Source organism: Syngnathus floridae, chromosome 12 (assembly GCF_059516105.1).
Source record: "Syngnathus floridae isolate MCC-2025c chromosome 12, RoL_Sflo_1.0, whole genome shotgun sequence".
NCBI classification, from domain to species: Eukaryota; Metazoa; Chordata; class Actinopteri; order Syngnathiformes; family Syngnathidae; genus Syngnathus; species Syngnathus floridae.
The window spans coordinates 6092446-6214341 of NC_142424.1; the positions used below are offsets into that span (position 1 = coordinate 6092446).

Consider the following 121896-nt stretch of genomic DNA (forward strand, 5'->3'; position numbering starts at 1 on the left):
TGGCACGCCGAACACGGTTGCGCCTAGCTGTTATGTAAGTGAATTACACAGCAGCGGGGAGGCTATAGTAGCATCCTCCGGGTAACGTACAGTAATTTCCCTTTTGTAGCTATTTAGCTCGTTTCATCCGACGAAAACATCTCTTCCATCTCTGATAGCAGCTAGCCGGATGCTAGCTCCTCGCACGCTATGACATTTCGCGTTTGAGGTTATCCGTGTTATCCTCTGTTGAGGGGCTTCGAAGGAAAACTGCCTCTCTCGGCCAATATTTCCATCCTCAGTCGAGCTGTGCGGACGTTCGGTGGCACGTAGCCTCGCTGGTAGCCATTTAATCACATCTACTGACGATAAAACCTGATTTAATAGTTTTCTTTTTAAATCTTGCTTCGCTTCTCGTCGATCACACTATTTGGAATCAAACTCAAAACGTGACACGTTCCTAAAAATGAGTAAAGAGCGTCCGGAGGTTTTTTGCTTCAATCTCGGCAGCCACAGCGTTCTCTGGCTGCCAACGCTATCGCAACATCCCGAGCTGTTGCCGTTCAAGGCTCGCATGGGATTATGGGTAATGTAGTGCGCCACACGCAGCTGCAGCCTCTCCTCCCTCATCGGGTATGAGGTCATATGTGGCGTTCAGGGGGAGTGAGTGACAGCAGAAAGCACCACTGATAACTGGGTTTCACTGTCGTCCCTGTTTTTAATTACTCAGTCAAGTAATGATAGACTTTAATATAAACGACATTACTTTAATTTGCTGAACTGGAATGCAAATAAAAATAAATTGTATTCATAGCTTTGTGTTATTCCAAGGTAATTAAAATGACCAACATGTAATACAAGTCTTGAATGCAACTGTGGTAAGAGTTGACTAGTATTTCCATTTATTTGTGAATATGGCATTCTAAGAAATGTATAATGTAATGTCGGTATTGTGAAATAGCGAAAGTGGAAAGCTCGACTTCCTGTTTTGCTGTGGTACTTGAACGTATCTGCATAACGCAAATGCTTTTGCAAAAAAAAAAAAAAAGAAAAGAAAAAAAGAAAAGACTCCAAGTAGGTGGGACTTTGGGCCATCTGAGTGATAAAACCCATAGTTTCCTGGTTTACGCTGTCTATTGGCTGACGTACAGATTGCACCGTCATCGACACAGGTAAGACTTCTGTTCCGTTTGCGGTGTGATAAGTGTTAAGAGCAATATACAACACTTTTTGCAGGTTTTGAATTTGACGCAATCGAATTGAGACTGCGGCACGGTGGGCGCCCTCGATGACTTCTGGGTGTGCCCAATTTGATCACAAGTTAACGGGTTGTCTTTTAAGTCTTGCGAAATCATGCAACTATTCAACTCGGTTTAGTGAGAGCAATGCCTTTTGGAGTTGGGAAGTTAATATAAAGTTATTTACGCGTTGATCAAATTTCCCAATCTTGCACAATTCTTGGCACAATACTGCAGTATTGTTTTATGATGACGACTGTATAAATCAAATATGACCTTATTTAGTTAGTACATTTATGCCGTGCTTCTTAGTTATACAGTAACTGCAGCGTAAGATATGCCACACAATACCACACCGCCCATAATTCATAAATAGATCGGATCATCCAAGAAAGAATGCATGACTGAAATGAAGAGCAGCCAACACAAAGTGAAGGTAGTTAGCAGGACTGCTTGTCAGTTCTGAGATTGTAGGTTCAAATCTCCTGCCTTTTTGGGCAAATTTTACATGTTTTCTCTATGCTTCCTTCCACATGATAAAAACATTTGTGTGGCCCATTGAAGACTTGAAGTTTACATACAAGTGCCTTCATTATTAATTTGGGGTACTCCACCTCTGCCCCCAAAAAGGCAGCTTCGAGGGGCTGCAGCTCACCCGGCCGTCATCCTATTGAGAACAAGCACTTTGGAAACAGAGGGACATAAACTGAATATAATATAATATAATATAATATAATATAATATAATATAATATAATATAATATAATATAATATAATATAATATAATATAATATATATAATATGTCTTGTCACCGTGGGATAGTAGGAAACGCAATTTCGATCTCTTTGTGTGTCTTGACGTGAAGAAATTGACAATAAAGCAGACTTTGAATAGTAGTTATAGTACCAGTAATGTAAAAGCAAACACACACCCATGTGTGTATGTACACACAGTCAAATGTGTGATGGCGACACACAAATGATCCTGTGGCAGCCCCTGGGTCCTCTTGTGAACTATAGAGAAGAACAACGTCCTAACAGTATTTGTATATTTGATCATCTAATGTTTGTCTTGTTGAATTTCCCTTTGATGGAGATGAATGGATAGAGCCTAAGATGGAATTTAAAAGTAAACTACAAATAAATACAAATTAAAATTAATTATGTCCTGTAACTGAGTGAAGAGATTGTCATCAGTAAAATAATTTAAATAAAAAAAAAAAGAAAAACACATAAAAAGTATACTAAGCCTTCTGATTGTGGAGAGGCAGTATAATCTGTAAAAATATTCATTAAATAAAATTGAATTGTGCCCCATGATTGGGTGGAAGATGCAAATTAAATTGACAGATAACTTCAATTAAATTAAATCTACAAAGGTCAACAACCTGAGGGAGTATGGGTAGTCATTATGCGGCCATTTCCGTGTAAGAAGATCCACATGGGCAGGAAATAGTGAGCTATGCACTGCGGTTGGTTTAATTACAGGTGTGTTCAAACAAAAGAAAAAAAAACCCAACTCTTAATGGGATTCGCTGGAACCAAGAGAACCTGTCAACAGGTGTACGCAAGAGCCTCCATGGGACATGAATTATTGAGATGGAGGTTAATGAGGGTCACTATGAACAATACTACCCGTTGCTACGGCTACCACGTTATTAACTGAACTATATTTTTTTGCAGCTCTCTATTCATCTCACTATGGCAGCGGTGAGTCTACTGCTATTTTTGTTAAAAAGAAATTCGCATTGATTATGGAGTTGTTTTTTTCATTTTTTTTTCTTTCTTAACAACTAGATTGGAAAACGCGGAACAGTGATGGAGGCAGCTGGATTCGACCCAGAGGCAGACGCCCAGAAACTTCGTGGCGCTATGAAGGGAGCTGGTGAGTCTCACAAAATAGTGTGTCTCCATGGAAAAACAAACTCCTCCTACTCTCTGACAAAGTAAAAAATTCCATCTTGCTCAGGTTTTCTACAGCCCATTTATTTTTCTCATTTGTGACAGCTATGCATTGTAGCGAACATTCAGGCTTGTTTGTAACGGCGACTATATAAATGGGAATGTTGATTTTATTAGCTTAAATCATCCTCGCCTGACTCTGACACATGCTTTCTATGTTGAGGCCAATTTGCTTTTCCCTGATTCTGTGACCGAATCACGAGGAAAAAAAACACCTCACCCCGGAGCACTGAAAATGATCATTTGTCTTATTTTTTAACAAAAGAAAAAATGTCTCACAGGCACCGATGAGGCTGTCATCATTGAGGTGTTATCGCACCGCACTATCGCCCAGAGGCAGCGTATCAAGGAAGCCTTCAAACAGGCGGTGGGGAAGGTGAGCATAAACAAAATATTGTCCCCATCCTAATTATACGAAGAAACAAAAGGAGACAGCTGGAGAGTTGCAAAACATCTGTTTTCACATCTTAATTCCCCAAGCTGCACTTTTTGTTCGTTCTGTATGCAAGACTTGAATTTCGTTGCCATGGCGCTGCTAACGTGACTGTGAATCATTAGCGGGTAAAAAGCAGAAATGGATCCTAGAAAAGTAACGTGAACAATGAGAGCGTTGTAATCTGGTGGAAGGATCATCGCACCATATAATCAATAAAACAAGTGGGAGGCACATATTGCCTTTTTTTCGTTAATGCCTTTTACAAAACTGACACGTATTGTTCCAATTAATTTCAGATTTAAAGAAGATCCATCATAGAAAAATAGATGGGCCAAACAAAGATCTACTGGAAGTCAATGTGTGTCGCTTACCTTCATGTTTGGCATCATCTAAAAATGTCACGGCAGTCACGTTGCTAGCAAGCCACACTGCAAACACATACCACAAAATTTGAAGCTAAGCAAAGCAAAATTACTCCTGGTAGTGTTTTGAATTGGATTTTTCCAAACCTCCTCAGGACCTGGCCGACGAGCTGTCCTCGGAGCTGAGCGGGAACTTCCGTAGCGTGGTGCTGGGTCTGCTCATGCTGGCACCCGTGTACGACGCCTACGAGCTGCAAACTGCCATGAAGGTCAGAGGTGACTTGGGAAGCTTGATGCTACTAATCAATACAAAAAAAATTGAAAAACATACATTGTGTGATAACAGGGAGCTGGAACAGAGGAGGCGTGCCTGATCGATATTCTGGCTTCCAGGTCTAATCCTGAAATCCAAACAATCAATGCAGCCTACAAAAAACGTGAGTGTCAATTGTCTCATCAACGAGGGCTAAAATGGTCGTACTGAAATTATTTTTTGGGGGGTCCTGTCAGAATATGGCAATAACCTGGAGGAGGACGTGTGTGGAGACACGTCAGGAATGTTCCAGAGAGTTTTGGTCTCTTTACTCACGGTAAGATACCTCCAAGATTTGAACCCAGAACCTCTTGAGTGTGTGGCAGAGGTGCAAACAAGTGTTCACCGTGCTACCTACATAACAAAACGAAAAAATTGTCTCATATAGGCTGGACGTGATGAAAGCGAGACAGTGAACGAGGCCCTAGTGTTGCAGGATGCCAAGGTAAAGAATTTATTTCGGTGTTTAGACAAACCGTATTTAAAAATGAAGTCCTAAATATGATCGATGTTACGGTTGTAGGAAATCTACGAGGCAGGCGAGGCTCGATGGGGCACGGACGAGGTGAAATTCCTGACCGTGCTCTGTGTGAGGAACAAGAAGCATCTGTTACGAGGTATATTTGCACAAGCGTAAGTTCTGTTTGACTTTCTGTCATGAGGGGTTTGTACATTAAACTTTTTTTGCGTGCCACTCATCGTGCATCTGGAATGGATTCACTTTACTTTTTTCACATTTTATTGTTTCAAAATGGCTGTGCAGTGATCCTCACCATCCGGCCTAATTTAGTTTGAGCTTTGCTACGGCTACAAATCACTGCCAAAATGGGAGTACGCAACTTGGCCTTTCCGCAGATTTTTTTATTTTTAAACTTATTCTCCATTCTTTGCTGAAAATTTCTCCTATTCACTGCTTTTGTTCAATATGTTTTGATTTGGCGCCATCTGGTGTCAACCTGCTGCCAAAACATTGTTTAAATGAATTGAGTAGTGTCATTTAGACAAAAGTAGTCCATAATTGTAATTTTGAGGGCAATTTTTTTATATTTCATTTTGAAATATAACATAAAACATGGAAAAAGTCGGTCACTGAATACTTGCACTGTATTATTTAACTCATCTCTCTATTTACTTGCTTCTTTCCTCAACTTATTATTTCTTTTTTGTTCAGTGTTCGAAGAGTACCAAAAAATTTCCGGGAAAGACATTGAGGAGAGCATCAAGAGGGAAATGTCAGGTTGCCTGGAGGATGTTTTCCTGGCCATAGGTATGTCACAGATAATACTGTAGCTATTTCCAGCTCTCAGAAATATTGACTTTGTGTTGTCTTCATCCAGTGAAATGTATCAGGAACAAACACGCCTTCTTTGCCGAACGTCTGTACAAATCAATGAAGGTAACTATCGCTCGCTTCAGCGAGATGATTAAAAATGTCATTTTGACGTGTTTGCTGACATCGTACGCGTGCGAGCAGGGTCTAGGCACCACCGACAGTGTACTCATAAGGATCATGGTGTCGAGGGCCGAGATTGACATGTTGGACATCAAGGCGCAGTTCCTGAAGATGTACGGCAAGTCTCTCCATTCATTCATTAAGGTGAGATACTCCACTGTCAGACAACTTATTAATCAGTCAGCCAATGCACCAATGTTAGCTAGCTAGCTAGCATCGGTGTATTGGTGCTAGCTATCCCTGCTAAGCTAGCTATCTGTTCTTTAGGGAGATACGTCTGGTGACTACCGCAAAATCCTTCTGGAACTGTGTGGAGGAGAGTGAAAAGAAATACAGAGAGGAAGATCAGCCATCCATGTTGTTCCACGTCGTGAATGACTCACTTTCCTCCCCATCATCTCCTCCGGCCTTTACATTTCTCAACTTCAACTGACCACCGTGCCTTGTTTTACTGTTTCTAAAGACCAATTAAACCAAAAACCAGTGACCTTTTACACATGTCCGTGTTTTTCTTCTCTTAAAGGATTTACGAATGGTAATAGCTCCACGATGCGCCTCCGCATCTTCACTGACGGAAAAGACAAATGTGATCGGCTTCTTGTCTCGTTACCGCCCATTCAAGTCCATTTGTTTAATTGAAGCCATTCTTCATTGGTTGAGTCAGCCTCTCAATTACATTAACAGGATCCTAGCCACAATTTTCAACAGTAAAGTGTACTCTAATTAAGTTAAGGACGAGGTCTCTATTCCCAAACTCCCGTCTTCAGCCGGGAGTTGTCAGGGAAACACGGTGTAGCCGTTGTCGCTTTAACAACTGCGAGGCACTAACACAACAAAAAAAAAAAACGATATTGTCGTCTTTTGTTGACATAGTGCACAACTCAATGTCTCATTATGGTGACTTAAAACGAAATGACTCATAGGCAACCTTGCCAGTTAATGACTTTGCAACCTGTATCACCGTGATGCTTTTTAGAAAAAAAACAATGACTCTATTCAATATGGGAAAATAAAATCCTCCAGTAATCGAGTGAACCTTGGCACTTATCTTTGTTGCTTTGTGTCGTAAAGCCATGTTTATTTTCTCTCTTCATATTGCTATTCATGAAAAAAATTGAAGCTGTTTCATAGTATTAAAGTTGTATATCCAAATGTTAAGCAAGATAATGAATGCCCAGCTTCTCCTGAATTTATTTCATAAATTTGTGTATTAAACTCTGAATCGGTTTCGTTAAAGCATTTGAATTGCACTAACTCATCAGGTTTAACAAAACAAGTGTGAATGTTAGTGTGAATGCTTGTTTGTCTCTCCAGAGAATTGATGTCAAACTCAAGGCCCGGGGGCCAAATACGGCCCACCCTATCATTTTATGTGGCCTGCGAAGACAAATTGTGCATTTTGCAAAATTACAAATTGTCTTTAATTTTAAAAAATAGAAATTCACCTTTTTAAAATATTTGAACAATTTCTACAGGTCTCTGATTTCTAAACTAGTTATCAGTTTGTTGTGTCGCCTATACTGTATATAAGGCATTGACAGTCATAATGGCCCTACGAGGGAAACTATGACGATGCGGCCAGTGACAAAAATGAGTTTTGTCTGATGTGTAAATCTGAGCTGCATGTCATTTTCAAAACACTGCAGGAAACATAATAGGTTGTATTCTGCATGCAGTGGGAGGGGAAGATGACAAATATGAAGGACGCATGATGTTGCACTTCAGAAGATGTGGTTAATGTAAATCTTTGTTGGGTGCATGAAGGCGATGTGTACAGAGTGTGCCGGGGACTTGATGTGAGGAGGAATAGCAAAAGAAGAAAGCTGCAGAGAACATTTGGAACAAAAATCAGTGTGTGATGCATACATATATAAGATATATATTTCAATAAAAGGATACCGGGAAAAGTGTCACAAGTGTGATGATAACCTCAAAACCAGAATTGTAATGTGCCGTGACATGTCTGTGTCAATCTGCATTTATTTTATTTTTTTATCTTATTTCATGTACTTTTATTTTATTTTGGGTTCTTTTATTTTAGATTATTTTAATTTAAATCAAACTAAATATTTTAAATCAATAGTGATTTATTTTTAATCTTGACTAATTTAAAAAAGAAATCAGGTGAATTCATAGACCTAAATCAATATCAACACATTTTCCCTCGTGCCTTGTTCTATAATTTTTGTGTGTGCGCGCTGCTCGTTTACCTCAAGTTGGAGAGTACAATGAGACAATCTTCACCTATTCTGTCATTTTTCAGCCCACTGGAAGAAAAGAAAGAAGTTGGTGTGGAGAAAGCAGAAGAGCAATGTCATTCATTCATTTTGTGAAGTGAAGCGCACGTTTGTTGATCACAGCACAATAGCTCATTTAACCCTTTTGGAATTTCGAATGGAAAGTGAAATTACGGAGTGAAAAAAGGGGTCAACCGACCATCAGCCAATACTATTTATAAAATTCCATAAAAACACAGTCAGACATAGACTAATTATTAAGTATTAAAACGCACAAGACTCATGAGCACACCTACCTTACAGTTTTGAGAGTCCGGTTCATAAAAGACCACAAGCATGACTGTGACTATGAATGTGAATATTTGTCATTATGGAAGAAAGGTGGATGAATTCAAGCTATTTTGTTTTTTTTAGCTGTGACCGACGATGCACGAATCCCGGCCATGAATGTGATTTTGAAAACCGTCAGGGGGACTGAATGAGTTCCAAGATTTATGCGGTGAGGGAAAAAAGGTGCAAATAATGAAGACATGATGTTGGACTTCATTAGATGTGGTTAATATACCGTATTTTCTGGACTATAAGCCGCTACTTTTTGATTTATAGTCCAGTGCGGCTTATCTATGGATTTCTTTCATGATTTTAATGATTTTGTATAATTTTTGTATATTGTCTCATTAATTCATTTTTAGATTGAATTAAATTTAATTGGTCTGTTTCATTATTAGTTGTAGTTAATTTATATATATTATATGTATACATTTTTTGATATTTAAAAAAATACATTTATAAAAGCTGGCACCAGTTGCCAATATTTGCCAGCCAACAGTTGGACGGCAACCGCTCATCGGTAACGCTGACAACCAACCAAAGAGTTCAAGATCAACGTCAAGCCGTCGCATGAATCTTCAAAGGAGATCTGTCATTTTATTGGCTAGCTGTCATTCCCATAGACTCCCTTCCTTCTCTCCTCCTCCTCTCCAGCAGTTCCTTCTCCAAGCTCACTTGGTGTGATCGGAGGCAGAAACGACGTGCAGTGATTATCTGCACTTAGAGTTGAACTCATCACAGGTAAGTTGCTGAGCTTCATTTTTTTACAGGTGCTAATATCCTGATAGTACTTCTATAAGGTTCAAAAAATATGTATTGGTCAATGGAGAGATTATTTCAGTTTGTTTGTCCAGTTTGAAAGAATCAGTTTGTTATTTATATCAAAATGTTATTCTATGTAAAAGCAGGTCAACGCTTGAATTTGTATATATATCACATATACAGTAAATATAATATACAAACAGTGAGTATGTAAATATATATATATATATATATATATATATATATATATTTTAATATTGCTAAATATAAGCAAGTAAGATAGCTGATACTGTGCATTTACTTCCATTTTGACCTCGAGCTCTTCGTCATGGTAACAATTGCATTGTCTGAGATTTAAAATAGATTCATGTTTTTTTTTTTACGTGTATTAAAAGGTTACTTTATCTTCACATTTTTATAAATGTTGCATTTGTTGTGGAACATCTCTCGTCGTTCATTTATATATGCATTTTAAGGATGGTAAAAAAAACAATAACATTGATTTTGGTTCTTACTATTCACTAAAAACAAACAAGAGTTTTTCTATTTAAGAAAAAAGCAAAAACATACGTATATATATATATATATATATATATATATATATATATATATTTATTTATTAAAACTCAAATAGATTGACAATATTTTGCATGATTACTGTACGGTGCATACATTTCAAGGTTGCTACTAAAAAAAAAAAAAAAATTCTTCCAAGGTACAACTATGTATAACGTCAACATTTTACAACATCTTCCCGTTGTTTTAAATTTGATTCCATAAAGTATGACATCAACTTTGCAAGGTTGATGCTTTTCTCCACTAGAATGCTTTAACATTTTCAACATAATTGACTGAACTTAAACTGACATTTTCCAAAAACACGTTTTAGAGAATGACTCCTATCTTCAGGAAGTTGTTAAAAGCATGACTAGTTTTCCATTTTGTATTATTAAAAGTGTCTTTTGGACCATTTGAGGTGTTTCCCCCTAACTAGCAGGATTCATTCATGACCTTTTATATTTGATGTTTCCTTCAAGAAACATACCCCCCCCTCCTCGCATCTTTTCAGGACGGTGACGGCTTTGCCACCATGGAGACAAATGGCAGCAACACGCAGAGAGACATTTACAAGGTGTCCGTGCATGACAACTCCAGCAACTGTAGCTCGCAGTTTGCTGACGTGGCCTTGCTGCAGACGTTCAAGCCCCTGATCATCCCGTGCTACGCTCTGGTCGTGGCGGTGGGCGTCTTCGGCAACTACCTGCTCCTCTACGTCATCTGCCGAGCGCGCAAGATGCACAACGTCACCAATTTTTTCATCGGCAACTTGGCCTTCTCTGACATGCTCATGTGCGTGACGTGCGTGCCCTTCACCCTGGCGTACGCCTTCAACCCCCGTGGTTGGGTCTTCGGTCGCTTCATGTGTTACTTGGTGTACCTCATCCAGCCGGTCACCGTCTACGTTTCAGTCTTCACGCTCACCGCCATAGCTGTGGACAGGTGGGAGTCGACGGTCTTTGGCTTCAGATGAGAAACTCTGTTTGGAATTTGTGTCTGCATGACAGTAATGGGGTCTAAATCAGGGGTGTCAAACTCATTTTTGTCACGGGCCGCATCGTAGTCATAGTTTCCTTCGGAAGGCCATTATGACTTCCAAAAACTATATTCTAAAAGTAAAGACAATTTGTAATTTGTACACATAAAGTCGTTGCACAATTTATAAATAAATAAAAGGATGCGGCGGGCCATATCTGTTTGGAAATGTTTAAGTAAATAACAAATACGCAGTATTGTCAGTTTTCACTGCGTATGAAGTCTTCATGAAAAGGAAACAACTAAGAAGATGAATTAAGTTAAGGAATACTGAGACCTCGTTAATTTGTGGGGGGTTTGTTAATTCCCAGTCAAAACAAGCAACATAGTATCAAAGTTCTGTCATGGTTTATTTGTAAAACCAAAATTCACATTTTCCTTTAATCTATCTACTGAAAAATTATTTGCCTACAAATTATAAATTTTTATTATAGATGCCCCAAAATGTATTTTATACAATGTATAAGGTATAAATAGCAAGATAGCAAGATTATAGTATAAATAGCATGAATAGAAATAGCATTTCTATCACCATCAACAAAGTTCAATGAAAAAAATCAATATTTTTTTTTTCAAAATGGTGAAGCCTCAAAGACACCTAATGGTGACATTGATGGATCAGATGCTTCCTGTTCTCTGAAATATGATGTTGATTTCAGTGATGTTACAACGCACGTTTCTTTTTTTTACCTTGTGTCCTTCATGTTTTATGCTGTGAAAGTCCATTACCGCTACCAATGCATTTGCACTGTATGGCATATCTTTAAGAAGCATCCATCGCCGTTGATAATATACTTCTATTGAGCACAGTCGCAGCTCTTTAACACCATTAAGAAAAAAAACTATTTCTTTCTTTTCAAAAGAACTTGTCAGCGCTATTCATCTGAGCTACATGATGTTCGCCTCCTCTAATTACACATTTTAAACACGCCCGGCTTTTGTGCTTGGCATATGCATATTTCGACAAATTGAGCAATCCTCTAAATTGCCTGGGGATTTAAATCACAGTGTGAGCTCAGTGCGATTTCACACACATTTTTGTATATTTTTAGCCCCAACTAAAAACCCACCCGGTTATGCATGCAGAAATTATTCTTTCAGAGTGGCACCTCACAGGTATAAAAAAAAAAAAAAATCCATTCCAGTTTTTGATTTACTTTGGCCACAATTCCGAGTTTGACAAAATATGAATTTGTAGGTGGAGCATTGAAACAAAATCTATAATTAAATGTATTTTCTCCAAAATTTCAGATATTACGCCACGGTGCACCCCCTGAAGAAGCGTACCTCCGTGGCCACCTGTGTGTGTGTCCTCGCCGGGATCTGGCTAATATCCTGCGGCCTAGTCACCCCGGCGGTGAGCCACACCTATCACGTGGAGTTTAAAGACGAAGGCTTCACCATCTGCGAGGAGTTCTGGCTGGGCCGTGAGAAGGAGCGACGGGCCTACGCTTACACCACCCTGCTGCTCACCTACGTCCTGCCCCTGTCTGCCGTTTTTGTCTCTTACTTGTGCATCACGGTCAAGTTAAAAAAGTGCGTGGCGCCAGGCCACCGGACCCAAGAGAAGGCCAGCGCCCAACAAGCCCGGAAGAGGAAGATCTTCCGCTTGGTGGCCCTCTTGGTGTCCGCCTTTGCTCTCTGCTGGCTCCCTATTCATGTCTTCAACATGCTACGAGACATCGACATCCGTCTCATTAACAAACGCTTCTTCTTGCTTATCCAGCTGCTTTGCCACCTGTGCGCCATGAGCTCATCCTGCTGCAACCCTTTCCTCTACGCGTGGCTGCACGACCGATTCCGCAGCGAGCTGAGGAAGATGCTCAAATGCCGAAGCCGCGTCGGAGCGCCGGTTAACCGCTGCGCCGCCGGCGTGGTTTTATAAGTCCCGTGATGAGGAAGACAAGCAAATCCATCCATTATCATCAATCTATTTTTGAAAGGTCATTAGTGATTCACATTTGGAGACGGACAAGCATTCACACTCAATTCCCAGCTTCTCTGTGAGCTGCCTGCACCAAACTCAGGATAGTGTACAGTTCCACGACAACGGACACACAGCCTGCACAGATATCAGGTTACTTACTTCAGCATTACTTAATTAGTCAAGTCATGTGACCACCATTCATCACCTCTTGCGGCATATTGTTTTGTTGTCATTTACTTGTTATTAATCATTAATGGGGAAATTTGTATGCTAAATACAATTTTATTGGATTGAGCGATGCGATAGAATAATCGATTATAAAAATATTCAACATCCGTAGATTGTATTATTGCGAATAATTTGTGATGTGTTCTGTTGTATTGATTTTTTCTATTTTATGTGTAAACTATAATTGTATAATTTTGATTTCTTTGTGACTGTCATGAATAAAATGAATGCCGCATTATGACAGTGGGAGCTGTTGTGTGATTGACATTAAAATGAATTTGTACACATCACTACTCATTATGTGTGTGTTTTTTAATAGAAAACAACAAATTTACAGTCTTGACCAATTAAGGAAAATGATAAAAAAAAAAAAAGAGCGTCCTTTTGAGTGCATAATTGCAGAAGTCCAGTAGCTCCAGTTCACATTATTCACATTTAGCCTCCTCATTTTGTGATTCCCAAGCCTTCTGCATCTCCGCAAATTCCCTGGCCTCCCGCGGGGTGCGAATATAAGACTCAATCTCGCTGTCCGAGATCTCCTCGTCACCCGTCACATCTTTAAGCCCTTCTAGCGCCGTTCTCCGTCTTTTAGGGTGAATCACACAGGGCGGTGCGAAAAGCATCCTCTTCCCCCAGTTGGGTTCTGGACTTTGATTACTCTTGGACTCAGTATCCTCTCCTGGCTCTTTAGCCTCCTTAGAATTTCGAGTGGTTGCATATGGAGTCTGATCTTCAGGTTCAGAAGGATTTGCTTCTTCACAGCAGAGTTGGTTCTCCTCCTTTAAGGCGTCCTCATGGCTCCTCATAGCCCTCCGTAGTAGAGCAAATCTGTTCTTGACAATATCTCCCACGTGCTTAACCACATTGTCCGACGTCACCGGATCGGTCACCCAAGGGATCTCCTTCCCCAATTTGCAAAGCACCTCCTTGAGCTCACCCACTCTCTTGGCGGCGACCCGGTTCTTTTTCATTTTGGCAATGAGACAGAACTTCTCCAGTGACACTTTGATGCGAACGTGATTGGGGTTTAAGGACTGCCAGGCCAAGTAGACCGTCGCCATCATTAAGGGGACGGGCTTGCGGCCGGTCAGGATCCAGGCGTCGGCGGCCAGCTCTACCAGGGACAAGGCTCGTTTGTTTAAGTCCTTGTGGTCCTCGGCAAGGTGTTCATGCACGTCGAGGGAGCTAATTTTGTACCTGGGGGAAATAATGACATAGTATTGTACCAAACACAACACATAATTTGTCTATAATCAGAATTGAATCCTAAGGATGAGTCCTGAATTAAATTAAATGCATGTTCAATTAATTAGATTAGGTGAAGGTTGAGCACTTGAACACATTCAAATTTTAGAATGCTTTCTGTTATTAGCAATTTACATATGCAGCATCATGTAAGAACAATTAGCTATACAAGCAATGGTTGACTTAACATTTCAACATGTAAAAATGACAAACAAATAAAACCACTTACCCAGGGATAACATTGGCTGAGCATACTTGCAAGCAACCAGAGTTGATTGCGTAAATTGGAAATGTGGAGGAAACTTGAATTTCAATTGCACTCAGCAAATCGGGTCTTCAAGGGCTCCTTGTCCACAATGTTTGACATGCATCCCTTGTTCAACCAAGTTAGTTGCACAAATACTTTAGCGCAATATGTTATTGCTGAGCCCAAAGTATGAGACATTACATCACAGGGTATGTTTCTTCACATAACTGCTGCGAATAAAACAAAATGCATGCTTACTCTTGACAGTGAGCCTCCATCACATCGCTGATGTTGATCAGTGGTGCCTCGACCTTGAGAACCTTCATCATTTCTTGGTAGACGGCGCCCATCATCACAATGTCTGCCTCCATCAAACATGCGATGGTGCCCATGGTGACGGGCCAGTTGAGCTGCCTGCAGCTCACCAGCACGCAGCAGCCGGCCAGGCATTCCTTCTTCTGCAGGCTGACTTTCAGGAAGCTTTCGTGCTCGTAAGCCTGTGCGAAATACGTGCTTGACAAGGTCTCGATTTCATCGTTGGCCCGTAGGACTCTGCAGAGGGCTTTTAGTTGCTGCTGGCCTGCGTGGGTTTGAAAAGTAAAAGAGCATTTCAAAGTGGGGCACACAGTAAACACATTACGATAATCGAGTAACAAAGAAGCTCACCTTTTATCTGATTTAAACATGGCTTTTTAGCAACAGCTGTTGTTCGGCTGTAGCTGACATCTGAAAAGTAAAAAGTAATTTACATGGACGCAATAAACGATACATGAAACGCATTGTCTGGAAATTCCATCAAACAAAACAGGCAACGGTATAAAAGGATTAATTGTTCGTTTTTTACCTGAGCCTTCGAAAACATCGTGGGTGAGAGCCCCTTCTGACACTACGGCACCACAGTCCACGCAGACATTCTGACGCTGAGTGTGATGATCGTCCTCCACAATGTTGGGCGAGCCGCAGCGGGGACATTTTAAACCCGCTGCAGGCATGTCGTGTCACTTACCGCCGCAATAAATTAATATAATCTCACTTAACACACGGGAAAAATCGGGAAGAAGACACCGAAGGAGGCTCGATGTAGTCATCAAAATAGTTCCGGGTAGAAACAACGTTAGAAGGCGATGGTTCCGCCCTCATAAGGGAAAATATGCAAACGTCACTACATTCATTCATCATCATCATCATCCGAACCGTTTATCATCACGAGGGCTTTTTAAAAAGCCAGATTCTATTTAAAATAAAGAGAACCAGACTGATTATCGCAAATACTTTATTCTTGTAACAATTTTGGGAACTAAAAATGATTCAATATTCTTGTACAGTAAATACAAAACAATTTTCTTTTGTACAGTTTGAAAATAGACAAAGCATCATCCACACTCGCGTGAGAATTAGGAAAGAGAAAAACAGCACTTCATTTGGCATTTTGTTTTAGTCTCAGATATGTTAATACTTTACAACCGTACATTGCAATCAGTGTCGAGATTCTAACGCAAGCTTAGTAAAGTGCTTTTTTTTGGATCATGTAAACATTTAATCAGTGCAAGAAGATGTGGAAATGTAACAAATGTAGAGCTAGAACCATCAAAAAGGCAAACATTTACAAAAAAGGACAAACAGAAGCTTTTTTTCTGCTCTTAAGGAATTATGTTGGCAACATTTCATACAGTTTAAGACTGTCAATAACTGCTCGATTGTAACAAAGAACGGTCTAATTTTCCACTCGGCTAAATATCTTTGAAATGCAGAGAAAAGTAGGCAAAAAAAGCCAAACCCACCTAGACGACTTTTTTCATAGACGAGAGAATGCTCGGTTGTTCATCCATGACGCGCACTAGTAAGTTGTCGATGTACAGCTCCAGCTCGGCAATCTTTCGGTCCTTGTTCTGAAGCTGCGTCTCCTGCTTTACCACCAGAGCGATGAGTTCTTCCCGGGTGAGCATCGAGTAGGGCCCAGCTTTCACCTACAATGGGATTGCCAACGAAACAAAATCAATCCATTTGAAATTCCATTTCAGAAGGTACGTCATTTATTTGCAATCTGGACAGGGAGGGGGTGAGCATGTATGCTGTAAATCTTATTTTTCAAATGTTTTGCCAGAAGAACGTCCCCAAATACTTTAAATTTTGGCAAAACATGTCTCCTACAGTATGAAATGTCAACTACCTTTGTGTTCTCCTCAACTTGACCAACATTTCCCACCATTTTCTTTTTGTCTACTTGGACCTCCGTGACGACAGGATGTTGTTCTTGAGCACTGAGCGGTTTCACAGGATGTAGTCTGCAATGGACAAAAATAAACAATGACAATAAAGAACAATATTATTTATAAACGGCAATATTTATTATATATACACCATTTATTAATTTATTTATCTATCTATTTATTTATTTAATCTATTAATTTATTTTATCTATTTATTTGCTTTTTTAAATTTTTTATTGATTTACAATTTTAACATGTAAAAAAATAATTGAGATCAGCGGGGATCTTCATAGCTCAAAAGATTCTCCATGCATGCGTTCACGAACTTACCTGCGTGACGGTGCTGGAGGCGCTTCCTTCTTCCCGCCTACATCCCGCCCGTGCTGCGGCGTGCTCGGCTTTGGTTCTTTCGGCGGATTCTCCCGGTGCGCCAAAGTCTGTGCTTGGGTTTTAGTGTCATCGGGTAAAGTACGAGTGTTACTTTGCGTGCTTGATACAGCAGCCGTCTTGGCGGGAGGTGCAGGGGCACGGGCTACTTTAGAAGATTTGACTTTGGTGTCTGGATCGGGAGTTTGGGACACGGGTGGCGGCCATGACACTGAAGAGGACACGTGAGCACACTCGATCCCATCGTCGTCATCATCAAATGGATTCAAGCTGTGCGCTTCTGGCTTGGACTCGGTGCTTGGTATTGACGGTGCTGGGCGTTTATGTTTTTGCGCATCTGCGGGAGATCTACTTCGAGGAGGGATGGTCTGCACCGAGCGCTGGGGCGGAACACTGGCTGTTTTCACCTCCTTGTCTTTGACCTGTTCGGTAATCGGCGGCGGTTCATCCCGTCTGGCTGTTCTTCCGGGCGGCTGAGGCGCTGGTCGCTTCTCACGTTGAGCGATTGTGGTTGAAGTCTCAGGCTGTTGCAAACTGCTTAAGAGAAGCACATTTTGGTGAGCATAAGTATTGGGACGGATTGACTCAAGCAAATACGATCATTTTCCCCTCCGCATTAAATTTGACCAAACCTCATTTTAGGCCTGTATGAAAATAAAAGTGAGCATAAATTAAGGTGAAATTAAAATACCGTCACTCGAGTCGTTCCTTGTTGACGTAACAGCCAAGTTAATGAAGTCAAGGCGAGAGATGGACGACGATGCCACCACAAGCCATGCAAGTTTCACGAAGCCGTCGGGCTTGGATTACGTACCGAGTGTGTTGCCATGGCGACGGCAAAGGTAACCCAGACGAGGAAGTCACTCCTTCGTGCATTTAAATGACTCTGACCTTGAATATCTTTTTCATCTAGCGCCAACTACTTATGTCTTCAAGTTCCTACTTGGAAGAACATCGCCTTGATTCGATCCAATTCGATCGAACTACATTTAATTGTATGTTATTGATTGACAAAGTGTGTAGTTGAAGTACTGTGAAGGGAAAAGATGTTTGGATTGGTCAATGTGTCGTCATGGAAACACTGACCTTTGGGTGACGACGGTTGGGTCTGACCTAGAAGCTGCGTTGTTGTCCTCAAAGGGATGATTAGAACCTTCTTCTTCAAACGGATTGGAGGAATTCACTTGAGGATTGTCAACATCACTCTTTGCATCATCCCTCCTTTTCTTTTCTTCTTCATCCTTCCATCGCCTTTCTTGCTCCTTCTCTTCCTCGACTCTCTTCTTTTGTTTTTCCTCCTCCAACTTTTTCTGTTCTTCTTCCCTCCTTGCGTCCTCAACCCTTTGGCATTCCTCTTCTTCAGCAAGTTTTCTCTTTTGCTCTTCCTCCTTTTGTCTCTCCTCAAGCTCTTCCTCCTTTCTTTTGGCTTCTCGCACTTCCTCCTCCAACTTTCTCTCCTCTTCTTCCCTTCTCCTTTCTTCCTCCTTCGCTCTCTCTTCTTCCTCCAACTGTTCCTCCTCTTCTCTCTGTCTCCTCACTCGTTCCTCTTCCTCTTCTCTCGCCTTCTCTTCTTTCCTTCTCTCTTCGAGTCTGCGTTGCTCCTCTTGTTCTTCTCGTCGTCTCGCACGCTCCTCATCCTCCTTTCGAATTTTCTCTTGCAAGGCCTCCTCCTCCAGCCTGATTCTCTCCTCTTCTTCCTTTCTCGCCTTCTCTTCATTCCTTCTCCTGTCTTCTTCAAGTCTCCGCTGCTCCTCAGCTAATCGTTCTTCTTGTCTCCTCATTCTCTCCTCTTCTTCCTCTCTCGCCATCTCTTCATCTCTTTTGCGCTGTTCTTCCTCCCATTTCAGCTTCTCCTCTTCTAATCTTTCCAGTTCTTGTCTTCTCAGCTTCTCTTCTTCTTCTTCATGTCTCTTTTGCTCCGCTAACCGTTCCTGCTCTTCTTCTCTTCTGATCCTCTCCTCTTCTTCTCTTTTCCTCTCTTCTTCCTCCCATCTCAACTTCTCCTCCTCTAACCTTTTCAGTTCTTGTCTTCTCAGCCTCTCCTCTTCCTCCTCCCGTCGCTTTTCTTCTTCTAACCGTTCCTGCTCTTCTTCTCTTCTGACTCTCTCCTCTTCCTCTCTTTTCCTCTCTTCCTCCTCCCGTCTCAACGTCTCCTCTTCTAACCTTTCCAGTTCTTGTCTTCTCAGCCTCTCCTCTTCTTCCTCCCTTCTTTTTTCCTCCTCTAGCTGTTTTTGCTCGTCTCTTCTTATCCTCTCCTCTTCCTCCCGTCTCAACGTCTCCTCTTCTAACCTTTCCAGTTCTTCTCTTCTGACCCTCTCCTCTTCCTCTCGTCTCATCTTTTCCTCTTCTAACCTTTCCAGTTCTTCTCTTCTGACCCTCTCCTCTTCCTCTCGTCTCATCTTTTCCTCTTCTAATCTTTCCATTTCTTCTCGTCTCATCCTCTCCTCTTCGTCTCTTTTCCTCTCTTCTTCTTCATCCTGTCTCCTCTTCTCCATTTCTTGTCTTCTTGCTTCCTCTTCTTGCTCCTTTCTGGCCTTTTCTTCATCTCTTTCCCTCTCCTCTTCTTCTCGTCTTCTCCTTTCCTTCTCTTTCTCCACAAGCTCTTTTCTCCTTTTCATCTCCTCGTTGTTGTCCACTTCCTCGTTCCTCATTTCTTCCTCCTCCTCCTCCTCCCAGGGTGTGTACTGCCTTATCACAGGAAGCGATTCGACGGGCGGCGGGGAGCTTTCCGGAACATCTTCCATAGATCCGTGTCCCGAGCTGGTCAGACTGAAGTTGGAGCCGATGCGCGTGGTGCGAGGCAGCGGTTCCTCGCAGTAAACGTGACTGCCATTGATGCACAGGTTGCTCTTTTCCACAGCGGCACGTTTCTGAGACGCCTCTTTATTGTCCGAGCTGCCGGAGCGTTTGTGTTTCATGAACTTGAACTTCTTCTTACCTGTAAAAGGCATAAATGGAACTTGTCAAATATTAACGAGATTGGTTTCATTTTGTTTTCTTCCCTGTTTCATTGTTTTAAGTCACAATGGAATCAAACTAGGTAGCAAGGGAAGTAGCAAGCTAGCATGTGAACTGAGCAATTATTACAATTATTTTTCGTTCTAGCTTAATCCAAATCATTAATTTTTTTTCACAATTTCCTTTGCTAAACTGTAAAGAGAAGTCAACTAGTCCATGAAAATGTTCCCACTGACCTTCTGAGGCATCCACATTGAGCCCAGAAGATAAGCTGCCACTCAGTGAGGAGTTCTTGGCAGGCAGGACGGACATGGACTGTGACATGTTCCTCTGCAAGTTGGACTTGTGCGAAAACAAAGATTTGAGTTTAGCTTTCTTCTTCTTCTCTTCGCCCGCACCTCCTCTGCCATCCACGCTCTCCTCTTCATCTTCCTCGCTGTCAGTGAGGACCTGCCTGAACGACAACGCCACCGCATCCGGTTCTTTTTTCTTGCCCCGGACTTTGTCCTTGAGCTTGCCCAGACGGGATCGAGGCTTGCCCGCGGCGGTGAGGTCGAACATGCTGGCCGTCATGTTGTTCCTCATGAACTGGATGTCCACCAGCACCTCGCCTCGGTCTTTATCCGACTTGCCGCTCTTGTCCAGTAACTTGAACCACCTGTGTGTAGAAAAACCAAAAGAACGTTGGACCAAAAAAGCTTGAAGGTCTCAATAACACAGAAGTAGGGGATTGAATTTGGGGCCGAGTGTAAATGTCACGCTTTTAAATGACATGGCAAAGCTTTAGTGGCAAAATTATTTTATATGATGTCATATAGACTCAAGATCGAAGGTCTTGTATTCCACTCTGAGATTTGGATGATCGATCTTTGAAAGTTATTTTGACATCAGAGCAAGTAGTTGTATAAGTCCAAAAAATAGGGAAACAAAATATGACCGTTTTTACCTTTTCCAGGTTTTTTTTTTTTTTTAATGGCAACTGTGATCCTGCTAGCAAATGGAAAGTGACTTCATGGGAAAGTTTTCAACGAGGAGCTAAAAGTGAGCAATCGTTTGACTGCACCAACCATGGAGAGTTTGAATGAATGCTTTGATTGTTAAGTTTGCATTTAAGCATCTTTGTGCAGCATTCTACAATTTCTGAAATCAATCTAAAGCTTTTCTATGTAAAAAAAAAAAAAAAAGTCTCACATGACAAGACAACAGTAAGACTGCTGGTTCTGAGGGGGGGGTCTCAGGATGGGAGGGAAACAAATCACAAAGCAACCGAGTCAGCATTAAAAGTGCTTATCAAGCATAAATCTGAAAAAACAACTCCAACTGAAATCTGGATTCCTGGGGAAATGAGAAGGCGTTTTGTGTGTGTGTGTGTGTGTGTGTGTCTATGCAGGGGTTCTCTCTGGTATTTTGGTGCTGCAGGCCAGTCTTGAGTACTAAATAAAGTAAAACAATCTTAAAAACTAACAGCTGTGGCTCAAATGATCATGTATTACATGTCACATGGCATCATATTAATAACACTGCAAGAATTTTACAAGCTGTATATATATTTTTTTTTATCAAAATTAATTCCAGTAAAACAATACCTGCATTTTATTCAAGAAGCAAAAAATGGTCAGTAGTTAAATCAGCATTTGCTGTATACAATTTGTTGTAAAAAAAAACTATACAAATGCTTACTGTTTCAATATACTGAAGAAATACTAACAACTGACCTCCTTTCATTGATAGAAAACTAACACGAGGACAAGTTAAGAAAAAAAAAAAAAGAGAGAAGTACCTGACTTCCAATTGCAACACAAAGGAAGTTACACACACACAAAAAAAAAAAAAACTCAGGGAAGTCTTCACTTCAAGCCCGGGTGACAAAGATGGCTTCAAGCCGACTCATCTGACACTTGAGTGCAAAGTGGAGGCTCATGACTCAACCTTGTCAACAAGCATTCTCCTTTTCGTGCTCGCACACACACACACACACATCCTTCCCTGTGCAGCATGTAGTCCTGATAAGAACAATGGCCGCTCTGGCGGAGACCTCTTATCACAGCACACACAGCTGTGCGAGCGGGAGAAGAGTCAGCTAAGCAGTGATAAGTGTCCATGTAGCAAAAGTGAATGGAGCTTATCAGAGCTGGCCATCAGTAAAGGTTTTGGAGGCAGGGTGGAGCTGGAGAAAACATAACTAGGGAGGACTGATATGCTCTTTAGTCTAATGATGCACATTAGCGCACACCCAAAACAACTTTTAAGCCATGTTTATTTCTAGAACAAGCACCACTCGTTATGTCTAACGTTTAACTACAGTAGCGTATTGGACCTAAGTGTTCATCAGAAACAAGATAGACATTTCATTCCCAACAGCATATTTAATATGCATCAGACATTGGCAGACATTCACACAACTCTGCAAAATTCACAACAGCTTGCTCTTAGGCACATTTTAGGCGTTTGTTTGTGTAATTTCGCATATACACGAGCAAGGCACACCAGAGAGCCAAGTATTTACATGCAAGCAGTCAATTTTCCATAATGTGTCCTCTAAGAGAACGTCTCTCTCCTGGTGCCCCCCTCAAAATTGCTAAATTCCTTTCACATCCCAAGCTGAGCCACATTGCTCGTATGTTTCACATAGCTGAAACCACACAGTCAACATTTGAAAAAGATTTTCCTGGCTCTGCAAGGCCCATCCAGAGTTAAACTCGACCAAGTCTTAACCGCTGATGACCTCTAGAAAAACAGTCAGCAAGGTATTTTTTTGAATATTGAAAATAAATTGATGCATCGTTAAAAATAAAACAGGAAGTTGCACCCAAACTAATCAAAACAACCTACTTGGTAGAGGTAATAAAACTGATAGCAAGCACAGTCCATTTAATTGCTTCATGTCAAAGTCCATCGTTTGGTTACATTATTGATCAAGTAAGCCAAGTTACAATAAACACAACATAACGTGGCTATTATTAGGCTATCTTTGAAATCATGTTGTATTATAACAACCTTTACAGCAGCCGGGAGTGCTGTTTTTGTCAAAAATGACCTTGCGGGTCATCCAATGTTTATTTTTTACTGATAAAGCAGCTAGGAATGCGAGGCCTTGGACCGATGTAAAACCTCGCAGGCAAGGAGTGTTTGACATACTTGCAAACAGATCATCCAAAAAAAAAAAACATTTCAGGCACTACGATGATGATGGGAGAAGGTTGTGGTGGTAAGTACGTTCAAGCAGAGTAATAAGAAGGTGAGTAAGAAAAAAAAGCTGGTATGCAGGCAGTCACATGGTGGCGGAATAAACTACTTACGAGCAGCTTAGCATAACACAACACTTTGTATGCTTCACTCTTAAAGTGGAAAAACTATTTTCCTAAAATGAAATGTCTTATAACCAATTCAATGGTTACTCCCTTGAATGAAGAAATATTTGGAAAAGGACTTAAAAATATTTTCACTCATTTTAATAATCAAGGGTGATTAGCATCTCAGAAGTGGTCATTGAATATAAAAAAAATCGACTTTTTAATGTATCTTTTTTCTAATTGTGTCAGGACATTGTCTTTTCCTTTGTAGCTGCAGCACTTCATCAGCGAGATGGGGAATTATTTGTGGGCCGATATTATAAATGTCTGGATGTATACGGTGCATATTGCAAATGCATTTCTATCTTTTCAATTAAATTTAACCAATTTATTCCATGATTGCTAAAAAAAAAGTGCAATTTAAAACGCGTCGTTTAAATTATGCAAAACAACATAAAAAGATGAGCACGATATGCTTGCTTCATCTTCAAAATCCGCGGCACCAAACAATTCAAAGTTGGTGTACTCACTCAGTTTTGTTACGGCTCTTATCCTGAGCGAGCAGTCCCAAATCAATGACTGCCTGACCCAACAGCTTGTCCGGACCGACCAGGGCTCTGTGCAGGACGTGGACGTGCAGCGTGCCTCGCTCCCCTCCCGTGCCCTGCTGCGGCAGCTCGAAAGCGGCTTCCTCCTTCCACACTGGCGCCACGCTCTTCTCCACCACGGAGGTCTGGTACTTGTCTTTGCCCATTTGGATGAGCGCGTACGCGTCGTTGGTGCCGCCTTTGCCCTTCGCCCTGAGGCCACGGGCTTGGAGGACGGTCACCTGGACGCTGGTCGGACACCAGGGCTGCTCCAGAAACGACATACCGGCTGTTGAAGTTACAAAGCGGCTGAGATGTGACCAACCAGCCGCTCCAGGAAAAGTTGCTCAAGTACAGTGCGATACCGGCCGGACATTAGGACGGGTTGGAGTGGGCGTGGTTAAAACGGGATTGGGGGGGTTGGGTTCAAGTGAAGCCCCGCCCCCAGATTAACAAATTACTTATGTTGATGGACCACGGCTGTCACTCACCACTAATACTCATCCAACTAAGTATCTAATTCTACATTCTCAAAGGCGAGACACTACAATTATACTTCCATGTTATATATTTAGATTCAGTTGTGAAATGATCAAACAGTCAATTAAAAACTTGTTTGCTCTGAATAAGTTAAAAAATCACAAAAGTGCAGGTGATCTGTTTTTCATTGACTATATCTCCAAAATGTCTTTCCTCAGTATACAACAAAGTCGTCCCAATACTTTTGGAGGGGCCTGTATTTTTATAGACTCATAATAAGAGGAAATTCAATTTCCACTCTGCAGTACCACACAGAAGCAAATCTCATATGCAGCCATTTAAGGAGACATGTTTGAATAGCAATAAAATGATGTGCTGAAATGTCATTGTAATCATTTCCATCCTGAAACACAAACGGTGCATTCTGTGCTGTGTTATTTTATGTGTTGAGTCACCAGTCCGCTTCCTGGAGCCCTGATGCTTATTTATAGAATCTTGAGCCAATTACTGAAGTGATGCAAGAGTGCATCTCCTGACTGCACCGTCAAAAAATACAAGATGTGAACCAATCAAATGTGTTCATTCCGGTATTGGTGACATATGTGACTAATTAAAAAAAAGGAACAAGCACTTGCATTCACACCTATGTCAATTTTAAAGTCTTCACTCAACCATGGAAGCTTCTCAATGGATGATGTTCTATTTTATGGCCACTAGATGTCTGCCTCTGATTTCTGGTGTGCGCTATGAGTCATTCCAGTCAACATGGAATCTAGAAATTTAATTTGTCTGTAATGGATATTAAATTAATTGCTCATTCCATTTATGGTTCTATGGTTATTATCACATTTTTACTCTCAGCATCAAAGGTTGGTTTGAAGGTTTTGTTTAGGCATTTGGAGTTTTCTCTTTATATTGGAGCTTATCATATTCCTGGTGGGTCTACAGAAGAGCTGTGCAATTTCCTTGACAACTGACTATATTGGGCTTTTGCAGAATTTAATTTCATGGGAACTCGACCCAATTATTGTAATTTGTGTAACTGGATTAAGGAGTGAAGATGACGGCATTACATTTGTTATGATCAAATTGGCTAGAAAAATATAGATATCGTTCCAGTTTTACACTAAAAGACAGAGATTCCTTTTTGCACTGCGGCTTAGCTTGTTATCTCAATATCATGTCTTTAAAATACAGATGCTCCCTTCTCTCCCTGGAGTGTCAACATCAGATGACAGTCCCGTGAGCAAAGAGTAACGCTTCCTCCCGAGAGTTATCACAAAGCCCCTTCTAGCTGAGGGGATGGGGGTGTGGGGGGTTCTGGAGCAACATGGCCAATGTGTCCAATGGGCCCCCTGGGCTGAGGGCTCCCGCTGGAGGATCTGGCATTGGAAGTCTCGCTGGATTTGAGCAGGCATCAAACAGTGAACATTTCCAAAGTTATTTAAATTCACCAACGTGACACAGTGCACTGATGTGTTAGCAGGATTAGCTTTAGCATTTATTGCTAAAAAAATATAACCATGAAAATTATTTAATTATTGAGTAGTCACTGATACTGATTATAAGTACTGATACAACTGGTATTTTTAATAAAACAAAACAAAAACAATGGCAGATAATTTTAAAGAAAAACCTACATATCCTAATAGTATAGCAGTTATCTGTAAAATTGCAATGGTAATTTTCTATTCTAATTTCTACTTTACTAATAATCAAAGGATACTAATAGTAAAAATATAAAAATACTAATAGTAAAAGAGGGCAACTGAGATTTGTATCGGCATCCATTGCAATTATCGATACCTTGAAATACTACTGATACCGATACCGGCTAGTAAAAAAATAAGAATTTTGACAACAATAGGCATCTGTTATCTCAATCTAGCAAATGAAAATAAAATAAACATTTTATAGGATGCTAGCGGCATGTGCCCTCACTGTCCTGTGATCTGAACATGGTCAGGGCCCTGCATAAATTAAATGAAGTACATTTTCTGGCGTAATATACAATACGTCAATCCCCAGTGCCTAGCAGACGTCAACAAGTCACACTGGTCAAATTTCGCATGTCATAAAAACCTTTATTCTACCAGAAAATCTGCTACAAATTGCTTTTGGCATGCATAGTTTTCACACAGCAAAAAACAAGTATGAGAATTCCCTTTTTGATTTCATACCTCCACTTGGCATGCACATTTATTAACAGTCCCTTCTTTTATCGATATAAATTAAACATCCTGCATACCTTGTACTTAAGTCAAATAGTAGTTTTGTCAACTTTCTTTGGCTTTTGTGCGTAAAGAAACAAATGCTGCTTCTTTGTTGATATGTAGAAAATAATTTAAATGACAGATTATTGAGAATCTTACTCATCCAAATTACACACATGGACACAAATTGCCTCTTAAGAAAACACAACCAACAATACGGTATAGTTATAAAATCTAATAATTAAAAAAAATCTCACATTGCCACCAGTATGTGCTTTGGGAATTGGTAAAATTAAATAAAAATATAATCTGGATACTCATGCGCAATGATATTCAAAATTAGTTTGGAATGTTTAAATTGCCTCTCAGGTCAGCTGTACATACAGTAGAAGCAGTGGATATAAAAAGTCTACACACCCTTGTTCAATTGCCAAGATACATCATTGTTATGAAAATTTTCCCCAAAAGTTTTGAAACAATTTGGCTTTTTCTTTTTTTTCATGACAAAAACTGACATTTGAACAAAGGTATGTATGTACTAGATTTCTTATGCACTGTCCAACTTGTATCAGGAAATATTAATGCACACAGTAAAAGACACAGAATTCACAATAAAATGACATAAATGAATCCAGAACATGAAGTTACATCACAAATAAAAAAAAAAAACTTACCGCGAGACAGCATAATGGGAACATATCTACAGTCTGGAAAGGAAAGGAGATTATGTACAAAAAAACATAATGACACTTCTTTGACGAGACCACACCGAGATATTGCCATATTGTGTTTTTGCCTTCATCCCTAAACCTTGCTTCCACTGATGGTGTGCACGTATAACCTGAGATAGCCTCCATGTTTTTTTTGTGATTTTTTTATCGGCAGTTGAGTGAGTTCATACGCTCTCGTAGGCTCTCGGTGGATGACATCATCTAAATCGCTACACGGAATTGTCAGATAGATTTATTCAATTTGACAAGCACATTAGCACCAGAAGAAAATGTGCTTATCCTTTTTGTAAAAAACAAGAAAGTTTATAGTCTTAAACAAATCGGTTTATGTTCAAAGAAACAGCAGGAGAAAAAACCCCAACCGTGTTGACTTGATGTGCTTGTCGGCCGTCATACTCCAGCGGTGCAGTTTCAGGGCCGGCCTTGATGTGATTTTTCTTTCTCCGTAAAGGTCAGCGGTGCACGCTCAAGTCATCGAGACATCATCCGCACGAATTCTGCCAATTTAAGGCACAGCGGCACAAGCATGTGAGATGAAGACAAATGTTATAGTGTAGTATAGTCTTGTTTATCGCGGGGGTTACAAAGTGATGATAATAAATGTTTATTTTGTATTTTCATTATTGTAGTTTATTTTCTTTCCATTTATAGTCATTTACTGGAAAAATGATACATGTGAACCGCGTTATAGTGAGGGAACACTATTTAAAACATTCTTATAGTCAAATATTTTAAAACAGATTTTTTGGCCCCCCCTGAAAAATACTTGCAACCTCCTCCCAAGAAAAAAAAAGCCCTATCTCCGCCAATGAATAGCGAACATCAACATAAAGCTTGTCTCTAAAGCTTTAAAGTTTAAAGCAATTAAACTGTTTAAAGTTTAAACTGACCACAATTTTATTTTACACAATTGCAAAAATATTTGAATGAGTAGGGCAAACTGTTACCTCTCCTCAAGTCTTGCTTTGGCACCATGAAATGTTTTATAGTGCCACAATGTATACACCAGCTCAGATGAACTAAAGCTGCACTGTAGCATTTACTCATCAAAAAACATAACGCAGATATTCTCATCCCTCACAGCAAATATGCATCCTCGTCTCTCTCTCTGTATATGTGTGTGTAGTGGTGGTGGGGGTGTAATCTTTGAGGTGACATAATCCCCACGGAGATAATCTGACAGACACACTGGCGCCGTTCATCCCCGCAGACGGTGTGTGCTTTAGAGCTAAGTAGAAATGGAGTGTATATATTTTTCTATGTACAGTACATACACTAAGTATGTACTTCTCAGCAAATTCAAATATAGTGGAAATTGGAATTTATTTCAGTAATTCTTTTCCAAACGTGAAAGGCATATATCCCTCATACACGGAATAAAATATGAATATTTAAGTATTTTAATATTTTAGGAACAAATAAGGAGATGTCATACCTTCAAAATCCACATGTCCATCTCCGTTGAGGTCTATGTCTCGTAAAATGTCCTCCAGATCTCTGTGGCCTACCTGAAAATGTAAAAATATGACGATAATTGTGCTCAGTTTTGACTGACCTATATTTTGGCAAGGGTGCAGGTGTACCTAATAAAATGGCCTATGATCGCATGACTCATACCTGCTGTCCCAAAAGCTTTTTCATCGCTTCTCTGAGTTCTGCGGTACTGATCTGACCGTCGCCATTGGTGTCAAACTGCAAACGACAAGGTTACGTCACTTACGCTAGAGACAATTGATGAATGGATGATTCAATAATTGAAATGTCTCGACCTCTTTGAACGCATCCCGCAGCTCCTTCACGCCGATCATGTCTGCGGTCTCAGCCAGAAGTTTGGGACCCATTAGCTCAACAAAATCCTCAAAGTCGACATGTCCGCCCACTGTTGCGGACAAAAAGTAAAGTTCTACAGTACATAAATGTGCATTGGATTAGTGGTACTCAGACGCCCTCTAGTGGGAAGCAAAAGAATCACTAAATTAAATAAAAAGATGCATCTTTACGTGATTTAAAGAGGAAGTCAAATTTTTCTGATTAACATTGCATTTGTGGAATATAAATTAAGCAGAAGAATCCACCTCTTTTAAATCCATCTCAGGGGGCGGCCATTTTCAGTCAAAAGCAAATGGCAAAATGCCCCCCCCCCCACCCCCTGAGATGGATGAAAACAGCCGAATTTTGCTGCTAAATTCAAATTCCACAAATGCATTATCAATCTGAACATCATGCTTCGACTAGTGCGGGCGCATGGAACGTATTGTCAACAAAACTTTTTTGAACCCACTATAGTATATTTGTTAAGTACAGTTCAGTTGTATTTAACTTTTAAATACAAAGACAATACAACTTTATTGAGGTAAAAAATTTGACAGGTCCCAGCTGACAGATTCACTTACAATTCATGTTGATCTGCTGGCTAAGTTCAATCAGCTCCATCTCTGTGGGCATGTAGCCCATCGTCCTCATGCAGTTGCCCAAGTCTTTGCAGCCGATGAAGCCGTCTTTGTCCTTGTCGAACTCCCTGAACGCCTCGCGCAGCTCTGGGAGCATATCAGAGGGTAATTATTACACAATTATATTTAAACTAGAGGCTATTTTATTTTTGTCGCTGTCGCTTACCATCCATTTCTTCTGGCCGCAGCTCTCTGTCCTGGAAGGAAATCACATGGGAGAATTAGCAGCCCACCAGTACACAAATGTGGCGTGAGAAATAAATAAATGTGTTTGGTGGTGTTCATACGCCACAAACATGTCTAATGTATAATGTGCTGCCTCCAAATTGTTTTTAGGTTCAGCATTTTATTACTGAACTTGACATTCGTGACAAATGCAACCATGGTGTCCAAAAAAGAAGAGCCGCCATCTCGCAGCTCATCAGCACAGCGACCACTCACGAGTCAGCGCAGGCACGCTCGCCTACCCTGACTGATATGATCTGTTTTAAGAAGAAGAAAAAAGTCTAACGTGTGATGTCGCTGTCGCAAAGCGATAGTGAAAGATGATGACATCATCATAGAAATAGCAGCAACGTTTACAACATCCCACAATGTGGAAATTGCACAAAGCAATAGATTATTTTCCAACTTGCGGCCTTCAAGTTGCAGGTAAAGTCGTACTGCGTTGCAATTTTGAAGCATTTAAAGCACAATATTTCCAGAAACAATTACTATACTTGAAATCACTGAGCCCAAATTGACTGTGTTGCTCCCCAAGTGAGTAGAAATAACAAGGACAATATAAAAAAATATGAATAAATGGAGAAAATAATAATAATATCATTTAAAAATATACAATAATATGCATTATTCACATCAATTAAAATATAATAAAAGAAAACATTGAATTAAATGCAGTTAGTAAATATAATAAAGAATTTATTTTGCAACCGCAATTGTGCATTCCAATAATATAATGACAAATAATACGTAATATAATACATTATATAGCCTGTAACTGGCTGTCAATACATATAATTCCCTATTTTTTTAGGTCACACTCGGCGCTGTGACAGTGAGAAATTGACAGCACGCTTTTCTCTCAGCAGGCATGCACGTGCTAGTTTCCGGACTTACGTACAGCCTGCCGGTTCTCGGCGAAGCCCTTGCGTAGAAAGATGCACGCGGGCCCCAGCACGTTGTGCATGTTGGTGCCGTTCTGGGCCAGGGCCACTAGTGGCTCCAGATAGCCCCCCCCTGAGCCCCCTTCCTCTGAGGACTGCACCGCTTTGTAGTTCTTCTTCTGGTCCTGGAGCAAAATCGGTCCAGGGTTAGAGTATTGAGGAGCCGGGTGAGGTTGGCGCGTGAAGACGGGAGACTCAATTTGAGTCGACGCGAGGGAGGGATGAGCTATTCGAGTCTGTCAGTTATTTGCCATTTTGGAGTCAGTCGTTATGGAACGTAAACTTCAGGGAAGGGAGGCAGACGAGGTCTGATATACATTGATGTGCTTTTTTTTAAATTCTTATTTTCTCTTCCGAAGGCGAGAAACTTCACAGATGACAAATTGCCCATGACAGCCTTTCCAAAGCTTCAACATCCCAATGGCACTGCATAGAAACACCACTGCCTGTCTGACTAGTTTACTTAACTCTAGAGGAACAAGGATTCATCGATTAATCGACAACTAATCGGTTCTTAAACTAATCGATCATGATTTTTCATAATCATTGAAACGTTGAGGCATATTTTTTGCTCAAATCCTCAAAATTTCAGCTTGTCGACAGTCATCTGATTCATCAATCGACATAATAATAATAACGAAAATTAATCAACAATAAAAATAATCATTACCTCACTACTTTACTTAATATTAATGAATACATTTCAGGACAAGTTTAGACAAGAGACAAGAGATGCCTAATATCAACTCCGATCAACCTTGACCTAAAAAACGCACCTAATCTTCATGCAAATTTTACAGGCCAGTCCAGATGATGCCTTTCATGCTCAGTCAGCCATTTTTTTTCCTAATCACCAATTAAGCTCACCAACCCCGAGGGCTAACCAAGCTCTCATGCAAAGTCGGCCCAATTACAGAGCGATCCACAGGTTAATTAAAACAGGACGCTTCCTTGTTATCCTCTGATCCAAACAAGCCGTAGCCGTAAAAAGACTGAAAATAGAATGTGACATCACCGATCACATCTTCAGATCGTGCGACTGTCACGACCAATTACCCGGAGAGCGCCGACCGGCCTCCTGCATCTTTACACCGGTATATAACATTTAAAGCGCATATACACCAAACAAACATACTATTTGATACTCAAAATGACCTTCACACTCCATCTGCTTAGCATGTCAGTGCAAACGCAGCTACTTTGTGCATTTCTGCAGTAGCCAAGCACGGGGGGTTCGATGCCCACTGGCTAATCTGAGCAAGTGATGCATGGCGCAGGGGCTGTTTGCGGAGGATACAGCGTGCCAGAAAATTACTACCGAGCCACGCGGACAGTTACATAACACGCATAAAGAAATAGAAAAAAAAGGCCCAAGTGTAGAAAAAAGTCGTGTGTGGAGACTTGAATTGTAATATTTATTTATTTTTAGGTCAGCAATGTGCAGCTGCTGCTGGTAGGGATGCACTGGGTAGCCAATTGAAGGCTTTGCAAAGAAGACAACAGATGCTGCACTATTTGTTAAGCTTGTCAACATGCACGTTTATGTCTCAATTTTATGTTACTGTATCAAAACAGTCCAGTGGAAGCTCAAGATTTGAAGCAATTTCTAGGAAAAACACATTTGAGAAAAGGACAAAACAAAAGCAAATTGAAGTTATCGTGATTTCGAAAAGTGGACAATCGTTTGTGTGCTGACTGCAATATGGCTAAACCATGTTAACATGATAAAATGTGTTAGCATTATTTGTAGCATTTAGCATTAGCAGAAAACTTTTTTAGTTAATTTGACACACAACACAACACAACAGGTTTAAAGGTGTAAAAAAATGTGTTACTTGAAATGGGCCAATTTGACTAACAACATAACAGCAATGTTAAATGTATTTATTTATTTATTTATTTATTTATTTATTTATTTATTTATTTATTTATTTATTTATTTATTTATTTATTAAACATTAACATTACAGGTGGGTTACATTGTATTATTTAATTGAAATTTTGTGACTTTAAAATTGATCAGTTTAACCAGTAACATAACATGAGGTTTCAACTTTGTTTTCATATTAGTTTCTAAATTGTAACATGACAAGAGAGTTAAGTTGTTAACTTCCATTTGCACTTGCATAACCATTAAATACATTAAAATGTTACTGTAGATAGAAAAACAAACCTCTAAAATGAGTCAATTTGACCCCCAAAGTTGGGGGGGGGCAACAGGTTAACTTTTTTATACACTTGGATAGCTCTTAACATTTGCTTATGTTACTCAAAAAATTTTTCCAACTTCTGTAACAATCTAATATAACACATAACATTCCATTTCTATTATCATATAGTCGATAAGCATTCTGGAATGGTCCGACTGTACTGACATGTCAAAAGTTCCACTATTGACACAATCCACTGGTTGACCTCATGAACCAACAAATCATTTCTACTTCTGAAAACACTGAATGCATGCAAAAGTGAAACTACACAAAGTACATCCTGCCACTATTTCCTCCCAAGCAAACGCTACACGGATGGATCGTCAAAGTCCGACAGCACTACACAAAGTCCAGTCACTTGAAGGGAGTTTGGGATGAGCTAGCATGCAGGAACCCGCAGCCAAAAAAGCAGAGCTTACCTTCTTGGTGAAAATTTTGAGCGACTTTACAGAGTTGCCCATTGCAAAAATCCCCAAACGGGGTGGTCTCGCCTTATGTTTTCCCCCTACGTGTGTGTGACGGCGGCGGCGCGTGCATGAATGTCGGCGTGCGTCTCCAGGCATGCATTGGAATGGGGGAGTGATTGGGAAAGGAGAAGAAGGTTTTACTGCCTCATTGACTGACAGGAGAGGACATTTGGGGAGAAGAGGAGAGAAATGATAGAGGAGGAAATGGATTGGAGGGGGTCTTCATAGGGAGAAGGAGAACAAACGACGGATCGGAAGAACGTGGAGGTGCGAGCGGCGGGAGTGGAAAAGATGGCTTAATCATTCCATCCTCTCTCCGACGGTCTTTGCATCCCTCCCTCCCCTCTACCCTGTCTCCTTCCCTTGCTCTCCCTCACTCACTTTCTTTCAACCCTCCTCCTCTCCCTCTCTCTCTCTCTCTTTCTGCCACGCTCTCCCAAATCTATGCAAATTCCACACAAGAGGTTCTTTCGGACAAGCATATTACCTTCCCCGGAGCAAGATGCCGCAGAGGCTAATCCAAAATGCACAGATACCTACAAGCGCACACACTCACACACGCACACACACACACACACACACACACACACACACACACACACACACACACACACACACACACACACAGTCAGAAATATACACTCATGTGAGGCTCTAGATCTAAAAATAAACCATTCCTCTCCTCTGCTCCTTCTCCCCATTTTATAGCCCCAGCATCCCTCCATCCATCCATCCACACGCACACACATGTGAGAAAGTCATGATTTAAGCTTGAAGTGCTTGGATTGACACCAAAATATACACACAAAGAGAAGCGCAGCTGTTCCGAACTCAAACACGCACACAAAATTTGTGTGGATTTATTCATATTTTTTCCAAGCAAGATAAGTTGGCCTGAATCATTCAGTCTTGCTCTCATGAAAACACACATTTACTTATTCGTCATCATCTTTTTGTCAAGCAGCCTCTAAAACAGGTCCAGACGAATGGGTGGATGGATGGATGGATGGATGGATGGATGGATGGATGGATGGATGGATGGATGGATGGATGGATGGATGGATGGATGGATGGATGGATGGATGGATGGATGGATGGATGGATGGATGGATGGATGGATGGATGGATGGATGGATGGATGGATGGATGGATGGATGGATGGATTCACATCAGTGGAAATGTCAAGTCTTCAATGAACTTATAGCATGTTGGCGGAATGAGGACGAAACCTGGAATACCCAGAGTAACACAAGGCAAACGCGAGGAGAACATGTAAAGTCCATCAAGGAAGACCTGAGCCGAGACGTGACCACAGAGGCTCTTAACTGTGAGGCAAGCATGCTAAGCACTGCCCCCCCACCAAGCTATAATGATGAATACGTTTATCGAAGCGGAATGATGGCAAACGGCATGACGGGCCCCTTTTGAAGCTTGCCTTTTTTTGCTGAGCCTGCACTTTTACTTAACCAGCAGGATGAATGCATGACTAAATATCTTGCAAAACCAAAATCCTGACCACCAAGGCCTTCCACAGGTCCAAAAACAACATCTTGCCACTACAATAGCCCAATTGAAGTCGACTACAAAACTAAACATAAAGAGAATTAACCAAACTTGTTCAACTCTGCTAGCTTTAGGCTAACACGCAATGCAAAACACCCTTGACGGGCTAACGAAACTAGCATTGATGCTGCGATAATCAAAATCATTTAAGCAACAGGTAGTGTCACTCATTGTGCAGTAACACATATAGACAGACAATCGTAAAACAACACTTCACTTATATTACAACATCTTATTGGCTCAGTTAGTTTTGAAAATCTTTGTCGTGCATTCTGGCGGCCAAGGCGTGCACACTGGAAGAAACTGCACATTGTCAGTTGGCAACAAAGCATGACATCATCATCCACAATTGATTTAATTCCGTAATTTAATTATTCATTTATGTTGTTTTTCTTCTGCTCCATCCCAAAAAAAACACTTTTACACTGCAATCATTTGAACTCTGTCTGCCATTCAGTACAATAAATAGCTCTCATTGGCCTTGTATGTGTGTGCGTGTGCGTGCATGTGTTGCTCACTGGATGATTCACGCAGCCTCGCACCGCAGGCTCGTTGTGAACTTCAGAACTCATCGGACGTCACACACGAGCCGTCAGCTTTCATCAAGTCAAGCCGGAGTTTATGTGTGTGCGCATGTGTATGTGCGTCTCCGATTCCATGACCCCCCCCCCCCACCTTTTCACATCCTTGTCTCACTTTCATTTACATAACTCTGTATCAATGCTTTAATATTTTTTTACATAACCACAAACAGGGAGTTTAATGAAGATAAACTGTCTGGTTAATGAGATAGCACTTAATTTAATTAAAATTGAGGTGAAAAGTTTCATGAATTAATTACAGTTTACTTTATAGTTTTACAAATGAGATGGACTTTAATTAAATTTATTTTATGAACAAAAACAATAAAAGAAATACATTAAAAACGGTTTCAAACGAAAAAAGAAAATATGAATGAAAATACAATTTAAAGCTCCCCTAAATGTTATTGTAATTAATTTTGATGCAATTTTTCAAACAGATATTATGCAAAAATATTATTTGAAAAAATGTAATCAAAGGAAAAAATCAATAAGAAATGAACATTTTTATGCTATTCTAAATTAAGTGACATATAAAATGCATAAATATTTAGCATCATTTGTAACCACGTGCACCCGGGCGCATCCGTTTCGCAGCTTAATCCTCATGCGCGACAAAATGGGAGGATTTACACCAAACGTGTTTTTTTTTTTTCATGACGAGCGTAGATACAAAAATATCCACCAGGGTCTAAAAATAGCGCCTCACACTCGAGACATATTGGAGGCATATGCTGCGCTCGCTGTGCTGATGCTCGCTTCTTTCCCAGCATCACCCTTACACATGCAAAAAAAAAAAAAAAAAAAAATGTCACCACTCAGCGCATCCTATACTCCTACTGAATATTCCAAGCAACAACATTAGATTATTACAATAACGTAGAAGGCCATGTTCATTAAATAAGGGGCGGACATTTTATTTAGAAAAAGTACACTTGTTCACCCTTGTTAGGTCAAAAATAACCCAAAATGGGTTATTAGGGTAAGAATACTTCAAAGGTAAACAAATATATATACTGTACTGAATCAAAAAGATATTTTAAAAAGGTTGTGCAGTTATAAATTTCATTATTTTTTATTCTCTTTAATGTTTTTAACGCAATCATTATTAGTATATACTACGTACAGTAATTATGTGCTTATTTTATGTACCGCTAGAGGGAGCCCGCGTAACACTAGCCTATTGGTACTCATAGCATTGTGGATCACAGAATCACTCCTGGCCTCTGTAAGGTGTCAAGGTCAGAGTGACCGAGGAAGACCAAAAATGGAGGATGGATGGAGACAGATTTGTGGGGATGGAAAAAAGAAAAGGGGAAAAGGGCAACAGGTGACAGGGTGAATCAGCATGAGTGACTGCATCACTGCAAGCAAGTGAGGAGCTAATGTTTTTTTTTTCCTCCCATCACAGTCATCGTTGTCACGATGGAGCAAGCGAGTGAGTGTTGATGTTGTTCACAAGAATCATCCACATTGCACAAAGTCAACCATTTGTGGCTTTCTTTGTCCCATTTATTTCCTGTTCTTGCATCATTTGTCCTCTCACGCTCAATGGCTACATGGCTGGAGGTAATATGGCACATACAGTTGTTCAAATGAATCTTGCGCCCTCTGCTGGTTAACACGAAAAGCAGCTTTCAGAGACATAATTCGTCTCACTGTATAGTGACTGTGTTTATATATTTCCTACCATGTAAACAGATATTATTTTAATTAAGTGTACGTATTTTAAAAATTATTTGTAAGGTCTATTTCAGATTTCTTGGCAGATTTCATTTTTTTCTCATTTTTTTCATTTTTATATATTACTGAATGTATTTATTGCATTTAAATTTGCTTTATTTTTGTATTTTATTATATGTGGTATTTTATGTATATTATTTTATGTCTGTATATTTATTGTTATTTTTTCAGGGTTGGAATAATAATAAAATAGTCAGAATAAGTCATATTTTGGGAATATTTTAAGTGTTTTAATTGCAACCCAGCCATTAAATTGAGAGGATTGATTACCAGTTTATTTCTTCCAGTCACAAAACTGAAAAAAATTTATTTATATTTGTGCTTTATCTAACTACGTATGACGATGAGAAATATTTAGGGGAACAAATTTAGTCATGCGTCTAAGGTTAAAATTGTGACTGCAAGCATTTCAATGAGCGGCTCATGAAGGGTTGCTTTTTTTTCCTTTTCAGCTCAGAGAACACAAACAAAAAAAAACTGTGTGCCGCCTCCAGTCTTTCAAATTCAGGTCTTGATGTTCTATTTTTAGCCTCCTCCACTGGCTGCTCTGTTGGCTTCGTATGTATGCAGATCTTCCCGTTACGTAAGAAATTATTTTATGAAAAGAAACTTTGTTGTGCTGCATCGCCCTGACGTGTCCGCTTGAAGCTCTGGACGAGTGTGTGCAAGCGTGCTTGTGTGTGCTTGTGTGTGTGCAGTCTTCTCGTTTTCACTCTTGTTGCTTGGCAATTAAGAATTAAGGTCATCTCGTATACAGTAATATATAAATGTCAACGAGATGGACCTCGGTGATGTGAGTTCATTATACAGTAAAAGTTGTGCTTATCACATCTTTAGCCTCGTAGGCCACAATATTAGGTACACTAGTGCAATTACACAATATCAAGTATAGAAGCTCTGTGTTGACTGACTGTCAGAGTTTGTCAGCGCTAGATATGAAATTATAAAATTGTGAGAAAGTGTTGGCTCTTGGATCGAAAGAATTTGAACGGTAAATCAATTGTGCAATTCAAAAGACGCCTTAATAGCTCTCCGGGTGTACCTAATAAAGTGTCCAGTGAGTTCACACAGCCTTGCATCTTTATCACTGAAATCCTTTTCATTCCGATATGGATGAAAGACGTCATAAATTTTGGAGATTTCAAGCAGAGAGCGTAATGAGAACATCTCTGCACTAACCTCTGAGACTGATTGAAGCTCTGGCCTGGATTGAGCGCGAGACAGGAGTTATTTCTGGAACACATTAGTGTGCACGGAGGTAATTGTCTGCTCTCCAGCTTATTTATTTATTTCTCATTCATGTGGAGGGTGACCCATTGGAAAAAAAAATGAGTAGATTTTGGTGAGTAATAAGACAGCAAGGGCACGGCAAGGGCGGATTAATTTGAAGGAGGTGTTTGAGGGCCACAGATGCATCTTCCGTGCTGTATTATCGACCTTTTTGATGACGACAATGCACACCTATGACAGCGTCAAAGCACTAATCATTATAATTGGTCAAATCCATCCATTCAAATTGAAGTAACTCAACTACTTGAGTTTAGTAAATAACTTGGAAATATATGCGAGAAAGGAAGTGGCTTTACAAAAACCTCCATGTGCTAGCACCTCCTCCTCCCAGCTCTTTTGGGAGATGTCTCTTTAAATGTTGCTCCCTAGCTAATTTCCTCACTTTTCCCCATTGCACGTTTGTACCGTTTTTTTGTCCACCCCCTCTCTTTATTATTCTCTGACCTGACTGTCTCTGACCATTTGGAGGACTTCAAACTGGCCACATGGGATGAGGAGCAACTGGACATGACCCGACATCAACTTCAGTGAATGGAACTTTGTGATATTTTCACTTGAAAATACAACGGAAAAAAAATCCATCCATTTTCCGGAATGGCCAGCCAATCACTGCAAATGGATGGATGTCATCATAAATGGAATACATTGGGTATCATGAGGATCTACAGAAGACCCAATGCATACCAATCAACGCGGAACTGTCAGTGTTTGAGGTTTGTTAGTTTTCACAAGCGGCCAATTGTAAGCCACTAGTATTTTCACTCTTTCCGCTCTTTGTGGCAATCTGCCTCTTCCTTGACAATCATGCCATGTTTTTGCAGTCCAATAAAATAATACAATGCAGTACGAGGAACCTCAAAACTCACTACAGGTTTTTTTCACTTTTGCTAGATGTGCAGTGTTCAGTAACTTCAAGTAATGCCAACTGTGATTTTGTCAGGTTCGGCCATTTTGCTTGATGTATGGTGCAAAATGATGGTGGTCAAGACCAGGACCTCACAGCTATGGGGTAAAACCACTTATCCTTTTGTTGACCACCCCAAAAACTTGTCATTCATTGGGAATGTGCAAGCCGGAGTAACAGCAATAAAATCGAGATTCAAACCAAGAACATCTCGTGCGAGGCACACGTACTAACCACTAGTGCTCTGTGCTGCTTTCCCCCAAACAAGCAACTAATCCAACATGTACAATTAAATTAACTATTGATTCCATGGTTGTTGTTTTTTTGCTTTTTTTTTTTTAAAGTGTTATTGCATGTTTGAGATAAGTTCAAGCTTACTTGTCCAAAGACAGACTTGACGATGGGGTGCAGGCTTGCATCATAGTCCGAAACGGTGCTGAGCCTCTTGGACCTCCGGCCGGAGGTGGGCCGACTCGTAGCCGGGGCGCTACTGGCGGCGGCGTCCGAGCTCAAGCTGGAGGCTGAGCCGCTCACCGGCTTCTTGCCGGTCTCGAAGAAGAAGTCAGCGTCGTCCCGGTCTTCCTTACTCGCACACGGGGACCCTTTAGAGTCCCGTCCGCGTCCCCCGTGCCCTGCGGACTGCTTGGACCTGACTGACTTTGCGCGCGTCTTGCGCTTCACGTCCTCCGCGCTTTTCTCTGCGTGGCCGGGCCGGCACAGGGGTCTCCTAGCGCTCGCTTCCTCCATCCGGCTAGTGTCGGCTCCTCTCTGGTCGCGTTGGTTTTGGTGCCCGCCGCGACCGTTCTGTGTGGATCTGTGCTGGAGCACCGCGGACTTCAGTAGGGACGTTGCAGATTCGCTTTTCGGCAAGGAACAGCTCATGCTCTCTCGCGTCCCACTTCTCACGGATGGAGCTGCAGGTGCGTGAGGAACATCAGCCGGCAGCTGGATCCACGTCCACGCGGGTGGTGGTTGGATGGAGGTCTGCAGCAGCAGCCACCTGCCGCCGGGACAATTGCAAGGGAACTGTTCCCTCACACTTGCTCTAACTTTGAATGCGCGCACTCACACAGTCCACGCTGTGAGTTCAGCAAAGGGACCCACGTCACCACGGATTATCACGCGCGTAATTTGCCACAAGAATGAAAAGAAGAATCCACTGCAGCTCTCAGTGAAGGGGGACGCTGCTATCAGTCTTTTCATCCTGCTCTCTGGATAAGTTTATGACATCAACACTTCATTTTCTCTCTTGCCAGCACTTGCCCACTTAAACAATTAATGCCTGGAGAACAATAAATACAAACTTTAAAAACAGAATTCTCCCAGTAGAAAAACACAAGTCTAAAAAAACATTTTGTCCTGCAATTTACAGAAAATTGCATCAAAACTAATTGTGAGAAGCTTCACCGATTCAACAATAATGACTCAAAACACACTGCCAGCAACAAAAAAGGGCAAAAGTGGAAAACTGGCCATTTACTGGACCTCAACCCAATGGAACATGCATTTTTCCTCCTGAAGAGAAGACTAAATGGAGAATTCACAGGAACAAACCAGGAAATAGACTGTGATTCAACAAGTAAACAAACTAACAAAAATATCAATTTTATTTGTGTGTCGAAAATTGTGGTTTCTGTCCTCATCGGCGTATCACACATGCTCTAATAACGACACTTGCCTTATTCTTATCCTTCAAGCTTGGTCTGCTGAGGGCTGTTAAATTTTGGGGGGGATCTTTTTTAGCTGCTTTGCACTTATGCAATTAAAAAAAGTGTATTCTTTGCTTATGAGATAAAAAATTGGCTTAAGTCGCTGGCTAGGTTTGCATAATGTTCACGGTCGATAATGAGAAGTCTGCCTTTGCACTACTTAAGAGCACATTTGCAATGGAGACTTGCATGAGAATGCTAACAGAGCCATGTTTACACCGAGGGTCATTTAAGTCCCGCAGCAGATGTCCATGCAGGGCAAAAAAAAAAAAAAAAAAAGCAGTGAGTGTAGTATGTGTGTATATGTGTGTGTATGTGTGCGGGGGCCAATTAAGACTTGAGCTTGATAACGAAAAAGTGTGAAATGAGCACATTTTGCCTTCTGCTCCCAGGGGAACGTGTGCGTTCTGACATCTGTGTCTCCTGCGCTGCAGGGAGAGCATGACTATCTCCACCGCATCTCAAGCAGTCACCTACTTTAACTCATCTGCTCCCTTACCGTCCTTATCACACGTAAAGATGAAGTTAACCCATTTTTTTCTTTTACAATAATATGTTGTATGTGCCCTCTATAGTGTAAACACGGCATTTCGATTAATATTGTTAACCAACAAAACCCACCTGTTTTTATACAAATTTAGGAGGCGGCCATTTTGCCACTTGCCGTCGACTGAAAATGACATCACTAGGTTTCAGGTCACAACCAATCAAGGCTCAACTTCAGAACACTGGTGTGTCGTGATTGGTTGTGACCCGAGACCTGGTAAGTGATGTCATTTTAAATCGACAGTATTTGGCAAAATGGCCGCCCTCTGAGATTTATAACAACAGGTGGATTTTGCTGGTTAACTCGTATTCAACAAATTTAACATTAATCAGAAGTCTGTTTTGACGAGCTGGACTGTACAGAACATATTATTACAAAGTAAAATTTGGGGTTGCCTTCCACTTTACAGGGGCCACATTCCGGAAAATGTTTGATGGTTAGTGTTGCTACTTTGAGAGATGATGATTTATTTATTATTATTAGTATGATTGTTTTTAAGAGATCCGTGCCTTAGACATGTTGGCGGGTGGGCACTGCCCCCTGTGGCCTGGTGGCTCAAATTATGTTTCGATGGAAGAAAAAAAAAGACCAATATTTTCTCTACACAGATTTGCTATTTTTTGTAGACTTGTTGCAGATGCGCAAGCCTCAGGGAGCTGGGTGGCCCATTTAAAGGTGCGCAAACACACAGATACACACAGGCGCGTTTGGAGGATTAACTATAAATAAATAAATTTATAGTGTGAGCTCATCAGCTAGAGTAAACATGATATTGACTTTTGAAAATAAACCAAGTGTAGCAGACATCCTCCACTTAGTTTTAGAACTCTTCCCCCTACTGCATATCACAAGAGTCATGAAAGGAAAAGTCTGGAAATGCCCTTAATTTCCATATAATAGAAAAGATTATAAAACAATAAAAAAATTCCATATTTGGCATCATCAAATATTCAAATGTCCCGGATTACCTAAAGATGTTGTCATTGGGGTCCCTGACCCAGCTAGTACACGTGCCACGGCACAGTTTGCTACACTGAAAGATTAATAAGCAAATCTAAAATATTTATGCGAGCTACAGCTGGAAGACAAGACGTCCACTCCCAACACATTGGCCAACTCTTTGGCTGAAGTTGCAAGTTCATTAAAAAGTCCCCAGTGTCATCAGCAGACTGATTATGAACTGAAAGCTCAGATGAAGCGCATCCAATTATCGAGGAAGGATTGATAATGACGCCCATACATAATGTATGACATGCTGTATTGTTTTGATAGAGGTATTCATTTAATAATTATTCATTTAGTGGTTGGAATATGCACTGTAGCTCACCAACAGAGACACTTCATTAGGAACCCCTGAATTGTCAAATCAGAAGCCCTGTGCTTATTTGTCATTTTATAATTAATGTATACTTTAATCTTTGCAAATATAGGACCCTGTTGGCAGTTATTGAGAAGAAAAGACCATCTAAGGACTGCCTGAGCCCGAAGAGACTGAGTGACAGCTGCCAAGAGCACTAAAAGGTGCAGGCGGCACATAGAAATGGAGTGAATAGAGAGTGGCACGGGTGGGTGGGCATGACGCAGGCTAGAAAATATTAACGGTGCACTATTATTAGGTACAGAGCATGCAGGAGAGATGTTTAAGCTCCTGTGCTGCCCTCTCAAATGTTCACCATTGGAAGGAAGTAACAGTCATGAATGAAATGATGCACACGGTAGTAACACCTTGGGGTTACTCGGCAGTCCTAATTTATCCCATTCAATTAAAAAAAATGAATTGAAAAAATATTACAATAATTATTCATTGAATAGATAAAAATACATAAATGGAAAAAATAAAAATACTAGGATTTATCATTAGAATATATATTATTAAACATGTATACACTATATAATATACGTACTTATATAGATATTTAAATGTATGTACATATATAGTTTGAAAGAGTCACGACTCTGACAGTTGTCGCTTAACCTTCATAAGCATCAACATGCATGTTTCCTATACGGGTGTTACTATATAGTAATATATATTTATATGTTTAATGAATATAAGGTCTTGATTTAAAATGGCATTAACTTGACTCCAAGAGGTGAGAAAATTTGAAAATATACAAGCATTAGTGCACTAAAACATTCTACAATATTAAATATTGTGTCAGAGGGCTACTATAATGGGAAATGTATTCAACGTCTCCCCCTTGTGGCCATGTGTGAAACAACCAGACTAACGGTTCTGGACCGCATTTTACTTAAATAACCACGACTATAAAATAATTCTATTTTTAAAATTATTTAAAAAATAATTAAATAACGTGTCTGGTTTTGAAGAATAACATTAGGAAAAAATATGAATGATGAAAAATTATATGAAAAGATTGTACATGAAGAAATTATTTTAAAAAATACTCAAAAGAATTACACAAAAATAAGAGATATAAATAAAAAAATATACAAAACACTATAGAACATAGATTAATAAAAACAATTAATAATCTAATTTACTAATATACTCAGATAAACTGAAAAGTGAAAAAATACAAATACACAGCTAAAATAAATTCAAACGTTTTAAACGTTACATTTTCTGAAATTAAGATGAAAATAATTATGTTTAGTTCAGAATATTGCAAAAATACTGTAGAAAGTAAAAAATATTCAAATGAAATTAACAACTACTGTATGGAAATTGAAGTAGGTTATATTACAACTTTTTTCACTTGCAGTGTTTTTTGCATCACTACTATAACAACACACACACACACACGCACACACACGCACACGTGTGCACACATTGACACACGAACAGAAACATTTGGCTGACTTTTTGGAGTATTAATAAATATCTAATAAAAAAATACCACACAGAGGTGGCCTGATGCACAGATAGAAAAGTCAGCAGGCTGAAATTTTCCTCAAGAGACTGCAACAACACAATTGAGTTTGTTGACGACATCTACGTTACCATTTATGGACATAGCACACGTGGACCCCGTACATGGATGTCCATGATCTGACATAAGAAAGAGTGCGTGAACTTGTAGAGGTTTACACAAGCCCATCTGGACTGGAGGGAACAAGACAGCAGCAGGGGGGCCTGGGGTCACTTAGGGAGCGTCATTAAATTACACCTCCTTTGGGGACCAGAGGGATTGGTTGCCAGCCAATAATCACACACGTTATTCAAAATTATGTTATTATAGTTTTGTGTGTGTGTGTGTGTGTGTGCATGTCCGCATGTATACACACACACCATATTCTACTCAACTTTATTCATACAGCAATTTAAAAACAACCACAGCTGCATACAAAGTGCTGTACAAAAAGTACAAATCAGACATAAAAAAAAAAAAAAAGGGTAAACACAATAAAACGCTGACGAATCTCATGCCGAGTCGAAAGCCAAAGAATCGCAGTAGTTGAAGGGAATCATTTCTTGACGGTCCCTAAGCGGTGGAGCCAGGCAGTGCAAGCGGTGCATGTTCCCGTGACAACCCCATGAACTTCATTCAGTGCACATCAGCAGCAGCAGCCAGATGTCAAGTGAGTGACCTTGCGTTGCCCTTTGACTGAGATGGGCAAGTCCAAGTGGTGCTGCTGCCTGGCGAGCACGCTGCTATGCATGGTGGCACTCGTGTGCGTGTGCGTGGCCACTCTGATGTTCTCGCCGTGCTCGGGCGGATTCCGGCACGCTGCCGTGGCCGCAGACTCGCTGCTTTGCTCTCAGGTTGGCAAGTAAGTAAACTCTCAATCGGTTCGATTCTTTTTTGTGGTCTTCTATGACTTTCGTCGCAATAGTTTGCGGCACGCTTTTTGCTGAGTCAGCAGTTTTTGAGAATCTGACTAAGGTGATAAGCAGGTTAAGAGATTGGATAAGATAGTTAATGCCCACATGGGTATGCTGCTTACTTCATGTCGTTTCATGTTGCTACATAACATGCAAACTGAGATTAGATGGGCAGTTTAAATTATGCTGCTGTTATGCGGTGGATATAAGAAGTCTACACACCCCTGTTCAAATGGCGAGTTTTTGAAATGTAGACAATTTAAACCAAACAGGGAAGGGGTGTGTAGACTTTTTAAAATAAATCTTTTTATTCACCATGTTATGAAAAAGTCAACTTTCAGCTTTGTTTAACCCAGCAGAAATTGTCTCTATGATACTATTGGCTGGCAACCAGTTTGATTTTTTTTGGCTTTGCCAAGTAATTGAGTCACTTTAAATTTTGGTGATTACATTTGTGTTTGGTTGAATGCGTGTGTCTAGATTGTAATACATCTCTCCATAATTTTACGTTGACCACTGACACAATGTATTGAGACATGATAGGAAAATATTTGGATTGTGAGTTGGATTTTATTCATATTGAAGTTGCTGAATTAATTAGGTTGATTGCTATATAGTCAGAAATGTAAATAAATTTAAAAAATTACATTTAATCTCAATTACTGAATAAAAATGAGAATTCATTGTAAGAATAAATTATGTTATCTGACACATTTCACATATCCAGTCATTTTAACTTCATGCTGTCAAACTTGTGCATGGTTTATGTCTTTTTACTGGAGTGTACACATGAACGCCCCCACGCATACCTGAATGTCTTTCAGGAATATTCTGCAGCAGGGCGGCTCGGCAGTGGACGGCGCCATCGCGGCCCTCCTGTGCACCGCCGTGGTCTACCCCCAGAGTATGGGACTCGGTGGAGGCTCTGTGGTAACAGTTAGAAATAAAACAGGTTGGTGCTGACAAGAATTTCACAAAGCGGATTGTCAATGATGCGGTTGCGGGGATTTTAATTCCAGGTAAGGTGACGGTCTACAACTTCCGAGAGACAGTCCCACGCAATTTTAAAAGCAACCTGTTAGATGACTGCACTGGCTCAAAAAAGATGGCAGGTAATTCCATAATGTATGTTGGTAAATATGCATGAGGATTATCATTTCCGGTATTGTGCTCTCCAAGGTAGTCAGTGGATTGGCGTTCCTGGTGAGCTGCGGGGCTACGAGGCCCTTCATAAGCGCTATGGCAAGCTGCCGTGGTCCAAGCTCTTCGAGGAGCCCGTAAGATTGGCCAGAGAGGGTCTTCAGGTGCCTCCTCACCTGGGGAAGATTCTTGCCATACCCAGTATGAAAAGAAGAGTAGAACAATCATCCCTCTGGTATTGAAATACTTCCTATTTCCTCTCTTCTTTTAAATTTTAATTAAAAATTAAATTTCCTCTCTTCTTTTAAACAAAATAGTGTGCTGCCATCTAGTGGCTGACTGTGGAAGTACACCTAAATAAAAAATAAATAAAAATCATCAATGACTAATTCCATTTATATTTTTTCTTTATTCTTCACCATTATTTTTTCTAAATCATAAAGCAAATTAAAATTTAGAATAATGTCTGTGTTCCAGTGAAGTTTTTTGCAACAACAACACGAGTGTTCTTGAGACAGGAGACATAATCAAGTTTCCTCAACTTGCTGAGAGCATGGAGACAATTGCCAAGAATGGAGCAGACGCTTTCTACACTGGCGAGATGGCCTTGGATTTAATTCACGATGTTAAAGCCGCAGGTGGGACGCAACACAATATTTATCTTTATTTTTATTTCTATATTCTATGTGTTTCTATATGTCATTCTTATAGGTGGGACATTAGAAATGGAGGATCTGAGGTCTTACCGGACAAGGGTGGTGGACGCGTGGACAGTTCCTCTGGGGGACACGCTGATGCACATCCCTCCACCGCCTGCTGGGGGCGCCCTGCTTGCCTTTATCCTCAAGATCATGCAAGGTTTCCCCTCTCTCATTTCGTGCTAGTTAAGCAAAGAAGCTGAATATTTAAATAGTGTTTTTTTTTCACAGGGTTCTCCGTGACACCACATTCCCTGGATGGAGAAGGAAAAATTCAGTTTTACCATCATTACATAGAGGCCGTCAAATTTGCCAATGGCCAGCGAAGGAGCATTCGTGATCCTTTTTTCAACACCGAGAAGGTTAGGATTTTATATTTAAGCACAATAGTTATTTGTGTACAAAAATTATTCCATTAAAAATGTAACAGGTGTGTCAGAGAAGTTCCAGGACTGCCCTCACAAACGAGACCTCAAAGTGTAAAATAGGTTCGGGAATGTCATCTTCTTACAGAGTGCAGAGCATCTGATAGATCCAGACTTTATCGATCATATCAGGACAATGATTTCTTCCAGTGGCACTCACCCGCCTTCGTATTACTCCAACGTCAAGCCGCCGCCCGATCACACGGGAACGTCGCAAGTCTCCGTGCTGGATGAAGACGGACTGGCCGTCTCTGCCACCAGCACCATCAACCATCTGTGAGGAGAAGTTTGTTGAAAATGTCCTGAAATATGAAAATTGTCATCACCGTGTTTTGGTCTAGATTCGGTGGAGGCGTTTACTCCCCACGTACGGGCATCATCCTTAATAATGAGCTGGCTGACTTCTGCGGGAAAGTAGACACACTGAAGCCTGGTAAGGTTCAGCTCTGTGAAGACACAAATGGACACACGTCATTTTGGAGGAAACAGTTCATTTAATCAAGCTCTTTCAAATTTGTTGCTTCAGGTGAGCAGCCTCCCTCCTCAATGACACCAGCAATACTAGAGTCCAAATCTGGGGGGCTTCTTGTGATTGGTGGAGCAGGGGGAAGCATGATCACCAGTGCAGTGGCCTTGGTATTAATCATATAAGTATATATATATTTGTGAGTGTCCTTTATTGATTTTTTTTTTTTAAATTTCCCTGTGTCCCTTAGTCTGTAATAAATCACCTGTGGCTGGGAATGAGTCTAAAAGAAGCGATCGACGCTCCCATTGTATTTGTGGATTCCAAGAATAATGTCAATTTTCCACCCACTTTTGACCAGGTGAGTTATCAGAATGCACTCGACGATCGGATACAATGACTTATGAAAGTCGTGATACGTTTTCGCTTTGCTTTCAGTCTGTAATCGACGGCCTCAAAGCTCTCGGGCATCAAGTTGGACAAATGCAGTATTTTTTTAACATCGTGAATGGTGTGGAGAAGGAGAAAGGATGCATTATGGCCGAATCGGACGCAAGGAAGAACGGGATGGCAGATGGATACTGACTTCAACACGATTTACACTTAGCCTTAAAGACTCTCTTCTATTTTGGTCAATGATCAGGTGAACTTTTTTGGGACTTTGTAGAAGAATGTTTGTGTATTATCTATTTTTTATGATGCCTTTTTAATTTTTTTTTTATTTACTAGCAGTGGGATACATTGAATTTATTTTTAAACAACCAATTAACAAATTTGATTTGTTCATTTTAAATGATAAAACATGGTTATTATACAAATGGTCACTTTATTAATTCAGCATTTATATCTGTCAGCATTTTCACCTTTGGAGTGGAAAGATGAAACTGTATAACCATTAATTGACATAATTTTTATGGAGCAGAGAAATTATGTTCAGCTACCTTCTAGTTAGGTGAGCTGGGTTTATCAAAAATCGCATGCCCATTAAGTGTCTAGTGTTGCAGAAAAAAACATAAAAAAATACAGTGTAAATTCTTATAAATTGGAACATACCTTATGAGTGTTGTCACCACAGGTATCAAAGATGTTGCACGGCGTTCTGCTTGTGCTGCAAGTCACACAAGCACATTTACTGTTAGCAAATACAAAAGTGCCTCAAGAAAATGTCTGAAAATTGACCCACCGGAAAGAAATCTATTTTTTTTTTTTTACTCTTATTATTATTTTTGAGTTAGGTCAGGGCCCGTGGTGTCCATATAGAATGTTACTCCACCATTCCGGAAGCTAAAAATATGACAAAGTGTTACAGGAAATGGATGGAAGGATGGAAAACCAGCCTTCTTTTATAAACTTTAAAAAGATAAATAAACTCAAACTCCAAAAAGGCTCCCAACAATTAAAATGTATCTAGTTTAATTTTCAGCAGATGAATATGTACACATTTAAGTTCACCATGTAGCTTCAGGCAGCGAGCAAAGCAAATACTGACATAGTATTCTGTCAAGGCAAGTTCCAGCATCAATAAACAAAAAAAATTAAAATAGTCACAATTTTGTTCCACATACAATATGATGTCATTGGTCCACATGTAATCATTTTATCTGGAAAATAAAAACACTAGTGTTCTCTTATAGGTCGATATAAGAAATACAATCAGCAGTTCTCATCTTTGCACGAGGGGGTGAGGGGTAGCAGCCAAAAGGAAGAGAACTTAAAAAAAAAAAAAGAGCAAACATACAATACAAAATATAAATTTCTTTCAGGGTTGAGTGGAATTCATATTTACGGTATTTTTAAAATATTTCATGATTTGGCCTTTTCTGCTAGTGTTCAGTGATTATCCTGAAATGTTCTTCTCATCTTGAAGGCATTCTAGGACATAGTGGATCACCCTGTAGCAGAAGATATACTGGTCCTGGAAGGCACATAAAGACATACGTAAGACGTGTAAAAAGTCATGCTTCAAAGTTACTCATTAGTCAAGAGCACCTCTGTCTGGACCATTCCCTTTCGCTGGAGTCTCATGTTTCGTACCACATCAGAAATATCAAACTGAAAAAGAAAAACATCATTCTTATGTTCAAAGTTTTGACACTGCAATGTATTAAATGTCAAAATGTATGCAAAATTTGGTCCCACTCACGTCGGCGTCCTTGCTGATGAGACCGAGGACCACGTCGATACAAATAAGCGTTCCGGAGCGTCCGATGCCTGCGCTGCAGTGCGTGATGATGGGGCCCGAGCGGTGCACGTGCCTCATGTAGGAGATGAAGGTGAGCAGCTGCTCGGGCTGTGACGGCGTCCCATGGTCGGGCCAGCCCGTGTAGTTCAGGTGCGTCACCATCTGCGTTTCATCCGTCTGGACGACAACGTTCGTCAGATAATCCTCGCTTCTTTCCAGGTTTTTCACGGCCTTACCGTTACATCTTTGACCTCCACGAGCCGGATGACAAAGTGGTCCAGGTATTGGTCTTTGACCAACTTGACCTGCAGGCGCTGATCCACCATCTCCGTGGTGCCCGGCGAGTCGGGCCAGTACCGTTGGCACTTCACCTTGCCGCCCTCGATCTCCTGCGTCATCATGGCTACCACGTTGGACTTCTGCTCCCACACCATCTGCCAGAAGTCGCCCATAGTGGTAGGCAAGGGTCCCTGGCAGGCGATGTAAGCAAATTCTTCGTCCTTCACGGCCATCTTAATATGGTTGGCGTTGATATAGCCGCCATTTGTGCCCAGCACCACTCGCGTGGTATCGACTGCAGGAAAACAGATATGGAAAAATTAAATGGAGAAAAAAATAAAAGCCCTCATAACACTTAAAATGGATGCCTCTGTGTCCCCTCCACTACCCAAGTGTGTGAACTCACAAGGGACAATATTCTTGTAGCGGTTCTTCCTCTTGTTCTCCTTCGTCTGGCCAACCAAACAGTCGTCCAGAGGTTGAAGATTTTGAAGATTCTACAAGAAAGTATCGCCAGTATGACGAGAGGATCCACAGATCAGTGAGATTATTGCGAGGTTCTCACCTCAAATTCCTGCTGGGGGACTTTCTGGTCCAGAAGGCCCTTCATCATGCGCACGACGCCGTTGAGCTTGAGACCCGTGTACTGGCCGTCGGGGACCACCTCAACCAGTGGCAAGGAAGTCATCTCTTCCTCTGTGATGATTGGCCCATCTGCGTCAAAGCACAACAAAACACACTATATTAGAAAATGAAGAAAAAACATTTGAATCCTCAGAAAAATCAAAAATATAAACTGATTTTTTTTTTTTTAATTATCGCAGCACTTACAATATTCTAATAGTAATTGGTGCTTATTACATATAAAGAATCAAATATTCACCATTACTGAATTTGGAATTGAGGTTTTCAATGGGCAGCTCATCGCTTCCCCACGTGATGACGTCATCATCTTCGAGCTGGCCAGCGCTCATTTGCAGATAACTGCCCATTCAAACAACAGATGGGATTTTAAAAAAAAAAAAAAACAACATCGAAAATCCACACTACGATCGCCAACTCTTACTTTTCATTGCTGGGGGTGTCCACGCTCTCCTCCAGCCATTCAACTTTACGGGAACCCTAAGGAGTAAAAGGACAAGCAATTAAAAGGTGAATTGTAAATGTTTAATAGTTAGGTTGAGAGCTTTGATGAGAACCTCAGGCGAGTCTTCGGGCAAGGAGGAGCCGTCGTAGTCCGTGTCTTCAGAGAGTTCGGTACTGTTCTCCTTTGTGGGATGGGGCGGGCCTTCGTCATAGTCAGTCGGCGGTAATGGCGGACAATCGGATTTGAGTAAATTATGGGGACTACCCAACTTGGTCTTCACCCCGCTGTCTTCACTGAGATCTGAGAAGAAAAGATTGACTATTACAAACCATGAGAGTTTTGCTTTTGTGTTGTTGAAAAACTCGAGGCACGCTGGTACCTGCGTTGCCATTGCACTTGTCCGTGTTGATGGGCAGATAGGCCAGGTAGGTGCTGGGGTTCTGGTCAGGCGGCCTGGACACCATCAGGCGGACCAGGCCTTTAGCTTTGCGAATGGTGGTGACAGCTTTGGTATGCGAGATGCCAGTCATTGGCTCCTCATTTACCTGCCAGCACAAAATAGCCTCAGACAAAAGCTCATTTTCATAAGGAACGTTAAATAAAAAAAAAAACTTACTTTCAGAAGCCTGTCGCCCACTTGCAACTTGCCCGAGGCCTCCGCGACTCCGCCCGCTGTGATGGACTTGACGAAGATGCCTCGCTCACCTCCGATCACGGAGAAACCGAGACCCCCAGAGTGCGGCTTGTCTAGCTCCAGCTTGATCACCTCCTCCTGTACATTCAAACGTGTTAACATTGCACATCACGAGAAAATTTTTTTTTTTTTCCAGGATTCAACCTACCTCTAAAGAAGACAGCACTGAGAAAAACTCATTCTCCATTGGATCTTCTGTTGTGCGGAACCCTTGAATGACAAACAGTCACAAATATTGGCCTTTTTTTATTTTTTCCCTCAACAGAACGAGAGTTTTAATAGTCACACAAAAACATTCTTGTTCATTTATTGACGTGTCTATTTACAAGTGGATTGTATAATCTTAAGAAAAATTGGCACATACCATTTATGCCAGATGATACACTGGACCTGACGTTGCTACTGAGTGTAGAAACAGTTTTCCCAGGAAGTACAGGGTTGCCATCCCTTTGAGTGAGTGAGAGCGAGAGAGGAAAAAATGAGTTCCGAATAAAAAACATTCAATTATTCTTCAATGGATACATCACACTACCTTGTGGCTTTAAGAGTCAGGTCGCCACAGGAAAGTTCCAACAATCTGGTGTTCTCGCTGAGGGTGAGTTCCTGAGTGGGTGCACCATTAATGTAATGAATGACATCCAGGGGTCTCAAGCTGCCTTCGTCCAAAGCCGCTGATCCGGCGAGGATGTCCTTGACAAACACGAGACCGTACGCGCTGTCCCTCCCGCCGTCTAACACCAGACCTTCAAGAAGAACCAGGAATCATCTCTTACTGACAAGCGTTTTACTTCATTGGTTGGATTTAAATCGTAGATCTTCTTACCGAGCGGCTTGTGGATGTCTTGAAAGCAGATATCGGGCAGGAGGTGGGCATCGATGTAAGGTTTAGGGCCATCTAACACCCTGCCTACCACTAAGTTCACCACCCGAGGCTCTGAACGCACAAGTTCTACCACCTCGGTGTGGCCCATGTTGCTCACGTCTGTCTGGTTGACCTGTGAATAAAAGCCACGCAAGATGAGAGTGGTGCGATGTTGATTTAAAAACAAAAAGAGCAATGAATGATTCTGGACCTTGAGCATTCTGTCGCCAGGCCTGAGCCGTCCGTCAATTTTAGCGGGATCCTGAACAATGTCATGGATGTAACAACCGTGATCGCTGCCTTTGGTTAGCGTAAAGCCAAGGCTGCCTTTTTCAGATTTCATTAGTGACACCTTCAGCTCCACTTCCTGTCAACACAGACATATGTCCAACAGATGGAAACCTTAAACCAGAACTGTCGGATTTCACTTTGGTTTTATTTCACAGTGGTTGACAACGGCCTTACCGGGAGAAGTTCGTCCATCTCTGTACCATTAGTAGCCAAAGAGTGGTGTAAAGGCATGGGCAAAGGAGGAGGAAGGGGATCCGGACTCGGGGCTGAACGGGAGGACGGCAGTTGGAGGGAGGTCCATTGATTCCTGCCCGAACACAATGTTGAAGTTAGTCTATTTTGATTATTACATTAGATTTACATGACAACTATTTTGTCAAATGAGGACCTCCATGTTCGCTTATTCAATTGGTTACCTCTTGCTTTGTTCTATTCTGGCCATGGCCATTTGTGGCGAGTAGAAAGCAGGTTGGACGCCGTCTTCCAACTGACGGCTGCTTCCATAAGATCCGAGTCCCAGGCTGCTGCCGCTCGGGGTCTGGGAGACACTGCTGTCCCATGTCTGTCCACCAAGCTCCAGAGCGCTGGGACTAAACGCTTCCTCCACCTCCTCATCGCCGTCCGTGCTGTCGCTGTAGCTGTTACGTCGGCCGTGGTTCTTGACTTGCAACTTGTCCAGGATGTCCTCCACACTTTCGGACTTCTTTAAACGCGGCATCTCCTGGAAGTTCTCTGTGCTGTCACTGGATTTGAGTCGCAGTCTCTCCAGGGCTTCTTCCACGCTGCTCTGACTTCTCCTGTCATCCTGTACAGGGAATGATTTGGTCCTTGGGAGATCAGGCTTTGCCGGGGGGAGTGGTTCTTTACGGGGTGATGGGTTGGGTGTCTTAGAAGAAACACACACACAAACAAAACACATTTACCTTTTAATGCTGAATCTATCAAATTCTTTATTGACTGCATAAACTTGGACATGTGACAGCAACAATACCATATTAACAACTTTATATTTATTTAGAGTAGTAAAAGAAATTTATTATAGTAACTCTTTGCTGGTTCTTCTCACCAAAGATGAGATGTCCATCTCTGGAAGAACGCCCGGTTCTGGTCTACAGAGGCGCAACGTCACTTCCTGTCCCGTTCCTCGCAAGGCTGATATTACCTCCTGAACACAAAAAACAATTCTGACATGAATTTATGGTTTTTTTTCTGTTCAAGAAACCATCAAGAAGGAACGTTCTCATACATGCTGGGAGAGTCCTTTGAGAGGTGTTTTATTGACGCGCATGATGACATCGCCGACGTTGATGCGGCCGCTCTCGGCAGCTGGCTGACCGGGGAACAGTTTCTTCACTCGCACCATACTGGAGCCCGGAGACTCGTCTGCGATGTACTCCTCCCGGCTGAAGCTGAAGCCCAGTCCTGAGGTGTTCTTCACCAGTCGCACCTCAAATACATTATCTGGTACAGCAATTTTTAAAAAGAAAAAAAAAAGTTTTATTCATGCTATTGTTTTCAATAGTATCCTATTTAACTGTGTGCAAATTTGCTGCTTTACCTGGTGTTAAAAAATTATACTCCGGCTTGTCTTTGAGGTCCTGTGGCGTTACTTTAGTCTTACTGGCAACTCGGAGGCTGCTGTTGCTGGAGTGCAGCGGTGTGCACTGTGGAGTGACAGGTGCGTGGATCCTTTCCGTGGGTGGGTGACCCCTCTCCAGCAATAAATGAACCGTCTGATAAGATAAGATAGAAAAATCGACATCACAATAAGTACATTCAAATGGTAGAGAGCGCTTGCAGTTAGCTAAATGCTAACTGGTATGGTCACTCACCTGCCCTGTGTCCCTGAGAGCGTCGACAGCCTGCTGGTGAGAGGCACCCTCAAGTGATTTTCCGTTGACGGCCACAACTCGGTCCCCTGAGAACACCACCAAAAAATCAGAATGGTGACTTCTATCCATCCATTTTCTACAGTGCTGTAAGGATATCTGGATATACCTTTAAGTACCCTTCCATCAAGTTCTGCAGCTCCTTTGGGAATGATGGCCTTAATATAGATGCCACCGTGCTGAATAGTCGTGTTCGCTCCCCCCTAAAGAATGAAACTAAAATGAAAACTAAGTCCAATAGAGATGCTGGTGATATATTTGCTGGGGGGGGTTTGATGGGTGTGTGGAATTTTAGTCTTATACTAAGTACTAAAATGATAGCACCATACTGTACGACGGATTTAATACAAAAACATCTTTTGGCATGCAAGATTAATTAAATATAATTGAAGTTATTTGTCAATCAACCGGTGAAGAAATTTGGGCATTCATTTTCTTGTTTAGCAATTGTAAATCTAGTCTATTGTGCAACTTGCTACAAAATGAATCCAAATCACTGCTGACAATGTGCATCATTTCTATTCCGCTACTATTTTGTGTTGATGTGCGCTTGAGTTGTTTTATGTAATATACTGCACAATGGACACACACAGCACTAGCATTGAATGTTATTAAATGTGTTACGTAAATGAGTCCTGGCCAAGTATTAGCAAAGTGCTAAAGGTCCTGTATTTCCAGTAATAAAAAAAGAAAATGTGTTAGTTCAAAATAAACAAATGTAGCATGCAGGATGAGTGACAGTCCAGAATCCCAAAAAGCACTTCCAGATTGGACCAGATCCATTTACAGTGAAGCAAGGCAAACCCGGCGAAATACACCATCGATGATCAGCGATGCGGGATGGAGGGGGGAGGGGAAAACAAGGGGCTTAAGAAAGAGATTGTGAAAACCTTGCCGAACAGTACCGTGACACTTATGCCCAGGCTGCTGTCTTTTTTCGACAGCTCAATGTCAAATAGGTCTCCGGGCCGGAGGCTACTGACACCTGAGGCATTACCGTTTAAATGTTCTGGGTGGTAGTCCTGCGAACACAAGAAGAAGAAGAAGGCATGACGGTGAATGAGCGCAAGCTGGGACATGCAGGTGGGGGAGGAGAAGGAGGATTACATGCAGTTTGTAACAAAAGAGCCTCGCATTGCCATGTCAAATGCAATGAGAGGCACTGGTTATAAACAGATAATTAGTGAAGGTAGACAGAGAAAGAAATGAGTAGGTGGAATCATTGCATTCAATGTTGCTTTGGCATCATAAGAAAGGGAGGCCGAACTAGACACAAACATTTCAAACAACTTTTGAGTCGATAAATTCTTATGCCCATCCCCAGAATCAAGAAAAGTGAAAGTACCTTATTGACCATTACTTTCTCCTGACTTTTAGAGGGACTCTCCTCATCCACGTCAGAATCCCCTCCATCGGAAAACTCGGAAAGCTTAGGAACTTCTAAGAGTTTGGTCTTCCGAGTTTTTGGAGGTAACGCCGGTGGCGGGGGATCCGAGGATGAATTTGGGGTTGCAAGTGTGGTAGTTGCCCTTTCAAGGCACTGCTGGACTTGGCTGGAGGTGAGATTGTTGCTGATTATGTCTTGGGAGGTAGGGGAACTGAGTCGGGCTGGGAAGGGACGGGAGGTCGTGTGATCAGCTGATGGAACGTCCAGTTCTCGCTGAGCAGACTTGAGTTCCTCCAATGCAGACTTGGTCTTGCTTGGAGAAGAGCTAGATGAAGACTCTGAATAAATAATAAGAACACTTGCATTATAGGACATAGAGGAAAACTTTATTAGTTATTTATTTTGGAATCTTTGTATTATTTTTTTTTTTAGAACTGTTTTTAGATTTATGAATTGGAAGTACCTATATTTTGATAGATTATGATACATTCTGACTGGCTAATAAATTTTGTAAGGGACCTCACTCCTGACAAAATCCTAAATGGAATGGAACCCTATTTAATAAGTTTTCTGAATATTTATTAACAATGATCTTAGGCCACATCACAATTGGAATGCTACCTTTATAGAGTCTCTCTTTGGGCTGCGAAACCACGAGCGTAACATCATCTGGAGCATTTTGGAGCACTTCAATGGTGTCGGCGTGAGAGAGCCCTTCCAGGTACAGATCGTTGACAGCCATTAGGCGATCTCCTGTGACGACATGGATGCAGCAAGCGTGATGAAGTTTTAAGCACAACTGGTCAAATTTGAGGGGGAAGAAAAAGTGAGGTGGGTCTACCGGGTTTGAGATGACCATTAACATCAGCGGGACCCCCTGGTGTGACTGAGCTGATGATAGTACCCATTTCGGTGCGACCCGAGTTCTCCCCACCAACCACTTGGAACCCTGCACATATAAACACTGATGTCAAGAATGCAAATCACGCGACACCACATAAATAACAATGCATGTAAGGGGAAAACATTTATTTACCAAGCCCATATTTCACATCTTTCTTCAGGCTTACAGATGTGATTTGTTTCTCTGGAGATGGCAAAGCGTTGACTTTTTTCTTCAAGGAATCTATTAAAGAAAAATAATATTTGATGTGCTTTGAGTTGATGAGAATACAAAGAATAGAGCACAAAAATATAAACAAAAAACATACCATTAGCAGAGGTAGGGGTGGATGGCAGTCCAGTGGAGTTGTGCATACTGACCCCTAAAAAAAGGCAGAAAATTAGCCTTTGAGAACACCCAGTATTTTTTTTTTTTTAATTTCATTGTCTGCAAGGTTACTTACCCATCACATAAGCTTGTCCCGCATCTTCTATAGAAGAGGAGTCTGATTCTCTTTTGGACTCTAATTGACTCCATGCTGGACTGTTTTAGAGAAATAAATAAAAGGAATAAGTAAGTAAAATAAAAGTATTTCGTTTCTACCACTAGGGGTCACTAGACTCAATAGAGAACCCTGGATTGTGGGAGTTAGCGATCAATCATTGTAAACAAATACGACAGTATAAGACTCAAGTACAGAGTGTGAGTATTTTTGTTACAAATCACTTAAACTCACGTGTTGGTCTGGTGCAAGAGCGAGTCTGTGTCTGAACTGGCGCGCTGGCCGGGGAGAATCCGATCCAGGCCGCCGCTATATCGTTCCGCTGTGCTCTGTTCCAAGGCCTCCAGTGTCTGGCCGAGGTTGTGAAGTGAGCGGCTCATGGGCCGGGGATTAGGGTGTACCTTTGCAGGATGGAACCCTGGAAAGTTAAGCTGGTCCTGGATCAGGAAAGCACCAGGTGGCGCCTTGTTGAGAGCCACCTCTGAGTAGGAGATTCTCTTCAGGTGCTCTGGGTTTGAGTGTGTGGACAGAGCAGGTGCCAGGCTGCCAGAGCTCAAAGCTCTGCTTACCACACCCTGACGAGCCGAGGAATGCTTTAAGCCAGTCAGGGGTGTGCTCACTAAAAATAAAGATTTAAAAAATTACTGAATAAAGATGGTTCGTTTATTTAAAAAGCAGATATAAATCTGTGTTCTTTCTACCAAGGTCCTGGAGCTCCTGGTTGCTTTGGAGAGCCCTCATCTGCTGGAGAAACTTGTGATGGTCAGAGCAGAGCTGAAGCAGATATTGACATGTGTTGCTGCTGTCTGTCTGGAACACGTGCTTGATTCCATCTGATGTGTTTTGAAGACAAATCTTCTTTTTCTGGTGAATAAGCAAAGAGTTGTGTTAGGTCAAGCTCCAGTTTTGACCAGTTTTGGGGTTCAAACCGAAAGTGTTATAACCAGATTAGGGTTACACTCATCAACAAAATGTCCTCACAGTGAACGAAATCTTCTTTGTCTCCCTCCAGGGGAATCTTAGCACTGGGGTTCGATTTCCATTCAGGACCTCGAAAATGAGAACCCCTTTGGTGTAGACGCCCAGCATGATACCAGTTTGGGACCTCTTCTCGGGGAGCACACGATGGAAATGGACACCGTATTCGGGCAGCCTCTGGCTCACCTGAGGAAAAATAAAAATTCATATATAATATATCAATTCCCAGAAATGGTACCCACAAAACATGTAAAAGTATAATTTACTGTGGGTCTCTGAATTTTAAGAGTACTTTTATATATAGCTAATAAAATGATATATTATTTCATATGGGAAACAAAAAGTAGGTCAACTAGCTTTATGACTGAACGGAGAAATTTATCTCTTAACTGACCTTGAGGAACTCAAACTCAGCCTCTGACTCAAGTGCTCCATAGTAGTTCCTATGAAGTTTTGGCAGCTCCTCCTTGATGGTCGTCTGGTCTATCTTGTCCAAGACTGACACAGGCAAGTAGTGCTCAGCTCGGAAGTACGTCTTTCCAACAAGCTGCTGCAAAGTTTATCAAGTTAAAAAGTGAGCAAAACTTCAAAACTTTCTGCTCCTAATCTATTCTAAAAATGTGTAATGCCTGATATTGAGTACCTCAGGTTGGTAGTCACCAAACTCCGCCTGCAAGGCGATGGAGGCCAACAAGATGGCATTTTCCATGTCGCAGCGCATTCTCTCCTCTAGGATGTCCTTCCTCAGCTGGAGATAGTACTGATGTTTGGTCATAGCATGTCTGTTATTCAAGGAAAGAAAAAAACAAGTATTATAAATATGCAGTTCCACAAAACAATTTTTTCATATACTCACTGAATTAGGTTGACATCATCAAGGAAAAACTTGATGCGGAGGTAAAGGTTAAAAGGCACATCAGATTTCTTCTTCCAAGCCTCAGGTGCCACTTTCGATAGCTTGACATCAGGATCAACGAAGAAAAACTCATTTTCTGTGTAGAGTGAGGGAGAGTTTAGTATGACGCTGGATATTTTTTTTCTCGGCAGATAGGAGTACACTACCTGTGAGATAAGCTAAGCCAAAGAGATGGCGTTCGACCAGGCCAACGTGAGCGATCACCATATCCAGCGTGTCTTTACACGAGGCCTTGAGGTCACAGGTCAGCTCCAGCTTCTGGCCGCTCAGTAACACCACACTCAGCTTCCTTTGCACTTCCTCACCTTTACGCTTCTATGATGAAAATCAATGAATTGCAAACTGGATAATCAAAAGCGTTTGCTCCGTCACCATGAAAAAACATTCTCACCATTATGGAAGAGGGAACAGTGAGGGCGACGCTGGGCTCACTGGCCATCTTCACAAACTCTGGTCCGTGAAACAGCTGTTGAAGCAAAAAGCATAAAAAAAAAAAAAAAAAAAATTAAACAATATTTCATATTTGTGGCAGGGGCCAAACAGTGCTATGGAAAGCGAAAAATGTGCGGTCCGCTATTCCGTGTGGGCGGCGTCATAAAACTCTCTCAGCTTTATGTGAAGTCATGGTCACAGATTGCAGCCAACAATTTTTTGTCCTTAAATGATAGTTAATTGAGTTTGTGGTGAAAGGAAGACTTCACCCAAAACATGACACACAGCTGCAATTATCACCAGAGGCTACTGTGAATTATGCCGTTGTCAGCACTTTGCATGAAGCCAAAATGAGAAGAGCAAGGACCTTGGCTTTACGGAGCGGCATAGAAGACGTGTACGGTGGGTCCTGGAGGTCCAGCATGGAAGCGTGCGAAGGAGCTAGTGTGTCTTCCAAGGTGTAGATGTTGGCCCGGGACAACCTGTTGGCCAGATGTGCCTGCAGACGCTGTACCTCCGCCTCCTGCTTCTGGAGGAGCAGCTCGGCTCCAGCTAAACCTTCATCAGCTGCTCCTTCATATTGCCTACAAGGAGGAGAAAATTTAAGATGTTTACAATCACATTTCACATTCAGCAAATTTCAAAAATTGAGAGTTATATCAAAGCTAATAATTAGCTTTTTATGGTAACTAGGAATAAAATGCTTAGCTATGAAACGTATTGAAGCAGAGAATTAAAAAAAATGAAAACTGTACATAGCTGAGTCGTGAAACATGAAAATAAAAAAGGAAAGAACATTTGGAAGCGGGTGTTGTGCTATGTAACAAATTGAAAACATTGTTTTCCTACAAGCAGGAGGCAGCTCTGCTCTATAATGCCAGAAGATTAGCGAGATAGAGGCTGCTCAGTGTGGACGCTGCATCCGATGACCTCACTGGGCAAGCATGGGGGCTGACCCCGCTGTGAAAAACTCGCTGAGTACGTGTGTGTGTGTACTCTTATCTGCCACTTATCAGTCGCCAAAGGGGGGGTTGTCAAACGTGGAAAAATCCTTACACGAGACAGAGGACATTTGTTATCGTAACGCAGCCCTACCAAAACTACTCCAGGACAGGTTCAGACCGCCGAAGCAGAGTTGAAAAGTATTTTGTCATAGGTGACACAGCATGACTTTTTTTTTTTTTGATCATCCAGGAAGCTCCTAAACTGCATTGCTCAATCGATGATGTTTGTTGGCATTTCAAAAATGTTTACACAAGTGAAAAAGTTCCCCTTTAGGTTGCCTTTTATTCTGACAGCGCTGTGTTGCCAATCATTTTGCGTGCTGTTTTGTTTTGTACCTACCTGCTAACTTCATGCAATTTATTCCCAAAAAAGGAAAGCAAACTCATGTAGGTGAAATTAGCTAATGTTTGACACTTTGGGGCAAAATTTTTCTCTCTCACACTTCTGGGGCCTTCCTAGTTAAAGCTTTGAATGTATCATGTCAAGTCGTGTTTACCTGTGCCTGTTGTGACTAGTTATGGACAGGGAATCGTGTTCCGAGGAAAGCGCCAGATGTGATCCGAATCGTCTCGCATCGGCTGTTTTCTTCCCTGCAAATGATACGGGGGAATAGGTACGTGAAAAGCTTCCAAGTGGTCCACAATGCGTCGGGCAGCTTAATTGTGTACCTTGTCTGTAGTCTGGATCGGAGGAGGCAACCGAGGGGCTTTCACTGGAGGAACTGTAATCACTGTGGTGCCGGTGGTGGGTGAGATTTGGTTCTGAGAGAAGAACAATGACAGAAATTAACCAGCGTCAAAGAAGAGAGCGCTTATTCCTTAAAAACAAACACACGTTGTTTATAGAAAGGTGGTTGGTTTAATAAAACAATCTATCCTGCTCTCACAGTAGTTGAGGTTTCTCATCGTTATGTTGGTAAACATCAACAATGGAGGAAGCGCTTAAGCATGCATGCCTGTCATGCGACGTCTTGCTCCACCGGCTGAGCGTGTAGTGCACATATCTAAGTGAAACAAAGTCATCTCGGATGACTTTGTCAAAACTTGAAAGTCCTGCTCTTCAGTTTCACTTAGCTAGCTTAAATGCGTAGCGTTCCCAAGTCATTGCTCAAGTTTTTTTTTATTGACATCACATCTTCTCTTGTGAGATCCTTGAATCTAACTAGCAAGGCCGCCAAACTCAAAGACAGACAATCCGTTCTTTTCTGTTTAATCACCGACTGCTGCTTGGACAAGCGCAATTACTCCGAACATTGCTAACTGCTACTTCTGTTAGCAGCACCACCACTACTTCAAACACCACTGCCATGACAATTCTAAGTAACACAAGAACCACAATTACTTTTCTTAAAACTACTCCAAAGAACCCAAACAAGATAATTGCCAATAAAAGTTCAAATACTGTAATTAAGTCTTGCAGAACATCAGCCATTCCAAACTGTAAAATAGAATTAGTCTCAGCCTAGTGTCACGTCCTTTAAACAAAGATTTATTACAGCTCGTCGCTTTCAAGAGCTGTGCGATTAAAAACTGTACATTGTACCAAAATTAGTACAGTATAGTATGCCTAAATAAACACGGTCTTTCTGAGCTGCGTACTAATGCTAATTGGCCTACTTTTCATTATGGGAACATTCTGGCCGTTAAATCCGAAATTTGATGCGGCGAGGTCAAATTGGCTCCCCCCTTCGTGTAAAGTTAAATATAGCAAATTGGTTTCTTTGTAAAACACTTGGACAGCTTATGAGCCCTTGCAGCATCTGTTCAAGACATACAAGTGCAAAAAACACTCCAATCTTTCCATGGGGGTCAGCATGCCACACTGCCAGACAATTAGTCAAATTTGACTTGTTGGACAAAAGTACCTTTAATCAAGGCTCCCCGTTCCGTAGTGTTGTCCTAAATGGAGCAGCCACTACTCTGAGCCACATGACCTGCTGCCTAGTGCCGGAAAAGTCCAATAACCTTTGGAATTCCCTCATCCGCTACACATGACTCCAATTATCGAGTCCAGATTTGTTGGAACAGATTGAAGCACCTTGTGTTGAGGTGGTGTAAGATGAAAGCGACCAGGTATAAACATGCCCATGCGCACACACAATGTTTAGTCCAGAGTGAGCCACACACACACACACACACACACATGTTCAGACAGACTTCATGCACTGTGCATGGGGGTGAAACCTGAGAGCACTGACCACTGCTGCGCCATCACTTTCCTGCAGGAAACAAGAGAGAGGAGTGAGAGGAGGAGAACGAAGAAGAAGCCAAGGAACACATCCCACCCTTGCAAAAAGCCCCATTCACACCACGCTCAAGATGGAATAAGACATATTTGACCTGGCCCGATCCACACGTTTATCATATCAGTCACAGCGTTACGTTGAAATGCTATGTTAGCATTGCCAAGGTTCGAACAAATTGTTGAAATATGTTTTAGGAGTGGCGGCGTGCAAAGAATTTTGGGATGAAGGACAGCGATAGAGCCTTCCTTCCACCTTGACAGGTCGAAATATTCCACGGCCATTCTCTCGCATTTTAAAAAACAAAATATTTGGGAGCTTTTGACAATAGTACCAAGTTACAACTCTATGAAACAAACTCTGCAAAGGAGGAAGAGGAGAGTGGAGAAAGGGAGGGACAGAAGGAGAAGCCACAGATGTGGAAGAAAAAGACGGCTCTGCGCTGCGGCTCCAGTGCGCCGAAAATAGCTGCCTGAGCACAGGGAGGAGGAGGAGAAGGACGAGCGGCAACGAAGGCTGTTCATGTTATTATGAAAAGAGCGAAGAATACAATCTCTAAATGGGCAGCAGACGTCTTTGTCCACATGTGACTCAGCCCAGCTGGTTAGCGGAAACTTCACAAAGAACTTCTTAGTAAATTGCTGGGAGAAAAAAAAAATAATTCAACACTCCCGCTTCGACAATTGAGCTGTTTGTGCTTGAGAGGTTGGGGCCCAAATTGTGCAATTCCCAAGAATATGCAGCGTTGGCGAAAAAAAAAAAAAACATAAAAGGGGAGAGGCGTAGACACGCTACATGTACATGTATGACACAGCGTGGTAGGCTAGAATTAAGCAAGCCTGTAATTAGAAGGAGCAACTTGGACAGCTCCGTGCGAGTGACTCACACAAAGTCAACTTAAATTTACAAAAAATAAAAAATGAGCGTGCGGCAGTTAAAGATGGACGTCCCCCTTCTGGTGTAATTTTCACCTCCCCATTGGCGCTGCCACGCAGTCTCTTCTTTTATGACCTGGTGGAAGCAAAATATGGGCCAGCCTGCATGGTTTTGTTTTAATGAGGACTCTTCATCAGTTCTATGACAAGAACATTGACCAAATTGCACTCTTAATGAACCAGGCATAGTTTTGCTCTTGCGCAATACCAGTACGTAACATCCTGTATGCTGGATGGCGTAATCCTTTCAAGTAAAACGCAACATGACGTGATGAGACTTGAGTCACATTATTAACCTGCAAGATTTCCCTCGATGAAACAGCATTTTGTTTTTGTTCCGGTTGAGCAACGTTTCGTGGTGTGACGATGGTGGGTGTGTCGGTGGATTACGATGACAAAAATTGTGCATTGTTAGGGCCTGTTGTATGCGTCATGATCCAATATTAAACAACATCAGGAAAGACCTGATTTTAAAGCTCAGTGTGGAAACGTATGACACGTTTGGCACTGCATACTAAATATAGACCAATGAAAATGGCAGCTTCAAAACAAAATGTCCGACTTCCTGTGTGCTTCCGGGAATGAGTTCCTGGGAATTAATTGCGAGTCTAGTTATGATAGACTTGCCTACCAAATTTCATGCTGCTAAATTGAACCGGCTTCAGGGTAGTTAAAGTCTGGGACTCAACAAGCATTGCTTGATTGATTAGGTTTGACTTGAGGGGGTTCGACTTAATTTATGAGCAATTAATGTTAGCAGTAGTGAAGATCAACTTGATGGACTCACCATCAACGGCTTGTCGCAGTATTTGCAGCTTCCTCTGTCGCTCCTTGATGAGGTCATAGGTACCGGGCAGGCCTGAGATGACTGACGGGGTCGAGAGGTGATGGGCATTCCGGTTTTTTAAAGCGCCAAGATCAAAACAGCGAGAGTCCCTTTCTCTGGATGGGTTGAATGGCGATTTGGTCCTGCCGACTGTTTGCGTGCTTAACGCGTTGCTGCCTCGCCGCGCGTCCTCCAGAGCTCCGAAACGAAGGGCCTCGGGGTCGATGCAGGCCAAGTCCACGGAGGACGCCCAGGACTTCCTGGTCTGAACTGCCCTCAGGTCTGTGGGGTGAAAGGGTAAAGACCTGCGGTCCAGCTCCACAGGTCGGCCTTTTTGCTGGGGGTGAAGGGGGTGCAGGTAGGGGTAGGCGTGCTGGTGCTGGAGTGAGACGAGCGCGGAGCACAGTTCGCCGGGACAATCCGAGTCAGGGTGATAGTCACAGTGGGGGTACTGGAGGGCAGCCCCTTCATCCCCCCTCATGTTGTCGTGCACTGACAGGGATCCCATGGAGCGACTGAGACCCCGGTTGAGAGAGCTCTGCTCCTGAGACCTGGCCCGGTAGCGCTCCAACACCCTGGGGGCTGCACTCCTTCCTAGAATGACATCAAAAGAAAAGTTTCACTTAGAAATCAAACAAATTCTCAAAATACTTGCAGTTTCACAGATATTAAAGTCGAGAAATAGGGTTAGGGTGGAACCGCCACAGTTGAATGCGCTGAAAGGCTGGCTTTACTTTCGCTAAAAATAAGTGAGAGATTTTAACTCAGTTAGCATTCAAAAGATTAACTCTTCAAACAAGCTTGTCGTTCACGTTTGTCATGTTTTTATTTTGGGTGTACCACAGATGGAAAAATGTGAGTGAGACCTCATTCAAGACTCCAACCTTTGTAATGCTGCTGTTTTGGTGCGCCACTGACGTTTCTAGATAAGATAAAAAATTGCTCATCAATATTACAAATTAGCTTTTCAAATGTAGTCGTTTATTCTCAAAATTGTGAAATAAAAAATGATTTCAAGCCATGCTTTTACACAAGGGATTACACTGCAGAGACGGTTTAAATGCTTTGATAAGAGCTGCTGTTTTGGTTAGTAACAGAGTCTGCATGGGCCTAAGAAGGATAAGGTCTAATTGGGGTAATTACGTTTTACAGTAATTACATAACTCTCTGTCCCAGTTTCTGAAGCATCTTGAAAAGTTGAGCAGTAACAAGTATGTTGTTGAGCAGGATTTCTCGAACTTGCTGTTAGAAAGTGTGGTCTTCCCAAGAACATAGAAGAGCAGAAAAGCCACAAAACAAAATCGAATTCATTCTTAAAGTCAATCGAAAACAGCCATTCATACATAGAAGTGGAAGTTGCTGCCTGAGAAGCAAGACACTAAAAATCTAAATGAGATTCTTTCCCCTGTGGCTGCCCACTGTTCATTCACAGAAACAAAACATGGACACAAACAGCAGAGCAACAGCAGCAGCAGCGGCTTCGGGGCTCTTCAAAATATGCATCTCTAATCAATGCCATGCCACGCTTACATAATCGGGACGGCGGCCATGTTTGCACGCTCCCTCTCCCTTTTCTGTGGGTCTGGAAACATGTTCTCAGAAAACCACCGGGAGGATTTGGTCATACTTTCCGAAATCGAAGCCTGATCCTGAACGCTCCTCGAAAACTTGCACTCGCTTTTGCATGGAAAGTGAGGATGCAATTGACAAAAGCGCAATTCAACCGTGATTTGTCCATAGAGTATGTTTGGGTTATTAATGGATTGTCGAGCCTCTTTTTTTTTTTTGCTCATCTATGTTGACGTTACCTGAAGGCAAGCCTTTCCCCCTCAGCCTCTCCCGAATTTCCTTACTCCGCTCAGGCAGAGACTCTCTGTCAGTTAGAAGACCGTCCAGCTGAGGCAAAGGACAAAAACACAAATGTATTATTCATTTTTTTAATCTTTACTTCAGACCACAAAATTCAATCATGACATCATTGAAGGAGGCGATGGAATAAGTGTTAGCTACATGCTAATATTAGCTGCAAACTCCTCCAACTAATTTCTTTTAAAGTTTTTTTGTAAACATGTGGGCAAGGTCATTTCATGACAGTATGATTCATGTTGATGAATTTGTTGGCTGGTTTTCAGCTATGTAAAACACACATTATCCCAGGTAAGGCAGCGAGAAATTGTCTCATCAATGAAAGTAATACGTAAGTAAACCTGACAAGTTAGCTACATGCTAAAAATAGCTGTAAAAGAGCGAAACTAAATCCTTACACAGGATTCCACAATAGTTTTCGCTTTCTTTTAATGCTAAGTTATTATATGGAACATGGAATTTAAACTTCTTGTGAGCAAGCCTCCAAAGAGAGAAAGCTAACATTTCCTATTAGTCTTCAATTGTGGATCTGATTCCAATTAAATCAGACTTAATTAAAATAATTTTCTTTTCCAAGCGTTCTGAAATTCTCTCTTCACCTAAATGATATTTTATTAATATCATGATGGACCGCATAGTTGCAGCTGCTTTGACAAAGAACATACCTGGGAAAGGCTCCCGAGTACCAAGCGGACCAGCTTCCGAACATACGAAAACGGAGGGTCACAGGTGGAGTTTCGAATATGTTTGCTGCAGATGTCCAGCACCGTGCGCAGTGACATTCGGCTCACTGTGACATCGTCGCACATGTTGAGGAGGAGGCTGTTCAGGTGTTCCCCCAACTTCATGGGCTGGATGGAGACAAAAAGTCAAAAGTTACAACACAAGCTGAGGAGGAAGCGATAGTGTGTCGTCAAGCGGCTGCAATTCACCTGGCTTTGGGGTATCTCATAGTCGGCTCCCCAATAGAGGGTCATCCCCAAAGAGTACATGTGCATCTGTGCAAGAGAAGAGTTGTATTTGTAACAAGAACAACAAAACACCACAAAAAACATGAGGTCACACAAGAGGTGTCATATTCTTGCTATTTTGGAAATGCACGAGCCTCAAAACGGAAATGGAGGACATTTTTCCCTTCACTTTCTTTCTCCTGTTACTCGGCGCTGGGAAGAAAATTTACTTCCCCTCAATGTTAGTCTTGGTAGGAGAAAGAATAACTTTGTGACGGCCAAGAAATGCAACATAACTTTTCAAGGCCGGGGCACACTTTCTGAAAATGTTGACATTTAATAAAAACAGCAACACGAAAGGTGCATTGAGAGAAAAACTTGGAGCTCACTGCAAGTGATAATGAGTGTGGATTAGAGTTTCAAGCCCTGAAAAAAAAAAAAGAAAAACCTTCAGGGTCGAGCAGAGACGGACCAGTGGTGGAAAACTGACTCAGCGAAAAAGTGTGTTGAGGTCTGCGGGACCGTGCCGGAGAGGGGAATGCAGTTATACAAGCTTTCAGCTCCTCTACTGGAGGCAAACACTCTAACAGAGGGGGGTGTGGTTTAAAAAACAAAACAAAAAACAAGACATTGCAGTCAACTGTTACAAATGCACAAAATTGGCCAAGTCTTATCGGCCAAGGAAACAGATTTGTAAATTGTGTGCTCAAAATAAACTAGCCCGGCAAGTCAGGCCTCGCAGGGCAGTAAGATGGTAGTGTTTACCCAAAACAATCAACGAGGGAAGAAGAATCAACAGAATCATTACAAATATATCATCAAATATTGATAATAACATTTTTGAAAAATTAAATCATTACAAATATATTATCAAATATTGCTAATAATTTTTGGGGAAAATTAAACGAAGTGAAAGATGTTAAAATAATTTGGCCAGGCATAGCCCCGCCCCCTCGCCCCAACCCATAAAGGCTAAGTTTCTTCTAAGAAGTTTAAAGTCAATGAACTTCCTCGTTCAGCCTTTTAAGATTGAAACTGTATCCACTTGTGTTATGCGTCATTAAACGTGAAGGTGCTTTGAGGGAATTTCACCAAAGAAGCTTCATAAAAAAAAATAATAAAAAATTTTAGTGGTTAAGTAGTAAAACTTTTGAAATATAATCCATCTGTGGTGGCACATGCCAAACACTCAGTGTTTGCTCGGGCTTCTGACATGACGGCTGGAATCCTAAACACCAAAGAATTCCAAAGCAAATGTTTTTGTACCTTTTCTATGTCAGAGACAGAAGTCAGGGTGCTTCCCTCCAGGACTTCAGGGGCGGTGAAGGCTCTCAGGTCCTGTTGAGTGTCGTACTCGTCTGTGAAGGAGATGTTGCCTGAAGGCATGAGCAGGAGAGACCACGGGGAGATGATGAAGCCCATCGCGGAAGGGTCTGAGGAGGGAGGGGAGAGGCGGGGCAGAAAATTGGGAGATAAGATCAGGAAGCATCCAATTAGGTCAATTCCAAGCTGTTGTAACAATAACGTAAATCACTACACCAGAGATTGTCGCATTCAAACATTTGTAGCCTGGATGAGACTGCTGAGTAAATTCAAGATGGTGGAAGTAAACAAACAAGAAAATAGCTGTTGCAGCACAGAGGCGCAGAGGAGCGGCCTTTGGGAGAAATGTACTTTTTCCGACCGAGCCGCAGCCAGCGCCACGGTCAGAGCGCGTTTTAAAAATATACAAAGGAATGTTTGAGCAGCGCTGTAAAATTCTTTTCTTCCAAGTGATACAAAAACCCAGGAGAAGCGCAGTATGAACTTAAAACATTTTCTTTCCAAAAGCTGGAATTTGCTATGTAAATAGATGTTTCCTGTTCAGAACTAGAGCGATCTTTCGGGTGGAAGGAAAAAAAAAAAAAAAGACTGCAGCTTGTCCTAAAACAATGCACTCTGTCATTGTGATAAGAGGCCATCTGACAAGCACTTTTATCTCGTACTAAATGTTTCAATGTTGTCATGTCGTTTGACAGAAGGTCCTGTCCAAGCGGTGAACACAAAGTTGTGCAACAAAACAACAAAAACATCACACGCCCAAAAATGAAAGCGCACAAGAGCATCACAAATGGTCACATAAAGTTCAACTACCAGCACAAAGCAGATTAAGGTCGACTTGTACAAGAAAATCCTTTTTGTATAAACATTGTAACAGTGCTGTGGTTTACATACGAGGAAATAGAATAGCGGCCATTGTTCAACAAGGTGAGTCATGCACAAACGAAAACCAAACTCGGAAGTAACTAACACATTAATAATAATAATAATACTAAAATAAAAAAATAAATACAGTCTAATTAGGGAATGTGCTATTTATGTCACTATATAAATAGCTTGCTTTTTCATAACTAATTGTTGAAGACCTATTCTTGGATCCAAGTGCACATACAGCACATGTACGCTTGAGTGAGCATCAGTTTCTGTTGACTCCAAGTGGCAATAAAACAGAACAATCAGCGTATTGTGTGAAAACAGTAGGTAGACAATCTAATGTCAATATATGCGACGCATCTGCTCTCACAAAGCAAAAATGCCCCGAGTACCAAAATTGCATTTCATCAAAGTACCGGCTTTTCTAGCCAGTATGAATAATGTACTGGTATTTTATCTTATTCACTGCCAGCCCAGTACAAAACAATGCTTGACGTCTATTTTTGTCAATGGTAGTGAATGAATTAAATTGGTGTTTCAAATGCGTTGTACTATTTTGGCTGTATTACTGTAAGAGAGAATAGCACATTCCCTGTTCTTCAAGTTCACTCAAGGTACGATGTTTTCTTCTCACATTCCAAAAACATGTTTTTTACGTTAACCGAAAACACTAAAATGTGGATGACAGTGATTTTTTTTTTGGTCTATATCAGTCCAGGGTGTAGTCCGCCCTCACCCAAAGTCAGCTGTTAAGTAGTTTAGGAAATGGATGGACAGATAACAGATTTTTTTTTAAAACATTAAGCTTTTACAGATTGAGACTGTTTAAAAACGAAATAAAAAAAAAAAACATTGCGTGTAAAATGATTAAAGGGATTATTTCATACATTAATTCCCTGATTCCTACTGATCTGATTTTTTAATTTCGTTTAGTTATTAATTTTTATTTACATTTAAATAATGAATGAATGAACATATTTATTAACATTCATTCCAATAGTAATTTTAAATTGCATCCCGAAAGGGCAACCCGGTCCTTCAAACAACCACAACGTTATCGCGGAAGTCAAAAATGTGAGCACGGTCCTCTTGACGTAAAAACACCACCTCAGCGTAAAACAGGCCTCGCTGATAAAACGACTAAAAACTCCACGGTACTCAGCGGAAATCAGCCAGCTGAGTACTGTACTGTATTATACTGAAAGTCCGGAGGGGAAAGAAAGTCAGGCTGGTTAAGGGCAGACGCTGATGAAACTGAATCTTTGCAGACTCATCAAAACCAGGCCAAGTGTGCCAACATAATCAGGTGCGGCGGAGTTTCATACCAGTCGCCCGGGCAGCACCACCTTGAGATTTTTTTTAAACATCAACAGAGAGAGGAGAGCCCTGTGGTGCCCGCTGACTCATATCCTGCACAGTCTGCGGACTAAAAAATTGTTTTGGTCCAATCCTGTCGGGCAGCACCCATTTTAGTTTACTAGCTGTCCTATTAAATTTATGTCTTAGTATAATGGAAGCAATTTGATAAATGTTTGTGCTTGAATGGGTCATTTGTAATTAAATTACAAATCTGTTTAACGTGAGAATACTTGGAGGTCAACCAAGACCGGATTGCAAGTTTTCACAGTAATGTAATTACAATATTTATGGCGAAAATAAGTGTGACTAACAGGCTCCATAGGGAGGGTTGCACTTTTAGCTTATTCTTGGCAATCTGTAATTATCCTGACGAGCATGCGACGGTTTGTTTTTTTCGACGAGCGTAAACGAAGCAGGTAGAGAACAGCGAAAAATGGAAAATACGACTCAAGCCAGATAAGAGAATGAAGCCAAAAATTGTGCGGTCGACAGTTTTATGGACCGCAGGGAACTCAACAAATAGAGAGGTTAGAACTGCGGCTCAATGGAAGTTAGAGTATGAAGATTGAGATATGCAATAAAAAAAGAGAAATAACGTCTCTCCTGTCTTGAATTTACAACGTTCATACCTTTGTGAAAAAGCTCCTGGAGGCTTTCGGCGCTCTGGCTCAGCACCGCCCAGACCTCCTCCTCCTGGAGCGGACCTCCTCGAACCTCCAAGGCTTCTGCCAGGGACACGTGCATCTTCCCTATAGCAGTAAAAAAACAGCATGGTTATTTTTTTTTTCCCCCCTTCAGCTTTGTGGTATAGTACGGAAGGAAGAAATGAAGCAATTGCTATTGTGCCATTGGCAGTCTTATTAAAAGTGCTGGAAATAGAATGACCGCAAGCAGATGTTAGATCATTAAGATATATAAAAAAAAAAAATGGACGCCTCAAAAGTCACAGATTAAACCACAATCGCACATAATGTCATGCCAGACACGAATAATATTGCTTTCACAAATCACCATGGAATCCACACAATCTCCCAATACATCAGCAAGCCTCTGAAGGCCTTCGAAAATCTCAGCAAACCTTGGGAGACCTCAACATATCTCACCAGACTCCAGAAAATCAGAAAATTTCAAGACCTCAGAAAAAACCCCATTTAAAGTCCAAAAGTGAACCACTTAATCAATAAGTCATAGATTATAAAATGAATCAAACTACTTTGATAACTACAAAAATAATACTGTCCAACAACAAATTTTAATCAGACCTGTCTTTATGTGTCCTTAAATATAATTCTGACGGTGATTTCAAAAATCTCTGGTGACTTACAAGCAATAAACAAATCAAGCAGTCAATGTAATCAAGCAGTTAGGATCATTGGCTTACAACAATACCTTCAAGTGTGCGTGCCACAACAAGCTTTGACTCCGACTGGCGTGTATCAAACAAATGTCCTCAGGACATTTTATCAAATTTTACAGCTTTATGAACATCATGATTTACGGTAAGTTCTTGACGTGTTTAAGTGCATGCTAGCAACATCTAAGATTGTGAAAAATATTCTATATTTCCATTTACTACATCTTATCTATCTATAACAAAGTATAGTCATACACTGTTGCGCAAACTAATTGTCACCCTGAAAATACTGTCCGTTGCCCGGTATGCAAAACGTTTTTACGAGACTTACTAGCTTACCTACCGTAAGACTAGTCCAGCTCTAACTTTTACGAGGGTAAAGAAAACGTAGCATTAACCCAGTGGTAATGAAGGCCCGACGCTATTTAGGGCGCCTGTTTCCAAAGCCCCCCTTCAATCATGAGCAGGGCCGCGGTCCAATGAGAGTCGAGCCGGCCTGCACTGCGGCCCGGCTGCGGATAAAAACATTCCACCGTGTTGAAACAACAAGAGCTGCCAAACAATCAAGTCTTCACAGCAGCGCTTGCAATTCTCACGGCTAATGAGTGAGATGGCGAGGAACCCGCTCGCCTCTCGCTGGCTTTCTCTTCTGGCTTGCGCAAGAGAATGGATAACCTGCATTCCTGCATAAACATGGCAGGCCTATTGCGGCCATACTCATTAACTCTTTTCTTCCAAGCAGGATTCAGAGAAAGGGAGGCTGTTTCATAGTTATCCCAACCTCTAATCAGTCTGCTGACCCACTTTGGGGATTTCTGCTATGCTTTTTTTTGGAGCCAACTTTTGCTCTCTATTGCTATGTTCTTGTCAAGAAGAGGCTGGCTTGTACATACTTGGCCTTTAATTGCATTTTCTAGATGGGGACAAACAAGAAAACACATTAGACAATTACGTCTTTCATCCCTCGGAAAAGTTGCGACTAAATTAAGAGCGTCTATTCATGTTGCAGCCAACTAGTCCAATATGTCTCAATTGACTAATTGGAAATTAAGGCAGCCAAGCAGTTTTCAAAATAGAGTCTAAAAATGGCATTATTGTTTCTTAACTAGTCTCGAGTCCACTGCTTTCAGATGCTTGACCACGGTCACAAGGATTTAAAAGAAACTAATCCTGGAAACGTGATAGGGCCTTTTACCCCATAAAGCTTTTCCTTTCCTCCCACCTTCCGGCCTGTGACAAGGATCACAAAACCAAATATTTCACTTTACGTAACTAAAAGAAAAATTTTCTGTTTTTCATTTGTAACGTTACCAGAAAGCATCGCCAAATTCCGCAAAGAACGATTCTTAACGCATCAGACTGGAACGGAAATGTGTTCATATCCTTCAAATGTCAGAAGTGTGGTCTTGGCTGGCAAAGACATTTGCTGAGGTGAAACTCTTCCTGAAAGCGATTCGAGCCAGGAAAACAAGAACAAACTTAGAGTGAACCGCTTTTCCGAGGGTGACTTTGGAACAAAATGTAGCGGAACTTCGGATGCAGAACACACGATGACGACGCAGGCTTCCAAAAGATGATGCAAGGATTGTTTTCATAAACATGTGAGGGGATTTCAAGAATGGCTGCCCTGGTGAATAAAGCAGCCCTTTCTACACTTCACTTTCTGTCGCTAAGAGTAATCACAGCTGTGTCTTGTGAGGTCAGGGCTCTTGTGGAGAAAACAGTAGCGGGAATTTAAGGGGGGAAAAAAGAAAGAAACAAAAAGTGGTGACTCAGAAATAAAAAAGGAAAGCCCATAAGCTGGTTCACATTCATGACAGTCTACCTGCTTGTACAAGTTGTTTCTTTAGATCGGATTGGCACAGCATGGTTCCAGTGACACAATTACACTTTTTCCTTTCGAGTAGTACACATGATATATGTGAAATGGCAAAAGGAAAAATAAAGAGAATGACAAATGAAAATGTGCAATATATCTTTGGATCTCTATCTTTTTAAATGAGGTTAAAAATCTGATACCAGGTTTCTGCCAATGCAGATAAAGATCGGATCGCATTGGGTTCTTTAAAACTTCTTTATCCAAATATCCAACCTTCACCGTTTGAGCACTCAAGTCAGGAACGTCCATCAATTGCATCCCTTAGCCTGGACAACTATTCCAAACACTCGTGAACTTTGACCTGGGCAATTGTACCAATTGAATGGATTGAATGCTAATGATGGAGGAAGAGAATATTTGGAAACCTCATTTTTCCCCAAAAAGCCGCAGATTGTAATTGTCGGAATTTTTCCATTTAATTTTCCATCCTTACTTTCCCCCTCAATAAGCAAAGCAGCCATAAAGTAAATTATTTTCATGTTTAGTGCTCCACTCCTTGCAAACACCACCTTACTGATTATTTGACCAAAAAGACCTTGCTGTCACGTTTCGATTTAAATTAAATTGTTAATATTTAAGTCTAAAACGTACGAGATGCGCTCGTACCTCCTTTAGCAAGAAATCAGCTAGCAATGCGCTTAAAGGGAAAAAAAAGTTTGAAGGTCGCGTTTCGGGGGGAAAAAAAATTACTTGAAAATGAAACTTACCGATGAACAGAAGCGCTACAAAAGAGACACGCCGGGGGTTGAATTTGATTCTCCGGGGGAGCTAGAAGACGTGCGCAGACGAACGGGACGAGACGCCATCCCATCCACAAAGCAACATCTTGGGGAGGGGAAAGAGCAGGCAGGCAAGCGGGCGACAGGTTGCTCTCCTCGGTTAGACAGATAGGGATATCCCGTAAAAAGTTGCGCTCCCGATTCCTCAAAGGCACCTTCTCGGTAACAAACTTTCAACGAGACGAGTGTTAAACCACCGCGCGTCACTCGCTCACGGCCGTCCAAGTTACCATAACTGCTGGGGGAAGCGATCGGACTAACTAACCCCTCCCTTCGCCCAGTTCGCGTGGGCTGACCGGCAGTAACCAGACACTTCTACCGAGTTCTTCCATTGGCCCTGCCGGTTCGTTTAAGTGTTACCATGGCGACACAAACACACAGAAGAACTGTCACATTAAACATTACCAACTCACGAGTCTCACATTTTTACAATGTTTTATTTTTTACTGTATTTTTACAATCGATCAATTCCGTTTTTATTGCTTCTATTTCAAAGGATCTCAGCCAGGCAATCAGGAAACGATTGAACGCGAAATACTTCCTTCCTCGTTTGTGCCGAACTACCACCGCACGCGTAATGCTGTCGCCTGTCGCCATCTAGAGATTGGTAGAGCTCATTACACCCGCCAATAATTACTTCCTCTTCTCATAATAAAGATTAATGTGTGCAGTCCTTGTGTCATGTTTATTAAGTTTGGTCCAACGTGACATGCATTTAATTTTGGACATAAATAATGTAAAAAGAAGAAAACGCCAATTAGGTTTAAAAGCAGCATTAAGCAGACACATTAAGGAAAACTTTTTCAATGGCTCGCAAAAAAAATAAATGGATTGACCCATCAAGTGTGTATTAAACCCTGGTGCAAATCCATCATATTTTGTATAGAAGCAAATTTTACACACTTTGAAAAATCTAAATCAAAGTGGCGCATGAGTTAATCAATGTAATTGAAAACTGGATTATCCCTTTCCATCCCTGAGGCCCAGCCGTCCACTTAGCTTGCCACCTGCCCCCCCCCACATACACAATGTCCAGTACTAGGATAAATCTCAGTGATTATCTCAGTGCCAATGAAGCCCTACAGGAGTGTATCATATCGAGGTTTGGGAAAATTTGCACTTGAAAGAGCATCGCCGCCTGACGGAAATGAGGGGCACCGAGCAGGTTAAAGACAGCTCAGTCATTCGCAGTCCAGCTATAAAGCGTTTCAAAATTCCCTGGGGATCATTTTTGCCACCTTTGAAATATGTCACCTGGTAAGAAAGTGTCAAGACACTTTTAGATGCCATTTTGGTCCTCCTCTCCTTCTGGAACACCTTGTGAAAGTTTTAAAGTATTGCCATAGCCTAGATGGCACATCAAGGCATCATTTGTGCACAACGAACACGAGGCGAGCACTGCTTTTACTACTTTTTATAAGCAGCTTACCTCACAGCAGAGAAGTCCACATCCAGACTGTTGCTAATACAGCGCACACTCTTAATGAAGACGATTCATGCAGCAAGTACATCATCTCGTTCAGGAGTCCTCAAGATTGAGAAGCTTTGAAGCAAGGTCAATGAGAGCAGGAGGCACTTCCAAACGGCGGCTCTGGGAGGTTATTCTGACATCCTGGAAAGAAATTTAAGCAGATGATGTTCAATGGATGCAAGAATTGTGAAGCTGCTATTAAATCCTATGTTAAAATGTAACCTGACTGGTTAAGATGTTCTTACTTAAAATAGCTTTTTTGATAATACAACATTTGCATGATGATTTGGAACCATATATGTAAATTGGGTATTTTATATTGATTCATTTGCATATCAAACTGACAAACATGCTATGAGGTGAACAGACGGACAAGTCGACTGCTCCTTGTAATTGGACGGCACCAGTCGGTCTCCCTTCCTCCCTCTAGCACTGCTCGGCTTTGACGTCACATGAGCTCCTCTCCCGTTGCCATGGCAACCACTCCCCTCTACCTCCAACCCTCCCTCCCTTTATTCATCCCCCCTCTCCCTCCTTCCCTCCCCTCCCGGTGCACAATGGTACAGCCAGCATCTTGCAGCACAATGGTTGCAAGGTGTCGGTGAGCCGGGGAAGAGTGAATCAGCATCAGCTAATCTTCGCTTCTTGATTTTTGCTATTTGTTTTTCTCAATCATTGCATTCAATTTTCATATAGATATCTTTTTTAAGTAGTTTCCATCTCCCGTTTTCGGGATACTGCAGCCATGATAACCGCAACGCTTCCCATCGGGATGTTTTGAACTGGACTTGGTTCGTTATCAGCTGGCACGGAATGGTAAGTAGGACCGTTACGATTTCTCTGTGTGGGACTAATAAAGGAATATTTGAATATCTACTGCTTGAGGTAATATATTAAAAAAAAAATCTCTCATTCTCAATTCAATTCATTTTTGTTTCTCAACAACAGCATATGATTGCTTTAATGCAGCCCGTCCACCCTGCCTAGTCAAAACAAGGTCGTCGGAATGTGTTACCGCATGGCATCGAGCCATTTAATCCCATCACATCACCAAAGAAATCAATCTGGAACATCCCATTTTCTCCTCTAGGGCTAATTGTCTTGCATATTTGATGCAGCCATGCAAATGGCCGCAAGATAAAGGGATTGATGGACGGATGGATGGATGATGCTCTTCAAAACAGGAGCTCCATTCTGTGTAGGCCTGCATGCAGAGTTTGTCCCACACTCCACCCACCCCCTCACTGTCTCTCTCTCACACACACACACACACACAAGTCAGCTGCATACCTTGTGCATTATGCAGAATATTAGTGGATCTCAAAAGGACAGGAGGGGGATGTCCCAGATCCCACATAAAGTGGTGTCAACAAGGTGCATGAATAAATATCGATATTCTACTGTATCGTTGTTTGCTACGATACTGTATCGCAATCCAAGCCTAAAAAATTACTTGTATGCACCCAGTAGCCACACTGCATGCACATTTGGACTTTCCAATATGATATAATGTATTGTTTGTTTGCTACATGAACATATTGCTGAACAACTCAAAAATTACTTTATGCCGCTCCTAGTTGAAATTCACTCTAAAATGGAATTACACTTTGTGTAGTCACCACATAACCTAGACTTTCAGTTTGCTAGCTTAATGCTAATTCTAATTAGCTCAACACAAACAGTGCAGCAACACATGTAGACCGACAATACAACACTAAATCAAATACAACTTTTTTTTGTATCCTTTCTGTTTAAGATGACTTTCTATAAAAATAAAAGTTAGAAATACAGATGACATCAGTTATCAACATATCAACTAGTGCTATTAGCGCTCCATCATGATGCCAATTATATTGAAAAAGATATCACAACATATCGTTTTCTCTTATGGTCCAGTAGAAAGATAGAAGCATCAAATATCGACACCTGATGACGTCCAAAATTATAACATAGCGTCAAATTATGATACGACCTTTCATAGTGGTGCCTTCATGTGCATTATTACTGAGGGGATACCGACTTGTCATTTTGTTGCTGTGGGTCTGTCTGACGTTTTTGAGGTGTCACAACAAATTCTCCATGTTAGAAAACACAGATAAAGAGCCATAGACAGCACGAGAGAGGATTTAGTAGCTTTGACCTTGTGCTGTTGAATAATTCAGGAGCGCGCTTTCATGCTTCATGTGAAAGTGCTGCAGGGAACACGCTTAACCATTAAACCAATTCTGCGATCATTCTATGTAAGCGTTTACGTGACAATGGTTTTTGAGAGGTAAATTGTGTAGGTAAACCGAGTGAAGTGAATTTTATTTCATAAATGTTTACACAATCATATTGATTGGCACGCATTCTTGCCAATGGAGACTCGGCACTGGAAAAAGTAAAGCGATTACGGGTTTGCTGATGCGGTCATTATACCGCACCTTCAAAATATGTTTGTACAATTTGAAAGCCTTTTTCTAGAAAAAAAAATGTGCTTAAAAGACTTGACAGGATTGTGTCCTGTTTGGCTTTGTCTTTGGCTTTACCACTGGTTTTGTTTGTGATGGCACAACAGAAGGCTACCAGTAATATTGTTGTGGAAAACTATAAAAAGTTAGCTTTTCATATTACAACTTACACACTTCAAAATAAATGTAGCAGTGTGACGCATTACATGACCAAACATAATTAGCCCCATGTCGATAAGTTAGCCAAAAATTACTGCAGCATTGTTAGCATCAGAAGCTAATGCTAGTCACACTGTAAGCTAACACTAATCATAGCTAACACTGCCTTGCTTTTGGATTCGATAAGATAGTGCTTTGAGTTTTTTTTTTTATTTAAAGAGTCTTTCGCTTTGGTACTTTGGCTCGCCGAGCTGCCAAGTCATGACATTTTTAAAGCAGGCAAATAACTAAAGATTTACTTGGTTGTTTAATTTCACACTGAACGCGTGCCTATTTGCTAGACGGGTTGCCTATACAGTGAAATTTTTATGACTCAAGTTTGACACGTTAAATATTAGTTTTAAAATTCCGTACTTTGGGAAGAGTACCGATTAACTCCATTTTAAATGCTTCTATTTAGCCACGCATCCACAGTTACCCCGACATCGTTAAAGACCTCATTTGTACCACTCTCTAATCGACTTCCAGGATGGAGGAGACTTTATCCTGATTTGAAGATAAGACCCTCCACCTCTGACTTTGCCATATAAATCCTAAATGAGTTTTTTCATTAAATCGATTTGGTGGTATTTCTATAGTGGGCAGCTTCATTATAATCTCCATTAAAGTTTACTATCCTTGAGGAGGGCGAATATTTAAGTCTTACTTTGGTATTACTCCTAACAATCAGATAAACATGGCTGCACAAGTGTGTGTACGTACGTGGATTGAATCTTGCAACCATGCGGCGCTTTTTCGTTTGTGCATAGCAGCTTAAAGAGCAAGATTTAAAGCTGCAGCACATCTGTATGGTTTATAGTCCAAAGTCTAAAGACAGCACATTAATTCCAGATCTTAAAAAAAAAAAAAAGAAAGCTTTCTCCTTTCTTACTCGTGCTTGTGGTAGGGTCATTGTTTTTTTGTTTTTTTTAATGCTGAGCAGTCAAAATATGAGGCTTGGATGGCGTGATGGAGTTAAACAGAGAAAAATAGATAGCTGAATGTGCTTTTTTTTCAATTGAGGGGGGGAATAATTGGATTGGCCATTAAAAGGGTTTCAGGCTACTTCCTGGTTGACGGGATTTTTTATTTCATTCTGAAATAAATAGCGATGTTTGTTTGCTTTGACTATCAGCTCGTTGATTCTCAGGCTATTTCCTGGTTTTAAACGGGGATGATCCCAAAGAAATTCAAAACGGCATAAAGAAAAAATAATTTCTCCTAAAAGCAGTTTAAAAAAACTACCACATCAATTGTTTTGGTCATGTTTGTTTTCAAACTAATATCTTCTTTGTTATCATGCTTAAAATAGAAAAAGAAGAAACATTTTGTTTTGTCATTTCAAAGGCGGCTTCACGGTTAAACGGTCGCTCACCGCTGAACTCAATAAGCTGCCGGGGAGCGTTGGAGACTCCCATGCATGAGTCAGTGCTGTTTTGTTTCCCAGACTTCCATTCTGTGGGTGCCTCCTCCACCCCCTCCCCTTACTGCGCTTTCTGCGTTACTGCGGGAGAGGCTGCTGAAACCAGCACTCACAATGGAGCTTTGAAGGCTGGGTTGAGGGAGTGGGGGGAGGACGGCAATGTAGGCGTTTGCATCCAGGCTGGGAGCCTGGGAGCGAAGGGAGGGACAAAAGAGACGGTTGAGGATGATGGGAGACATTTGTGACGACACAATGTACAAAGGCTGTGACATCTTCATATTAACATCGTTGCCGGCTAATCATTTCCTAATCAACTCCAACAATTACTGAGTCGTCATCGTGCATACTGCTAGCTTGCACTGTGCTGAGTCAGAAAGCGTGTGCACGTCTCCATTAGCCTACTCTTTTATTGACGTCCTTTCTGGGAGACGCATGGTGTGGTCATTATTGATGCCAGTCTGTTTGGATGACACTCAGCACGTTGGCGGTGTCGGAGAAGATCGAATTATCGGGTCGGTCGGCCTGAAAATGGTCTTTTAAGATAAATAGTGCCAGTAAATTCAATTGCGCCCAATCATATTAAGCAAAATCGTACCGAAGCAGAGTTTAGAACACACGTACTATCTTTTTAACCTAAAAGAGGACAACAACAACAACAAAAATCACTGCGTTTGCTTTTTACCATTACTGGTCTAATCCCTGAATTTGATAATTATTCCATCGATTATTCCATTGATTATTTGAATAATCGGATACAATTAAATTTAAGTTAATATATAAAAAAAAATCACTGTATTTTAACATAATATATAATATAAGATAAAATATTTGGACAATCATTAGGTAAAAAAAAATCTAAACAATTACCCGATTATTAATATACAAAGCAATTAATTTGATAATCGATTTATTGTCGATTAATCGATTACTTTTTACACCTCCAGTTCCAATCCTGACAACAAATTTGTATCAAAGTCAGAACGTGTTGCAGTTTATCACTAAACTGGTAAAAGTCATAATACCAGTAACGATCATAAATTTAAAGCAATACAATGCAGCAGTGACTAAACGCACCATCTTCCTCGAACCTCGAAAAATCAATCTTAAACTGAGTATTTGTTTTGATTTGTTTGTACAAAGCTTACTGCAAAATCTCACAGCAACAGATGATGCAAAACCAAGCACCAAACTACACTGCATGAAATGTCACTTAAAGATAAATCAATCGATTCTCTCCGTATACAAACTCATAGTTGCAGCTTATTTTTGATGATTTCCTCCGATTTATAAACCACACCGTTTTGATTTTCCAGTCGATATCTGGGCTTCGTCCGCACCGCGCCTCGACTCAAGTAGAAAAACGGAGAGCCAAGCTACTTTTTCCCCCGCTTATTAAAGCTCTCAACTCAAGCCGCTGGCAGCGAGTCATACTGCACTCAGTGTGATGTATTGCCGCTTGATGCTACAGCGCCGAGTGTCGTCTTTGATAAAACCAAAGCAGCACTTGAGACCCAATCTGGCCAGAGAGTTGATCTCGCGAGTACACAGTCCTCATCAGTTTGCTAGAAGGCAAACACTGAGCCTTGGGAGAGGTTTAATAACTCAAATATACACACAGATGGCTGCAGATTAACGTAGCACAGATTAATAGATTACGTAAGAGCCGTCATTCGTCCAGCTTTTGGCCATTTGTTGTTCTGTGCACGGAATGGTGATAAAACATCAACTTTGGAATTTTACACCTTGATGGGTAATATCTGAAGTGCAACAGGTGGGATGCTGCCTGGTTTTAATGCTTTGAGTAGTCGTACAAAATAGACGTCATGATCTGTGTTTGGATTTTTTTTTCCCATCCACCTGATCTCATCAAGTCCAAAGCAGATAAAACATCAAATATACAGTTATGGCTCTGTTGCAGCGATTTTTTAGAAGGTAGGAAAGAAGGTAGAGTTATTTTGTCCACTGGCAATAAAAAAAAAGAAATAAGGTCAGTCTAAACAGGCCAATGTACAAATATAAAATCTTAATGTGCCATGACATTTTTAAGACTGCCTTGCTCCCTTTGGATTTAGCAAAGCTTTAATCATGGCATAATTAGAGGGTCACTGTCATCTTTTCCTGAAATACCCGAATTCCCTTTACTCAAATTGAACAATGTAAAGTTCCCAAACTTGAGCAACCGAATTTCTCGCTGTTATTTTGGACAGTACGTATAACACGAGTTCATTCTACTGCTTGTCGTGTTTTGTCTTGCAGGTATTTATGAGCAGACATTTCTTATACAACTGCAGCCAACCGATCCTGGATGTGAAGATAGCTTTTTGTCAGGTGTGTGTCCCTTACAGGTAAAAAAAGAAAAGGTACAGTACTCACTCTGTTCCATTACACACCGCTAATCTACATGATGAATTTTATTTGGATGTGAAATTAGAAAAAAAACGGCTTTGTATGTTTTTTTATTGTGTTGTTGTCACTAACATAAAATTGCATTTTGTGGTGTGTGTCGCAGGGTTTTGGAAAACAAGTGGATGTGTCATATATCGCCAAACATTACAACATGAGCAAAAGCAAAGTGGACAACCAGTTCTACAGTGTGGAAGTGGGAGACTCCACCTTCACCGTTTTAAAACGCTACCAGAATTTAAAGCCCATCGGGTCCGGAGCTCAGGGGATTGTCTGGTAGGTCGTTTTGGCTTTGCTCTTTACGATCTTCATTTACACTCTTATTACGATGGGATTTTCTTTTGGGAGGTCTCGTTTAGCGGTTAATGGTTCTTTTTGGTGTGGTTAGTGCCGTAGTTTATTATATAAATGAATATTGTAGTCATCGAAGACAATAACAAGATGGGTTCACAACCAGTTCGCAATAGTTGAGAATTAAGCTGCATATATGGACCAAATTTCCAGTTAATTAAACTTTAAGTGTTAGCAAAATTACATTTTTAGGGTGGAAATGGTTACTGCCATCTGGGCGTACTTGGCTAATAAGTCGCATAAAATAATTTTCTATTCGTTTTGGGGCCAATTATGGACACTATCGGTCTGATTCGGAATGTTGGTAATGAGAAAACGAAGAATCCCAGATTTTTTGTGGAATATTCCAATTTATTATTTTATTTGAACGTATATTGGTAGTTGTGTCTATCCTACCATCTACTGTTGTACAAATTAACTGCTGTGGAACGTGTCGTTAAAACAAAAACTCTCGTGGCTTTTAGCGCAGTACTTTAGTTTGAATAAACTGCTGAAGCATAGGGGGCATTTAAATTCATGGCACTAAAACCTTGCTGTGTTTAGAATAATACACGAGCCAAGAGGGATCGAACGGCAAGGCGGCCGAGCGAGCTCGGACGTTGTAATTCAAAGCACAACTGCTGAGCTTCGGCTTTGGGGGGGGAAAGTACGAAACCTGCATCGTCAATCGACCACACACCGTTGCGGGCGGCTCGCTAAATAATAATCTGGGGTTGGGCTTGTGGCCAATTTAAGAAGGTTATGAGTGACGCATGTCAGAGAGTCAGATCAGCAGCTGTCGTCAAGTCATGTGATGTCATACGGCGACGGTATTATCGCGTCCGAGCCAACTAAATCGCTCGCCCTCCCTGAAAACTTTAATATCTGGCGGCCTATTGCGAGCAAACGGGATCTATTATGGAAGTAATCTCATTTAGTCTCTTTAACACAATTGCGCATTAGCATGCTAGTTCAGTAATGCCCCGCATATTAGCAGTTCACTCTTCACTAATTTGTCTGTTTGCCAAGTATGTTCAAGTTACATAACTCCACAAAACTAACTTGGAATGGGTGAGTATCGATACAGAGTATCGGTATCTTTTGTTAGTGATTGTTATTTAAATTTTTTGTAACATTGCGTATTATTTTCCTCATAATAATATAACTTTAGTCCTATTAAATTACAATGTTTACCACTTTTTATTACATTGACATTTTCTTTTTTTTTTCTTCTTCAGAGCGTTAGTGGAGCTATAAATCACAGCTCTGTTCTCTTAACGTGATGCCTTTTATATGCATTAAATAATGTGGCGAGACATGTGACACACCCAATGGGCGTAACATCTCTTTGCCCTTCTGACTCCGTGAGGATGAAAAAGGATGAAGGCTTAAAGTACTCCAGTTCCTCGGGCCATCATCTTCCTCTCAGCCTCACCAAGTGATGACTGCCTCACTCAAATCCCTTCTGGATCAATGTGTGTGTGCGTGTTTTACATGTAGGCTCCACTGTTACCATGGTAACAAATCATCTCTGATCGGATCTGCAGTCTCCACAGACAGGCAAAGAAATAAAAACATACACGCAACCAATCCCTTATCTGTCATCCTCAAACTCACATGTGAATTTATCACAACTACATTTTTTAATTTTCTATTTTTGTAGTGTGAATTAAAATAGGTTTTGTCTTAATGACTGACACTTTGTTATTTTCAAAACATTATTTTGTTATTGAATGTCACACTAAATGTATTGTTTTTGTCAACAGTGCGGGTTATGACGCTGTTCTCGACAGAAATGTGGCAATCAAGAAGCTGAGCAGACCTTTCCAGAACCAGACGCATGCCAAAAGGGCGTACCGCGAATTGGTGCTTATGAAATGTGTCAATCACAAAAATGTAAGTCACATCCTGACCTTTTCTTTCTTTTCTTTTTCATATTTAGTGAACACAACAAAGCTAGATTCAATTCTTGGGAAAATTAAATGTAGTAATTTTATAACCGACATCTATATTTAAAAAATGTGGAGTTATGTTACGTTGTTTGTTGGACTGTAAATGCCGATTATCTTTTTGACACACCGATTCTTTTCTCTTGCAGATTATCAGTTTATTAAATGTCTTCACGCCACAAAAATCATTAGAAGAGTTCCAAGATGTGTAAGTACAGCACTCAACACCTTCACACATCCATGAAAAGTCATCGCCGATTTTCACAGAAGGATGGCGACGCATTGTTCCCTTAACATGGCACGTCATGACTGACGGTGTTAATCACCGTCTTCTCATTATTGCTTTTGCACTTGGCACGGTGAGAAGACAACGCCCGCAGTGTCATCAGTGAAAGTGGGTGTAAAGTAATCTGAGGCAGATGGATAATAATGTTATAAGGCATTTGATTCCTTCCTATCTATCTTTCGATCGCTCTGGTTCTATTGCTCTCTCGAAATTAATAAAGTCCATTTGTTTGTAACTACAAAGTATATTGTAGGTATTTTCAAAATGATCAGTTTTCAAGGGAAAAAAAAATGTGTTGACCCAAAACAGCCCCATAGATGCACAGCCCAGAAGAATGAATTGAAAACAACATTCCTAAATGAAAGACTTAGATGTGGTCGGAGCAGTCGTAAGGTTTAAACCCGAATGTCGCCCAGGTACCTAGTGATGGAGTTGATGGACGCAAACCTGTGCCAGGTGATCCAGATGGAGCTGGACCACGAGAGAATGTCCTATCTGCTCTACCAGATGCTATGTGGCATTAAACATCTTCATTCGGCCGGAATTATTCACAGGGTATGAGAAGTTCAAATTCAACAGAATTCATTGGCCACTCTAACAAAAAAAAACGCTAAAAGTAATTTTTTTTTAATATTCTGTCATGTAGGATTTGAAACCAAGCAATATAGTGGTAAAGTCAGACTGCACTCTCAAGATCTTGGATTTTGGACTGGCTCGAACCGCCGGCACTAGTTTCATGATGACCCCTTACGTGGTGACGAGATACTACAGAGCACCGGAGGTTATCTTGGGCATGGGTTACAAAGAAAACGGTGAGCACATTTTCATGTCAATTAAACAATGGTCAATCCCGTTACATTCCCATATTGTCGCTCAACAAATAGTGCAAAATGTCGAAGAAATGTATCAGGACTGCAGCAAACGGGTGTCTGTAGACAGGTAATAAATCTTATCCCAAATTGCATTACAGAGGTGATTTAATCAACAAATGGCTTAATCTAACACAGCGCTATGTTTGCAAGACGCCTTTAATATATTCATTAAAACAGCAGGAGACAAAACAAAGCCCTTGTGACTGGAGCGCAATATTTAGAATTGTCCTTGGGAGTCGATATCAAGTCTGAAGAACATAAACTTGCTGTGCAAACACAATGACTCGTTGTCATATTGATGGAGTCGCGACTGTGCACACTTCTTGACGTTTTAATCCCACTAAAGCTCCGCTTTACCATTTCTGCTTTTTTTTTTTTCCGAACGCACTAGCGCTACAGTATGAGACCTAGCGCTCTAATTTAGCCGCTGCTTTCTAATGACTGCTTTCTCTCCTGGATGTCAACACTAACCTTTTACTTTTCCCCTTTTCTCTTTTGCCCTCGCCTCGTTGCGTGCAGTGGACATATGGTCGGTGGGGTGCATTATGGGAGAAATGGTGCGCCACAAAATCCTTTTCCCCGGGCGGGACTGTATCCTTGTTTAAAGTGTGTTTTTAGTGATACTTGTGTAAGAACAAATCTAATTAAAAAATATTTACAGTATTTTTTACAGTATTATACATTTATATATTTATCTAAATTAATTCTTGTGTAAGAAGAAATTTATTTAAAAATATTTACAGTATTGATACTGTATTTGTTTCTTTTACATTTATATATTTATCTAAATTAATCAAAACAAATTGTAGCATACACATACATTTTCAAACACTCACCTTATGTTCTCTCTCTGTTTCTGAGGCGGAAAACTAACCCAGTGACACTCAAGCAATGCTTTGTTTCTTCTCTGATGAACACTGCAGCATAGACAAAAATAATCAGTTAGTCGCAGAGTATTTTGTATTCCGTATGAATATTTCAACACGGGCGCTCACCTGGACTGATGTCTCTCCTGTGGGGAAGCTGTAATTGCGTCCTCAAGATGGCCAAAGGCTGTTTGAGATTGCACAGCAGTGTGTGAGTGTGAAGGAAGCATGGACGTCATAACATTTCAATAAATAATGACAAATGGTGCTTAGGAGGCATTTCAGAAATTTGTGGATTAATGACAAAGTAGTGCGCTTCATTTTGCCTCAATTGCTTGACATGATTAATTAACAATCAATTGCACAGATTGGACCTTTTCTGGCACCACTAGTAAACAAACCATACAAAATGTCATTTAGCCAAAGCAGTGTGATTTCGAAGACAAAAGTTTTACATATCAACAGGTAAGTTGGAAATTCAAAAATAAACATGGTGGAGGCAAACTAAAAAAAACAACTATGGATTGCTGTCAGTGTAGCCGCTAGCTTTCAGCACTTCAAATAAAGTTGGATTTCAACCTGAACTTTATACGGGAATGCCCCAGCAGAGATTCAAACCCTTCAGATCTGTGAGGCAGAACTTCCAGAGGTTATTTGGCAGTAATTCGAGTTTGTGTGTGTTTTTGCGTAAACCCAGTGGACATGTGGTCAGTGGGCTGCATCTTTGGAGAGGTGATTAGAGGCACAGTGCTCTTCCCCGGGACGGACCGTATCCTTCTGACATCCAACACTTTCCGCCCACCCTTAACACGCCATCTCAACATGTTGACCCAAGCACTTAGTGTGGACGACATTGACATTCTTACCGTGAAGGCGTAATTACGAGCTCCGGAACATCAACAGCTATTTTGGATCTAAAAATGTTCTTGAATATTCCCGTGGTGTGTATGCTTGTGTTTACCTTAATCTCGCACCAGACATCGACCAATGGAACAAAGTGATTGAGCAGCTCGGTACACCGTCGCCGGAGTTTATGAAGAAGCTGCAGCCCACCGTGAGGAACTATGTGGAGAACCGGCCCAAGTATGCCGGCCTCACTTTTCCCAAACTTTTCCCAGACTGCCTCTTCCCTGCTGACTCAGAGCACAATAAATTGAAAGGTGAGAGGACAGCAAATTTTTACCTGCGAAAATGCATGAAATATAGATATAATTTTGCTAAAACATTTATGATAGCCTTCATTTTTATCATACTATAATCAATAAAGCCTGCAATGTTTTTAAAGAAACTCTGGCTAATAAAATACATCAACACATCAATGCCAGATTCATTAGCCTGTCTATGGCTTTCTGCATTGTATGTTAGCATTAAGCTAGCAGAATTATGTAAGGCAAGGTGATGTGGCATGCTTATTAAATATGCGTGTAATTCTCTTTGTTTTATTTATAATTTGATAGTAATCTTCAACTGGGAGTGCAAATAAAAAGCTTGAGGCAAGCACTTGGCCTCTTTTTGGAAGACTAGTTCACTTTATGCCAGACATCTGCTTGTGACGTTTACTAGCTTACCATAGCTAGGATTTGGAGCTCAACATTTTACTTGCAACTTAAGCCCTTTAACAAAAAAAGCGCATTTCTAAAAACAAATGAGTAAGTGAAGGTACCAGCCTGACATTTTCTTGTGTCACAAAAATGTTAAATGTTAAAATGCCTCTGGTGTGACATTGAAGCTGCCGCCTTTTAAAATATTTATCAATCTAGATGGTGGGAGATCAATGTCACAGACAGGAAGCGTGTGAGACTCCAAAGAGAAAGTGGGGGCGAGTTTCCCCGCGACTGAAGCGGGATGCCTGGATTGATGGATGGAGGGATGGACAGATGGACGGAGAAATGAAATAGAGAGCAAAAAGAGGCATCATTTTACAGATTTACCGTCAGTTCTATGCAGAGGCAGCAGTGGGAGGAAACTCCTACACTTGCAGCTTGTCCTTCTGGTAGTTATTTCTAGGGAAGATCAGAGTCATAAATGAGGGGCGTATTGTCTGCCATTAATGAAAGTATTTTGACCTCAAATGGACATTTTAAAGTCATTTTTGCGTCATCACGAGTAGGCAGACAATGGTGGTAAAAGTTTGACGACTTGCCATAAAAAAAGGTACAGGAAGTCAGCCATTTTGATCTGAAGCCATTTCAGGGCCATTTTGATGATTTGCTATGAAAGTTGAACAATGTATATGAGATGGAGTTTTTGTCATTTCGTGTAGTATGGCGGCGGTGTTTAGAGGTCACGGTATACGCGTTTAAAAATTCTCCTCGCGTTAATTTTGATTATTTTCTTACAGCAAGCCAAGCCAGAGACCTGCTGTCCAAGATGTTGATCATCGACCCTGCTAAGCGGATATCAGTGGATGAAGCTTTGCAGCATCCGTACATCAATGTGTGGTACGATCCAGCTGAGGTGGAAGCGGTGAGTAGGCCTCGAGTTGACCCTTTCATCACCCAAAAGCGTTTTTTTTGTTGTTTTTTTTTGGTGGGGCGGATCAAATATTGAGTAATATCAGTGCCTCATTCGTGTGAGGTGACAGCGAGATCGGGAAATAGCCCCAAAAATAAAAATTGGGCTTTTTTTTTCCTTTTCAAATATATGAAATATATGCACTCGCGTCTGATGTGAACTGACTGTATATATCTTTATATGAGTGGCCTTATTCAACACCTGTTCTGCTGTTTCCCCCCTTCTCTAATGTCACCTCATGCTGATGAAGGCCAGAGATCTCATCCAAATATCCATGGTAAATGACCAGCACCACTTCTGCAAAACTCTCCCTCCCTTCTCCTGACAAAATATGCTGATTGGGTGTCAAAAGTGACCCTCGGACGTGACTAAAAATATATTTTGTGGCAAAAATGGAGGGGAATTCTTTGTTTGTTTTCTATATGGAGGGAGCCACTTGATATCGCCTTCTTCCAAAATCAAACATTAATAAAATTGTCTCCTTGGTTGAGTAGATCAATAAGGTTGTATGTGTATTTGCTTCCCGGCATGTTTTTGTGTGCATTTTTTACATGTTAAAAAAAAAAAGAGGTTTAACTGATTGTTTTGTCTGTTTGTTTTTAATGTATGCAAGTATTGAAGAATCATATAATGAACTGATTTGAAAAAACACACTAAAGGAAAAGCAAGAAAACAAAATCCTATTTTGACCCCAAAAATGTATTATAAAATTGTATTTATTTTCTTCCTCCATAAAATTTGTGTGTTTTTGCAAACAATCTCAACTCTTACATAGAAACTGAGCTCTAGCGTTTTTGTATAACAGACATTGCATTAAATAAGCATTGTTAACAAGCTGCTAATGATACACAACGATTAATGATGCCGTACCTTCTTTTTAACAGCCTCCGCCTCAAATCTACGACAAGCAACTTGATGAGAGAGAACACTCCATTGATGAGTGGAAAGGTCAGACACATCCAACCACTCAACCAATTAAGGATAATCTTTTATTCATTAATATTTTTTTACTATTGTTATCGTTCCTTTTTCTTATATTACTCTCTTTGACTTTATTTTATGAACATCTTGAGCTATTTAATTATTCATTCATGCACAGCACATTGCAAACAAGTTACCGTTCATATTTTCAGTACAGATTTTGCATGTCAATTTAAAATATATTTTACAACATGAATAGTACTCTTTTGTATCTTTTAGTTCTTAAAAAAAAAAAAATCACCAAATATAAATGATTAATGCAAGGATCCAACAAGGCTCATTTCTAGGTCCTCTGTTCATTATTATTATTTTCATTATTTTAATATAAATGTTATATTATAATATATTCTAATATATTTATTTATTCTCCCAAAATTATGTACAGTATCTTTCACATTTTGTTTTTTATTTATGTGCCTTTGAGTACCCAGAAAAGCACTGATTTATTACAAATATTTTGGGCAGGAGTAAATTTGGATTTGAATATTTTTGTAGTAGTTTTATTTTTTGATTTCTCCTTGTATTCCACAGAGTTGATTTATAAAGAAGTGATGAATTTTGAGGAGAGAACGAAGAATGGCGTAGTGAAGGGACAGCCTTCACCTTCAGGTACTCTCAGTGCATAAGCCTAATCGCTCTGTAAGTCAATTTTATATACAACCTTACTGGACCCTCTGATATTCACACACCCCATTGTCTTGTCCGTCTATTTCCTCTTTACTCTTTCCAAATGCTAAATGAAATGCTAAGCAACAAAATATGACAAAAATATATGTTTACATATAATATACTATAGTGTGTTGTACCATAGTATGTATGGTGATTTGGGTTCTTGGGAAACATTGGGTGCAGGCCAGATTTTTCATTCATTTTTGGGGGAAGTTATGATTGACCATGAACTCTGCCTAGCAACGAGAGCCGAACAATGTAAACACAGAAAAGGCCTAAAGTGGCTAAAACACAAACATCTCACTTAGGCCCCCAAAACTGACATTTTGGAAATACATTAGCATAAGCACTTATTTATAAATGCGAACATTTGAAAACATGCCTCAACATAAGTGTCTTTTAAATCTGCACATTTGTGGATACGTAGATCGTAAACAAAAAACAAAGTGGATGTTTTTCCAAAACAGTACACATTAGCTTTTCCTTGTAAACACTGGAGACAAAAAATTTGTAAACGTATCTCATATTTACTTCGTCTGTAAATAATTTGTGTTTCCATGCAGGCACAAAAAAGTTAAACACTTAAAGTAAATACAAGCATTTGGAAATGTGTTACTAAGTGCATTTTTTAAAATGATTGCCAACATCACATCAACCAAACACAGAAAACACATGAGCTGTGATTGTTAGTTACCTGAGCCCTTGGACAATGTAATGTGATTTTCTTTCGACACCATGTGGCAAAACGGCTACCTCCTGAAATGGATAAAAAAAAAAAAAAATACTGCTTAATTCATGTATCAGGTTAATGACATAATCTGTGCATTGGATCTCTTAAATGAATTTTACAGACAAGCTGGCTGAGACCCTAATAACCCCAATATTTTACTATGCCAAGATACAACTATTTTTAGAGTGGGGTCAATTCTTTGCTATTGGCTATTAGTTTTCTCCATGTAACCCATTGGACCCAAGTCCCAATAACCACACTGTGATGTTTTCTCGTCCAATCACTTTGTTTTGGGTCCCGTGCTTTTTCCCCTTATCTGTGTGGCACGATTGTTTCCAGCGCCAGCGAAGGCGCTCTGGTACGTTATAACCGCGGCGCCGCCGTTGCTTCCCTCAGCGCAGGTGCAGCCGTGAACAGCAGCGAGAGCCTCCCTCCGTCCTCGTCCATCAACGACATCTCGTCCATGTCCACCGACCAGACCCTGGCCTCAGACACCGACAGCAGCCTGGAGACCTCGGCGGGACCGTTGGGGTGCTGCAGGTGACTAGCCGCCTGCCTGCGCAACCCCGCCTTCTTCCGCCGCTGAGGAGGGCTGAAGAAGAAGAAGGAAGGAGAGGGGTAGAGGGGCGCTATCGAAAAACAAACGGAAAATTGGGAAAATGTGAAACAATCAAAAAGAGATGAGCAAGCCTGCGCGTTGTCATGCTAAACAAAAAAAAAAAAAACAGCAGCGGTATTTAAAGTTATACTCTTATGTGGATGATCCTATAGTTGCTTTGCTTATATTAGCCCACGTATATTGCATACAAAAAGCAGCTTTGACTTGCATCTCCTTTAAACGTAAAAGCATCACACTGGCTGGCTGCCCCGCCCCCCTTCAAATGGCCCCAAACAGCATTTATACGCTCCTGTCTTTGGACTCATCATGTGACCTCTCTGCTGTAGTTTTATCTAAAACAACCCTGTGTGTTTCGTATTTATAAACACACCATGTCATGTAAATAATGTAATTGTGTACAGCCGAAGGACACATGGAGTGGGACTAACGGCCAGTATGCTGGAAGCTTCTTAATTTGTTTTATTTTGGTAAAATGTCACCATTTTTTAAAAAATTGTATTTTACTTCATTTTATTACTCTAAAAAAATATTACTTCATGTCAACCTGTGGCGCGCAATTGCCTTTTGTTTGAATACCAATTTTTCTTTTATATTAAGATACAAATTTAAACAAATAAAAAAAGATTAATAAAAATCCAACAAATAATTAAATAACTGGGGGTTATAACAGGTTGACAAAAATGATTAAGAGTAATAAAATAAAGTAAAATGAAACATTTAAAATTAATTTAATTTAATTAACATAAAATGACACTTTTTGAGTGTATGATTTTTTTTATTTATTATTTTAGACTATTGATGCACCTTGTAACCTGAATTGCTCCTGCCAGTTGCTGCACTTGTGCATGATTTCAATCCACATTTGCAAAAAGTCACCGTATGCTTAATCCGACTGTCTCACATCCACTAACACAATAACAGATGTTATTGGAGGTCAGATGTGGACAATTGGGGTAACATTGCTATTCAAGAGTGCTTTTGCTGTAAAGTTCTTTTCATTTGAGCCTGCTCGATGACGTGAGTCAATTTCCACCAAAAGAGCCTATCACCACATTGCATGTCATTTATTGGAGTAAAAGGTGAGCAGTGATAACTGCCACAGCAGTGCTTTGATTCTCACGTTTCATGTTGTTTACTGTGCAAAAAATCTTACAATGCCAATAGCTTTACAGTGGTTAGTGCCCTTTTCAAAGCACTAATGTTACTAAAAATACATTTGGATGAGGATACAGTAAATATCACGATATTTACTAAAACAGCAATCACGATCGTCAAAACAAAGAATGATCAATAATGAATTATAAAAGATGACAATATTGGCGTATCGACATTTTGTCCCACTTCTAATTGACACGGTGAAAAATATTGTGTTCCTTGCCTAATTGATAAGGTACCTTGAAGAACAACAATGTAATATATGTCGTAATTTCGATATTTTGTCTTACCTCTAATTGATGATAACGTGGAAGACCTCAATATTTCCTCCTGGTAACCAGTCAAGTGTCACTCGCGAGTGGCGCCATTGCTAGCCGATTAGCAACCCCATGAACCAGGAGGCAGCTTGCTATACATAAAAACTATTATGACGCCTTTTCTGCTCTGTATTAATAAATGTTCGTTATAGTATTGCTAAAAAAACCAAATGTAATATTGGCCCAAGACTATTAAACAGCATGATATCCTTGAGAACACATTTCTTGAAAGGTTAATGGCGAGTGCCTTTTGGTGGTGGCAGAGTTCGACTATAGTGTTTTACATTGCACAGCAACACGTGACGTATTTTTGCCTTAAAACTAGCAAACACTTAGTAGAAACGTGAGGAATGAAGTTTGATTTAACAGCTAGTAAAAACCTTTCTGTTCTTCATCGCTCACCTCATGGCATGGCTCAACAACTACTGTACCCCTCTTCCCAATTTTTATTTTAAAACGTTCGATATCCGCTGTTTTAATCAAGGTAAATTAAGTAAAATGGTCATACACTTACCAACTCCTTTTTAGAAAGTCCATAGTGACGTAAACCTGCAGTACCTCAAAAGGCCTGCTAGAGGGTGCTGTCTCCAGAATAAGCTACATTACAGCTCGGTGTTGCGTTCAGGGCCCGGTCGGTCGCGGCGACTCTCTTTAAACAGGGTGACACTTACCATTATGACGAGGATTCCCCAACACCCACATTTCTCTGAGGGTCATCTTTGTTGTTGCACATTATGGGATATTTTAAAACTATTACACACTTAACACTGTGTCTTTCCATTTTATGGATCATCCCCCACTCCGAATGTAAAAATTTCACCTTGTCAAAACTAATCAATGTTGTAGTTTTTTTTGGGCCAAAAGGGAAAAAATATATAAAGTCATTGAAATAATAAATTTAAAAAATGAAATGAATATAATAAAATGCAGTAAAAATATTATACGTAATTAAAAATAATTAATATTTTAAAAATGTATTCCACACAAAGACAAAATAAAACATGACTCAATTCAGTCAGAATTTCCAATTACATTTAAAATGTAAACACTAATTTATAATGAATTCACATTTATTCATTAAAAAAATATGTTAATTTTTTTTATGTCACTGACTTTATATTGAAATCTTTTTGGGCAACAACAGCGCACAAAATGTACATACAAGATGACATTTTGGGTCCTTGCTGGCTTGTCGGCACTGAATGTAAACGTAGAAGCAAATCATTAGTCATCTCTGTATGATTCGAGTGTGTGTGTGTGCGTGTGTTAGTGTGTGTGAGAGAAATAAACCAGCAAGTCAACACAATCGGAATAGAAAACGCAACTTTCTATAAATCCTGTGTTGATTTTTCTTTCATTCGGAATGACAATGAGATGTCACTTGTATGTGTGTGTGTGTGTGTGTGTGCATGTGTGAGCATGTGTGTGTCAAAAAAAAGTTGACATGTTTGTCACACTGAAATGTAGAATGAAAGCAAAGAGATCAGGGGTGCGGAACCTACGGCTTGCGGCCCATGTACAGCCCGGTGAGATCACGTGATTGAGTCAATCATGAAAATGTAAAAACAAAATAAACCATCTGAGGTTCCCCAGCCCTGATTTAAAGCAGCGACAAATCCTCATTTTTCTCACAAGGGATCTTTTCACTTATTCATTTGTCACCTGAAAACATTTTGGACACATGCTTGTTTTGTTGTCATATTGTAAATAACAACAATCCAAGAATGCAATAAAAGTAGACGCAGGGCCGTCGACGCTAGCGTCTTGACTGAGAGTTGACGACATACGATGTACAGATCATCTGAATCAGGTGATGTTCTCCCATTTTCCTTCTTTTATTTTATCTTTTCATCAAGCATTCTGTTGGGTTGACAGTAAATGAAAAAAAAGGTTTCCCGCTGATGATTGCAAAAGCTTTGGGCAAATAAAATTGTGAAACTATTGCAAAAAGATTTTAAAAAAGAGACCGAAAGAGTGAGATTAAAATGAGAGCTGTTACTCCAAACACATTTTAAAGGAACTGTGTATGTATAAAAACAAAACAATAGTACGTAATGTATGTATGTGATTGAAAATAAACAAAAGCTTTGATCTTGGAATGTGTGGTCTTCTCTGTTGAGTTTTTTTGCATATAATATTGCTGTTTAGTGAAAAATAAAAGTTGTTTTATTTTCATATTATTATTACTACAGTGATAATACATTGGCTGATATAAAAAGTTAAAAACACATAAAATACTATGTTGAAATAGGACAAAGTAAATACAAAAAATAAACGATGATAAATATGAGAATTGATTTTGATAAATTTGATTAAATATTAACTTCCTGATTGTATGTTTTGCAATAGTATTTTTTTTGGTTTAAAATACACATTCTCACTTATTTGTTAAAAAATGTCAACAAGGCAACATTGAAAGAAGAGTTAAAAACAGCAATTTCCATTTGTTCAATGCATTTTTATTCATCATTTATTCATCATTTTATTATCATTTTTATAATCACTTCTTTAAGTATCAAGTATCTTGTGTGTGTGGATCGTTCCACAGAAGTCCCAGTCCTTTTGCCTCACAATTAAAATAAAAAAGTCTTCCGGTGAGGGAGATGCACAAAGATGACATTTGACATGCGGTGATAGGTGCTGCTGTTTTGGTTATCAATGGAGCTATTTCAGTGAGGCCATTATTCCTCTTGGGTCTATTCCTCTTAGGTGGGAGGGAAATACAGTATGTACAATTCATAGAAATGCTAACATGTAGCCACCTAGCATCGGCACATATCTTTTGCACCTGCAATGACCAGCAGCAGGTTTAAAACGACTGTCTCATACCGTATTTGGTTTTTTTGCAAAATAATTTTGCATAACGTTGCTACACACTCGCTGTTGTTTATTTTTTTTGGTCAAGAACCCGACGCACATGGACAAGCACGAGGAAGTAAGTGCAAGCGTGTATACAGTGTGAACATTTACATACGTACATTTAAATAGCGTATTTGTTTTTCTTTATACACAAAACGTGCATTCCTCCTACTTTTTGCTTTATGTACACGAGCAGAAGAGAAGAGACAGCAAGAACTGAGGACCAATGGTTTTGTACGTATCGTGTCACATAGCCTTTGAGAATATTTAAATAGCGTTTTATTTACATTTAGTCTCACCCAGACGTCACCCCGGGCGACGTCATCATTTAGCTAACGGAAGCGAAGACTCCTGGAAGTTCCTCTCCACTAGTTCCTCGCTAGATCCCGTTCGGTACCGTCACAATAAACTCTGTAGTCTTTAGCCCCACCCACCTTCACTGTATCCAGATGGGGTTGCTGCGATCGGGCCGGCGGGGGTCGACGGTGGCGGCAGCGGAGGCAGAGTTGCCACTGGTGGCGGTGAGGTCGCTGAAAGTGGAGAAGAACTGCTCCATCTCCTTCTGCAGCATGTGATTGCGGCGTTCGGCGTCATCCTTGGCACGCTCGGCGTTGCGAAGCTTGATTTCCGCCATGGTGTACTTCTTACGCTCCTGGTCCAGTTCTTCGTGCAGGCTCACCATCTCCGACTCCAGGTCCAGGTTGCGCTGCTCCAAGCTGGAAATTGAACAGAGGTTGGTGAACATGGGAGAGAGGTAGGATGAAGCCTCAAGTCAGCCTAGATTTACAATTTTATACTCAGCAAGTGGAAATGTGTTCCATTGGCCTACTTTTTGCATTCCAATATTAATAGTTAGCATTAGCTCACCTCTTTATCCTGGCCTCATAGTCGGACTTCTGCTTGAGCATCTCCTGCTTGAGACTGGCCACCAGGCTGTGGAGTGCGCTGTGACCTCCCGATCCTCCTCCTCCTCCGCTGTACTTGCTGCTGGGCTCGCTGCCGTTCCTCACCGCGCCGTCCACTCCCGAGGCCTCCCTGCCGCTATCCCTGCCATCGTCCCCACCCGACTCCCCGCCGCCGCCACCGGCATCCCGATCGGGGCCGTCCATATCCTGGTAATGGCAGCCGTAGTAGTCCTGCTCGGGGCAGGTGGTGGTGGAAGAGCGGCAAGAGGTGGAGTTTTCCGGCAGGGAGATCTCGCAGGAGGACGTGGACCAGGTGGCGCTGTCCACGCTCTGCTTGTCCTCGCAGCTGCTGCTAAGACATGCCACGTGGGCCACGTGGTTGTGTAGCTGGAGGTTCTGATGGTTCAGGTGCACATTGTCGTACGTGGATAAACGGTTCTGGTTACACGTTTGATCCGCGTTGGGGCAGTTGCGTGGGCCTTTGCTTGCCTCCCTTAACGTGACGCAACCGTTTGGTAACCAAAGACCGCCCCGGCCGTTCAGAACCGCCGAGACAGCCTCGGGGCCCGAAACTCCCATGCGAAGAACCCCGTTGGCATTCCCGCCACCCGTAACACCGCCGGTGCCCATTTTTGTGCCCGAGCCTTTCAGCGTCCCGTTGCGCCGCCCTGGTAAGCTCCCGCCGCTCATCAAAGTCTGACACTTGTCCAGAATTGGATCCGAAGAGGGCGGCGAGGAGCTGAAGGATCCATTAGTGACGATGCCGCTCCCTTTACTGAACGCGGGGTTCTTTTTAATGGTGAGCGGCGGGCTTCGGTTGTTGTCGAAGCATCCCGGAATGTTCCGAGGGCTGGCGGAGCGCGGGGAGCCTCGCTCGTCCTCGTGCCGGCAAGGAGAGTCGAGCGCCGCCTCCCAGACGCACTGGTGCATGTTGTTGTTCTCCACGTTCTGGGCCACCACCGCCTGGGCCGTGGGTCGCCTCGGCAACTCCGCGTTGTTGTTGTTGGCGAGCTCCGGCGGGCCGGCGGGACAATCAACGTCCCGAGGGAAGAGCGTGTCGTGCCGGCCGATCAAAACCGCCATGAGCTGCTGGACCAGAACGGTTCCTGCCAATACGAGAACAATCAACTGTTTGCCACGGAAACTTCTGGAGGGTTTTCAAGACGAACCTTCCATGATGGCAACCGGATCCTTGAATTTTGGCCAGAGGATGTTTGGTCCAAACACTGTGGCCAAGTTCTGCACGCTCATTTTATTCACTCCGGAATATGATTGGACTTCATCAAGAAATCTGCCAACATACAATTTGATTCATATAACATTAACATACATTCTGTCAAGGAAAAACAAAACAATTTTTTTTTTCTGTACAATTTTAGGATTTTGTTTCCTTTTAGTAGCACTACATTTCTAATTCTCAGGATATTATGATTTTCTTCTCATAATATTGGGAATTTTTCTTACTAGCAACAAAAATAATGACTCAACTGTTTTCTCATTTTAGGATTTTTTTTCCTCACAATATAACTTTTTCACCCCAAATTGAGAAAAAATTCTTAAATGTTTTCCCCCTTTAATTTTTTTTATTTATCTCATCAAATATACAACAACCAATCACCCAATTTTTCCTCTTTTTTTGCCTACATAATATTATGATTTTTGTTTTTCTAAAAGTATAAAACATACTAGTATTCCAGTAGTCTCATTTTTTTAATATTGTGATTTTTTATCCTGTAATTTTAGGAATTCAGTGCTAACATAGACGATTCTCATCATAGTGGCTACCTGCAGATGTATCTGAGAAGGTTATAGTTGACCGGAGGCAAACCATCTACCAGCTTCCTCAGCTCCTTCATACCCTGCAGATCACAGAAAGCACAAATTCCTCACGTCGGCACATTTGACTGAAAATAACCCCTTCAGAACATCCGTCCCACCGTGTCATCCTCCATGCCGAGTAGCTTGGTGCAGGCCAGGAAGTCGTCGTACTTATGAAACGGGACGACGGGTTCGGGGAGTTCTCGGAGATAGAGCTTGAGCAGCGAAGCTACCGTGTGTACGTCCGTGTTACTGCAAAGACAGAATGAATGATGAGCCGTCATATATCAAGCGGACATGTCGATATGGGGGTTCTTTTTAAAGACTGACCATCTGCTGCTATTGGAGACACTCAGGAAGTCTAACATGTATGCATAGAGTTCACAAAGTATGTTCTATATGTCAAATGACTCGTTCTATTTATGGTTATCACGGCAAGTGTGAAAGTGGTTGCTCAGATAAGGCGAGGTGTTGACTTTTGGTCACATGATAAAAGAAGCCCACCAGTCAAAGAGGGGCTTCTCTCCGCAGTCAAAGGCCTCCTGCAGCTCTTTGACCAGGTTGGCCTGCCCGGGGAGTCTGAAGAGACCCTCCTCGCGAAGCCCCCGCTGCCGAATGAAGTCCGCGCACTGCTCCACCAGCATGGGCGCCATCTTGTTGCCGTAGCGACGCTCGTACCGTACGGTCTCCTCCAGCTTCTGACCAAAGATCCCTGCAACGTAATGTAATGTAAAAATTGTGCCAAACAAATCATGCAGCTGAAAGTTGACCTGATGGGACATGCCAAAAAAAAAAATCGCAGCAACATTTTATAGTCAATACAGAGTAGTGATTCAATAATGGAATCACAGGGAGTCGTATAATTGTGCGAATCCTGTATTGAGAAGGTGAAAATTTCCCAAACTGTCTGAAAATTAGGCAACTGTCATAAATGAATTAATGAAACCGTTTTGAAACCTCTTTAAGTAATTGAAATTTGAACACAAAAGGTGGAACAACACATCTAGATTGACAATATAACAATAATCACAGGCATATATTCTTTATCCTCCTCAAGCAAACCCTATTGGTTCAAATTGTCTAACTTGTTCTATTTGACACAAAATCATCAGAATGTTTTATCATAGCACCTCACACGATGTCTTGTTATTATACTCACCCCTCTTGAAGTTGACGCACTTTATCAACTTAAGCAGGAAGCGTTTGTTGAGGAATTTAGAGAAAGACAACACAGTGGAAGCACTCGATTTTAAGTGCCAGCATTCCACCATTTTACCGACAAAAATGTTTAAAGTTCATGTAAAAAAAAAAATCCCAAGGAATACTTGAAAATATGAATCCTTTCAGATTTGGAAAATTGTTTACAAAGAGTGTCGGTCCAGCCGAGTGATTCGCAAGGAATGTTTTGAGCGGAAAAGAAAAAGGAGGTCATCCATGCAGACGTTCTAGTCATGAGTCTCGAAAAATTTCCCACAAATCACATGTGCGTGCGTGAAGATGAACCCGGCACAAATGAATGATTCATAATTATTTACAATGTCAATGTCTTGACCTGCAGGAGTTCAGTCTGGGGTTGTTGCAATGTTGTTAAATTTGGATGCAACAGATAGGACCGATTTACAAAGTGCCAATGTGAACTAACTCTGTTGTCGACCAAAACAGTAGGCCCTACCAAGGCAAATAAACAGTCTCTCAGATAAAGTGCAGAGTTGTAAACAAGTTCCCTGCCCAGCCTTACCGATCTGAAGTATGTGAACCGAGTAAACTTTCAAATGAGGCCACTCTACAATGTGTTATTTGTCTGCCTCTCGTCATTCCTTTTATTCTGAATTTAGGTAAAAATCAAAGCCGTCCCCCATCTGAAGTTGAGTAAAGGCCGCTATTACAGCACGACATATAGCTTAAAATTTACATTACGAGGCACCGCTGTGTTTTAATTTGAAGGCGAGTTCCGCAAACACCACCAAGCAAAAGCCTTATGTTCAAAGTTAACATGCGAACGTTCCCAAAGGACAAGTCGACCGCTAATTACCATGCAGTAAATCTGGAAGGATCCACAAGGAGAGGCCACGGCAGCACATCCCAGAAAGTCTAAATTCAGACCACAAGCTGGCCCGGGATTCAACACGACGTGACGGCCAAGCCCCGTTATCGCCCGCTCCCGATCGCACCGCCAGTTGGGCCTCAATCTGCTGTTGCAGCACAATGTCAAAGGCCCCAAACGTGTGTGTGTGTGTGTGGATACAGAGAGGGGGGTTGGCAGAGAAAGGCCGCATTTCGAGTGGCATCTTTGACAAATGGCTCGTCCCTTTCAAGAGCAGTCAACTGCGATAGACGTCAAAGCTCAAACTGAGGGGCCAACGCCGCCTCGTATTCACGGAGGTCCGCCTACGCACGCGGCACGTGTGCCCCATAACAAGCACCCCGTGGACACACCAAAGTTAAAACCCCCAACATTAGTCATGCTTGCACGCATCCATCCAATGCAGGGAAACCTACTGGACAGTGGATTTCAAAAGTCTACACACCCTTGTTCAAATGCCATGTGCTATGATTAATTTTTTCAATTTTGGTTTTATTTTCTCATTAGCTGCATACTGACCTCCACCAAAAGGCGCCCATATGACCCTGCGGATGGTCTTCACCCAATCCTCCATGTCATTCTGGGTGCTGGCCATAAGGAGGTAGGTCTCATGGTTGGTTGTCATCCGCTCTCTGTCTCCCCCTGTTGTCAAAAACAGTAGATCGTGATTAGAACAGGCAGCAAAAAGAATCCCATTGTAAAAACAATATAACTTTTAATGGTACCATTGGAAAGCAGCAACTGCCTATGCCAGCTGTGCATGCTAATGTGAAGCTAAACCAGCTGCACTGAGAAGTCTTTAACAACCCCCCGCCAAAAAAAAACAAAAAAAAAAACAGGTGGGATACAACAAAGCGTTCCGCTAAGCTCGGAATGGCTCACAAATACCTTTGTGGTTGTTATACGTAAACCAGTCAGTTACAGTAGATGCACCTTGAGGAGTCAGGATGATGCTCGCTAGCTTTTATGTTGGTAATTATGAAGTTTTAGGTACTATGTGTAGCAAAACAATGTTACCTGCTTGAAAAAAAAAATCCTAACTGCACTTTTTTTCAAAATAAAAGTAATCCATTACTTTGAAAAGCAAAATGCATCCTACCTGACCTGCAGATGTTCATATGTTCCAAGTCTAATCTGTTTTTATCATCCAAAACAAACTCTAAGATTTTGATTGGGATAAAAAAATTTTGCTTTTTGCTGAATTGTGAACAAGTCTGCAGTCTAACAATGTAGGATGAATTAATTTTAGTAAATGGACTTTCTTACTCTTTGACATGACAAAATTTGTCAAAATTGAACACAAATAAAACACCAATTTTGGCGAATGTTGACACATTTGAAGACAAAGTGACTAAAAAGTATCTGCGATCCCATAAACAGAAAAAGATTATTTCAGAATCTAACACTAATATAGTCATGAGCATTCCCACAGCACTACAGCATTGGCAATCATACAAAAATGGAGAATAAGTTATGGCATCCCAAAAAAAAAGGAGACTGATAAATGATGCTAGCCCAAAACATTTGGCTGAACTCAGCCTGTGAATGTTTGCCAAGAAACAAAACAATAATAACATCCCCAAAAAAAACAATGAGGAGAACGTCACTATTAGAATAGCGATTTTCTGAACCAACAATGCTTAAAAAATTTATCACAGCACCTGTCAATACAAACAACCAAAGCATCCAAGATTATAAAGTGCTTTAATTTAAACTCTTTTGATTTCAGCTAATCTGTTTGGGAATGAAAAAATAAATACATCAATCCAATGTGACATAATATGACACAACTAAAATTACCTGATGGTGAAGACAGTAACTGAGGCAATCCATACAAAGGCAAACTATGAACGCTTGGATGCTGTACCTCTGTCATGGATCATCCGGTGAGACTTAGCAAAACAAAAAAAAAAAAAGTATTTTTGGAGAATTCTTAACTTGAGGACGGCGGCTCCGAACTGGGGAATGAGCACAGCTGAGAGGGTGCGAAAGAGAAAGGCAAGGAGGCGAGGTTTGCAGAGGGGGTTGGTGAGCGTGCACAAACACACACACATGCACATACACACACACACACACACACGCCTCTCTTTAGCACAATGGGAAGATCTCAGCCGCGACCCCATAAGCAAACAGAGAAGGCCCATTCACACCATAATGCTTCTCCAAACAAACGCTTCAACATGATGATGTCATCTATTCGCTTTCCCATGTTTCATTCAATGACCCGCCAATCTGTTTCATAAAAAACTTTTCAACTTGAGGATGCTTGCTTATTATTGCTTCTGGGTGTCCCCACTCAACCGTCGTGGTACATTTCTTCTCATCGAATACAAGACTCCACTTTTACTCCTCCTCCCCCAGGTGGGTGGTATCAATGTTCGACAATGTCGCTATCGAGGCAACATTACCCAAGTCCCTAAAGACGCTGCCTGCCGGAGAACACAGACCCCCATAGAGCTACAATGGCTATCCATTACCATCTGATGCTCAATGAGTAACAACTAAGGGGGTCTGCTTGACTGACTCCGTCTAAAGGGCGAAGATGCAATCATGGCGGCCAAAAAAAAAAAAAAGAATAATTATCTTTTCTGGAAAACATGAGCTTGAAATCTACCACAGTGGTTTTCCTACTTTTGCAGCTGCTGGGACAGTCCAGGTGGGAGGGGGTGAGGGGGGTCATCACGTTCAAGGGTGGTCAGCCTCCGTTCTGTTTTCACGCCGGGCAAAAAACAGACTGTGTGTGTGTGTGTTCTGCCAAGGCTGCTGTAAATACACTATTATATAAGCGCCACTTCAGCAATAGGAACTGTCTGGTCGGAAGCTTGCGAGGGAATCAAATGACCAGACACTTAAAAGCTTTGGTTGATATTATTTTGTCTTTTTAAAAAGCCTTCTCTTTGTGTTACAAAAATGTCAAGCCGTGAGAAGAGTCATGGAGCACTCAGTAATACTTGCTAATATCACCTTTCAGCACTGATAACAGCCCGAGGCCAGATGCACACCTGCATACCAAAATTGGTAGTCTGAGCCTTTTTTTTTTGGGAATTCCTTTGAACCCCCTTTTTTTTTTTAAAGGTCCCACAACCTCCTGATTTATTGTGACAAATTATCGCATGAGTTCCCCCCCGTGGGAAAGTAAAAGATTAGCAGTAAAAAAAGGAGGAAGTGTGTATTATCAATTTCACAGTTTTGTTGAGTAATGACTTTAGTCTGGCGATGTGACGGGAGCGGTAAGTCAGGATTTTCATCTGCTGGATTGATTTTAGGTACTGAAGGGCCTGTCAAGAAGGGACATTATTGTGATGGAAAGAGAGATAAATCTGACGTTTGTTACTCAGCAGGCTCCATAACTTCGTTTTGCCACATAGCGACTGACATGTGGATTAGAGCAGAGCAGGTGGATTCTTGCCGCATCATTTTTTACACGTGAGAATCAAACTTTGGCTAGAGGGCCACGTCTGTGCCGCCGCCGGCGTGGCTCCACATCCTTGTTTTGTTGTCTTTGACAAAGCCGAGCAAAGCGGCGCCGGTTGGATCAGAGGAGAAAAAAAATGGGTCACCGTCGGGTGATGAATGCAGACATTCAGTGGCGCTTTTTGGCACGGACGACATTTTTTTTTATGTCACATGGGGGGGGGGGGGTGTATACTTTTGTAGCCTTTATGTCCTGTCTGTATCTCCCAAGTCCAGAATTTAAGAAATACAATTTTCAATTATATCCGAATGTTTTAGTGTAAACTCTTATCTATCTGATCATGATGTGTAGCAAAGTGACACATGAGCCAGCTGGATGTTTTTTTTTTTTAAAACTAAGGTTGGATTTTTAGCCTTAGGGCAGATCTTCTTAAAGCTGCACACTTGGACTACAAACACGCTCGAGTGGCATTTAAGCCACATGTGCGGTTTAGGAGCTTATAATTTCAAACTGTTGTGATGAGCAGCTCCTCTTGATGTTATTTTAAGACAGAACACACAGAACTGACTGACAGACTTCACAAGAGTAGAGAAAACGCACACCTCCATTCAACAAAGGAGAGCCTCAGGGCACTTTACTTAGCCCCTTGATGTTCATGCTGCGCACACAATAGTGTGGTTTCTTGATTGGTTTGGAACACATGCTGTCAACCAAGATATGGAAATTTGGAGTCGTTGCTTTTCATGGTTATCTTGCACAAAGCAAAAAAAAAAAAGCCAGCTGGACGCACTTGCTGTTCTAAATTCAATGCATCAGAACTGGCGGATTGCACGGAAGAGGAAATTCCATTGACAATAGAAATATTTCCACAGTACATGTTTTGCAGATGTACGCTGCAGGAATATCGGACGCTCTCGTGCTGCAACGAATATGAAATTCAACAATTTCCGAACATGACACACGAGTAGGAGGCAAAGTCTACAATCATTTGTCAGTAAAGTAACCTCATATATGACTTGGACTCTTTCCGCTCATCAGTCTGTCACTTTAAATAGTCCAAAGTCTAATTATATGAGCTATAAAACAGTCCCGGCCGAGTGTTAACCTGTCTGCAGACATCACTCATAGACAAACCTGGATTGGAGTTAAGGTCCATGGGCCGCAGGAGTAGCCCAGCCCCGTCGCTGCTGTGGTTGCCCCCCGGCCCACCGGCCCCAAGTCTTCATCGGTTCCTATCCCTGGCCACAAATAGATCCGCCGTCTTCTTTCTCTACCACAACACTCGTGCTTCTTTCCCCCTTCCTTTCTTTGCAACTTGACGTCTTCATACAGCTCCTGCTTTGCGCACAAGCCCGACGGGTGGTGGAAGAAACTGCATTGCAGCGCTCGGCCGACGCGAGGTCAGGCCCGGGGTAGTCTGCCTTCTCCTCAGGAAGTCGTTTCTTCCCAGAAACTTTTTTTTTTTCCCCTGGAGAGCAGCGGTTGCTCGTCTCTGAGGGAAGTTAAGAGGGGTGGGGAGGCTGGAAGCCGGTGCAGGCGAGGGGAGGGCGGGAACGAGGGCTGCGGGGAGGGAGTCGCCTCGTAAATCAAGCAGCCCTCCCCAAAGTGGAGACCTGTAAAACTGGCAGACCAGGAGCAGAAGCTTGGCCAAATGACTCATCCACAGAGCTCTATAAATACAGACATGCGGGCTTTCCGTGCTTGCTCCTGCTGCTACTGGTAGGCCAAGACGGGGTAAGAAACTGGGTTTCTTGCTCTCGCAGGAAGGTTCTTGCTGACCCACTTAGCCCTTTTTAATCTCCTCAATGGTCCCTTTTATCGCTTTTAATTTTGGTCTTCCGGGACAATTTCATTTATATAGTAGAGCACAGACCTCCTCGAAGAATGGGAGCTGCATGACAACATAATAAACAAAATATTGCTACTCACAACCAAACACTGACTAAACATGAATACATCGTAATAACTTGTTGGCAGTCCGACATAAAACGGAAACAGGGAGACGTCTAAATATTTATGCAACGGGACCAGTTTATGTACTGTCGGTGTAAACATTCAAGTGTTGGACAAACATCCCGAAAATGTGACCTGGCCAACCTGATACGTACTCAGAGATATGCGGTGACAGTGAGTCTGACTGTCAAATGGTGAACCCTTCAATTTGGATGTTATGTAAGCCAGCTGGACTTCCCGTCGAGCGTTTCTTCCCAGGGAAGCCACATTCTCACACGACACACAGGAAGACGATGGATGCACTCGGAACACGGATGGGCGGAAATAAATATTTTTTTTCCCTCGACCGTATTGTGTGTGGACCTGATGCAATTTTTGTTATATTGAAAGCAGAAATCATAAAACAAAAACAAAAAAAATAGAGTCAATTTTAAAATAAAAAAAATTAAAAAAATAAGAAACAATAAATAAAAAATACAAACTAAAAAATAAATACAATAAAAAATAAAAATAATGTGCTTTTGTAAATGCACAAAATGTGATAGCGTATAATTCTATATGATGCTAGGTGAGGTTAGCTTGAAGCCACGCGTCCGCCTTCTTAATTAGTAGCGGCTGGAGCGACAAAACCGTTGCCGCCAGATATGGCTGAGTCTTTCCTGGCCTGTAAATTTCACACATGCACCACACACTTCACATGCAGGAAGACATCATAACCAAAAAATCACTTTCACAACTCAGCCTCACAGATTTACGACACACTGCAGGAATGCTAATTAAATCAGTTCATCACGCCGTAGCAGCTCACTAACTCGCATACTGCTTGTGTACTGCATGCATGTATGACATCATTAAAGTCACTTGGAATGCTGGCAAGGCATGCAATTATTAATTATCGCTGTGGTGAAACCGAATTTCAATGGTTTTAACTACTTTTATTGTTTTATGTGTATCTGTATCTACTTTGTCGGTTACATCATTATCAATTATTATTATTATTATTATTATTATTATTATTATTATTATTATTATTATTATGAGCCATTTTAAATTTGTTCTTAAATGTAAGGTGCGTGTAGGTAAAATAAAACTTGAAATATATTCGTAAAAGGCAAAAGAAATACAATAATATAATTATAAAAATAATACAAATAAAATATCTATCATCTAAAAAAGAGCAAGACCAATAACAAAATAAGCATGAAAATAAAAACCCTTCTTATATTTATAAAATGTACCATATTTAAAATATAGATAATTAATACTAATAAAAAATGGTACATAGTATTGTCATAATGAAATTTTATTATTATTTGTACAGAAATAACTGTTTGTTAATTTTATACTTTTATAATGATTGGATGTAAAATGCAAAATGTCATTGCAATTAAAGTCCCATTTTTGCTTACCTAAGCTTCCAATCATGTTGACAGAATTCAGTGGGGGTGTGTAAGGCATTTAGAGTGACTTATTTATTCATCCACACGTGGTGTGACACTGAAACGTCAGTGGCAGAGTAATTGATATGCTTGATTGATTACTTTAGTGGCGCTTCAATCTATAATCTGAACCACACACATTTTATTACAAAGGGAGGATGCTTACGTAATTAAAATGTAAACATCAACCCTTATAGGTATAGTTGTGAAAATGCAAAATGTCCTCAGATTTAAAAACAACGTAGTCGTTACTGTTTGATATTGTGTATTTTATATATAAGCGTATTTTGTACACTTGTGTAATTTATGCTTTTATTTGCTTTGCCTAAAAGCTTACAGAGTACCCGAGATGTCCACAAGAGGGCACCCTCGTCTTTACTTACCCCTCTACTCTATCATATCACTCCTGCACAAGCAAAGCTCTTAGAAAACGAGGCTTACATACTTTAACTGACTTATAAATTGGAACGAAAACTCAGGAGAGACTTGTAACTTTCCAACCTCTCCCCGTAAACAGATTTTATTGCTCGCCTACGCACAGCAACGTGACCCACAAAGTCCTCTTTTGCATCGAGGAATGGGAAAGGAATGAAGAGGGTTTGTGACCCGGTGAACTCAGACCACAGCCAAAACCTTTGGACTTTGGTCATCAAGCCGCAGGGACAACGCGGCGAGGAATGCTTCCTGTGCTACTGACTCACATATTTTTGGAGACCTTAATAAATGAGGATTGGTTCTTTGGGATAATTTAATTTGGAATGTCTGTAATACTTGAGTCACAAGAGGGCCTTCCCACCCATCAAGTGTGAAAAAAAACAACCAAGTCCATCCATCCATCCATCCATCCATCCATCCATCCATCCATCCATCCATCCATCCATCCATCCATCCATCCATCCATCCATCCATCCATCCATCCATCCATTATGAGGGGGGGTGTCACAATATGCCGCAATAAGAAGACTGCCTGCTCACAAATACCTGACATTCCTGAATGGATGAACCAGATAAGACTACAAGCCTGATCCCCATCAGTGAGATGTTCCAATGCACCATTAAGATACTATGTGGAAAGTCAAGCCTCTTTTATACTGCAAAGATCTACCATTAAAGTAACTTTGCCTTTTACGCAGAACAAAAAGCAGCATATCTATTCAGCATCTTACGATCCGATGTAACTTGAAAAAGTGTAGTATGCATACTGTGCATATCTCATGTCTTCCTTCTTTAGCGCAACATCTGGCTAGCTTGTTTCAACACGACTAGAATGTCACGGTTGCATCGGTGCCCCGCAGACAGTTATTGGCGGGATCAAGGCTGAAATGGGATTGTAGTCTAAATATTTGCTTCCCTGTAACCACGTTCTCCTGCCTTGAACTGCGCACATGAAACACAGATGCGGGGAGAAGATGAGGGAAGATGAGGGGGGGGGGGGGGGGGGGGGGCAAGGAAAGAAGCGAGCGCAGGTGAATTTGGAGAACTTTGACAAAACTTTGCTAAAAGAGTCAAAAATAAAAAATGCAGCGATTCCAGCCTCGGGCGACATCAAACTGCGAGACAACAGACATCTCTGTACGACTTTCTCCCTTTTCCTCGGAAAGTCATCAACATATCCCCCAGCCTCCCTCCCGCCCTCATCACTTCCCGTTCTGTGCTTTGCACGGCAGCAAAGCAATGGAATAAATGTGTTGTGCTTTTTCCTTTCATTCCTGCTTCTCTGAGACTTCTTTATTCAGTTCCTCATAACAAGACGCGTTTCCCAAATGGGGATGGCGTAAACAGTCGCGGTAATTTGCTGAGGGACGACGACCTGAATGTGGGGAGGCAACGGAAAACAAGCCTTCAATCATCATATATTAAAAAAAAATGACGAAGACAACACATGGCAGCTAATGATGCTTTTTTATGTCGAAACCAGTTACTGCTCTTTTTAATCATCAGACATTGCTTCTGGCTTAAGGGTCGAGCAGGTTCCATGTCATAATAGCTAGCTGGCTAGAAATGACAAAAATAACCCGCAGATGCTAATGTTAGCCCAACCTGGACACTACCAGCATTATGGTCAGCAGTCTCCTCTCAAATAAACTGAATTGTAGTAAGTAAAAGTAAATACGAGAATTCACGTTCTCCTCTATTGTATGTTGGCACGTCTCCTTCACACCATTCCAACCAAAACTGACTGTTCCAAGCCAAAGCAAGTAGAGCTGAGTCAAGGTGGTACGGTGCAATGGAAATATTTTTGATGAATGTTGAAGCTATAACAGGCTCAGATATGAAGTTGAAAGACGAAGCCCATAAAATGGCCACGTCGTTAGGAATCCTTGCCAAAAAAAACTGCATGTGTGCAAAATCCATTGTCAAAGAGATTACGTCAATTTCAATATATGAGACTGGTCAATGACAAATAGGGAATTAATCAATAATATAGATTTAAGAAAATAAATTGACCAAATTTGGTCAAAGGAGGCTTCACCAGGGATATTTATTCCAAAACAGGATAGAAAGAATACGCTTTCTGGAAAGAAGGAAGTGAGACTGAAGCCTTTTTTTTGTTAACTACAATATAAACTCAGTTGCCCTCACACTTGTTGAAAAAAACAACATGTTTCTGACTGGAGTATTGGGCCACACTCAGCCTATTTCCGAAATGACGCTGGGTGTGTCCTCGTGAAGTTTCACTTCTCTGACCAATGAAGCATAAACACCCTAAAAACGCACCCCCAATTATCTCTTTTTTTTAAAAGCTTCAAAGTACGAGAAGACAATATACACTTAACATATACAATATTTTCTCATGGAGCTAAATATGGCCACCATAATATTACTTTAGAAATTCTTGTCAAAGTGTTACTGCGTGTAAGTGCGAGGGATGTAACTGCTAGCATAAAAAGCTAGCATAGCTCTAGCTGTCGTGTGATTCCTATGTATTAATAAAACACCAGCACAGGATCGAGGGAACAAAGTTGACCTGGTATTTTTGCATTTCATACACCAAAATGGGAGACAAAGTCAACCTGGCCATTTTTGTTTTACTTTTGAGGTAGCATTAGAACCCTAACAGAGGTTAGCCGCAAGTTGTTTGGAGGGAAATTCCGCAATACTGAGACAGGGATGTGAAGTTTAACACTTGACATTTACTTCTCCCACCGTTTTGCGTTGAACGCATCGGGATAATTATATATATTCCGTGTTCCCCATTATGGCATCACTTAGAAACAAAACGAGCCTTGGCTTTCATTCGTGAGTCAACTCCATTAACATCACTTTTTCATAAATTCAATAAAATGACTTGGAATGATTTTTTTCCTACCTGGAATGACCTCAAAGAGATATTTTCCCGCTTCATCACCGTTGCTTGGATGCTCTATGACTTTGTTGCCAGGTAGGAAAATGGCTCCCTGTGGAAGAAGAACAAAACGGAACATTTCAATCCCACGCTGTGAGTGTTTTCAGCCCAAACAATCAAAATCCAAGTTTTGACCTACTTTACAGTCATTTGGACTGAAGTGTGAGTTTTAAAAGACCCCGGGGTGCCAAATCGATAGAGGTCATTAGCAAGGTTCATGATAATGAAGACAAGCTGTGGGTCAGTGACAACATTAACAAGATCAGTGGGGGGTCCTGGTTCTGGACACTTTAATGGGCCGTAACTGTGACAACAGGGATGTAGTGGAAACCCAACCTGAGGCCCCAGACGAGGTGATTTCAGAGCAAAAAGGTTGTAAAAAGTAGGACAGAACTTGGATGTTTCTATAAAAATGAGTTGATGTTTTTTGTATTGGACTTTTATCATGGTGGCAGGAAACAAGATGCTTTTGAGGGGTGTGGCTTTTGGTTGCTCCATACTTTTCAACCACAACGCCCACTGACATCTCCCGTGGTGGCCTTTTGTTTGCAGTGCTCAAGCCGGACCGCAAAGACCAACAATTTTTTTAAACGTCTGTATATTGTTGCTATGTTGGAGGAGTCGTTTAGAAAGGGGAATGCTGTAATGACAATGTCCCCAAAATACAAACACGAGGAGGCGAAACTTTGCTAGGGATGTTCTGTTTTCATAACGTGTGGACAGTTGAGGGCAGAACTTTGCCAAAGCCGAGTGATGGGAATGTATAAATTATCGCATTACATTTCCTGAAATATTCTGAAGAAATTGTGAACATGTTTGCAGAAAAAACAGATTTACAGAAAATAGAACAAAAAATGTCAAGTCAGGCATTTTGGAATAGCTACATATTGACTTGCAGCAAGGCTATTGTTATACACACTTCAGGAGATGTTCCTCCTAGAGATATATGATCTTCAGGATGCAAGCTAATCAATCCTGCCAAGGTTTTTTTTTTTTTTTTTAATTCAGGTCATAAACAGGAACAGAGTTGTTGAATTGCAAGTCATTGGTCATTAGCCACTGGCTAGTTGATCACCACCACTAAGCCCTTTTTTTTTTGTATCTCCTAATTACTGGCGTCCAGCTTCAGTGGTCTTACAGAGTCAGGAAGTCAAACCCAGTGGGAGCTCTTGAGATGTCAGTGAGTTCTTGTTTTTCCCGAAATCCCTCTTTTCAAGAGTCACTGGCAAAGTAGTAGTCAAAAATATTGTGGTAGAAAAATTACAACTGAACTCAAAACACAGTTAAGATTTAGTCGTGGCCCAATAACTTCACTGTGGACTGTAAAAAACCTTGCAGTGGCTTTGCCCTTCCCAAAAACCACGTCTTTGATCTTCTTAACGAGAACTCATTGGACGCTTGAGTGCAGCATGTCTCTCAGTGTCTTTGTTTGACCTTGTTAAAAGTATAAGAGGAGAAAAAAAAAGTCATTAAGTCCAAAGTGCTCTTTTGAGTTTATGCTTTTATGGATGTACTTCCATGAAAGATCAATGTAGGACATCTCAAGTCACTTGTGCACATTCCTTCAAATTCCCACAGCTCCTACCTGAAGTCATAAATGTGATTTAGAAAACAGAACACGAAGGAAGCTGCTGGCCTTTTCCGTCCATCGGTTTTAGGACGTGCAGACCCACTGACAGTTTGTAATTGGGCTACGTGCAAAGAATAATGCGGAAATAGGATGGAGTGCTTTTAGTCGGCGCATTTCTGTCGATGATGCATCAGGTGGCAAGCGGCCATGTAATACACGCCGCGGTTGTGCTAATGGGAGCCACGTTCGCTGATGACGATAGCGCCGAAGGTCAAATTGCATTTAGCAAGGGCGAAATGTCAAGGTCAGATTAAAACTCGTCATTGCATGAGACCTCGTTGTGTTATCGTTTCCATCAAAATACATAATCACTTGAAGCGCATTTCTGAACAATACTGTAATTCACTGGCACAGATTTACGACAACGAGATTTATATGCAATGATCACGACGGCTAATGAATGCCACTATTGTTTATAGTTGGCGTACGGTGAAATCCGAGTGCGAGTGACGCGCGACTCAGTTGACGAGTGAGGGCAGGCAGATAGCATGTCGACGCTAAGCCCACACGTGCCGTTACCCTACGCATGCTAGTGACCTCGCGCTACCATCGGGCTGCCATTCTTGGGATTCCACACGTTGCTCGGAGAGGTTTGGCTGCCCAAGCGCGCGGGACACAACACGACCTCTTGAGGCGACAATGGCTTTTCGCCAGTTGTTATTGTCGAATACCTAAATGCCGCCAGTGATTCCCTAAGACCCGTCGGTACATAGTCTGCTCGTCATTGTTTAAATAAAGGTCATGACTTCAAACAAAAACACAACATTATGTCAAAGCTGCATCTATCAAGAGAAGAATTCCAAATCCATTAGCCAAGAACTGACTAGCATAACCTAATGAGTGGAAACCATTGCTAGCTAGCTAAATTTGACTAAGCATCCTGCTTAACAGTAACGATAAGCCATTAACTTTGTATTTTGTGCTAACATGAACGGGTTAAACCTTTAGACGTTAGCTAGCTAGCTTTTGTTCACTGAGCAATGAGCGTGGTTTGCAAAGTATTAAATCTTGCTTTGAAAGTTCTGGAAAAATCTGCTTCAGGAAAAGAATAAGAGTCTTGTTTAACTAAACACGTGGAAAGAATTAGAATTGAAGTCTACATTTTGCTTTGTCATGAGAACCAAAAATGTGTCCGTCTGGGTCTTTGTTCAGTCCAGTCTTTGCATGCTCGCGGCTAGCAGCTGCTTGGTTACAGTCACTAAAGAGGTTGCCTTGTTGTTTGCATGAGTCACTGAAATCTCGGCACACATACTATGCACTGACTGTCAAACAATCGTCTGGAAAAACAAGCCCTAGCACAAAATGTTCTCATATTTGTCATATATTTGAAAGCAGCTCAACTTTATTGAAAAATTCTTTGGGCAACAAAAACGATGTAATTCACAAATTAATCGATTAATCGACAAATAATCGATTATCAGATGAATCGACAACTCCCCTCCACGTTATTTGTCAAAAAGCGTGATTTTTGAGTTGCGATACTTACCAGAGATTTGCTCTCTTCTTCGTCCTTGTAATAGAGGAGTTGGTCCCCTCGCAGAACAAACCAACGGCTATGCCACGTCTTGACGAAACCACCTTGCTTCCTGAGCCAGCCGCATCTGATGACACCCTGGTGGGCCTCCACGCCGGTTTTCAAGCCGCCGTGCTGGGGATTGCCATGGGACTGCTCGTCCATCACGGCGACTCAAACCTGTTAAGAGACCAAAACAAAGATCTATCGTCATTTCAAGTTGAAGGAAACTTCCGAATCTCCCACGTTCATTTTAAACCCATTAACACATGGTCTGCAATGCTGAGTGACTCCTGCTTGAAATCTGCTGACCTCAGCATTAAAACCTCCGTGACTCTGGCTGAGCTGGGCTTGGTGTGAGGCCAAACAAGCAACAGGTCCAGATGACGACCAGATGCGGCAACCCAGCGGTGCTTACAAATTGCAAATGTGCCAAACGGAGCAAATAAAAAGATAAATAAAATAATAATTAAAGTGTGGTTAAGTGTTGCTTTGGTGATTTCCAAATCCAAGTGTGTAATAAAGTTGAAATATTAGCAAAACATGTTTATGTTTCTACACGTCTGGAAACAAACATTTTTTCTTTGTCCTTTGGAATATGAACAAAAAAATTCTTCATTCTGGGAATAATTATGCGAGGGAAGATCCATGGACTTCCTCTTGGCTGAGACTTTGTCGATTGTTGCTGGAACTGCTCAAGGTTTTATGAAAAGGCTGCAAAATTGAAAGTGTGGAATCTTGTGTGACCACAGGAAGCGGCCGTGGGGAGAGAAAGTTGTATACAAAAAGGCCTTTTCTCGGCTGTGGCGTTGAAGGTGCAATTTGAAAAGGGCTAATTTGGACTCATTTTAGCCTGGTCCAGGGTGCCCTTCCGTCGCGTCCTGTTTCGTGAGAGAAGACGACTGTGAGTCAGTTTGTGTGTGGCAGAAAGGCAAGAGTCTGGTCTATACTCGGTTGTGGTGAGTCAAATGCAATGAGCCCTTTTGACGTTCCAAAATGGCGCCGTGTGAAGAAGAAGAGGCCCACACAAGCTGTCCAAAACAAGATAACGTCGGTTTGTATGAAGGAAGTTTGCGGAATGATAAACGGATGCACTTTTGCCAAAAAAACGTATATTCATCCAGAATTTTTTTTTTTGCATTCTAATTTTGTAAAATATAACTTTTACCTCATAAAATGTAATAAAATAAAATATTTTTCCTCATTATATTCCTCTCCTCTATTTAAGACTTTATTCACATTAAATTGTATAATATAAAACTTAAGAATTATTTAATACTATAAAATATAAATATAAAATATAAATACCATATAATATTAAAATAATTATATCTTATTTTCATTTTTTAATGGGCTGTATATGACTTAATCATAAATACAATTAAAACATCTAAAAAAAATATGGTAATTAAGTCATATATTTTGAACTCAACATTATAATCCAAATTTGGCTCCAGGTTTGGATTAATTTTAATCCAACAGCAAAATTTTACAGGAAACATATATACGTCATATTGCTTGTCAGTGCTGCAAATATATCTCCTCCCCCTTTTGAGCCTTGCACGGTGGGGCCCCCGTGACCCACATGTGTTAAAGACAAATATAACCCCGGTTACCAAAGCTGCAAAGCTTGGACAACAGTTTGCTCCTTCTGGCGTGGAGCGAAGGCCATGCTTCTCAGCGGATGTGAAAGAGGAACTGACTTCATGTGGAAGTGTCGCAGAAATAACACCAGGACAGATTTTTCACCTTGGTCAGCACATAAAGTACAATTAGACTCTTGCTTGATTTAACGTCCAAAGGGAGAACCAATTATGGATTTATCGTGTTGGTCCGAGATCAGTCACGACTACCCACGCTGTGACGTCACTGCATGATTGCAAGCAGCACACGCAATGTGAAGACTCATAACGCCTTGAAAGGGATAAACGTTGATGGATCACATGTGGTTCCCCTTCGTCGTCTACAATGTAGCCTTTGGCGATGATGCAAGCATTACTCTCTTTTCCTTTTTGAATCAAATTGGTAGTGCTTCAAACCAGGAAGTAGCTTGAAAAACTACCAAATGATCTGGGAACAGCAGAGTACGGCAGCTGACACGGGCAACCTGATCCTGCAGCTTTCCAGCAGCACAGCTTGTGAAGTGACTTCTGCAAACATATTCCGGGCACTGGGGGGGTTCATCACGTCCCATGTGCCTTTCTTTTTCTGTGAAGATGCCAGGTGGAAGGGGGACTATTGGAGCCTTGCAACAAACCATGTAAATAAAAGCTATGTGATGGGAATTTCATCCACTGGTGCATTGAATGGAAAGCCAGAAGATGTCGTGTGACACAATGGGATTGTCTAAAAACGTGCATTGTCGAGACATGAGAGGGCAATTAGTTTTTTTTATGCTTGCTAAAAGTTATTTTAATGAATGGAAAAACAAATAAAAAATATTGTCCAACAAGATGCCTTTTCTAGACTAAATTTATTTTAAATGAAAATTATAAATACATATTTTTTTTAAAAACATGCATTCTTGCGTTTTTTTGTGCTTGCTAAGTTATTTTAACTAATGAAAAAACAAATAAAAAATATTGTCCAACAAGATGCCTCTTCTCGACAACAGTTATTTTAAATGGAATTTTGAAATATATTAAAAAAACCATGCATTCTTATATTTATATACAATATTTTATCATTAAATCAAATTTAATATATTGAATACAAACTAATTGAGTTTATTTGGCACAAATCAGTATGCCCTGCAGATTTATTCTCCTGCAAATTCTTTCCAAGCAACAAGTGGATATAAGACATATAGTTTGATTAAAAAAAATAATTTGTGCAGGTACAAGAAAAATTTAAAACCTTACAGCAGTTCCACATGAGATGACTCTCGATGTGAGGCAGTGCAGTCTGCAAACTGCAGCCACAGTAGACCCTCACTGAAAACGTCTCTGCAAGGTAGCTTAATGAAGTCTCGACCTTTTTTTATTCTCACACATCAAAAGGGGGAGACACACAACCACCAAGCACCCGTCAACAAAAAACAGAGCATATCACTCACCTTCAGATAATCAACCAGGTGTTGCTCTCCGAGATAAATCCAGTGTGGAATGACAGCCCGTGTCAACAACAAGACGAGGAGGAGGAGGAGGAGGAAGAAATGGGAGATGACGTTCAATCTTACTGTGTCGCTGCCCCGACTCACTCACTGTGTGGAGAAATGTGGCCACAAGTTCAACTCTCACAATGTGTGCATGCTGAAACAGTCTCTCGCTCCAAGAGGAGGAGCCCACACACACATGCACACACACTTGCTGCAGCCCGACATGTAGAAGTCATCATGACGTCAGCATACATCGGCAAAATCTATTTTTATAGGTATCATATAATGTACATGCGCAGCTTTTGCGTGATTTACGGTAGTTTTATTTTTCACCTGCGTGGCTTTTGTCATAACTACGGTAGTGAATATTGTATGTTGTAGCAGCTAAGCAAACATTTATGAGGTCATTCCGTAGACACTTAGGTGTCAACTCAGCTGAATACACAGCAACGGGAGGAGAGCGCATTTTGTTTACTCGCGAGCTGTCGCCATACAGCCCGCACGCAAAGCAGCCATATTGACAATCAATTAAAATGACAGCTGATCTTTGAGGTCATTTGTCCACCATCATCTCTCGGTGCAATTCTTCTGTCTTTGAGTAACAAACTGTAAACAAAATGGAGATGCTTTTAGTGACTCCCATGAGGATCGCATAAGAGTGAGTGGGGGGGATTTGTGTTGGGGGTCCTCACGGAGAAAATACATGAGATTACACGGGATGAATATTCACAGATGGCGGCTATGGGAATTTAGAGGGTCTCTGTGGTTCTTCTGTTCTCATGGCCCTTCAAGTGGAAGGGTTAGGACCCCGGTGACTTCTGTGGGGGTCATCCTGAGTGGACAGGATTCCAATGCAACAGATTTGTTATTCCCTCATAGTTAAAAAACATAAGAAGTATCTACCTTTCCATTAGTAAAGTATATTAAGAGTGTATAAAGCCGAAATCAATCAGCAAATTCCATTTAAATATTAAAATTAAACAAGTTTTCGTCAGGTGTAGTTTACTTGGGATTGCAGTCTCTTGGTGCAACATTGCCCTCTTGTGGTAATTTCTGACATTACATCTTAATGTTCACGTTCAAAAGCATGTTCTCGCGAGGATTCTACTATATCTCGCTGTCTTGCTATTTGATATTAATTTTGAATCATTACATCAATGCATTTAAAGATACACATTCAGACTAATCCAAATTTCCCATATTACAATTTGATAGGTTTTAATTAACATCCAAAATAATAAAGTTGCATGGGCACAGTGCTCCACCATGTCCAGCAGATAGCAGTGTTGTATTTTTCATGTAATGCACAATATTAATAAGCTTGTGAAATGAATATCTAACAGGGCACTTGGAACTGAGGCCTACAAATTCTGCTCACCAGCAAGCGACCACTCAAAATCTTGCCTCAGTTTAATGTGTATATTTTTTCATTTAATTCCACTATTTGACCTCATGCTATCTTTGATTTATTGGATTAGTTTTAACTATTATTATTCCTGCCTCCTCTGATTTTATACATTAATACTTTATGAAAGTTTTTCCAATTTTGTCTTCCCTAATATTTAGTTTAATTTCATTTTAACCTGTTTTATTGTGTCTTTTCTAATTTTAACATATTTTTTATTTCATTGATTTTTTTTCATATAATGTCATCCTTGCTATCATATGTAACTCATTTTGTTCTTTTCATTTTGTCTAATCTCATATGGTCTTGACTAGTCTTTACTTTTATACCACTTTTATTTATTTCTTATTGTTTTTACTTTCATTTCATCTCGACCTGGTCAATCAAATTTGATTCTCTATCTTTATTTTTGATTGTTAAATATTTTTTAAATATATTTCTAACATTGTCTCATATATGTTGCCCTTTATATATTATTTTATCTTATTTTACTTTCATTTCCCAGACAATTCAAAGACCTTTAGGCCAAAGGGTTCATTAATGAGAACAAATGAATGTTCTCATAATATTGTTTGCTTCTGGTATAAACAGCCCGTGGAGGCGGGGCGGACTGGAAATAGCAGGACATGTATTAGCAGTAAATCAGTGTTATTTACACCTTTTGTTTCAGCGTGGGCGGCAGTGTGACGTGCTCGGGGAGTCACATAAAGGGTATTTCTCACCAACGCTTTCCTGTTATTTTCCTTCCTTGTTAGGCTCCTTTTGTTTGTTTGGATGCGAGGCCTCGGAACGTCGCCTCTCAGGGGAATGGAGAGGAACGTTCGGAACGCTCCGACACTGATTGCTCCCATGTACCTGCAAGCACATTTGACACCTTTCTATGGAATTGTTCAAGGTATTTCCATTAAGGTCAACAGCAAATTTGTAACGCTGATTTCAAATTTCCATGGAGAACCTTTAGGCTTTTGTGAAACTGTATTTTCTTTTTTGTGTTAAGTTTGACCTACATATCAAAGCTTATGCAATATGTGGTGCAATAAGTATCAGTTTGATGGGTAGTGAACAAAAACCAAAACAATACGTTTGTCTTAATGAAAGTATGTTAGCTTTATG

The 121896-nt window shown here is 41.0% G+C and overlaps 10 protein-coding genes and 1 long non-coding RNA gene across 24 annotated transcripts in view; 4 read left to right on the forward strand and 7 right to left on the reverse strand.

Annotated features, from left to right (window-relative positions):
• The window catches only part of aak1b (AP2 associated kinase 1b), a 14754-nt gene extending 14186 nt beyond the window's left edge, over nt 1-568 (reverse strand). For both annotated transcript variants that reach the window (XM_088391655.1, XM_088391656.1), the window contains exon 1: nt 1-568. This exon is cut by the window's left edge and continues 295 nt beyond it. The gene's annotated coding sequence lies outside the window, so the exon portion shown is untranslated.
• A 452-nt stretch (nt 569-1020) lies between these two features.
• On the forward strand, nt 1021-6237 carry anxa4 (annexin A4). The gene is made up of 13 exons (XM_088391670.1): nt 1021-1151; nt 2901-2927; nt 3015-3102; nt 3461-3555; nt 4133-4246; nt 4324-4414; nt 4488-4567; nt 4679-4735; nt 4814-4907; nt 5462-5557; nt 5628-5686; nt 5765-5887; nt 6011-6237. Exons 2-13 carry the CDS (start codon nt 2919-2921, stop codon nt 6065-6067), a joined length of 963 nt encoding a protein of 320 aa, XP_088247796.1. The 5' UTR covers nt 1021-1151; nt 2901-2918; the 3' UTR covers nt 6068-6237.
• Nucleotides 6238-10113: 3876 nt separating this feature from the next.
• On the forward strand, nt 10114-13064 carry LOC148389818 (prolactin-releasing peptide receptor-like). The gene is made up of 2 exons (XM_088391669.1): nt 10114-10572; nt 11917-13064. The coding sequence occupies exons 1-2, from the start codon at nt 10163-10165 to the stop codon at nt 12548-12550; spliced, it is 1044 nt and encodes a 347-aa protein (XP_088247795.1). The 5' UTR covers nt 10114-10162; the 3' UTR covers nt 12551-13064.
• A 47-nt stretch (nt 13065-13111) lies between these two features.
• On the reverse strand, nt 13112-15407 carry brf2 (BRF2 general transcription factor IIIB subunit). Its single transcript, XM_088391668.1, has 4 exons — nt 15157-15407; nt 14979-15038; nt 14571-14892; nt 13112-14017 (listed from the first exon to the last, which is right to left on the reverse strand). Exons 1-4 carry the CDS (start codon nt 15302-15304, stop codon nt 13246-13248), a joined length of 1302 nt encoding a protein of 433 aa, XP_088247794.1. The 5' UTR covers nt 15305-15407; the 3' UTR covers nt 13112-13245.
• Nucleotides 15408-15568: 161 nt separating this feature from the next.
• On the reverse strand, nt 15569-24142 carry rab11fip1b (RAB11 family interacting protein 1 (class I) b). The gene is made up of 6 exons (XM_088391654.1): nt 23691-24142; nt 20104-20525; nt 17996-19847; nt 16853-17443; nt 16483-16597; nt 15569-16279 (listed from the first exon to the last, which is right to left on the reverse strand). Exons 1-6 carry the CDS (start codon nt 24029-24031, stop codon nt 16094-16096), a joined length of 3507 nt encoding a protein of 1168 aa, XP_088247780.1. The 5' UTR covers nt 24032-24142; the 3' UTR covers nt 15569-16093.
• Nucleotides 24143-26290: 2148 nt separating this feature from the next.
• LOC148389821 (calcium-binding protein 1-like) lies at nt 26291-40926 on the reverse strand. 2 transcript variants are annotated; one of them, XM_088391672.1, is made up of 8 exons: nt 33417-33809; nt 30745-30912; nt 29788-29818; nt 29565-29708; nt 28941-29050; nt 28789-28863; nt 28607-28679; nt 26291-27668 (listed from the first exon to the last, which is right to left on the reverse strand). In XM_088391672.1, exons 1-8 carry the CDS (start codon nt 33558-33560, stop codon nt 27643-27645), a joined length of 771 nt encoding a protein of 256 aa, XP_088247798.1. In that variant the 5' UTR covers nt 33561-33809; the 3' UTR covers nt 26291-27642. The 2 variants fall into 2 exon arrangements, with proteins under 2 accessions (XP_088247798.1, XP_088247797.1); XM_088391671.1 differs by lacking the exons at nt 30745-30912; nt 33417-33809 and adding an exon at nt 39924-40926.
• A 2837-nt stretch (nt 40927-43763) lies between these two features.
• On the reverse strand, nt 43764-49521 carry LOC148389822 (uncharacterized). 2 transcript variants are annotated; one of them, XR_015861878.1, is made up of 5 exons: nt 49371-49521; nt 48223-48297; nt 48012-48153; nt 47475-47680; nt 43764-46513 (listed from the first exon to the last, which is right to left on the reverse strand). It is a non-coding gene; the product is annotated as an uncharacterized LOC148389822 (long non-coding RNA). The 2 variants fall into 2 exon arrangements; XR_015861877.1 differs by having other exon boundaries at nt 48012-48125; nt 49371-49520.
• On the forward strand, nt 45243-50170 carry ggt5b (gamma-glutamyltransferase 5b). Its single transcript, XM_088392675.1, has 12 exons — nt 45243-45536; nt 46413-46540; nt 46608-46700; nt 46768-46963; nt 47206-47366; nt 47440-47586; nt 47658-47788; nt 47940-48127; nt 48193-48284; nt 48378-48487; nt 48568-48678; nt 48756-50170. Exons 1-12 carry the CDS (start codon nt 45376-45378, stop codon nt 48900-48902), a joined length of 1665 nt encoding a protein of 554 aa, XP_088248801.1. The 5' UTR covers nt 45243-45375; the 3' UTR covers nt 48903-50170.
• Nucleotides 49714-93255, reverse strand: ptpn13 (protein tyrosine phosphatase non-receptor type 13). 4 transcript variants are annotated; one of them, XM_088392672.1, is made up of 53 exons: nt 93194-93255; nt 90267-90338; nt 89297-89468; nt 88465-88522; nt 88306-88386; nt 77517-77699; nt 72705-72824; nt 69790-69956; nt 68506-68571; nt 68239-68424; nt 67516-67603; nt 65669-66301; nt 62373-62465; nt 62201-62294; nt 61067-61283; nt 60659-60733; nt 60414-60582; nt 60208-60343; nt 59995-60133; nt 59746-59901; nt 59355-59537; nt 59075-59237; nt 58608-58992; nt 58335-58414; nt 58200-58253; nt 58025-58114; nt 57830-57937; nt 57610-57741; nt 56947-57326; nt 56492-56623; nt 55711-55804; nt 55545-55630; nt 55271-55445; nt 54959-55173; nt 54779-54877; nt 54129-54598; nt 53887-54019; nt 53633-53788; nt 53383-53554; nt 53092-53302; nt 52924-53006; nt 52708-52769; nt 52482-52637; nt 52245-52410; nt 51978-52165; nt 51845-51900; nt 51662-51762; nt 51344-51492; nt 51185-51275; nt 50736-51073; nt 50461-50676; nt 50307-50369; nt 49714-50232 (listed from the first exon to the last, which is right to left on the reverse strand). In XM_088392672.1, the coding sequence occupies exons 7-53, from the start codon at nt 72817-72819 to the stop codon at nt 50155-50157; spliced, it is 7599 nt and encodes a 2532-aa protein (XP_088248798.1). In that variant the 5' UTR covers nt 72820-72824; nt 77517-77699; nt 88306-88386; nt 88465-88522; nt 89297-89468; nt 90267-90338; nt 93194-93255; the 3' UTR covers nt 49714-50154. The 4 variants fall into 4 exon arrangements, with proteins under 4 accessions (XP_088248798.1, XP_088248799.1, XP_088248797.1 ...); XM_088392673.1 differs by lacking the exons at nt 77517-77699; nt 88306-88386; nt 88465-88522; ... (1 more) ...; nt 90267-90338; nt 93194-93255 and adding an exon at nt 76016-76358 and having other exon boundaries at nt 56507-56623; XM_088392671.1 differs by lacking the exons at nt 77517-77699; nt 88306-88386; nt 88465-88522; ... (1 more) ...; nt 90267-90338; nt 93194-93255 and adding an exon at nt 76016-76358.
• mapk10 (mitogen-activated protein kinase 10) lies at nt 78104-97419 on the forward strand. Of its 7 annotated transcripts, none has more exons than XM_088392679.1 (14): nt 78104-78374; nt 83886-83989; nt 84139-84308; nt 86129-86258; nt 86461-86519; nt 87014-87152; nt 87244-87409; nt 87989-88060; nt 89313-89495; nt 90677-90801; nt 91100-91126; nt 91734-91797; nt 92362-92439; nt 93631-97419. In XM_088392679.1, the coding sequence occupies exons 3-14, from the start codon at nt 84187-84189 to the stop codon at nt 93771-93773; spliced, it is 1308 nt and encodes a 435-aa protein (XP_088248805.1). In that variant the 5' UTR covers nt 78104-78374; nt 83886-83989; nt 84139-84186; the 3' UTR covers nt 93774-97419. The 7 variants fall into 7 exon arrangements, with proteins under 7 accessions (XP_088248805.1, XP_088248804.1, XP_088248802.1 ...); XM_088392678.1 differs by having other exon boundaries at nt 83886-83974; XM_088392676.1 differs by having other exon boundaries at nt 83886-83957.
• A 767-nt stretch (nt 97420-98186) lies between these two features.
• On the reverse strand, nt 98187-119592 carry arhgap24 (Rho GTPase activating protein 24). Of its 2 annotated transcripts, none has more exons than XM_088392518.1 (10): nt 119337-119592; nt 116255-116461; nt 113103-113190; nt 103505-103627; nt 101407-101614; nt 101022-101154; nt 100870-100943; nt 100254-100375; nt 99047-100190; nt 98187-98895 (listed from the first exon to the last, which is right to left on the reverse strand). In XM_088392518.1, exons 2-10 carry the CDS (start codon nt 116444-116446, stop codon nt 98616-98618), a joined length of 2364 nt encoding a protein of 787 aa, XP_088248644.1. In that variant the 5' UTR covers nt 116447-116461; nt 119337-119592; the 3' UTR covers nt 98187-98615. The 2 variants fall into 2 exon arrangements, with proteins under 2 accessions (XP_088248644.1, XP_088248645.1); XM_088392519.1 differs by lacking the exon at nt 119337-119592 and adding an exon at nt 107535-108291 and having other exon boundaries at nt 116255-116297.
• Between the last annotated feature and the right edge of the window lie 2304 nt (nt 119593-121896).

Bases quoted from the DNA above. Each gene is read 5' to 3' on its own strand.
- rab11fip1b (XM_088391654.1), bottom strand. From the start codon at position 24,031: ATGTCGTTTCTGGAGCAGCCCTGGTGTCCGACCAGCGTCCAGGTGACC. The intron at 19,848-20,103 runs GTCAGTGGGAAC...TGCCTTTTACAG, and splicing joins CAATGTGGATGCCTCAGAAG to GTAAGAAGAAGTTCAAGTTC. The intron at 16,598-16,852 runs GTAAGTTCGTGA...TGTCCATTGCAG, and splicing joins CCTCCAGCACCGTCACGCAG to ACTACATCCTGTGAAACCGC.
- LOC148389818 (XM_088391669.1), top strand. From the start codon at position 10,163: ATGGAGACAAATGGCAGCAACACGCAGAGAGACATTTACAAGGTGTCC. The intron at 10,573-11,916 runs GTGGGAGTCGAC...CCAAAATTTCAG, and splicing joins ACCGCCATAGCTGTGGACAG to ATATTACGCCACGGTGCACC.
- anxa4 (XM_088391670.1), top strand. The intron at 3,103-3,460 runs GTGAGTCTCACA...AATGTCTCACAG, and splicing joins TGGCGCTATGAAGGGAGCTG to GCACCGATGAGGCTGTCATC. The intron at 4,908-5,461 runs GTATATTTGCAC...TTTTTTGTTCAG, and splicing joins CAAGAAGCATCTGTTACGAG to TGTTCGAAGAGTACCAAAAA.
- arhgap24 (XM_088392518.1), bottom strand. From the start codon at position 116,446: ATGGACGAGCAGTCCCATGGCAATCCCCAGCACGGCGGCTTGAAAACC. The intron at 101,615-103,504 runs GTCAGTATGCAG...ATTACGTTGCAG, and splicing joins ATGGGCGCCTTTTGGTGGAG to GGATCTTTGGTCAGAAGCTG. The intron at 98,896-99,046 runs GTGAGCTAATGC...TTCAATTTCCAG, and splicing joins TATGAGGCCAGGATAAAGAG to CTTGGAGCAGCGCAACCTGG.
- ggt5b (XM_088392675.1), top strand. From the start codon at position 45,376: ATGGGCAAGTCCAAGTGGTGCTGCTGCCTGGCGAGCACGCTGCTATGC. The intron at 46,541-46,607 runs GTTGGTGCTGAC...TTTTAATTCCAG, and splicing joins AACAGTTAGAAATAAAACAG to GTAAGGTGACGGTCTACAAC. The intron at 48,679-48,755 runs GTGAGTTATCAG...CTTTGCTTTCAG, and splicing joins TTCCACCCACTTTTGACCAG to TCTGTAATCGACGGCCTCAA.
- mapk10 (XM_088392676.1), top strand. The intron at 88,061-89,312 runs GTATCCTTGTTT...ATCTCGCACCAG, and splicing joins CCTTTTCCCCGGGCGGGACT to ACATCGACCAATGGAACAAA. The intron at 89,496-90,676 runs GTGAGAGGACAG...ATTTTCTTACAG, and splicing joins AGAGCACAATAAATTGAAAG to CAAGCCAAGCCAGAGACCTG.
- LOC148389821 (XM_088391671.1), bottom strand. From the start codon at position 40,427: ATGAGCTGTTCCTTGCCGAAAAGCGAATCTGCAACGTCCCTACTGAAG. The intron at 29,709-29,787 runs GTAAGCGACAGC...ATATGCTCCCAG, and splicing joins GCGGCCAGAAGAAATGGATG to AGCTGCGCGAGGCGTTCAGG. The intron at 28,680-28,788 runs GTATGAGTCATG...TTACATTTTCAG, and splicing joins AAAAGCTTTTGGGACAGCAG to GTAGGCCACAGAGATCTGGA.
- ptpn13 (XM_088392672.1), bottom strand. From the start codon at position 72,819: ATGCACGTGTCCCTGGCAGAAGCCTTGGAGGTTCGAGGAGGTCCGCTC. The intron at 60,734-61,066 runs GTCCTTGCTCTT...TTGCTTCAACAG, and splicing joins TGCCGCTCCGTAAAGCCAAG to CTGTTTCACGGACCAGAGTT. The intron at 60,344-60,413 runs GTAGTGTACTCC...CACTCTACACAG, and splicing joins TGGCTTAGCTTATCTCACAG to AAAATGAGTTTTTCTTCGTT.
- brf2 (XM_088391668.1), bottom strand. From the start codon at position 15,304: ATGCCTGCAGCGGGTTTAAAATGTCCCCGCTGCGGCTCGCCCAACATT. The intron at 15,039-15,156 runs GTAAAAAACGAA...TTTACTTTTCAG, and splicing joins CGATGTTTTCGAAGGCTCAG to ATGTCAGCTACAGCCGAACA. The intron at 14,893-14,978 runs GTGAGCTTCTTT...AAACCCACGCAG, and splicing joins ATGTTTAAATCAGATAAAAG to GCCAGCAGCAACTAAAAGCC.